Source organism: Tasmannia lanceolata, unplaced genomic scaffold (genome assembly GCF_043159265.1).
Source record: "Tasmannia lanceolata isolate RefF3 unplaced genomic scaffold, GAP_Taslan_0.1 ptg000007l, whole genome shotgun sequence".
Taxonomy (NCBI): Eukaryota; Viridiplantae; Streptophyta; class Magnoliopsida; order Canellales; family Winteraceae; genus Tasmannia; species Tasmannia lanceolata.
This window is the reverse complement of record NW_027518684.1, coordinates 15,875,534-15,994,449: the sequence shown is the minus strand read 5'-3', so window position 1 is coordinate 15,994,449 and position 118,916 is coordinate 15,875,534. Positions and strand designations below refer to the sequence as shown.

Below are 118,916 nucleotides of genomic sequence, written 5' to 3'. Positions count from 1 at the left end.
GTTGGGTTTTCTAATGATAGAACTGTTAGGGTTATTAGGGTTTAAGCAGGATGCTTAAAGCATTACACCCAAGGTATCTAGTTTGGAATACCAAGTTTGTTGCCTCCAGCCCCTATATATAGAGATACACTAGGGTTAAGAGAGGTTAATGGGCTCCAGCCCAAATGGGCCCACTACACCTGGTCCATTACCTATTGGGCTTATATTAGAACATACATGGGTTATATTATATATACCCAACAATCTCCTCCTATGTTCTACATATAGCACAATCCAATAGATAGATAATGTGATGTCCAAACAAAATTATTGAAGCACCCATATCACCATTTCAATAAAGATTTGTAATCCAATTGAAAAACAAAATACTTTAAAGAATAACCAAAAGTTTTAGAAATAATCTAAACTCAAACATAAGCAGTTTCATATGTAGGTGAACTATTTAATCAACGGAAAAGAAAATAATAGTTCCCACTGCGCTATAAGGATTCACTCATCAAGTAAGTCATCCTCATCAAGATCCAAATTGAGGCAATCTCCTCCATTTTTGCCAATTCCTGTAAATTATCAAATATGAATTTCATTAAAAAATGAATCCAATCATTTGCGTATTTTACTAAAAGTATCTAGTTCTACCAGAAGAACTTAGTACAATTTCATAATGGCTGAAAAAACAAATATTAATATCAAATAAGCATCAATGTCAAGTTTCAATCAAGAACAAGACCTAAATAGTTTCTTTTACAAAGAACCATTCCATGTTTCCATTGGAATGTTACAGGCATCATATCCAAATTGAGTTAAGCTGTATCATCAAGTTTGGAATGAAACAACCTTTCCCAAGAAGGACATGTCATCAAATGTGGAATGACATAAAGATAACTGTAAACATCATTGAAACATATCAAGTGCTTATCTTGGCCAAGATAGGGAGATTCGAAAAATTCAAAATAATAGGAATGTAGGTTAAGACACGTCTACACAGTCTTTAACCCCATCTCCCCCACAGTTTTGAATATTCGATCTTTGTTCAGTCCCTTCGTAAGAGCATCGGCCATATTATCCTTCGATCGCACATCAACCAAAGTGATAATACCTTGTTCTAGAAGATAATTCAGCGTGGCATGTTTCAGCCTGACATGTCTCCTCTTACCATTAAAGAGTGAGTTTTTCATAATCGTAATTGTAGCTTGATTATCACAGAACAAACTTAAAGAGTTAATCTTTAAATTGGTCAATGGAATGTCCAGGATCAGATCTCTTATCCACTCTGCTTCATCTCCTGTAGAAGCTAAAGCATAAAGTTCTGATTCCATAGAGATGATAGAGCAATACAAGTCTGTCTCTTTGACTTCCATGCAACAACGGCTCCACCCAGTGTAAAAACATAACCACTGGTAGATTTATTGTCTCCTAATTCTGATCCCCATGATGCATCAGAATACCCTTCCAGGATAGGAGGATGGCCAGTATAACATAGAGCATATCCTTGAGTACCCTTAAGGTATCTCATCAGCCTCATAAGGGCATCCCAGTGCTCATGGCCAGGATTACTAGTGAAACGACTCAGCATGCCAACTGTAAAGGCTATGTCTGGTCTAGTGCAACTCATAGCATACATGAGACTACCAATCAGTTTAGAATAATCTAACTGATTCACACTGTCTCCTCCATTAGAGATCAGCTTCTTGGTATAATCAAATGGTGTCTCAATCGGTTTACACTCACTGTATCCCCATGTAGAAAGTAGTTTTTCAATATAATGGGCTTGGCTAAGAGTAATCCCTTGCCTTTCAAAACTTACTTTCATACCAAGAATGGTGTCAACGACACCAAGATCTTTCATGTCGAATTCTTGAGCCAAAGTGGTTCTCACGTCACTCACTACAGAGAGATCGGAACCAAGAATCAACATATCGTCCACATACAAACAAATAATCGCAACCTTATTCGACATAGAACGATAGTAAAGGCATTTATCTGAGTAACTGGTCTGAAAACCAAAGCTCTTTACTACCTTATCAAATTTTTGATGCCACAATTTAGGTGCTTATTTAAGACCATACAAAGATTTGTGTAACTTACAAACTCTGTTCTCGAAACCTGCCATGACAAACCCTTCAGGTTGGTTCATGTAGATTTCCTTTGTGAGGTCTCCATTAAGGAAAGCCGTTTTTACATCCATTTGATGCACAATATACTTCTCAATAGAAGCCAAAGCAAGAAGAATTCTTATCGTTGCCAAATGACAGACCGGTGAGTAAACATCAAAGTAGTCTATCCCACTGACTTGAGTATAGCCCTTAGCTACTAAACGTGCTTTATACCGAGCTATGGATCCGTCAGGATTAAGTTTCTTCTTCAAAATCCACTTACAGCCCACAGTCTTAGCCCCTTTTGGCAAATCGACTAGCTGCCAAGTTTGATTTTGTAACAGAGAGCTCATTTCATCATCAATGGCTTCTGCCCACAACAAAGAGTCCCTAGATCGCATCGCTTCCTTATAGGTTGATGGATCATTCTCTACATGGTAGGTCACACTACAACAAAAGTGATTTTTAGGAGCGGACATTAAGCAGCGGTCTTTAAAACCGCCACTAATACCTAATTTAGCAGCGGTCTAGACCGCTGCTAAATGTCATTTTACAGACTAAAATATGCAGCCATTATGACCGCTTCTAAATGTTAAGCAAGACCGCTGTCTTTTTCCAATGCCCTAATCGATCCCTTGTGCGCGGCATTTTCACCCTCCCGCGCGGAATATTTTCACCGGCCTTCTTTTTCTACTCTTTCTTCGTTATCAAAGAATACCAAAACATTTTCATCAAGCCTTTCTCTGGTCTTCCTTCATCCTCATCAATGAATACCTAATCTCCTCTCTTGCTATCCCATTCCAGCCCCTTTATATGCTCTTTCTTCATCCTCACTAAGAAAACCCCAATCCCTTCTTTCTCTGATTTCGGGAAGAAGCTTTGGAGATCTGTTTTGGTTTCCTTTGAACTTTACTCTTCTTTTTGGATGTGGGTTTCTATTTCAGCACCTAGGGTTCCTATTCTTCTCTTCTGGGTTTGTGATTTTCCTAATTTTCTCATTTGAGTCCAAGAAATTGTGATTTTCCTAATTTTCTCATTTGAGTCCAAGAAATTGCCATTTTTCTCATTCGGTCCCTAATCTGTCTCGTTTTCTATTCAAGGTCGGTAATTTCCCCTCTTTTCTCATCTCGGTCAGGGGTTTTGAGGCCAGATTTGGTGTTATTGGAGCCTTTTAGGGTGTGTTAAGAGAGGGATTTTGGTGGGTCTTGATCTTTTTCTGATATTAGGGCTTTATTTCTTGGAGATGTTAGATTTTGAGGTTTTGAATTATTTCCGAGTTGTTTCTTTCTTTCATAATCTTTTGAATTTGTGGGAAGGGCTGTGAGGTGAAACTAAGGTTTGTTCTTTGATTTTGGTTGCTGAAGTTAGCTTCTCTGAATTGTAGGGCTTGGGAGAGGGCGAGTTTGGTGATTGTGATATTGATCAAAGAAGATGTGGGTTGGGGTGGGTTTAACCCTTTTTGAAGGTGTTTTGGGGTTTTGATTTTTTAGAGCGGTGTTTTGGGTTTTTGATTTTTTTAGGGTTAGGGTTTTGCCCATTTCCCATACACACCCCTCTCTCTGATTTGAGGAAGAAGCTTTGGAGAAGATAAGAATGGGAGCTTGAGGGTTTCACCCTTTTTTGTTGATCTTCATAGGTACGTCTCGCCCTATTTCTCTTTTTTTGTCTCTCATTGTTTGCTTTCTTTTTATTTCATACATTTGGGTTTGTAAAAGAGGCTTTCAAAGATTGGGTTTGTTCATAGAATCAAGGGTTTGAGAAGAAGCTAAAACTTGGATTTTACAATCATGGTTTATAAAATTGAGGATTTAGCTTATAAATCCAAAATGTCCCTTAGGGTTTGTAAAATCCGAGTATCCAAACGGCCACTTGGGCAAAGACCCATTTGGATTTTATTACTATGTTTTTTATTTGTGTTTTTTCAGTTTTGCAGACAAAGATTAGGATTTCTCATCCATTGGATTTCCTTTGAAGAAAGAGGTATTTTGTTGGGTTTGACTAAGGTAAATGGCTTCTCTTAATATAGTTTCTCTATTCATTTTATTGTGTTAGTTAATTAGTTTCAACTAGGGTTTCTCTATGTGCATTTTATTGTAAAGAGGGAAGAGGGAAGAAACTCAATAGAGAGAAGAGAATCATCATCAAACTAAAAGCATTAAAATAAATTTTGTTTGTGGTTTTGAGTAGGGTTTTTAATTTTTATTAAAATGCACTCATGAATAGACATAAATGAATGAAATTATGAAGGATATTTTAGTAAGTTGATACCCACTATTTTGATATAGGACACTTCAGATTTTGTGACTCTGTCTGGGTCACGATTCGAACTAATTTTGGAGCTTAGGATATGGATCCAATAAGACATGGTCAAATACGGCTACTATGCCCAAATCCTACTCATCAACGATTTGTTCCTTTGGAACTGAAAACAACTAAGATTTAAGAAAAGCAATTTTTTTTTCTTTTTTTTTTTGAGTTTAGGGTTAACAACGGGAGGTGAGGTTAAAATTCGAATTTGGTTGAAGTATTTGAGTTTATGGGTTGCAGTTGGGATTTTAGCTTTAATGGATTTTTGCAATACGTTTAATGGAAGATAACAATATAAGTCAGTCGAATAAGAAAGTGTATAGTTTGTATAGTTGATGAAATAATTGAACAAGAACTGTATGATATAGCAAATGAATAGGGCTTAAGGCTTGAATTGGGGGTCTGGTGATTGATTTTGGAAGTAGGATTAAATCAGCCTTGTTTTAGAAATTAAGGTGCTAATCAAGATTAGTGTTTAAATTGGGTGGCTTGTGAATAGAGCTTGGATTATATTGTAAGTAAGTTCCCAGATTAAGTTACTAGCCTGTTATGGTGCTTGATCTGACTGGCAAGTTGAGAAGTCAATGTATAGCAATGAAGAGGTCTCTTTTGGACGTCTTAGTAGACGTAGAATTCGGTTGCGTGATGTAAGTTTTAAGAAGAAAATTATGATGGCTTTGCCTATGCAGCAGCGACGAAGGCTTTCCTGCCGTCTTGAGAGGTTTTGTTGCAATTTCACAATGAAACAATGTGACAGATTGCTTTATAATGCTATGTGAAGCTAGAACTGAACCAAGTTGAAGTGTCGTGCAGAGTATAATCTAGAGCACTTAATATTGTGAAAGATAATGACCCAATTCTTTGTACAGTCAGAACTTCATTCAAATGATGGAGCCAATATGAGCCTGTGATAACAGTTTCAAGCAAATAATTTGAGCTGCACAATCCAACTTCAAGATAACACAGATTAGAGATTTATGTCAATAAACAAACTTGAAAGTGCTAAAAGAGTTATGCAATCTGGATCTAGGTAATAAATTTTAGACAGGGGTTTTAACAAAGATGAAAGTCCAAACAGAGTAGTTCGAATGGTGCACAGAGAAATTTTTATGACCACTCGCAACAATGTTGGTAAGTAAAACAAATATATGTAAAGAGTTCAGGCCTTCCCTATTCTGCTGAGATGATGTTTGAACCAATGCCTTGTATGTGGGTTGAAGTAGAGAATGAGATCGAGGTAGCTTCTTTGTTGGGATGTTTGAAGGCCGTTAAAACGGCGTCAAAGTCGCTGCCCCGGTGTAATAAATGGCGACAAACAGTGAAATAAAGAGAAAATTACGGAAAATGTAAAGAAAGAAGAGAGAAAGAAAAATTGTTGAAAGCTTCAAGAAAATGGAGAAGGCTTGAGAGCTTGTAGTGTGAGGCTTGTGCCTTGTATTTTTTTGTGGTTAGGGGGGGAGGCTCAAGTGGGTATTTATAGAGAAGAGGGAAAAAAAAGAGCCGTTTGTAGAGAATCAATTAAGGATTGAAAAAATAGATTTGGGTATGATTTTAAACCAAAATGGTATGAGAATAAGGTAATGCTCTGATTTTTTCTGATTTTTTCTGATTTTGATGAGGATTTGAGCGGGATTCGTTTATTCAGGGCAAGAGAATGTTGATTTTAGTGTACAAAGTTGTAGGGAACTATTATGTTCTATTCTCTCTTGTTAGGCTTTGAAAAACAGTTCTTTTTCCCCACTTTTCTACAACTGTATAACAACCATTCCTCCTTTCTTGTTATCTTTCTTATATTGTGCAGGAAAAAAAGCTCTCCGAAGACAATGCGAAGGATTTGTCGAGTGATTTTCCGGTACCAAATTGTCTTGTGCTTCATGGGTCGATAATGTCATAGTTGCTGGAGATTTTCTGTTTTTTTTTTTAACTTCTACTCTTACGCTTAGCCTTTTCTTTCATTAATTAAAGCACTATGTGCCAAAGTATTTTGTATCCTCAGCCTTATGCACAGGAGAGTACTTCCAACACTCAAACTTTAACAATTTGGTTGTCATCTTTTCCTGTACTACATATTCGTGTCTGGTCTTAGTAGCCATTTCAAAAATTCAAATTACATCATTGTCTTATCTCAATATAGTGGATATCTAGAAAAATTCCATTGCCATTCACAGTACCCTTAAGGTATCTCAACACTCTTAATGCTCCATAGTGGGCGTTTCTTTGGATGAATGTATAGCTGCTCGCCCTCCTATCATGTAGGTCAAAATTAGGGGCAGTTTTCTTCTCAAAGTTTTAGATATAAAGTTTTAGGTGTCTTTTATTGCTTTACAGTGTGTTCTGATGATCATCATATCATCCGCCCGTAGATATATAATTACACCTTCATTTTATTATCAAATTGGTAGTACAAACACTTGGTAGATCTAAAATGGCGTCACTGTCCTCCACCAGTCATTCATATTACTAATTGTTCTCTGGCTGATAGATTTTTAGCCACATTCACTTGAAATGATCTACTTTCCTGTAAGATTCACTGAAAAAGTTAGTCTTTCCTTTCTCATTCTTACACAATGGACATTCTTACACAATGGAGATAGAGTTTTGTGGGCGTTCTCAGGGCCCATTGGGACAGCGGACGCCAGTGAGGCTGAGGTACGAGCTGTTCACCAGGGGATTAAAAGATTGGGAAGGGATGACCTAAACAGGGTAATAGTGGAGGGCGACTCTCTCAACACAATCCGTTGGCTCAGAGGATCCATTGTTCCCTCTTCACGTTTTGATCATTCTTTTGATGAGATTCAAGATAAAATTAATGGATGGTCTGTCATTTTTATGCATGTTAGGAGATCAGCGAATAGCTTGGCTGACTGCCTGGCTAGGGAAGATGTAGAAAAGCAAGCTTGGAATTTTTATATTTTTTGCCTCCATGAGTTTAGGCCTTTGTTATTCAGTTTTTGTATTTTCCTTTCTTTTTCTTCATTCACTGTAATTTTGGGGTTGACCTCCTAAGTCGTCCTTGTTATGAATGAAATTTGCAACCATTCAAAAAAAAGAAGGAAAAGACATTTGTAAGATACCTTGCAACACCATCCTGCCCACATGTCATCATATCTGCCAATGGGTTGGCCATCTCCCATCAGCCCAAAATACATAGCAGGGCCTATGAGCTCCCTGTTAAACCCTAGGTTCATCCCACACATTGGAAACAGTGTGCCTTTTGGTATTGTCAGCACAACATCAACATACCTGTACCAAGGAGAGAAATACATAAAAAATGCTCCCTATAATGCCCAAAGTCAAAGACTTTCTGAAAGTCCTTAAGCCTCCATGGATTTTTAGAGTGGATTTAGTATAACAATTTTACAGTTTCTGGTTTATTTTTTTTCCCTTGAAGTAGGATTTAAAAAGTGGGTTCATATTGAGACTAAGTTAGAAAACTTCTCTATAATGTGTTGGACATGATATATTTAGTGCTGATTTTGTTAAATAACAATTGATTGCCAGTTTGGCGTTTCATTTGGGAGCTCTACAACATGAAACCATGTTCTATGAACTCCACAAACATGTACATATTAATCTTCTAAGAATATGGTGAGCCGTTCCACATTCGTGACAAATTACTAGCAACATGATTTCAACTATGTGCTTCGAGCAGGTGAACTTTTAGATGAACGTGGGCTATCAAAACATCTGACAGATGGTGGCACAGTTTTTCCAACCATCAGTTTTAGAGTGATCAATCATTATTTCGAGAGATACAGTCCAAAGCTGAAAAGCTAAGTGGGCTATTGGGTAAGTGATCTAAATATGATTCTCAAAGTTGCACGATTCACCTATATGTTTGTGTTCAAGGTGTTGATTGGAATTCAAAACCAAACCAGTTTTCATGCTTGATTGGAGGTACATGTGCTAGGGCATTTAAAATTGGAGCTCCCTCAACAGTGTAGGAATAACAAAGTTATGCAATCTAACACGAGGTTGCACTACAACAAATGTGACATTTTGGGGCAGTAGAAAATGGAGGTTCTATCAATTTCGAACTTCAACAAGAATCGGCTAAATCGGAAAGCAATCCCGTTCCAGATTCTAAGCCCTTGGAAGAATTGGATCGTCATGATGGGATTGAAGCCAAAGAGGAAACTGGATCCCCTATGAAAGAAGCTCCTTGGGACAAACTAGATGTTGATCTAGGTGATACAACAACGACGAAAGCGTGAGCATCAAGATCATATTTTATTTTTATTTTTAATGTTCCTCCTTTTTATTTGTTTGGGTGGTTGGGATCAAGATCTGAGCGACTTTTCATTTCTGGGTGGATTTTACAGGGAGTCGACAGCTTCTGTGGTGGAGAACCGACGAGAAGAGAAGTTCAAGATTGACCTGATGGTGAGATTGAGATTTATGCTTGTAATTTGGATTTGGAAACCATGTTATTTTTACTAGGGAATTGAGTTCTCAGGAAGAATGTATTTTCCACAGGCTCCTCCTTCGGGGAAATCGTCCCCTGAAAGGGACGGTGTGCCCGAAATTGTTACAGATCAGAAGCCAGAAATCAAAATGGTGTGTGACCATCCTTAGATTGATTCACTACTGCTGGTACAATGGTTGTTTGAACCTTTTTTTTTTGTGTATGTTCAGGTTCCAAAGATTGAAATTGTGAAAGGGGGGGAGGACGAAAAGGAGGAATTTGGGAAGCAGGAGGTTGGGGAGGTGAGATTAGAACAGAAGACAGTGAAGGCAGCAGATGAAATTACATTGCAGAAGCAAGTTATTAAGGATCGAATCCTGGTGAAGGAGAGCACCCTGGACCTGCAACTGGATGTGGAGATGCAGGATAAAGAATGTGGTGGCGGTAAACAGCAAGTTCCAAAGCAGCTATCAAAAATTACCAAAAATGAAACAGAGGCAGAGAAAGCTGGTAAGCCGGATCTCGCCTGTATTCTGGTAATGTAAAATATCTGTTATCTTGTTCTGTGTCCATCTGGGAGCTTATGTATTCCACTACTTTATTCTTTGCCAGTGCAATCTGCCTCTTTGCCGTTGCCATTGACAGTTCCTTGCTGGCCGGGCGGCCTTTCTCCTCTTGGGTATGAAATCCAATTACATTTCCATTGTGCTCTGTTTTTCAGTATCAATGGTTATATATCTTGTGCAGTAGCTTAGAGATTGTGGCCATCTCTTCAACACCAGGTATATGGGTCAAGTTCCATCTCTTCAATCTGTGGTATCTATGGATGGGAGCACCAGATCTTCTACCGCATTACAGGTATTTCTCTATTCTCTACTCTTAGAAGCATTGGAGGAGGGCTTATTTCTGGGTGATTTGTAGCTCTAATGGTGTTTCGTATTTGGGGTTCAACTATTGCAGCCACCTCATTTCGTTCTTGCACAGTCCTGTCCAAAACAGTGTGCGACCCATTTCTATATTGCGCAGAACATCTACTGTCTACAGCAGTTTGCTCGGATGAATCCTTTCTGGCACCCAGCAGCGGGTTCAGCACCACTCTATGGAACCAAACCGTACAATCTTAATGCCGTGCCTCCAACAGAATCCACAATGGTCAGCAACCCATTGCAAGGAAGCTTTGTGGTGGACCCTAAGCATGTTTTTTGGTGTCTTCACACTGCCTTTTTTTATTGTATTTGTGTTCTTGTGTGGAGCTCGACTTACTGGAGCCGAAGTTGCTGCGTAAACAAACCTGCTAATACGTCAAATTTGCAATCCCCAAACATAAAGAAGACTCAGGTGATATATTTTAGAGTTTAATTTTATGATACACTTCTCATATATTTTGTATTATATCTAGCACTATAATTTATTCGGATATGAGAACAATGAGGTGTTCTTGTAGTGGGTGTGAAACAATCACGCAATGGGTTTTTTCCTAATGATTATGTATATTTTGATTTTTATAGTTTTTGGTTTTTATAAATGTGATGTGTATATAACAGGTTCTAATTGTAAAACAGGTTATGTATCAAACAAATTTGTTATTCCCGTGTTTTGGGATCTGCTGAAAATTAAATTTAAAAAAAAAACTGTAACTTTTAGCGGCGGTCATGACCGCTGCTGTATGCTGCAAAACCCAATACATTGTCGGATCTTTAGTAGCGGTTGTAACCGCTGCTAATAGTAACAACTATAGCAGCGGTCTAAACCGCTGCTATATGATGCTAAACCCACTCCATATATAGATCTTTAGCAGCGGTTTAGACCACTTCTAATTAGACCGCTAGGGAACATTGGCAGCGGTTTGGACCGCTGCTATATTGCCGAACATAGACTCCGAAGAGTTGACAACAGCAGCGGTTATCATCGCTGCTAAATAGTTTCATACAGAAGCGGTTCATTTAGCAGCGGTTAGAACCGCTGCTATAACATATAGCGACGCGATATTTAGTAGCGGTTGAGTAACCGCTACTAAAAGTAATGGTAGCGGTTGAGGCTTCTTTAAGCAGCGGTCTTGCCCGCTGCTAAAAACCATTTTTGTTGTAGTGCACAAAGTCCTCACCAAAGTTCTTGGGTACTCTATCTCTTGTAAAAACTCTTAAAGGTTCTGATGTAGAAATCAGTGTAGGACAGGTGTCAGAAGTATTCTGTTCAAACTCTACATGCGATTCTGTAACCATCTCAGTATCGCCAGGTAGGTTCAAACCATGATCTTTGAGGAATTTATTCTCAAAGAATACTGCATCTCTAGATTCTATAACCAAATTGGTAGATAGATCCAAAAACCGATCAACAGCACTATCTTCTGCACCACCTAGATAAACACAAGTGTTGGTTCTAGGTCCTACCTTAGGTCTCCTAGGGTCTTGTATCCGTACATAAGCAATACAGCCCCAAGTCTTAAGAGTGTTATATCTACAAGGATGTTTATGCCATAACTCATAAGGAGTAGAGGGCAACTTAGAGTGTGGTACTCTATTCAGGATGTGATTTGCAGTTAAAGCTGCTTCTCCCCAATAGCTAGTAGGCATGCCAGCTGTCAATAACATAGAGTTTAACATTTCACTTAACGTCCGGTTCTTACGTTCAGCTATACCATTAGATTGAGGTGAGTAAGGAGCAGTAGTTTCAAGTATTATGCCCTGAGAGGCACAGAATTCCTTGAACTCTGTCAAAGTGTATTCTCCTCCTCTATCACTCCTAAATCGCTTAATTTTCAAGTTCAATTGATTTTCAACACGATTCTTGAAAGTTTTAAATTTATCAAAAGCTTCATCTTTCGATTTTAGGAGATAAATATGACAATATTTAGAAAAATCGTCTATAAATGTGATTAAATACTTCCGACCACCTTGAGTAGTGAAACTTTTAAAGTCACAGAGGTCAGAATGTATTAACTCAAGAAGTTGTGTGCTCCTAGAAACCGAACGAAAAGGTTTTCTAGTGATCTTGGTTTGTGCACACACTTCACATTTGTCAAATATAATCGATGTATCTAAAGGTATATTATAAGTTTTAGCAAGTTTGACCATTTTCCTATAGTTCACATGTCCCAATCTTGTGTGTAACAACTTAGGATCAATCAAAGTAGAACTAACCTGACTAACGGTTTCATTTGCTAAACTCAGTCTATACATACCATCGAGTAAGAAAGCACAGCCAAAATAATAAGAGTTAACAGTTAAAGTTACTCTACCACCCAAAAAAGATGAACACATGCCAGCATTGTCTAAAAGACTAATAGAAATTAAATTCTTTTGAATAGCAGGAACTACTTTAACATTTTTTAAAGTTAGTATTTTACCTGAAGAAAGGACCAGGTTCGCAGTTCCAGTGTGAGTCACCTCTGCCTCAGCTCCACTAGCCACTGTAACGGTCTCTCTCACGCCAACAGCATCCGTAAGTAGTTTCTTCGAGTTGCAAACATGGCAGGTGGCTCCTGTATCTAACCACCAGTCTGAAGAAGTACTGGCCTTACCATTGCCTAACATGGCAATAAAACTCTTAGGCGCAGCACTGCCCACCATCATATGAGATTCCTTTTGTGGTGTGTCAGATTTAGCCTTCTTAGGTTGTTTACACTCTGCGGCAAAATGACCCCATTTCCCACAGTTGTGGCACTTGCCCTTCTTTTTCTGAAAGATAGTCTTTTTGGCCTCCAACTTGGGATGGTCACTTTTAGGTGACTTGGATTTCCGAGGAAATTTCTTGGGATATGTTACCGCGTTAGCAGCAGACTGTTGCTGTCTAACCATCTCCAAGTTATTCCTAGCTCGATTCTCATCTTCGATTCGAATGAATCGTTTGAGATCATCCAGTCCCACTTGCACCTTTTTCCGATACATCTCGGTTTTGAAAGAATGCCATGCAGATGGTAATTTATATATAATTGCACCCACAAGAAACGAATCACAGACAGCTATTTTTTCATTATTCAACTTAGATCTCAAATTCTCTAGATCAGTAACTTGAGGAGTGATTTCCTTGTCTTCTTAAAACTTGAAATCCATGAATTTGTCCACAAGATGGGTCTTGGACAATTCCTCCTCCTTCTTGAATTGAGCATCTAAGTTGTCCCATATTGCTTTAGCAGTGTTAAATTTACTATAGGTTTCTGCAAGACGATCTGAAAGACAATTCAACAAGTAGTCTTTGCAGAAATCCTCATCTCTAAGCCATTGAGATTCATCAACGTCTTCATCCGTCTCAGCAAAGGTACTCAAAACAGTGTAAAAACAGTTCATGTATTTTAGACTGAATTGAGTCTTTCGTTTCCATGAGGTAAACTCAGATCCTCCAAATGAGTGAAGTTTGACCATCTCAAAAGGCATAGAAATCTTTTCCATTTGTAATTTTATAAGAGTAAAAATTAGAAAGAGTGCACCTGATTTGCGAAACGCAAGAACCCAATCCACGAATCAAATCCAAGTCGAGCTCAAGAGATCTAAAGTTTCAGCTTCGGTTTCAAGAACCAAATTCAATAAACCGAATACAAGAATCAATGGCTCAATGACCAACTGACGGCGAGATAGAGACCGGTGGAAAATTGGTATGCTTGGGGTCGGGATTGTCAATCCCACAAGGGTTCAGTTTCAAAAAAGAGATTCGACCAACAGGAAAACCCAAAATTTCCAATCTCTTCCGATAAATATGATGAAACAGATCGGGTTGCCGAACCAAATCCCTTTCTCTGTCTGCTAAAAACTTGATTTCGGGCTAAAGACCGGAAAAAACTCGATTCGCCGGCGAGCTGTGGTGTTAGGAAGCCAGATTCCGACAATTTCCTTTGGGTTGCAGGTACGAGCAAAGCAAAAGAGATGAAGCCCAAAATCTAATTTGTTGGGGAAGAAACCCACGGCCAAATCGAAATGTTGAAGGAGGGTATAAACCCACGTCCAAGAATTCCCAAGCAGGAACGCTACCCAACAGCACCCAACTCCCAAAATAAAACCCACCGATTGATTGTTGTTGTGTGTAAAAAACCCACGATGCAAATCTGATTCTGTGGATGATTAAACCCACAAAAAAAAATGAATTCTGTTGAGGATAACAGACGTTTGTGAATTTCGTCACGAGCGAGAGAGTGAGAGACCCAAAGTCGTGAATTCTCTTTCTTGTTTTCAACGATTGAAAGAACCCACGCCCAAATCGTTTCGAGCGATAACTTTGGAGACAATCCAAGATTTAGCCTTGAATCTGGGCTGGAGAGGAAAACCCAAGAATCAGAATCGATTTTGGAGAAGAAACCCACGCCCAAACTTGAAAAAACCCACAGCCGTGTATTTCCAACGAGGGTTCTGTCTGTGTGTATACGAGAGAGAGAGAAGCCAAACGTCTTCTGTCGGTGTGGGAGAAATACGTCTTCTTCTTTTTTGTGGGAGTTGATGAAACCCTAAACCAATAATGCTTTAAGATTGTTAGGGTTATTAGGGTTTAAGCAGGATGCTTAAAGCATTACACCCAAGGTATCTAGTTTGGAATACCAAGTTTGTTGCCTCCAGCCCCTATATATAGAGATACACTAGGGTTAAGAGAGGTTAATGGGCTCCAGCCCAAATGGGCCCACTACACCTGGTCCATTACCTATTAGGCTTATATTAGAACATACATGGGTTATATTATATATACCCAACAAGAACTTATGACCAAACATAAATAAACAAAATATAAGGGTATTTCTTAGAGAATAAAATTAGATCTCTCAAGATCTTAGAATGATTAGGCCTAGTTTAGGAAAACCGATTTGATTAGATAACCAGATTAGATTATGTTTATCTCTTTCCCTTCTTATCATTATCTCTTTCTATGTATAACCCTGCAAGTGTTACACTCTTTGGGCTCTTTTTAATGTATCCAAGAATTAGTAGAAATTCATAAAGTAGTGTAATCTTCTCTAATTTTATCTATCATCTACTTTTGTTGTAATCAAACATATGTCGATTTTTCAATCCACATATGTCGATTTTTCAATCCACATATGTTTGAGGGGGGAATAAAATCAGATCTCTCAAGATCTTAGAAAGATTAGGCCTAGTTTAGGCAAATCGATTTGATTAGGTAACCAGATTAGATTATATTTATCTCTTTCCCTTTTTATCAGTATCTCTTTCTATCTTTATCCCTACGAGTATTCTATATACACTCTTTGGGCTCTTTGTAATGTATCCAAGAATTAGTAGAAATTCAGAAATTATTATAATCTTCTCTAATTTTATCAATCTTCTACTTTTATTGTAATCAAAAGTATGTTGATTTTTCAAGGGGGCATGTTAGAGAATAAAATCATATCTTTCAAGATCTTAGAGTGATTAGGCCTAGTTTAGGCAAACCGATTTGATTAGGTAACCAGATTAGATAATGTTTATCTCTTTCTATGTTTATCCCTACGAGTGTTCTATATAAACACTCTTTGGGCTCTTTGTAATGTATCCAAGAATTAGTAGAAATTCAGAAATTAGTGTAATCTTCTCTAATTTTATCAGTATTTTTGTACTCTGGCAGTCTCCATTGCGATCTAGGACGCTCCATTGGGATCCGACCATACCATTGACACCCTATCTTCGTTTCTTTTTAGTCACGTGTTCTGTCAAAGAGTAGTTATAAATATGCATAGAAGGGGCTGGACAAGGGAAGTTACAGGGACAAATACATTTAACATCCCTACTTTTATCATCTATTTATAGTTGCCAAGCTACAAGTTCATTTTTTGGCGATTGGGGTTTTGGATTTCAAAGGATGGGAAACCCTAGTCTCGTAGTCATGTGGAAGAAGAGGTGTAAAAGGGAAGAAAAAGGGCGAGCAGGTTCGTTTAGCAAAACCTTCTTCGTAGTTTGTTAATTTTCCCTCTTTGTAATCTCTTCATTTTCTTCTTATAGCTGTTTCTCATCGAGTTTTTGATTTTAGGGTTTCATGTTATATCTCTTTTTCTCTTCTCTCTCCGTGTACAAAACCGTAGTCACTGTATACGTATGCTTATGAAACTTCGCTCCAAGCGATGGTATTTTCTAACTCTTGCAAGGTAGGATTTCGAACTATGGCAACTCTAAAACCCTATTTTGTATTCGAAACCCCATGTCTCAGATAGTAAGAGGAGAGACCAGATATAAGACAGGGAAGAGAAAGTAGAAGGTTATCTTTGTTTCTGCATACAAGTCTATGTTTCATTCTCCATTTATAGTTTGTGTGTGTGTGTGTGTGAGAGAGATAGAGAGAGAGAGAGAGAGAGAGAGAGAGAGAGAGAGAGAGAGAGAGAGAGAGAGAGAGAGAGAGAGAGACCTCTGTATGAGTCTCTTTCGTTTTTTCTGGTTTAGGTCAGTTACCTATATGGTCTATTCTTTGTTTTTTTAACATTTATCTCTCTCCCCCTCTCTCGTATTTAGCTCTATAATAATTTTCTATTTTATTTGGATTGTTATTTTCACTATGGCTGTTCCTTCGTCATTGTTGTATGTGGAGTATCTATTCTATCTTTGCCTCTTCATTCCCGTCTATCCCTTTGTGTATTATGTCGATTCTGTTCTACTGAGGCTGGTTGTTTGGAAGATTAATGTTTTAGAACAATTTAAACTATGAAGCTCACAAGTTTGTGATATTTTCAATGTTGCAACAAACAGGTACACATCGGCCAGCCATGTCATATATGCCAAGAATGAAAATGAAGCCAGTGCAATTGATCTATCAATGGAATAGGTGCAATTGCTCTATCAATGGGATGGGTGATATAGGAAAAAATAAAGGTAAATTCCTAAATAAGATTGTGATGTAACATTTAATAAACTCTATTTCGCAGTTATTACACGGGCTTTGTCTTTTATATGTTTTTAACACATGGTTAAATAATTGAAGTTGTTAACACAAATTGCCCATCTATGGTGTATGTGCACATCTATAATATATACTAAGCAGCTAACTTTAAGATTGTAATGTAACATTTAATAAACTCTATTTCACAGTTATTACACGGGCATTGTCTTTTATATGTTTTTTAACACACGCTTAAATAATTGAAGTTGTTGACACAAATTGGCCATCTATGGTGTATGTGCAAATCTATACTAAGCTGCTAACTTTCCATGTGTCATTCATTTTAGAAGAAAATTTTTTCCTGGAAAAGTTTTTCTCTTGAAATTCGGTAGAAGTATTTAATTAGTCGGTTTTTGAATTCAACTTCGTTGAGTTAAATGGGCAGTTATGTGTGAGGAAATCTCGCCCTTTAGTCGGTTTTTATTATTGGTTTTTAGCATGTCAAGTGTGACATTTTATTTTATTATTGGATTTTGTGTTTACCTTCATTTATAATTAACTCTTCTTCTTTTACCATTCTAAAAGAAAAATTAAATCAACTCTTCTTTTCATTAGTATTTGTTATATCCCCTCTCCTAAACCTAAAATCATAAACAAACTCTTATCCCAATACTATATTCATTGTATCATATCTGCCGCCTTTGTTGTATATTAGAGACGGAAGAGAACATTGGTAAAATTTATTACTTTATTAAATGAATACCATATTAATATTGTTTCAAATTATGATAGTAATCAATAGTTTTATGCACACTTGTCACCATTTCTTGATTTTTAAATGTAGCCATATCAGACAACTCGTATCCGTGTCGAAACTCGACACACGAATCCGTATTGACAAGTCTTGATTATATATACTTTCTATTTTATCCGTGTTCCCGTTTCTAATTTTGGGGGTTTGCTGTGTGTCTTCCTCTCCGTGTCAGTGTCGACATGCGAGTAGATGATTTAGAGAGAGAGAGAGAGAGAGAGAGAGAGAGAGAGTTCTAAAAATCAAAACACCTCTAAAGATCTAAAAAACCCAAAGCTTAGTCGTTGTAAAACTGTTGAGAAAAATGATGGACAGACTTCAAAAGCTTAGGTTTGTACTCTTCTTCTTTTGTTGTGATTTTTTATATTCTTGACTATAGGTATGCACTTTTCTTTTGTTGTGATTTTTTATATTCCTGTCTATAGTCTAGAGACATCTCATTTTTTTGAATGGATAATCTAGAGACATCTCTCTCTTTCTCCTTCAAAAATAGAGGAACTTTTGCCTTTTTTTTTTATTCTTTTTTTGACAGATAAGAAATAGAAAATTTGTGGGGTGTGCTTTTTCGAATTTAAATGAATTGGTGGGTTAAGGCTATGATTTAGCCAGCACTTTGAATTTATTGCTGACACATATGTCCTGCCGTGCCCTACTCGACACACGTGTCCACAAGTGTCGGCACTCCTTTGGACACTTTTAAATGCATTGTTAGGAGTGTTTTTAATGTGGGCATGTGCACACGCTTTTGTTCCGTGTCAAGTGTGACATTCTATTTTATTATTGGATTTTGTGTTTACCTTCATTTATAATTAACTCATCTTCTTTTACCATTCTAAATAAAATTAAATCAACTCTCTCTCTCTCTCTCTCTCTCTCTCTCTCTCTCTCTCTCTCTCTGTGTGTGTGTGTGTGTGTTAAAGCATGAATTTTCCTCTTATAGAGCAAAAGCCAGAGCATCAGTAGAATCATTTTTTACCGCCTTCCTGAAATCCAACGTAAAATCGTGTAGACTAACAGAGTTGTTGATTGTTTTGGACTTGCAGGAATTGACTGGGGTTCAAGCTCCAAAAGAGTCCAATATCATCCTTTTGAGATGGTTCTCCGATCATGAAATCCATTATCTTGATACTTTTATGTACAAAGCTATCCGAACTTAGTTGCTCCGCTTGAACGGAACTACTCCAAGGAGGGTGAGTTGCTTCGCTTGAACGGAACTACTCTAAGGAGGGTGGGAAAGGTGATGATTCATGATTTTCAAGCTCTTTTTGGACTGAGTTGGGTGTCGAATTTCCACGAGTCGAATAGTTTTTATAAAAAACAGGCTAATGATATTGGCACTACCATGTTTTAATAATTGTACAAACTCACCTTTGTGTTTTTTTATTTTGTGTTTTTTTATTGTGTTTGGCTTATGAAAGGCTTTTTTGCCTAAATGTAATAACCATTGACAGCTGTTTAAATAATAAATTGTTGATTTTATGGAATAACGTGAGCGTATGTATTGATCCCCCAAATCCAAGTTAAATAAAAGCCCAGTCAAATGCAATTGAGTTGAGTTTTAGTGAGTGTCTCCTTGCATGCCAATGTCACCGTATATATCTTTATAAATTGGTATTAATATCAAAATTTATTTGGGTCAAATTTCCACTTCTAAAATTTTGCCTCGTTAAGGAAAATCATGTGCAATCCCAAAAGTATCGCAAAATCGGCAACACATTCAAAATGAGTTAGATCTGTTTTGAAACTCTCTCTCTCTCTCTCTCTCTCTCTCTCTCTCTCTCTCTCTCCATATGTTGCCATCCCCATTCTAGACCTTCCCCTCCCCTTACTCGTCTTCTGGTTCTCCCAAGTCCAAGAATGCTTTAAACTCCTTGTTGCTTTTGTTTAACTTAAATCATCGAAAGTCTAGTGCAGAGATAATTAGACTCTTTAAAGTGCATTTTGTAAATGCAGTTCTATCTGAGAAATTAAAAGCATTTTGAACATAAATGTATTTACTTCTTTTTTGAAGAAGTGGGGAGGAACTGTAATGAAAATTTTAAAAAGTAATGTATTTAGATTAATTTTGAAATCTCCCCATAATGAGCTCGAAGAATTTGGAGAAACAAGAAAAGAAAGACAAACTGGATTCTACAAAATGCAATTTGTAAATGGAGTTCCATTTGAGAAATTAAAACATGAATGGAAACTATTCAAATTGCAAAAGCATTTAAACATGAATGCATTCACATTTAGACTAAGGAGCAAGGAGAATCTAAAAGTATTATATAGAGAAATATAACCCTGAAAAGAAGAAATCAAAGCAAGATACTGATAAAATGCAGTTACTAAATATTGAAGATGAACAGTTTCACATTGCTTGAATCATAGCAAGATACATGGTTATGGATCAGATGAACATCCCCTAGCAGAGACTGCAATCACTACAAGAAAAGTAGCTTTTATCGATGTTCTGTTACCGACGTTCGCAAAAAACGACCCTAATATTATATATGCACCAACGCTAATAAATAGAATGACGGTGAAAGGGTTATTTATTTACCGACGTTTTAGGAAAGTCACTAAAAGTGAATATTGACCGACGTTTTATAAATAAAACATCGCTAATTAATTTGATAAAGGCGTTTATATTAACCGACGTTCATGTGTGTCGCTGAATATGAGAACCAGCGGCATCTTTTCTAAAACGTCGGTGAGTAGAAATAAAAAAGTCGCGCTAGGTTTCCCTTTTCTCTCCTGCGCGAAAGTCCCCTCATATTCCAGATTTTTCATTTTCCCTCTATTAGGGTTAGTCGAAATTAGAGTTGTTTTTTTTCAAAATTAGAGTTGTTTTCTCGCCTTCACGCTCAAAGCCCTCTCGATTAGGGTTTTAGGGTTCTTTTCCACCCTTATTTCGTTGTTTGCTGACGCTCAAAGCCTCTCAAAAATAGGGTTTTTCGCCTCTCAAAAATAGGGTTTTTCTCGTGGCTAGAAGTGATCGGAAAGGAAGCTTTCTCTGCAACTTTAATGGAGGATTAGACTTGAATCTGTGATCTTGATCGAGTTGAAGTTGAAGCAAAACACTTTCAAGGTAAACATCATCTTTTTGGTGTCAATCATTCTCTCTCTTCTTTGATTTACTTTGGTTTGGGTTTTTTTGGTTTTGAGTTTTCTCTTCAGCTTTGTTCGGTGGGGATTTGGGCTGGCTTTGAGTTTGGGTTAGGGTTTCGGTGGGGATTTGGGTTGGCTTTGAGTTTGGGTTAGGGTTTCGGTGGGGATTTGGGTAGGCTTTGAGTTTGGGTTAGGGTTTCGGTTGGGTTAAGGTTGTGATTCCGGTGGCGATTTGGGTATGGCTTGGGCTTTCAATTGAGATCTAACCTAGGGTTTCGATGGGGTTAAGTTAATCTTCTTTTAAGATTCCCCAATATCAGTGAGATTGTTGGATTTTTATCATTTAGCAATACAGAAGGTTCATAAGATATTGATGGGGATTTTTATCAATTAGCAATACAGAAGGTTCATCCCAGATTTCCCATAATTTGTTGCAATTTCCATAGAATTGGTGGGAATTTTTCATGAAAATTGATTCCATTATTGGGGCGGGTGGGAGCCTGGGAGGTGTGTTGAATTTTTTATTCATCATAAGATGTTTTAATTATTAGTATCTATTGACATTTCATTGACATTAGACAAAGTATCACAGTCTATCTCTTTGTATATTCTAACCAGCTTTTCCTTGTAAAACAGCACTATCAAAGGTGAAGTTTCAAATGCCTTGCCTGCCACTATCTTTTCCCATGAGATTCCCAAATGACTGTTATTCTGCTCATCTGTTTGTTCATGAATGGAATTGATGACATTTTTTAGGAGCAAATCCAATTGCTTTAAGTGTCTTTTGGGCAAAGTCAATGTGGCAAATGCTATTGTAATGTCATGGGAAGCTACCTTTTATGAGAATAAAATCAGCTCATCATTTAATATTCAGATACTAATGATGTCATCTAGTCAAGGCTGTTAGACATCAGTGCTACATTTGCTTGCCATTTTCTCTCTGAATTTTTCCTTCTCATTGAGTGAATAAATGCAGTGAGGAAAAAACATCCAAGGGTTAGTGTTGGGTTCTGCCTGGGAGTTTTATAACATTCTAATGTAGGGTGTCCAACCAGCTTTAATTTTGGTTTAGTCATTTGAAAGTTGAATTCATATTTTAGAAACTAAAATAAAATTTCCCAGTCAGTTAATAACATGGAGTAACTAGCTGAGTTAATCCTTTGGTTTTTTAGGGTTTCATGTTCTCTTTTAAATTAAGCTTGGTCAATCAATAGGGTCTCCATATTAGAAACTTCCTCACCCTTGGATATTAATTGAAAAGAAGAAAATGTGAATTAATTTGTTGAAGGATCTTTCCGTTGTTTCTAGTGAGTTTCCTTTTACAGGCATTCAACTTTCTTTTAGTTGATAGTTTTTGTACTAGATTGTAATGGTTGCGGCCTATTTTAGTTTAACTTAAATCATCGAAAGTCTAGTGCAGAGATAATTTGATAATTGAGTGGAAATTTTTTGTTATATTCTCCTGAACTCTTGTTTGGTGCTTGATCTTGAGACTGTAAGTGAATTTTCGGATAGCTACAATTTTAAGATTTGGGAGTGCTAGAGGACCAATCTATTGGGTATCTTCACCTCCCTTGACAGCAAGGAGCATGTTAAGCTATACCTATGGAATGACCCAAGAAGGTTGTTTGAATTTCAAGAACAAGAGACCGAAGAGATGATTAAACAGGAAACAATTCATGGGTGTCTAAAAGAGTTATATCCAAACTGGAAACAATTCATGGGGATCTAAAAGAAGTTGAGTCAACTTTGGGTTTATTGCCCCGTTGCTTAGAAACTAGAATTCTGGCAAAATTTTCAAAAAGACTTGCATCTTAGTCAATGCCACAAAGTTCGCATTAGCATTATATAGAAAGAAAGGAACATATATATTAAGAATGAGAATGAGCAACCAGCCATTTGTTTTCTCCATTATCAATTTAACCTATTGGAATGGTAGAAATCTGTTTTGCTCTTTATCTTCCTTTTACATGTAACATGACCCTACCAAAGTCTACGAGTGTTAAACTCATAGCATCCCTCCACTCATCTGTACTGTTTTTTAATAACTTTCGTGTTTCATTCTCTTTTTAATCTTGAATAACTTGCAAGTCGTGCATCACACGGATGGTCCTCTTTGTACCTGAGACATTTCAATGTGTTTCATTGTTACCGAAGTGTTGATAAGTTATCCTGCTATGTGTTTGTTAGTGCTTAATTTCTTCATGGGCTTGCAATATCCAATAAATATATCCCTACTGTACGAAATGCCAACGTTTCCTCTATCTCTAAGAAAATGGGCTGTGCAACATTAGTATCATGCTGTTAGTGCTAAAATCTGTGAACACTTTGAATTGCCAAATAAAATAATATTAATGTTCAACATTCTATTTGATTCTTGGTTGATGCAATGCTGGGCATAGAATTCAAAGTTACGTCGTCGTCGTTTTGGGTATTAGGTCAAAGTCATTGGAACCATATAAATTAAGGGTCTTAACATGCAATTTCATGAGTACAATAAGAAGCCAGTCCAAAGGTTTTGAATGGAATTTACAGGTTTAAGTTTGCCTCATCATGTCCATGGAGATGATTGTTTATTGTGTAATGTCATTATGACAATAGTAGCATGAACAAGTTCAAAGTCAATTTATAGGCTTATAGGGTATTTCCAACAGTGGAGGATAATATGATATCGTAGGATTAATAATGTGATGCTGGGCTTAATATCTTCAGAAATTGATTTTCTTCTTTCCATATGAATAAGGTTTTTATAGACAACAGTAGCCTTTTATCTCGTTTACATATAAAAGAAGATTTTTATTATCCAACTGAGAGCATTTCCCATTGCATTTAGGCACTTAAAAAATTATTTATTTTATGAACATTTGAGTTGAGATTATCACTTAAAAAATTGTACATAGAAATCATGACCCTTAATAAATAATCTGAAAGCTTTCATTTCATGGTTTAAATGGTCTTGGAATTTGGTTTCAAGGACACTTATATATTTTTTGTCTGAACTCCCATTTTGAGAAGTAGGCATTAGTTTTTTTTTTTTTTTTTGTTATGTGGAATTCATTTTTAAAAAAAAGAAGAGAGTTCTTCCTGTTTAGTGTCCTTGGCCCAGAAAGTCAGCTGCAAGTTGAGATTCATTTGGATTTTTTGTCAATATGGTGGTTCGTTCAAGAGTTAATAAAGTGCTTCTTTCTTTTCAAAGCTATTAGGTGTTTGTCTAAAAAAAAGGATTCAACTTGTTATCCCTCTTCTTAAGACATTTGTTCTTCTTGGCTGATTGTTTTTAAAAAACAAAGAGATAGTTGAATAAGCTGTTGGATGTTATTTTTCGTAATCCTTCATTTAGTGGTGTCTATCAAATGCTCACGTATGCATCTTTGAGTGTGAAATTAATTAATTCTTCTTTCCAATCAATTCCACACGGTTGGAAATAAATAATACTATCTTATTTGATCATACAGATATTGGGCATGCAGTAGTTTAGACTTTAGAATGAATGACCTTATGTGTTTTTTAGATTATTTGAGAATCTCTTCTCTTTATTCATTTCATTCATGGTCTGTACTGCGTAGGTATTTGAAATAAATGATTTCATTAATATCATAATCTGATAAGTTTCCCTTGTTGATTCTATGAGTCGTTCATGATAAGCTTGTGGTAGAGATGGATTCATGCCATTGATTTTATAATTTAACAAATCATATTGTAGGTAATCCATCTTGTTGACTAATTGGTATTGAATGTTATAATCTTTTATGCCATGTATTTGATGGGCATTAGTAAAGTCAAGCAGAATATGATGTTAGGAATAGAACCTCAAACAATAGGGTGTCCTTATGGTACAATTGTTTTTCTTCTTTTGGGGATATTCTTTGCACATTCTTTAAGATTATTTCTTAGGTTTATGACCATTAGTTAAAAAAATATAGAAGTAGCGATCTTATCTATTAGCCCAAGGATCTGTCCTCATAACTACTTGAAGATTCACCTCTCTCTCTCTCTCTCTCTCTCTCTCTCTATACGAGTACATGTGCATTGCTCATCATCAAAGCTCCACCCATGACAACAGTTTGGCCTTTACACCATCTAACACTTACCTAGTAAGGCCACCATTACTCTTCCTCTTCCATGTTTGATGATCAAAAGATTTAATATTCTGCTCTGTTTTCACTTACAAGAACTAGCAAAATTGGATTTCAACATCGTTCAGTCGTTGCACCAAGGAGAGCTTAGAGCCATATCCTTTTACTTCCTATAAAAGAAGGCTTTAGTGTCTCATTTAAAAACAATCTCTTAGTAGCGTCTAGGACTCTAGGATTTTGGATTTGTATTCTTCCTTGTCCCTTTCAGTTCCAACTAAGTGGGGGCATACTAGTTCGGTGTTGGACTTTATTTTCATGTGGCCACTTGCAATAGTGGGGAAATAAAATTCTTTAAAATAAAGCCTTAATAGGCTTGCCTTGCCTAATTTTTGTTTTTTTACCTCATTACATTTGTCCCTATGTTTCCTAATTTGAACATTTGCATCTTCGTAATTTGATCATTCATCATACCAATTAGTCTCAACTATATCTCCTACTGACTACTCTGCATGGAACAGATGTGTCTAAGAACTTCAAAGACGAGGAGGGGACTTTTGGCCAATACGTAGGTAAAGACATAAGGGGAATGATGGGTTTATATGAAGCTTCACACCTCATAATAGATGGCGAGGATATACTTGATGAAGCTTATGACTTCACCTCCAAGCACCTTAAGGCTTCGTTGACAGTTATGGAACCGGACCTCGCGGACCTAGTAAGACATACCTGTGGACCCCGACCCGGGAACGGCGGTGAGGGAACGAGTCCCTACCACCCTCTGGATCATCCACGTGTGAAGGAGAGCTCTACCAAGGCTCTCAAAACGGATGCCACCCTCATAGCATAGCACGAGTAGAAATTCCCAGCAACTATTTCAAAAGAGGATACAAGCTCAGCTTGTACAACTTTCAAGAAATGATAATTCCGCCAGTAGATTACTAAGGCAACGCTACAGAGACTATTTTGCTTTGATTAAACGCATCCTTTTGAGGACTACCCTAGTTAAGCAACAGCATGATATTGTGGACCCCGATCCTGAGGATGGTGCCGAGGGACGCGAGATCCCTCCTGCAATCCTCTAAGATCTCCACAATGGAAGAGAGCTCTGCCAAGGAACTCTCGAAACGGATGCCACCCTCACAGCATAGCATGAGTGGCGATATAAAAGGAAAGAGATACATCCTGATCCGGAGCCAGGGCTCGAAACTAAGATCTATCCGAAAATAACTCAGAGTCGCCATCCATGGACACGCCATGGAACCAAAACAAATGCTCTGTTTGCAATGGATAACCAGAGATACAGAAGGTCCGTGCCTGATGACGAATGGAGAAGGTCCGAAGAGCGCCCCCAATTCGCCCGAGTGCGAACACTTGGTCTCTTATGCCATTTACTATTAACCTTGAAGAGTTTCAAGAGAAAATCATATGAAATGGGAACACGCATCTCCGAGAAAACGTCTATCTAATCATGCATGTCTCGGAGATGAAAATAAGCACACACAAAAGAATCGAAATAAATGGCACCTAATGATAACTAGGCTCTGAGTGACATACCTAACTGGTGTCTAAGTTCTGATGCGCAAACACATGCAAGCTATAACTAAAGGTATAAGATCAGTACAAGAAAGTAAGAAAACACAACAAAATATACAATATAACAACACCACAAATCCTAAGACTCTAAAACGATTTAGCCCGAGTCATCGGATGGTCTGATATTCATCCAAAGAAGCCTACGTATCCCCGCCTCCACGAGAATCAAGGCAACGTAGTTCTTCGCGTCTATTCTAAGCTAGGATGCCTAAGACACCTAGACCTCTATCTTAGACTCGATCTAAAAGACCGGACTAGTTATTAAAGCTTCTTGAACGATTATTTAAATTCCAGTGAATTGTAGATTTTAGGACACCCTATATGCCCTAACTAAATGCAAGTTAGCCTTAAGCTAATGCAGGTGGTTCCTACAACCTACGTGTAACTAGGCTGTATGCCCTAAGGAAAACAATAGGATTGCTAACGTATCCAAGACCTAGTCATCAGTCGGCGATGTGAATCGCCAACTAACCGGACGGAGGCACTCCTAGCTAGGACAAACCCCTAACTCTAAAACAAACACAAACAAGCACACAACAAAAGACAAACTCCTAACTCTAAAACAAAACAAACAAGCACACAACAAATAAAAGACAAACTCCTAACTCTAAAACTCTCTATCTAGGACAAACTCCTAACTCTAGAGGAAGATCTTGTTGAAAACAAGGTTTTGAAGAAAACGGGTTAAAGCATTTATTTACAAAGTTTGGCTGGACCTAGGATAAGAATCCCAAGCTGCACTACGTACCTCGTGGAAGAGGATCAAGCCAACGTAGTTCGAAACGAACTCTCAAACTACTCTTCTAAAATAAACACTCACACTTCAGATTTTTTAAGGTTTTTTATATTTTCAAATGTTTTTGATATTTTTAAAGTTTTCAAATGTTTTTGAGTTTTAAATTTCTAATGTTTTTGGATTTTAAAGCTTTTCCAATGCTCTAAACCTTTAAATGTTTTCAATCTTAAAGGGGACACGCAAGTAATACCATAAACTAAGGCAAAGCCTTAAAGCAAAAAGGGGAAACCCCAAACAAGCAACAAAGGTCTCAAAGAGACGATCCACAACAAGAAACTGGCGTCTCAAAGAGACAAACCACAACAAGAAAGATAGTGCCCCAAGAACAAAGAAAACAATCTAAGATCCTAAGCAGGGAAGGCTCTATATGACTGAGTTAGTCTCTAATGGAAAAACTCCTAACTAATAACACTAGGGAGGAAGTACAAATGAGTCAAAGACTCTAATAACACTACAAAGGATGAATGAGTCAAAGACTCTCTAATCAGGGCTGACTCCTATGCGAATGGACTATCGAATAAGGAGAAGCTCACAAGTAAAAAGGAATAAAAGACCCTGTGCATAGTTGGCAAAGGTGAAACACCCAGCCGGGCCGGACAGCTACCTAGCCCTAGGGTGCAACAAATGTGCAACCCAATACCCATAAGGGTAGGGGTATGCTGCCAAGCCGAGTAAGGTGTTCTCCCAAAACCAAACGACGCACAAAGAGGAGGTTTAGCAAGAGAATGAGACTGGGCAAGTCTCCTATATACAAAGGAGGGGTATGCTACTTGGACTGAGCAAGTCCCTTAAGGATGGGCTTGGGCTAGCGCCTTCATCGCCCTCGCAATGAGAGGGGATTCTAGTATCTAAAGAAAATTAACAGAAATCTATAAGACTGTGTTAGTCTATCAAAGAGAGAAGAAAAGGCTACCAGATAATCTCAAATTTTCAATCAATTATTATAAAAACAAAACAAATATCCGCAAAGTATGATTTACAACTAAAGAGTGCACAATCTGTAAGAATATCAACCATAAAATGGTAAACAACATTAATTAGTCCAGACCAGCCGCTGGATAGCCTAATAAAGCAAGAAACAACATTAAACACTTCTATGCCCAACCACAAGTACCAGTGCCCCAATATGGGGGTGAAATCAGATGATGCTAAAGTAATCATCTGATATCACAAATACACAGGATAATATTTCTAAGCCCGCCTTGAGATCAGACAGTACTCATGTCGATAATATCGAATAGAGTAGTCATCTGATCTCCTTCTTTCCTAAAACAATTTATTTAAATAAAATTAAACAAATATGATAAGCTTCAAGATAATCTCACCTGAACAGTTCATTCATTATTGTCTTCAGAACCTAACTCAAAACTTGACATAAAAGAAGAATCTTAAACTTTCAACAAATTATACAAATGCATGCAATGATATTTCTGATTTTCAAATGTTTTTGATATGCTTTTTATATTTTTGATGATTAAAAATGCGCTAACACCCTTTCAGCTAAAGGGGATCCGATAGAAGAGCCTCCTTACCCACCATATCGCGGTAGAGTAATTCAGAGGGAAACGGGATCCCTAAAGCCTAAGGGGAAAGAAAACAAATGAGGGAACTAAAGTTCCGATATGAGAAAGCCATCTCAAAGAGACGAAAACGAAACTGACCTTCGAGGGAAGACCCTAAACAAACGAGAGATGAAAAGCTTCTAACCCTAAGGGTAGACTTCTAAACAAAAGAGACAGACAAAAACCCTATAATAAGAACTACTGAACAACCAGTCACTAAGGAAGGGTCATAACTAGTTAAATACTCTGAGACAAGGAAATCCCTTAACCTGCGAAAACTCTAAGGCAAGAAGGGAAGAGGCTGGCTCAAGAAACGTTCCATCGTTGCCAAACTCGACAAAGTGTTCCCAAAATCGAGAGAATCCTGAAACTCAAAAGGATCCCGAGGAACGCGCAAAGAATGATTTCGAAAGTGAAGGAGCTCCTAAACCCTATAAGAAGAGATGATCTCGAAAAAGGGGAAACCTCTAAGCCTTGTAGAAAATGATGAGATAGGAAAATGGACACGAAAGGCAAAGGGGTGGCTCAAGAAACATTCTGTCATCGCCTAATCATAAGAAGAAGATTCCAACAAACCGAAGGAGATATCAAATGCCGATAATTAATCCAAACCGGATGAGAAATCTCAGATGAAAACGAACATTGCCATGCTTAGCTTACTAAACCTAAAAACCTGGTTCTACATTCAAACTCATTTGCCATTTTCCATATATAGGGGTCGGACGGCTAATATAAGACAAACAAATGATTTAACTCCACATGCACTCAACCATGTAATCACATAATCAACCTCCCTTTGAAACACTTTCACAAGATAATGCAACTCATAAGAATTGTGAGTCATATTATTCAACGTGGCGACTTCACTGGAGACTCATATAATTGAATGATCAAAACACAGTAGACACCCATGTACCTGATATCCCAAAAGTGCAAGCACCCATCACTAAATGACCAAACCCCAATGGATTCACCTTATTCGATAACCAAATCGAGAAAGGGGCAAACCCAACCCATTTGTTGATCAACGCAAAGTTAACCCTATATCATACAAATCAGGGATTGAATTGTGGGTTTGACTGTGGCTAAACAGGGGGTGAAATGTGCTAAAAACAAGGGCTGAAATACTGCTTACAAACAAGGCTGCACTGTGCTTAAAACAGGGGCTGACATGTGCTAAAAATAGGGCTGCACTGTGCTTAAAACAGGGGCTGCAATGTGCTAAAACAGGGGCTGAACTGTGCTTAAAAAGAAAGGCTGAAATGTGTTAAAACAAGAGGTGGAATGTGCTTGAAAACAGGGCTGAACTGTGCTTAAAAAGAAAGGCTGAAATGTGTTAAAAACAAGAGGTGGAATGTGCTTGAAAACAGGGGCTGAACTGTGCAACCAATAGTGTAAAATGTGTGGTAGTTGCCATGAACAAGAGAGGAGAGGGCTGTGAGTATCAAAATGAAGTGAGCCAATTGATTTGAAATTTTAATCACAACCAGGTAACACAAATATTTCAACTGAACAAGGGAAATATTAAAAGCCATTACAAATTCCAACTATAGAGGGAAACTAATTTAAAATAAAGAAGGACAACCAACCCAATGTAATCACTCGAACCCTTTTTTTTTTTACTTGGTCATCCACTGGTAATGTAAGGAAAAGACTATACATTTGTTATGAAAGAATTGACTCAAGCAAGACCAAGGAACGAACATGTCACTTTCCTAATGGTGCTTTTCCAATCACTTCTCAGGCATATTCTATCGAACTATTACTCAATCATCCCTTCATTACTCATGAACTATGGAATTCCCTTAAGCACTTTAGAAAACTCAATCAAACATCCGGTTAATTATCAACAGATGTCACATGAAAAGAATGATTTTCTAACTAGCTTTAAGGCGGAAACAAGTTAGGCTGATGTAGCTGATGTGATTACAATGGGAACGGTTAAGTTGTTATCATTATCCTAACAGATTGATATGAGCATTACTCCGCTTTTAATGACAACACTCATCAAGAACGGCAATATCTACACCTCCTCCCAAAAGACCCTCAAAATGATAATGAAATTCATATATTTAAGGAATTGACATATGCATTTCTTGGTACAGTCAACAAAACAAAAGGGAAAAATGGTTGCCTATGACTGTTTCAATAGAACGAAATTATCATCACCTTACCTCCACACATGCGGTGAATTTTCTTATCTCTAATGCTCATTAGCCAAGTGAAGAAAGAAAGAACAGTCTAACATAGTGCAAGTGTAGGTGAAAAAAATGTGAATGCATGACTGTGATAAAAGAAAAATTCAGAGATGGACTTCTCACATCCAAATGCCTTAAAACCTCATAGCTATTCATTCAACCAAGAACATCAATTCAGACGAGCTACTTTGAAATCGACAACAAGTAATGAAATCGCCATATCCAATCTCCTTCAGTTCGATGACTCTGTTTATATTTTCTATATAATCACAAGAAACCTCCGTTGCACCAAAAAGCTCAGCGGGATTGAAATTTTCTTCTTCCCACTATCTTATTTCAGAAGCGGAAAATGAAACAGTACAGGAAAAAATTGAAATCAATCGAATTAAAGATAAAGATATTAAATGCGGGGATTAAGTGAAGCTAAAGGGAAACATCAAATAAATTAAATCCCACTCTGTTACAAAGAATAATTAAAGAAGAAAAGAAAAGGAGGAGAATCATACCTTGCCAATGAAAGGTTAACTTCTGATTTTGATAGCCAAAATTATTCAATGTCCTTCCCTTTGCAAAGCTATTGATAGAATTAAAAAAAAAATGACCGCATTCCACGGCGGCGAGCTTGCCGGAGTTTGGGTGTAGAAGATGGAGGTGGAAATGGAAATTAAGGTTTCAGGGATGGGGTAAAAGAGGTTTTGGAGGTAATAATGGCTGAAATAAATGGAAAAGGGGGTGAAAATGGTGGGTTTGGTGGTATGGTAGTTCAAGGTGTGGCCGGATTCAGGTGATGGCCACCGGAGAAGATGATCGGAAAATGGGTCGAAAATGGGAAGAGGGTTTTGTAATGAGGTTTGAAATGGGTTTTAAGGGTGTAAAAAAAAAGTGGAGATGAGAGTTAGTGGCAGATTTGGGTAGGGTAGATGGTGGAGGTCGAAATGGGTTTTGGGGTGAAGAAATGGGTGGAAATGAGATGGGTTTGGGTGGAAATGAGATGGGTTTGGGTGGAATAAAATGGGCAAAAATGGAGGTGTTGGGGGCTTGCGAATTGTAGAGAAGGGGGTTTTCGGTTTGAAATAGAGGAGATGGGTTTTGGAGGGATCCGTGAGGGTGGAAAAATGAAATGGGTTTGGGCTGAGAAAGAGATGGTGATGGTGGGTTTGGATTTTGGGAGGTGGAGGTGGTGGCGGCTCCGATGGCTTCACCGGATTCCGGCAAGCCCCCCGGAGAAGGTGGGTGGTGGCTGGGAGAAGAAGAAAAAGAAGAAGAGGAAAAAATAAAAATGGTGGCGTGGCCTCGGAAAAGGAGGAGGTGGCTGTTAATGGAGGGTTCGGCCGGATTGAATGGCAATCGATCGGATTCCGGCAAGATTGCCGGAATCAATGGATTTACAGAAAAGAGGTGGGGATGGGCTCGATGGTGGTTGAGATGGGTTTGATGGGGTTAGCTGGTGGTGGGGAAGAAGAAGGGGGTTTCGGATTTCCGATTGGGGGTGGAGGTAAAAGCTCGAACGGTCGGAGAAGATGGAGGTGGGTGAAAATGGGTTTTGGGTAAGAAACGGTGGAAAGGGAGATTGAGATGGGTTTGGTGAAAAATCGATTGGAGGTTGTAGATGGGTTTAAGGTGGAAATGAGATGGGTTTTAGAGAGATGGTGGTGGCTGTGAGGACCTTGCCGGATTCCGGCAAACCCACCGGAGAAGATGGGGTGGCGGATTGGAAGAAAAGAAGAAGAAGAAGAAGAAGAAGAAGAAAAGAAGAAGAAAATGGGTGGTGGTGCTGACCAGTGGTGGGGATGAGACTCGCCGGAGAAGGGAGAAGAGAGAAATGGCCGACTCTCTCTCTCTCTCTCTGTTTCTCTGTAATTTTTTTACGAAAATCTCCTCTTTTCTTTCACTGCTTCGATGGCTTTTTCTTTTTATACAAAGGAAAAATATATATTTAAACCCACCCCCTTTCTACCTGGACAGCCACCTCTAGTGTATTTTTAATACCCTTTAACCAGCAGGGGGTGGCTAGAGCGAGAAAAGTAGAAATGATATTGCTCAAAGCCCTGCTGTTCCCTGGGCAGCCCCCACTCATGTATTTTGGTATTCTTCTATACAGGGCTAGTGGTCCAGGTAGGAAACAGGGGGGGATAAATCTTTGCAAAATATCTTTTCTCTTTTGATCTCAACCCTCCAAATCACCTTTATGGATGGAGGGTTGGGATCGAGGGCTTTTTAACAACCTAACAACCTAGGAAGCTTCCAAGGAAGCTTCCTAAGATGCTCTCTCAACTAATCCTAACCCTTAACCCCCCCTTAAACTGGATTAGGGTCTAATGATTACTTGCAAAAGAAGAAAGGAATCTTTCTTATTTACAGAAATGCCCAGCTCCTGGATAATGCACCCCTCGATTATGTAATACATTAATCTGTGCACCCACACATCCTCCTGGACAGCCTGCAATGACTAATTTGAACTGGTTTTTCGGATTCCAGCACAACCCCTTTTCTGGCTAAATCGCCACATTTCTGAACTTGCCCCACGACACTGCCTTAGCTCGTTTGCTAGGCAAACGAGCTCGGATCGCGATGAAATTTTACAGGGACCTTGGTGGGACCCTAAGCTAACCTAGGGCACAATTTGGGACCTTAGAACACTGGTTTATTAGGACAATTGTTTAAAACAAAACATGAAAGGGTTCGGTCAAAATGGGGTGTCTACAGATATCTGCTTTGAGAATTCATCACTGCAGAGCATCCACCCACAGAAGTTAGAAATTTTCCAGATTCTGTCCCACGCCAATTTCTAACACTTAAAAATGCTATCCATAGAGTTCACACACTCCTACACACACACGCACATGCCGCTACCTTGTAATCAATTGCACACAGACACAAACATAATTTTCATAACCCATGAAATCCATTTACAAAATTCAAATCTAAATCAGAGCTAAAAGAAATATGAGCGGAATATTGAGCTAACGAGGGCTAATTCATGGACTGCACTGTGGAAGATCTGGGCCAGATTCAGGGGCTGAATTTAAATGTTAAACATGGCAGCGACACGGACAGAATCTATGCTAAAGCAAAGGGCAGGATTGGGTGCAAATCTGAGGCAGCAACATAGACATCATCTATGCTAAAACAGGGGCAAGATTGGGTGCAAACCTGGGGCAGCAACATGGACAACATCTATGCTAAAACAAGGGCAAGATTGGGAGCCAACTTGGGGCAGCAACATGGACAGCATCTATGCTAAAACAGGGGCAAGATTGGGTGCAAACCTGGGGCAGCAACATGGACAGCATCTGTGCAGAAAATGAGCTAAACCTGTGCTGAAAACAAGGGATGAAATGTGATAAAACAGGGCTGAACTATGCTTAAAGAGAAAGGCTGAAATGTGCTAACACAGGGGGCTGAACTCAAGGACCAAATCTCATCATCATACCACCCTACTTTGTTGAGGTTATACCACGATCAAAACTTGAACGGGCTAATTGGGGAAATGACAATAACACCACTAAGCTCTTGGAATTAACATCAATATATTCTGTGTTATGATATGCTAATAAGATGATGCTTCAAGCTCACCCGATCTTTTAATATTCAAAAGAAAATCGACATATTCCAAATAGCCAAGTGTTATACAATTTGAACCATTTCTATCTAATTCATAGGATGCATCAGCTACAAAACAGCAGCTACACATTGTAGGATATCACATTCACTTATACAAAGTATACACAAATCTCACAAGCTGAAACAAATGTCCGTAAAAATTGCCACACAAGGTACTAGCAACTAATCACAATATCAACCCAAAACAAACAGTTGCAAGTAGTGATGTGATCTCTATCCTAAAGCCAACTCAAGTAGCCAACAATAACAACTCAAGCTGAAATGTAATGCTCAATACCGTCTCATGCCGGAGTCAAAGCCAAATACCATGGCCCTCAAACATTGACACACTCAATACTAGCAGCCAATGGCAATCATACAAGCATCCACAAGTTGAAAATAATCTCCTCTAAAACCTGCTCAAAGCAACCTGCAAATAAGCTTCCCAGATCCACAGGGTTAAAAAGCCTCGTAGGCTTGCTCTGATACCATTTTGATATAGCATTGTCATGAGAAAATTGGGTTTTCTAATTGTCACACATTGAACAAAGTGACCGGACCTTCTCCAGGCACCCTTGTGTTATGGCTTGAACCTATCTAGATATCGAGTTCACTAAGCAATCACTATGCACAAACAATCAGTTCAAACAATGTCTAATTGTGCTTTGAGCCAACAAGCAAGAGGACAGCTCTAGAGGTTATCTTCTAGTTACTGTGGGTGATTATGACTTCTTCTAACTTGAAATTTAAATGAATATATTCCCTCCAGGTCCAAGGGTCATGAATTGACAATTTCAATGCATAATTTTGAGTTGCTTGTAAAGTATGTGCCACCCCTTACAGATGGCATTATTCAACTGGAGTTTGGCCTTCAAGTAGACATTTCCACAAACACCTACAGGGCATAATTCTTTCCTTTTTCTGTAGGGATGTCGTAACTACTGGATATGCTTATTTACAACTTTGGATTCTCAATGGAAATTGGAAAATAGCCTATTGAACCTTCAGTTCAATTATCAAGGCAAATCAATTACTAATTTGGATACTAAGAAGAGAAATATTAACCAATTTCAATCTGTCCATACAGGAACATCAAAATGACAACGGAGAGGTAATTCTTCTTCAGTCTTGGACTATGCTTTCATCCAATTCAGATCCTCTTTTCTTCATGAAATCCAGCACATATAACATATATATATATATATATATATATATATATATATATATATATATATATATATATATAAAATTATCCAAAGAGATTTAGAGAAACAAAAACCTTGTATAATCCTCTAAAAAAAACTATAATCAATCTACAAACTATTTTCACACATAAATTCTGAAAAACTTCACATTCATCCAATATTTTGGAGAAACCTCTGAGATAATTGCATGGGAATGGAATCCAAAGTCGTAAAAGAGAGACTACGAGAGAAAAATAAATAAATTTAAAGAACATCCACAACATCATGTGAATAACACATCATCTAAAGGATCTACATAATAGCCATAAGATCATATCATTTGAAGGAAATTTCTTCTTCAAATGACAACGATTTCATCACAAATTCAAATCTAGTATTTTCATAAGAATTAAAAACTCAGATCAAAGTAGAATAATACCTTTTCTCTTTAGATATTCCAACATGGCACGATCCAATTTACCGTTTCTTCTCTAAGCTTTAACGCCAAATCCGCAACGATGACAATGAACAAATAGCGGAAAATGATCGGATCTTAGCCCAGATCTGATCGGAGAAGAAAATGAAACTAAAATCAGAAACAAGGATTTGATCTCTGAGAATAAACCAGATCTTAAAGGTAAACTTATTTAAAGATGTATTGGAAATGATGAGTGCGATTGAATGGAGAATCGACTAAATTTGCAGTAAGAATAGCCAGATCTCTGAAAGAGATGAGAAGATAAAGGAGAAATATCAGCATTATAGCAAATTCGAAAAGAAAAAGAGAGAAAATGTGCCGATCGGAGCTTAAGTTCTGGCCAGTAGATCTGCCGGAGAAGACCATCGGAGGTAAGGAAAAAGTAAAATCTCTCTCTCTCTCTCTCTCTCTCTCTCTCTCTCTCTTTCAGCGAAAATGAGATCTCTTCCTCTTAATTGAATGAATGCTAATTCCTCTACAACTTCAGATCCGATTGGAGAAGAAGATCTGAAAGGGGAAAAATGAAAAATACTATTTCTATCAAAACTTACAGAGATTTAAGGTGATAGAATGATCGGAACATGGCCGGAGGATGATCGGAGCTAGATCGGAGGAGGAAGACAAATTTGGGGTTTCAGATCTGATTTTCTCTCTTCTCTCATTCTCCCTCTCTCTGCTTCTCTCTCTCACAACTTAAAAAGAGGGTGAAAAAGAGGGTGGATTTCCGACAACGATCGGAGAAAATGATCGGCGAGGAAAGAAAGGGAAAGAAAAAAATCAAATCTCGCTCTCTGCTCTCACTCTCTCTTTTCTCTGGATTTTTTTAGACGATAATGAATAGTTCCCTCTCTGATTTTTCATTTTTTTTATATATCAAAGTAACAGTGTTGATATCCGCACATCTACTTGATGAGGCGCGCGGAAAAGGATGAGGCGCGCCCGCCACTTTTGTCCTATTCGGCCCGGGCGCGCCCATCGCAGGATAATTCACCCCCCTTCTCACTCGGACATTCCCTTCCACAGATAATTCACCCCCCTTTATGCACTTCTACTACGCCTCCTTCTCGGTTCGTCCTATTTGCCAAATCAAGTTGGATTTTGCCGAAACTTTACGGGGACCTCGGTGGGACCATAAACTGCTTCAGAGTTCAATTTGGGAACCCAACTCACCGATTTGACGAGGCTTGGTACAAGCAACTCGAACCTGGGTCCGGTCAAAATGGGGTGTCTACAATACCTTGGAGCATCCTTTTCACATGACATTGCCAAGGTTCAATGCCAACTACTACCTCAAAAACTACCAAGGAGACAATGGGAGGACAGGAGTCTTACAAGAACTAGCAAAATTGGATTTCAACATCGTTTAGTCGTTGCACCAAGGAGAGCTTAGAGCCATTCTAAAGTAAGCAATTCTGTTTCCAATTGAATTTTACTTCAGACTAATATCAGACTTTCTAACTTAATGACTTCTCCTTCCAAATTCAAGTGGTGGAAAGACCTGGGTTTGTCGAAGGAATTATGTTTTGTTAGAGACCAACCAGTGAAATGGTTCTTGTGGCCCATGGCAATGCTCTCACACCCTCAATTCTCAAAGTACAGAGTTGACCTCACAAAACCCATATCGCTCGTTTACATAATTGATGACATTTTTTATGTTTATGGGACACTTGATGAACTAATCCTCTTCACAGAAGCAGTTAATAGGTGTGTATACAGGTTCTATTAACAAAATTTGTAGATGTAGTTACTTGTACTTGTCAATAGGTTATGCATAATGTAATGGTTGTGTATCCAAACAAGTTGTGGATGTGGATATATTTATGTGGTTGTTTGTATTCAAATGTAAACAGGTGTACACCAGATTAACACATGTGTTGTAGTGTAAATGTACCGAAATTTAGGGAGAATTAAACAATCAGTGATTTAAAAAAAAAAAAAAAAACCAAGATTCACCGATGGTCATGTGAACGTCGCTGTATAGTGACGGACTCACATTTAGCGACGGTTATGACCATCGGTAATATTAACAACGGTTACTAAATCGTCGGAGATTCAAATCATAAATCCACCCTTATGGTTCTATCACCGACGGTCGTGGCCGTCGGTAATTATACCGACGGTCAATAAAACATTGGTGAATGGTTAATCTACACCGACACTTTATAAACCGTCGGTGTAGTTGCCATTTCCGGCATTAGGAAAAAACAATTTGCGACGTTAATAAACGTCGGTAGAAATATATACACCGACGTTTGTTAGAAAGCGTCGGTAAACACCTTTAGGCACGGTTGAATTGGCAACAGTCCATGAAACTGCGGTGCATCATATACCGATATTTTTTGGTATATACACCGACGGTCACGACCGTCGGTGAAACTCATTTTTCTTGTAGTGAATGGGGAATTGACTCATCACTTGAAACATACAAAACCTATGGTCATGGATCAAATCCCATAGTAGCACATATGAAGTGTGTTGAAAAGAAGAAGGAAGAAACGAAAACAACCATTCTCAAATGTACGTTCACGAATCACTTATCTTTGAGCTTGTTCAAAACCTAAAGGAAATCGACCCTTGAAAATCCCATCTCAGCCCCATTAAAATTAAACCACCCCTCTTCTCCCCAAAACTTCTATTCTTAGTCATCCTTTTGCCACCCGAAAGACACTTTTATACGGTCTAGTAAACCTTCCCAACCTCCATATTCTACATTCCGTTTAAACAACTAAGAACTTCAGCCAACCCCAAACCATCTTCCATCACATCTTTAACCGATTAACTGATTAACCACCTCACTCCTTACGTTAAACCAACCCCAAGAATACTTACACCTTTGTTAATTGAAACCTATCCAAATTCCTTCGCATTTTTAATTAACTGAATTCAATTCTTGATATCTTTAACCTCCTAACAACTTTTCTTGATTCTTTTAAGAACCTTCTTATTAGTTTACCCATAGGATTCCCTACACAACATCTTCCCTTTAATTACATTAGTTTCACCCCATTTTCTCCTTTTATAGCCCTTTCCCCATCCCTTTTCCTTTTCTCACATAACTTTTCCTTCCCTATTCCTTATTTTTTCCCATTTCCCTTTCTTTCTCTCAAGAAATTAAAACTTCTGCCACGAGATTGTGCATTAGGTATCAGAGCTTCTGTTACTATGCTACCCTGTGCCAATTGGTATCAACGCTTCCACATCAATACACTACTATGAATTAGTAAAATTAATTGAAAATTTATGCATATTTTATGCATGGTTTTACGATGCACAGAAACAATTTAATGTAGAAAACTTCCATAAAATCGATCACTAAAAGTATTGTTCGATTACATTGTGATCTATGATTAATTGGATCTAGTCTTGGCTGTTCATTAGGTTGATTGCCGATAACAATAGGGGTGTTAATGGACCTAAACAGTCAAATGGATGCTATGATTCGAACTTGGACGGACAGTGGCACATTAGTGCCATTTGTAGTCACATTATGATCCTCATCATAGGATCCCAAATGTTTTTTGATTAGATTTAGAAAACTCCATAAAATCCGTTGGATAGTTCCATATCCGATTAGATGATGCGGATTTGCAAAAGTACCATCATTATTTTTGACATCAACTATTTTTTCGAAGGGTTCTTTTGTAAAAATAAACCTTATAGTATACAAATACACCCTTAACATCAAGTCTCCCTCACTGTCTCTCTTCTTTTCCATCTTCCCTCCTCTTCTCTCGTTCCCATTTTCTAACTCCTCACAGAGCTTGCCGCTCGTTGAAAATACCTTGAAATAATGTATTTAAAAGCTTTGTATTGCTTCTAGGCATATTGCATCATTTAAAAGGACATTTAGATTATTTTGAAATGGTGTATAAGTAATTTCAACCATGGTTTGACTAAAATATTTTTCTGTCTAAATGAGTAAATTCCTAGAACTATATCTTTAGGGAAATGATTTCAGCACAACTATATTTTGATACATGCACTCACACTCATGTATCTTTTCTTTTAGCATTTAATTGTCACATAAGTGCATCTGGGGAACCGTAAAAACCCTTTTACATCTCTTTAAATACTAAAAGACAAGAAACATGAGCATCTTGTATCAAAACATGTTGGTGTTGAAATCATTTCCCTATTTTTAAATAGGCACATTTTTAAAATGAGTTGATGAGATTGCCTTAGGATATTGAAGAGGGAACAGCTTATCGTTATTGTTATACACTCCCTTTGGATTTCTACGAAATTGCCGGTCATGAGTGAACAAAATGAGGTATTTGTAGATGATCTTATTTGGCAGTATGTGAAACAACCGAATGTTGAAGCAAATAGACGATAAAATGTTGGCACCTAACAAACAACTAGAGTCTAGAATTCAGATTTTTCCAAATACCTAGAGACCCTTAAAACTTTACCCAGCCATAAAACTATGTAGGGATTTGTGGATGATGTCTATAGATTTCGTTCTCTCGGGGATTCCTGAGCCTAGAAGGATTTTACCTTCACTGCACTATTTAATTACCTTAATTAATGTAATTAAATATACTATATGTTTCAAATACTTTAGATAACTAAAAGAGATTGTTTAAATACCTTGAAAGTGTAAATTTTTCTATAAATATTAAATACCATATACGAAAATCTATATACTACGAGGAACTATAACATCATGCGATTTAAATGCATGCAGCTGAAAAATTAAAAAAGGAAAAGGAAGAGTGGCTCTAGGCCGATGCATATGACTCATGTATATAACCAGATTCATTGATACGATGGACAATCATGAGCCCTGCCATTTCAGATGGTCTGATGGCCTCGCCTGGTTCAATGACCATCGAACCAATGTAGGTGTCTACAACAAAAAAGCTAAACTCACACAATGGTTGGATAATGCTAGAACCTTGACCAATATGTTATCCTCAGGGGCCCTCCAAGAAACGTTAATGCCATGTCCGTTTGAGATTATGCCAACCGATTGTGAGTCCAAAACCAATAATATGAGTCCAATTATTGGTTTTGGACTCACAATGGGTTGGCATAATCTCAAACGAACAGGGCCTAAACTATTAATTTATGTAGGTATTGACATTTCGGATGGGGCATTTGTGTGGCATGGAGCTAAGACCATGTACGTTAACTCATAGAGATCAAACATTTTCTATGTAGACCCAAGGTTAGATTATTTTGGCCCACAAAAATATTAGTAGAGAACCATACGTTTTCTGCATGAATCATGTTAGTGCATAGGGCGTGCTCACTCTACGGTGGCATGGGTAGACAGATTACATGTAATTATAAAACTAAAAAAGTTATTAAAAAATCCTACACAGAAAACTCACTTTTACACACCTTCCTAAAAGATAGTTATTGGGCCCTAATTGGCTGAACTTATGCTTGCAGTTTGGATAAATGGATTTGACCACGTGAAGGAGGTAGAAATGGTCCACGGGCACAGCACGGCCCGTTTGCCACCTTGACATTGAGTCTAAATAGGAAATCAAACTTGCCCCTTAGAACGTAGGGCAAGAAAGATTCTCCGTCTCTCTAACATAGCAACGTCACCAAAGAGAAAGTGTTATAAAGGGAAGGTCCATTTGAAGAATAACTACTTCTGCATAAAATCAGGGGGCCATTATAGAAACCAGTTCCCTTGAGGAAACTTGGTCCTTATCTCCAAAGGAAATCGCTCAGTAAGGAAAGACTCCTATTAAAGGATCTCCATGCTCAAAGATATGTATCTTCTAGTCACTAGCAAGAATTACTCTTCAGTTCTCCAACTGCTTGGTTTTATCCTGTTTGTGCCAATTTCTGACTTGAGCATCGAAGTGGTCTCCTAGAGTCACAACTCTGAGTTTCTGTGAGCCCAGATCCATTACAAATTGGAGCTCTACCAGCCATTGATCGTGGAACCAGATTTCGACATCATCAGATTGACGCCAACCATGGGACTCTTCAAGTTCTAGGATGAAGAATCCTGCAAACCCTCAACCAAGCAACATCATCAGAAGGAGCTGTGTCAATCTTGGCTCCAATTCAAGTTAAGTTCCTCCGACGAGGGAAAACCAACTTCCACAGGTGGAAGAATCTCCGGTGTCCACCACACAGTCGCTGGCAGGGCGTACGATGTTCATGAATTTGTCTCGGCAAGTGACTGATATAGCAGGTATACTCCAAGTTCTTATTCGTAGCATACCTCCTTTGCCAGTCGTCCCGGCTATTTTACTTCATGGGTCTCTAATGCCTGTGCCATCCTCGTTGAGCAAGATCAGGAGGACGAATCACCCTTGGGAAGGAACCCGAGGAGTATAAGACCGAGGAACACCACGCCAACGGCTTCTGTAACAAGCATGGTACAGAACCAGGTACCACGGTTAACCCTGTAGTTTGGAACCAAGCTACAGCAGATCTAGCACTCCCTAACCCTGTAGTTCTGAACCAACCTAGAGTTGTCACGGTGACCATACCGACACCATACTGTCATCCCGTTACCAGCCCGTGAGGCTTGGAAACTCTACCTATAAAAGGGAAACCCCCACTTCAACTTATGCTTGCAGTTCGGATGAATGGATCTGATCATGTGCATGAGGTAGAAAAGGTGAGTGACTGTTTTTTAAGAATGATTCTTTTTTTTTTTATGCGTAAGCTGGGGTTTAACGGGGACCCCTACCGCTATAAGAATGATTCTTTATAGCGTTGCCCTTGTGTTGCTCCCCACTTTTGTTTCAAACAAAAACTACAAGTTTGGATAAATGATCGACATTCAAATGACCTCATTTGGGTGATTCTAGGCTTTAGATCCATCAAGCCCCATCAAGCATCATCTGGATTCGGCTAAGAAAATCTAAACCATTAATTTTTATGATCCCGTATTCTATGCATGAGACCGAGACCTTGTGGGTTGGCTCATGATGTCCTACAAGATTAGCCGTATTGGCGTCACATTTGCCTCATTTACATTATCAATTCCCTTAATACGATTGACAATAACCATCGGACTGGCGAAATTTTGTTGAAAACATCTAAATTAGAGACTATCCTAGACCGGTGATCTATCAAGCCTCGTTTAGGGTTTTGACAAGAAATTCTAAACATTGACTTGTATAGCCCTTTATGTTTCCTATATGCTAGCATATCCCCTTGTAGGACCCACAAATTGCCTATATTCGTCATTCCTTGAATACATTCGAATCCAAGTGATATGACAGAATATTGTCCATTGAGTTTTCAATCGCATTCACACCCTATAGTCGTCCCTTTTTTCATCACCGGGCACCCTCGTGTCGTGTAAAATAGCAATTATATATGGATATGTGTGACAGAGAGGGGGCTGGACCAGGGAAGAAATGGGGATAAATATATTAACATACCGACTTCTAACATCTATTTATACGCAAAACTACGAGTTCATTTTTGGCGATTAGGGTTTTGGATTTCCAAGGATGGGAAACCCTAGTTTCGTAGGTATGTGGAAGAAGAGGTGTAGAAGAGAAGAAAAAGGGCGAGCAGGTTCGTTTAGCAAAACCCTCTTCGTAGTTTGTTAATTTCCTCATTTTCTTCTTATCGCTGTTTCTCATCCAGTTTTTTATATTGGGGTTTCATGTTATATCTCTTTTTCTCTCCTCTCTGTGTGTATAAAACCCTAATCAGTGTATATGGATGTTATGAAACTTTGCAAACCCTGTTTTGTATTCGAAACCCTATGTCTCAAATAGTAAGAGAGACCAGATATAAGAGAGGGAGGAGAAAGCGGAAGGTTATCTTTGTTTCCGCATACATCTCTATGTTACTTTCTCGATTTGTGGTTTATGTTTGTGTGTGTGTGACAGAGAGGTTCTCTTTGTTTCCGCATGCATCTCTATGTTTCTTTCTCCATTTATCGTTTTTTTGTGTGTGTGTGTGTGAGAGAGAGAGAGAGAGAGGATATCCTTGTCTCGACATACCTCTGTATGAGTTTCTTTCGTTTTCTGGTTTAGGTCAGTAACCTATGCAATATGGTCTATTCTTTTTTTCTTTTCTTTTTTTATTTTTATCATTTATCTCTCTCGTCTCTCGTGTCGTGCTCTATAATAATTTTCTATTTTATCTGGATTGTTATTTTCACTAGAGAAATTATATGATGCCCAACCCTCAAAATGTAAAGGGCAGAAGGAGACAAAACCTGCTGCATTGGTTTTTGAACCAAGGAAAAGTAAAAAAACGGTGCTTTCCCTGGGATTAAAAATCAAGGGAGAGAGGGTTTGTCTCTATCCGCCCTTTATTTTGACGGTCGGGCATCATATAATTTCTCTTTTCACTAGGCTATTCTTTTTTCATTGATGTATGTGGAGTATCTATTCTGTCGTTGCTTCTTCATACCCCTCTTTCGCATTGTGTATTATGTCGATTTTTTTGTTCTACTTAGTTTTTTTGGAAGATTAATGTTTTTAGAACAATTTAAATGATGAAGCTCATAAGATTGTGATGTTTTTGATGTTGTAACAAACAGGTACACAAGGTTGTAGGCCAGCAAAGTCATGTATGCCAAGAGTGAAAATGAAGCAGGTGCAATTGCTCTATCAATGGAATAGGTGCAATTGCTCCGTGAATGGAACAGGTGATATAGGAAAAAATAAAGGTAAATTCCTCAATAAGATGGTAATGTTACATTTAATAAACTCTACTTTGCAATTATTCCGTGGGCTTTGACTTTTAAATATTTTTTGACACATGCTTAAATAATTGAAGTTGTTGACACAAATTGGCTATCTATGGTGTATGGGCACATCTGTAATATATACTAAGCAGCTAACTTTCCATGTATCATTCATTTTTTCGAAGAAAAGTTTTTCTCTTGAAATTCGGTAGAAGTATTTAATTAGTTGGTATTTGAATTCAACTTCGTTGAATAAATGGTCAGTTAGGTATGAGAAAATCTCGCCCCTTAGTGGTGTTTTTAAATTTCTCCTGTGGCTGGGTTAATACTACTTTTAGGTCCCTCTCCCATTTATTTTACTAATAATTTCTCTTACCATTACTAATTGCAGTATTTATTGGGAAGAATATATATATTTTTAAATTATTTTCCTAAAAAGTCAGTTACTGCTAATTGCGCTTTTCTCTACTAATTTATCTTTCCCCTAATTATAGGATTTATTGGCTCACTAATTTTACTTGACATTAATTTTGGGATTTATTGTGAGACGTCCTTACCTTACCTTACCTTACCTTCCATGCTTTTTGGCATTTTGACGCTATCAAATTGTCACCTTCAAAATCGTACTATTCCACTTTTTTTCCCCCCTCCCAACAAGAGCAAAACATTTCTAATGATCTAAAAACCCAAATCTTAGAAGATGTAAAGCCACTGAGAAAAAGGTTGGACAAACTTCAAAAGCTTAAGTTTGAGTTTTAGGTTGGCACGCTTCTTTTGTTGTTATTTTTTATATTCCTGTCTATAGGGTTGCACTCTTCTTTTGTTGTGATTTTTTATATTCCTGTCTATAATCTAGAGACATCTCTCTCTCTCTCTCTCTCTCTCTCTTGAATGGATCATCTAGAGAGAGATCTCTATTTCTCCTTCCAAAAGAGAAGGTGTTTTGCTTCTTCTTCTTTTTTAATTCTTTTTTGACAGATAGGAAATGGAAAATTTTAGGGTGTGTTTTTTCGAATAAAAATGAAATGGTGGGTTAAGCCTATGATTTAGCCGACACTTTGAATTTATTGCTGACTCAAGTGTCCTGCCGTGACCGACACGATACACGTGCCCACAAGTGTCGATACTCCTTTGGACACTTTTAAATGCACTGTTAGGAGTGTTCTTAATGTGCTCATATGTCGACACGCTTTTGTTCCGTCTCTAGCGTGACATTCTATTTTATTATTGGATTTTGTGTTTACCTTCATTTATAATTAACTCTTTGTTTTTAATGGTATCATTTATAATTAACTCTTTTTCTTTTACCATTCTAAAAATAAACTAAAATTAACTCTTCTTTTGACTAATATTTGTTATATCCCTCCCCTAAACCTAAAACCCTAAACAAATTCTTATTCTAATACTATATTCATTGTATCATATTCGCCTCCCTTTCTTGTTGTATATTGAAGACGGAAGAGAACTAGATTACATTGATAAATGCATTGTTATTTGATTAATGCTAAAATTTATTAGTTTATTAAATGAATATCATATTTATATTGTTATAAATTATGATAGTAATCAATAGTTTTATGCATATGTACATGTCACCATTTCTAGATTTTTTAATGTTGCCATATCAGACAACTCGTATCCGTGTCAAAACCTGACACACGAATCCGTATTGACAAGTCATGATTATATATACTTTCTATTTTTCCCATGTGCCCGTTTCTAAATTTTGGGGGTTTGTTGTGTGTCTGACACTCCGTGTCAGTGTCGACATGCAACACTTGTGTCCGTGTCCACAAATCATACGGTTAAGCACTTAGGTTTTCAATGGGAGTAGATGATTAACAGAGAGGGGGAGAGAGAGATGGGAGGTCTCTTTTTAAGTGTTTATGGTCGTAAGCATCAATCTTCACACCACTTTCTACAAGGTTTGTTCTAATCTCAGCCGATTATGCCTAGTTTCTCACCACCATCTTTTACTTCATTGAAGACGATGCAAATCCCACTAGTTTCTTGAAACATCCAAAAATCTTGATTTCTTGTTAACCAGTTCTTGATTTAAGAATTACATCCACCATCTTTGTAACCCACCTTTCCCTTTCTTTAACCTCTCACCTTTCTTGATTTTCTTCACCACCCAAATACGACTACACAAATTACTCTTTGATACCCAAAACAATCTTCTTGAAACTACCTTAACCTTCTAGTTTTTCCTAAACCAACTCGAGAGCCAATTCAAGAAATCTAAGAAAATTAACATCCACATTCCATTCAATAAAGATTTCCATTACTTTCAATTAGTTGAATCATTTTCCAACAATTCCAACAATCATTTTCAACTTTTGCATCACAATCATTTATTTTTATTTTAAAATAAAATCTCTTTTTATATTTCTAGTTAACAAGGCAATTAATTTGGTGGCCACCACATGTGTAGGAAATCCTTTCAGTCGCTCGAGGCTCGAGATTAGAGATAAAGTCTAGTCAAGAAAAGAGAAGCAAGACGTCGTTGCCTGATTCTCATCAAAATCTAGAGATGAAACTGGAAAATGTTATATCGCTTTATAGCTGAGCATTCAAGTGTTACAATCAGTTCACTCGTATGGTATGAAACTTCTCTCCAAGCTATAGTATTTTCTAACTTTTTTCAAGGTAGGGTTTTGAAATATGGCAACTCTAAAACCCTGTTTTGTATTTCGTTCCCATTTTAAAACCATGTGCAGCCTAAGCAACACTTCGATTATTGTCAGATGATAGTTGAAAAGGCAAAGTAAAGGGGATCTTTAGGAGTTTGTTTTAGGCACACATTTATGGGGATCCACTCAGGTCCTAATCAGATGTGATCTTAATTAGAGAATTCCTCTAATTATCCTTGATGTTTGAGTCCAAGTCTATTCTGATGACTGTGTCAAAATGTCCAGTATCCAAAACCAAAATAACACTATTGTACTTCCACTAAAAAATTTACACAATGTTTGTTACTGCCTAATGCCAAGCATAAAAATTTGCGTATTTGTTATGAAATAACTATGACCCCCTTGTGATTTAAGGATTTTGGTCCAAAAGTTCCTATTTTGTATTTTCTTTCAAAGAGAGACTAAAGGAGCATATTGTTTATGAAGTCAGTGTTTTGAAAGGTCTTACTGTTTCTGCGCTTGAGTGCATATCTCTGCTCGAGTGCAGAAACAGGGTGGACCCACATTTTTTTTTTTTTTTTTTGGGGGGGGGGGGGGGGGCGCAAAGCATTCATTTGATGGGCCCTATGATAGATAGGGTGTCTACAAAAAATCACCTCCATTGGATCATCCTAACCCGTCCATTTGTGGAGGGAAAAAATGGGCAGATTTGTGGACAAACAATATTTGTCCATTCTTCCCTCCACAAATGGACGCCCTAGGATGATCCAATAGAGCTGATTTTTGGTACACACCATATCTATGACAGGGCCCATCATATGAATGCTTTGATTCCCCCCCCAAAAATGTGGGTCCACCCCAGTTTTCTGCACTTTAGCGCAGATAAGCTTTCTGCTCGAGTGCAGAAACTGTTTTCTGATTTTGAAAAGTAATTTCCACAGCGTCCTTAGAGTCAACTTTTGTAAAGTATCTTTGCTCTTATTTTTGAAATGAAAATATTACCCTTATGTTAAAAACTCAAACTTGCTTTTCTAATCATTTTGAACTTACAAGTTACGTCCCGACTTTCTTCCTTCTAAGAACCTCAAACAATACACTGACAGTAGAGAAGAGAACTGTTGTTGTTTCTTATAATTGTTTCTTTTTGGCGGAATAAACAAAATGCGCTGCCCTTTTTCTTATTGTTGTGGTTGGTGGTGAGAGATCAGATAGAGGAAAGGCAGTACGATTTTTTGTATTCAAAATCTTGAAAAGGAAAAGGGTAGTTTCTTTGTCCCTATTATTGTGTTGTTTTTTTATTCAAGCCAAAGGTGAGAATGTCTGCTATTCGGGAAACTCAGCCTTGTTAAGTTTTTGTGACATATGAAGCTAGGGATTTGCTACTGACGTTTGAAGAAGGCATTTCACGGATTGGCTGTTCCAGGAGAAGAGCAGCCACATAGTCTTATTGTTCAACAGATTTTGTCTTATTCTTTTAATTCATCTGATGTGGCTGCCCTCATGCAACCACCGGTTTGCAAAATGCCCTTACGATGGTCCCTAGCAAATCCCATGAAACTATATATTGTTTGCAGTCTTTAACCTTCTAATATTCTATGGAGAGTACTGTCTTCTATGTATGAAACTAGGGATTTGCTAGCGCCATTGCAGAAGGCATTTCACGGATGGTCTGTTGCATCTGACAGCAGCCATCCAGGCTCTGCATCTGACAGATTTTGTGTTCATTCATTAGGTGGCTGCTGTAAGATGCAACAGACCATCTGCAAAATGCCTTTTGCGATGGATGCTAGCAAATCCCATGAAACTATAGATTGTTATTTTGTTTTTGACTAGTTTGCCTTCTGGAACACACTGAGCATCATATGCATAGTGCACGTTTCGATTTGTTGGGCTATGCTAGGTGACTCGAGCACAATTGATATTGTCAATATATAAGAAAAGATTCAATCATTTCTTTTTGGCATCTTTTCGGTAGGTTCACATATTGCATATTGGATACAAAAGTAACCTAAGAGGGGTACTTGAGCATTAAAGCGTGAAATCTTAGTTTGATCAAGCAAAAAGCCCGAGCATGTGGAGAATCATTTTTTACCGCCTTTCTTAAATCTAACGTAAAACCGTGGAGACTTATGGAGATGTTGAATTTTGTGGACTTGCAGGAATTGACGAGGGTTCAAGCTTCAGAGTCTCAGTTAAATGCGTAATGTGAGATCAAGTTCAGGTAATGTGAGATCAAGTTCAGTTGAATCTTTGCCGCTTGTCAAAATCAGAGCCGACAATAAAAGAGAAGTGAGAATAGAGTAAGGTGCAATACTATCTCCACTAGCTAAGAAGGGATTGCCACACATAGTAACCATACAAGCGGTCTTTTGAGCCTTCATTGCCGCTTGTCAAAATCAGAGCTGACAATAAAAGAGAAGGGGCGACACATGTCAAAATCAGAGCCCACAATAAAAGAGAAGGGGCGACACATGTCAAAAAGGGCCACGGGTCAAAATCTAAGCCGACAATAAAAGAGAAGGGTGAGAATTGTGATTCGTGATTTTAGAGTGAAGATGAGCCTTTTTGGATTACTTGCCTTTTTTGGATTACTTTTTATAAAAAGGGGCTAATGATATTGGCACTACCATGTTTTAATAATTTCACATTTTTTATTGGCTTTAAGGCTTCTTTTTTTTATAACTATAATAATTTTTTTACCCCTGTTTAAATAATGAAACGAAATGAGTTACTGCAATTATCTCTGCCAATATCATTTGCTGACATGAAAGATTGTTAATTTGTTTTTGTTTTTTCATACAATACGTGCTTATAAAGAACCCAGTTTATGCAGTTTATATTGTACATGCAAACAGTAAATTGTTGATTTTCTGGAATAACGAGGGTGTATGCATCTTCTCATCTCCAATTTGGAAATGCTCGGATTCCAGGTCTTTTGAGGCCCCAATACAAGTTGAATAAAAGCCCAGTGAAATGCAATTCAGTTTTACTGTTTGAAGTATGTTTCCTTGCACCCAATATCACCGTAAATCTTTATAAATTGTTATTAGTATCAAAATTAATCGGTCAAATATCTAATTCTAAAATGTTGCTTGGTTAAGCAAAATCATATGTTCAGCCCCAAAAGTAGCACAAAACTGGGAACACATTAAAATGAGCTAGATCTGTTTTCAAATTGGTTTTATTTCTTAATTATGTTGACTCTCTCTCTCTCTCTCTCTCTCTCTCTCTCTATATATATATATATATATATATATATATATATATATATATATATATATATATATATATGAGGAAAATGATTGTGAGCTTGAAGCTCATATAGCATATATGAGCTTGAGGGCCCAAACACATGGGTCCCACATTTTTTGTGGTGATCCAAACCATTCATTTGCAAGGCCCCATCATAGATAGGGTGTGTACCAAAAATCAGCTCCATTGGATCATCCTAACCCCTCCAAAAGCGGAGGGCAAAAATGGGCAGATTTGTGGCAAACGGTGTCTGTCCATTTTGCCCTCCACTTTTGGATGGGTAAGGATGATCCTATGGAGCTGATTTTTTGTACACTCCCTATCTATGTAAGGGCCTTTCAAATGAATGCTTTGGATCATCCTAACCCCTCCAAAAGTGGAGGGCAAAAATGGGCAGTTTTGTGGCAAACGGTGTCTGTCCATTTTGCCCTCTACTTTTGGATGGATTAGGATGATCCTATGGAGCGGATTTTGTACACACCCTATCTATGTAAGGGCCTTTCAAATGAATGCTTTGGATCATCCTAACAATGTGGGCCCACATGTGTTTGGGCCCTCAAGCTCATATAAGCTATATGAGCTTCAAGCTCACAATCATTTTCCTCTCTCTCTCTCTCTCTCTCTCTCTATATATATATATATATATATATATATATATATATAGAGAGAGAGAGAGAGAGAGGTGTTGGCGCACCATTTTTTTGGTGCGCTTAAATTGTTATAACGCTTCCCATTGGTGCGCTTTAGCGGGACCCAAACATTTAAACGAATGGGAGGCGTTATAACAACTTAAGAGAACTAAAAAAATGATGCGCTTATAGTTTTCTCATATATATATATATATATATGAGAGAACATTTCCTACACACTTGTGTAGGTAAGTTACCTACACATACACACTACCTTAAACCTTCACAAATCAGTCCATTTTTTGCCTCCATAGTTTGAATGGTTAAGATGATCATATGGATCTGATTTTTTGTGGACACCCTATCTATGTGAGGACAATTCAAATGAATGGTTTGGATCACCCAAACAATGTGGGCCCCCATTGTATTTTAAGGTAGTGTGTAGGTAACATACCTACACAAGTGTATAGGAAATGTTCTCTCATATATATATATATATATAGAGAGAGAGGATAATGATTGTGAGCTTGAAGCTCATATAGCTTATATGAGCTTGAGGGCCCAAACACATCTAAGCCCACATTGTTAGGATGATCCAAAGCATTCATTTGAAAGACCCTTACATAGATAGGGTGTGTACAAAAAATCAACTCCATAGGATCATCCTAACCCATCCAAAAGTGGAGGGCAAAATGGACAGACACCGTTTGCCACAAATCTGCTCATTTTTGCCCTCCGCTTTTGGAAGGGTTAGGATGATCCAATGGAGCTGATTTTTGGTACACCCTATCTATGATGGGGCCTTGCAAATGAATGGTTTGGATCACCACAAAAAATGTGGGACCCATGTGTTTTGGCCCTCAAGCTCATATAAGCTATATGAGCTTCAAGCTCACAATCATATTCCTCATATATATATATATATATAGCAGAAGAGAAAATGAGAGAATTATTTGAATTTCTTCCAAAATTTTAATAGATTTACACATCACTTTTTTTTTTTGTTAACAAAGGCCCCCCATTAAAGCCCCATATTTTCAATCCTACCTCCTTTACAATACCTATTTTACCCTTCTTTATGAATTTTTTATTATACATTTTTATTATATATTTTGTCCACAAGCATTTTTTTTCTTTGTAACATTACGGATTGGGTGCATATGTTACATAATACTACGGATTTTTTGTGAACATATTACATAATATTATGAATTCGGGACACCTTGAAAAATTTTGACGAATTCCGGGCACCTTAAGAGGAACAACATATTATGAAAACCTTTATAGATTGAAGGGCTATGATCAGCAAATGGAAATGATTTTACGGGCACAACCTATTTATGTTGTATTCTATCACATGAACGGTTTGGATCAACCTATGATGTGGTCCGTACAGTTTTTTGTCTGCCCGTGCATCTCACGAGGTTTTTTACTAGTATATATATATATATATATATATATATATATATATATATATATATATATATATATATATATATATATATATATATAGAGAATAGAGTTCCTAAGGTGTCACCTCATATAGCTTATATGAGGTGGCGCTCACAAAACATAAGGGGCCCACATTTTTAGGGTGATCCAAACCACTCATTTGAAAGGCCCTTAGATGGATATGGTGCCTACAAAAAATCAGGCCCATAGGATCATCCTAACCCTTCCATTTATGGAGGTTAAAAATGGGCAAATTTATGAAGGTTTATACCCATCCATTTGAACCTCCACAAATGGAAGGGTTAGGATGATCCTATGAAGTTCATTTTTTGGGCACACCCTATCTATGTGAGGGCCTATCAAATGAATGCTTTGGATCATTCAAACAAAGTAGGCCCCTTATGTTTTTAAGCGCCACCTCATATAAGCTATATGAGGTGACACCTTAGGAACTCTATTCTCATATATATATATATATATATATATATATATATATATATATATATATATATATATATATATATATATATATATATACACACACACACACACACACACACACATGTGTCACCTTCTCCACTCTAGAACTTTCCCTCCCCTAATTGTCTTCCCAGACTACCATCTCCCTAGTCCAAACCATGGTTTTAAATTTCGATTGAAATCCGAAATTTCGGATTTCGGATAAGACCGAAACCGAAATGGCACTTATCCGAAATGTGTCATTATTTCGACCGAAATTTCGTTATTCCCGAAATTTCGTGCTAAATTTTTGGGATTTCGACCATTTTTTGGATTTTTTAATTATTTTGTAATTATCCCGAAATTTCAGAGATTTCGACCGAAATTTTAGAGATTTTGATCAGGAATAAAATATTCTTTTTGATTGTCCATTGAATTTCGAGCAAAATTTCGAGATTTGTGGGGTCCGAAACCGGTAACGAAACTGAAATTTAAAACCTTGGTCCAAACATGCTTTAAACTCTTTGTTGCTTTTGTTTAACTTGATCAGTTCCCAATTTTTGCTTAGGCTCCCTTGCTTTCATTGTAAAATGGGCGTAAAACCAATTTTACTTCTAATTTTGAATTTTAAAATGAGCAAAAAAATTTTTACACCCATTTTACATCGAAAGAAATAGTCTTTATCTTCTCCTTTGCGGTCCATGTTACTTGTGTAAGTAGTGTGTGTTTGCGCGCGCACGTGTCTGTGTCAAGGTTATGACTTGATCCGGTGGGCTATACAATATTGGCAAGCTCCCAACTCGGCTGTGCCACGAGAAGAGGGGTTTTCTTTAGACTTTCATTCGACATAAAATGGGTGTAAAACAAATTTTATGCCCTTATCTAGATATCTAGATAGATATGGTGTTTCTATCGACGAAAAAAAATGAATCTTATGCCCCTATCTCCTAAAATTTTTAAAAGAGTGTCAAACAAATGCAACATATTTTTTACACCCAAATTGACTGTTATTTTTTCCAAGATAAAATCTTATCGGGCGATCAACCCCTCTTCTCGAACTAAATCCCCCTTGAAGACAAACCTCTCTCTCTCTCTCTCTCTCTCTCAAACACACACACACAGTTCTTTCTCTTCTCTTTACAAGGGACAAAATGGGTATTTGATGCAGGCTGTAACTTGCAAATAAAAAACTCGCACAAAAACTAATTGCTCAACAAACAAGAATAATAGGAAAGTTATAACCAGGAATCGTTTGACCGGTTTGTAGTGGAATCACTTGACGTTGGGATGTTACAAATTACTCAACTAGCAAGGTGGGTAGAACCAGCCAATGCCAAGGGGGATCGCTAAATTAGATACACACTAGTAAGAAACCTCGTGCCATGGAGGAGAAGTCGATTTGGGAAGTGATTATTCTGAGGCCAGAGGTTATAAAGAAATCTAACGCCTTATTCATTTCAGATTGTGATAGCCGATTGTGAGCCCCCCATCTGATTATTTGCTCAAAATCAAATGTAACTTCGAGCTAATAATAATCGGATGGGGGCTCACAATCGGTTGTCACAATCTGAAGCAAACAGGGCCTAAGTCGAAGATCCTCTCGTAAAGACTAGATTAGTTATCATATATTTAGGGAGAAAATCTTGTGGTGGACATTCTGGAGAACGAACAGATCAGAATGTGGCATGATCAAACCCACATCAAAAAATTGCATGTCAATGATGAAGACTTAAATACAGAATCCAACAATTCCAGCTTTTATTTTTTGTTTGGCGGTTGCTTCTTTATGTTTTTAATGATCCTTCCTAAGAAGTTATGGCCCGTTTGGATACCACATATTTTGTATTTGGATTTGGAATTGAGTTTTGAATACAAAATGAATAGATCCGGCAGCTGATTTTGAGGGAGAAGGAGAGGGAAGGGAGTACTTCCTATTGGACGGGAGAGACTGAGGAGCAAAGAGGGTGCAGGAAGCTGCCAAATTTGTGAATTTCGATTTTCTTATTTCCACAGCATCTTTGGAAATCTGATTTTTTTCCCAGTGAGTCGCTGATTCGGAAATCCAACAATTTGATTCGGATCCAAATCACAACGCAAAAGAGGCTGCAAATGTGAGAAATCCAAATCAAAATATTCTTGGCATCCAAACGGGACCTAACTTATTTGGCCTCACATTTGCCTCATTTACATTATCAATTTCCTTAATAGGAATGACAACCATAGGACTGACCAAACGTTGTTGAAAACAACTTAATTAGACGATCCTAGACCCGTGATCTATTAAGCCTCGTTTAGGGTTTTGCCAGGAAATTCTAAACTTTGACTTTTATAGCCCTTTATCTTCCATAAATGCTAGCATATCCCCTCTGTAGGACCCACAAATTGCCAATATTCGTCCCTTAACTCCTTGGATACATTCGAATCCAAGTGATATGGCCGAGTATTGAGTTTTCAATCCCGTATATTCGTCCCATTTCCTTCACCGGGCACCCTCGTGTAGTGTAAAATAGCAATTTAAAGTCCGGATGGAGGGGGCTGGACCAGGGAAGAAACGGGGATAAATATATTCATACCGACTTCCAAGTTCTAACATCTATTTATATGCCAAGCTACAAGTTCAATTTTAGAGATTAGGGTTTTGGATTTCCAAGGATGGGAAACCCTAGTCTCGTAGGTATGTGGAAGAAGAGGTGTAGAAGAGAAGACAAAGGGCGAGGAGGTTCGTTCAGCAAAACCCTCTTCGTAGTTTGTTAATTTTCCCTCTTCTTATCGCTGTTTCTCATCGATTTTTTTATATTAGGGTTTCATGTTATGTCTCTTTTTCTCTAGGGTTTCATGTTATATCTCTTTTTCTATCCTCTCTCCGAGTACAAAACCCTAATAGGAAAGCGGAAGGTTATCTTTGTTTCTGCATACATCTCTATATTTCTTTGTGTGTGTGTGTGTGTGTGTGTGTGTGTGTGTGTGTGAGAGAGAGAGAGAGAGAGAGAGAGAGAGAGAGAGAGAGAGAGAGAGAGAGAGAGAGAGAGAGAGAGAGTTATCCTTGTCTCGACATACCTCTATGAGTTTCTATCGTTTTCTGGTTTAGGTCAGTTACCTATCCAATATGGTCTATTCTTTGTTTTTTTTAACATTTTTCTCTCTCCCCCTCTCTGTGTTTTGCTCTATAATAATTTTCTATTTTATCTAGGTTGTTATTTTCACTTTGGCTGTTCTTTTTTCATTGATGTATGTGGAGCATCTATTCTGTCTTTGCTTCTTCATACCCCTCTCTCGCATTCTGTATTATGTCGATTTTCTGTTCTACTTAGGTTTTTTGGAAGATTAATGTTTTTAGAACAATTTAAACTATGAAGCTCAATGTTTTCGATGTTGTAACAAACAGGTACACAAGATTATAGGCCAGCAAAGTCATGTATGCCAAGAGTGAAAATCAAGCAGGTGCAATTGCTCTATCAATGGAAGAGGTGCAATTGCTCCATCAATGGAACAGGTGATATAGGAAAAAATAAAGGTAAATTCCTCAATAAGATGGTAATGTAACATTTAATAAACTCTATTTCGCAGTTATTACATGGACGTCTTTTATATGTTTTTTAACACATGCTTAAATAATTGAAGTTGTTAGTGTATTTGCACATCTATAATATATACTAAGCAGCAAACTTTAAGATTGTAATGTAACATTAATAAACTCTATTTTGCTGTTATTACACGGGCTCTGTCTTTTATATGATTTTTAACACATGCTTAAATATTTGAAGTTGTTGACACAAATTGGCCATCTATGGTGTATGTGCACATCTATAATATATACCAAGCAGCTAACTTTCCATGTATCATTCATTTTTTCAAGGGAAAGTTTTCTTTCCTTTTGAAATTCGGCAGAAGTATTTAATTAGTCGGCATTTGAATTCAACTTCGTTGAGTTAAATGGTCAGTTATGTGAGAAAATTTCGCCTCCTTAGTGGGGTTTTTAAATTTCTCCTGTGGCAGCTGGCTTGAAATGCGAAAAAAATCTCCCCATATCTTAGTCAATGCTACTTTTAGTTAATGCTACTTTTAGGTGCCTCTCTTCCATTTATGTTACTAATAATTTCTCTTACCATTAGTAATTGCGGTATTTACTGGGGAAAATATTTTTTTTTTCGGAAATTTTCTTCCTAAAAAGTCACCCACTGCTAATTTCGCTCTCCTCTACTAATTTATCTTGCCCTAATTACAGGATTTATTGCTCCACTAATTTTACTTGACATTAATTTCGGGATTTATTGTGAGACATCCTTACCTTCCATGATTTTTGGCATTTTGACGATATCAAATTGTGACCTTCAAAATCGTCCTATTCCACTTCTTTCCCCCCCCTCCCAATAAAAGCAAAACATTTCTAAAGAACTAAAAACCCTATCCTTGGAAGATGTAAAGCTGCTGAGAAAAATGTTGGAGAACCTTCAAAAGCTTAAGTTTGAGTTTTAGGTTTGCACTCTTCTTTTGTTGTTATTTTTTATATTCCCATCTATAGGTTTGCACTCTTCTTTTGTTGTGATTTTTAATATTCCTGTCTATAATCTAGAGATCTTTTTTTTTTTTTTTTTGAATGGATAATCTTGAGACATCTCTCTCTCTTTCTCCTTCCAAAAGACAAGGTCTTTGCTTATTTTTTTTTAAATTCTTATTTGACAGATAAGAAATAGAAAATTTGTAGGGTGTGTTTTTTTTAATATAAATGAATTGGTGGGTTAAGGCTATGATTTAGTCGACTCTTTGAATATATTGCGGACACACGTGTTCTGTCGTGCCCGACATGGCACACGTGTCCACAAGAGTCGGTACTCCTTTGGAGACTTTTAAATGCACTGTTAGGAGTGGTCTTAACGTGGTCATGTGGACACGCTTTTGTTCCATATCAAGTGTGACATTCTATTTTATTATTAATGGATTTTGTGTTCGGTCACTCCCTCTCTATGCTCTCCCTCCTACGCTTTTGTGGACTTCGGCGGGGGAGCTATGAGTATGTTCCCTCACTTCACTCACTTGAGAAAAGCATTCCAACCAAGAGTTAGGGAGATGTTTTTTCTGCTGAGCGAAGCGTGCCCCCTTTGCAGCGGTTTTCCTCTCAAGCGGTGAGGCCTGTTTTCTCAGTTGGCGAAGCCTCACAACCGGACTAGAAGCTTCTTTATTGGTTACATTTGTTCGTTAAAAGCGGTTAGCGAAGCCTCCCTTACTCTCGCACGCACACAAGCACGTGGAAGGGAGATGTTTTCCTACTCTTGCGCCCTATCGGTTTAGTCATAGCGTTCGGTCCCTCACCCTAGGGCCCTCACTGCACTGGTAGAAGGAGTGCTCCTTTAGGAGGTTTTAGTTACATTAGTTGTTAAAAGTGCGGACGGCTAAGCCTCCATTTCACGACTCTCGCACGCTAGCAAGGAGAGGTTTGTTTCCTACTTCAAGCCGGGCGCCCCGCCCCCTTAGCAACGTTTTAGTCGTTCAGTTCGGTCCCTCTTTCCAGAGGTACCTCACTTCACTCTTCACTGCTTCAACTATTGTGTATATGATCATTGAACGTGTCTCCTGCCCATTGTCAGCATCTGTGCTAATTACCCTTTAGTCAGAACCCCACTAGGGCTACGGACATGTTGTAGTATAGGGTATACGAATCCCTCAGGCCCCAGAACAAGGGATTGTTTGGGGATTTTCCGCTCGCATGGTAGGACTGAACCGGGAGAGCTCTCTAGGGCAGTACTGGAAGGGGAACACCGATGCATGGGTTGATGAAATGCGGTACACAAGAAGACAATGATTGTATCAGCAACTCCAGGGGATGGTGGAGCAAAAGTGCTGTACACCAGAGGGGTCCTTCGTTTCCCCTTTTCTATGCCAGGAATGGTCGCCCTACAAGGGGCAAGTAGAAGTCATTCATTTGATCGGCACGCTATATATTGTGACGGTGGCTTCATATGGTATCAAGTCCAGTGGTTAAAAGGTTTAACTCTTCTTCTTTTGCCATTCTAAAATACCATTAAAAAAACATTCTAAAAATAAAATAAAATCAACTCTTCTATTAATTAATATTTGTTATATCCCCTCCCCTAAACGTAAAACCCTAAACAAACTCTTATCCCAATACTATATTCATTGTATCATATTCGCCTCCCTTTCTTGTTGTATATTGGAGACAGAAGAGAACTAGATTAAATTGATAAATGCATTGTTATTTGATTATCTCATTTTGTCTTAGGCTATGGTTGATCTCATTTGTAACAATACCATATTTATTTTGTTACAAATTATGATAGTAATTTTAAAGAAGAACAAAAAACAAATTATGATAGTAATCAATAGTTTTATGCATATGTACATGTCACCATTTCTAGATTTTTAAATGTTGCCATATCAGACAACTCGTATCCGTGTCGAAACTCGACATACGAATCCATATTGACAAGACATGATTATATACACTTTCTATTTTATCCGTGTCCCTGTTTCCAAAATTTGGGGTTTTGTTATGATTTGTGGACATGGACATGCGACACTCGTGTCCGTGTCCACAAATCATAGGGTTAAGCACTTGGGTTTTCAATGGGAGTAGTTGATTAACGCAAGAGAGAGAGAGAGAGAGAGAGAGAGAGAGAGAGAGAGAGAGAGAGAGAGAGAGAGAGAGAGAGAGAGAGAGAGGTGGAAGGCCATTTCTTTTCGTGTTTTCTTCCTCTCACTATTTTTTTTACTTTCAAATCCGATATATTATGTGGTCCCGTCATTTTACCTTATGTTTTGATAAGGTGGGTCTCCACCAAGCCCATGCATGGGATGACGCTCACCATTTTTACAACCCATGGTTTCTTAGGTTGGGGCCATTAGTTCACACCCCTGCCTAGCACGAGTGGGCCCACCATTGTGCACCATGATTTGATTGGGAAGGGTCCCACAAACTTTACTCAAACACATCGGGTGGGGCACACCATTTTTCCTCATATTTTGATTGGGTGGGTTTCACATCCTCTTCTCAAGCCCATGGCATAGTGTGGGACAGACCATTTTTACCTAATGTTTTCATGGGGTGGGACCAATTATTTTACACCCATGCAAAACTTGGGTCAAGAATGCTAGTATATATATCTTATATATAGAGTGGTGATATGGCCTTTGTTGCAACTAAGTTTTTCTAAAAAACAATTTAAAGCAAAACATGTTAATGAATAGAAATGGGAACTGTATAACTTTGGATTGAGTGTGTACCTTTAGATTGTGTGTTTAAAGCCATAGGAAGGAAGGAACTCTAGTAGAGAGTTCCTTTACGCAATAAAGCACCTAAAAATTCTGATGGCTTACCAAAAAAAAAAGATGCAGTAAAATGTACATAGAAATCTATCTGCATTGAAAAAACTTAATTTAAGCATGAGCCAAAATCTACAGTTCATACCGATTGCTTTCCATATATACGTTGTGAGTAAGTAAAGTAACTCGCGACAGATCATGACGGTTGAAACTTAAAGGAGGATTTGACGACGTCTTCTATATAGCAGGTTGGGACTTGGGAAAGCTTTTTAGAAGATCACCCTCTCTATATCGATGAGATCTTAGTGTTTAGATATGGCAGAGATATGGTTTTCAATGTTATTATATTTGATGTAACTGAATGTGAGAAGATGTAAACTCTTCTTCCCAACAAAAGGAATGGAAAACAAAAAGAAAGACCAACTACTATCCTTTCGGATACTTCACTTTGCTTTTACTTCTTTTGAAAGGGAATACGTAAAGCATGTGATTTAATTTTTCAATGTCCTTTTCTAACTTGAGTTTCTTCTTCTATTGCAAAGAAAGAGATGAAACACACAGACAACAGCGATGGTTCTGAAGACTGAACTCTGCCATTTCAGTTGTGCTACTTTAGAGGTGATCTTGATGAGAAGAACTGAGGAAAAGTCAATTTCTAAATCCATTTCCAGCCCTAACTTGCAAAGGCCATTGAAACCCAATGTCCAAATTCAACAACATTCAAAGACACATGTCAAAGCACTTTCCCGCCCTAATTTACAGAACCCAAAGTGAAACCCATCAAAACTCAAATAACCAGGATCGTCTAGTAACATGCACATGCTAAACAAAATTCTAACCCTAGTTTACAAAACCCAAGGCCCAAATTCTACTAATTCAAAGACCCAAAGTTCTTAAAGCGTCATTTCTCAGTAAATCCCGTGAAGAACATAAATCGTAGATATATTTTCTATTTTTAGGCTCCAATTGATAAATCAACCATAGAAAAGCTGGAATCTGAGACGCGTATATAACGACGAGGGAGCTCTGTCTCTCTCTCTCTCTCTCTCTCTATAGATATTAGTTAACTTGATTCAATGGAACAATCTGGCATGTAATTGCACTTGTGTGGGCCAAGCTATTCTAGCTAATCTCCTCTGCATTGTATGGTCGAAGTAGTTGGATTTTCATTTTTTTTCTACTTATCACGTGTCAAATTCTTTAGCTTCTGTTAGTGCTAATTGTAGGTCTGCCTGTTTAGGCATTAATGAGTATTTATAGGAAATGGAAGGTTGGCCATTCATTTGATTTAATATGCAAGGTGATTACCATATCTGGGTGACTTGTCGTGCACTAGAAAATTGACATTCATATTGAAAGGAATGAAGAGGCTAATTTAATAATTCTTTTTTATTTTGGTAAATAGATTACACATGTATGTGAATCTTGGGAAGATAGATGATGATCTTTGCATGGAATGGGTTATAGTCCTATAAGTTTACATATATTAGTTAATTTGATGTTTTTTATGTATTCATTGTATTGTTTATAGAAATCAAACTATGATTCAATCATACTTGTACACGCATGTTTGAATTTTGCAAATTTAACAATGATATGCACCAAGATGGTGAGTCTTGGCGCAATGGTAAGGTTGCTCCATTGTGACCTAGTGGTCACGGGTTTGAGTCACGGAAACAGCCTCTCTGCAAAGTAGGGGTAAGGCTGCATTCATCTATCCCTCCCCAGACCTCGCAATGACGGGAGCCAAGTGCACTGGGCCGCCCTTTTTATCTATATACGCATCTTTGATATGAGGTTTGGACTTGGAGCTTAGCCATTTCCTTTTGAGCGAGTTGCTCAATTTGTGCTCCAATTATATGCACGTTGTGCATTCATATTTTTGTGAGTGGGAGAGGTAATGTCATACTTTAATTTTAGTTATTGTTAGGTTGCTCTTTGATTATATTTTGATACTTATATAATTAACAGCGCGGCATCAATTATCTTTTGTTGAAGATTTTTTTCATGCAATATAGCTGGTCATTCTCGTGATTAACATATTCAGGAAGGTTGGATCTTCTTCCATGTCACCTACTTGACTTCTCACAGTTATAGACTTTTCAATAACTTCCCTCTAACCATGAGCCACATTTAAAAAAAATAAAATAAAATAAAAATAAAAAATACCATGAGCCACGATTCTCATACCTATGCCATTCTTCAAGAACCTTGGGTTGTTGTAATTGATGATAAATGCCCTATTTATCCTATCATTTATTTTTTTGGTTGTTTTGTTATAGAAATATCCATCCCTAGGAAATTAAGTGAAAGTGAACCCACAATTAATGCAACTAGACTTCCAGCATATTTGTCATATCGTTAAAATATCCATCACGAGGGAATTAACTGAAATGATACAACATGACTTGCAACCTCTTTGTCATATCCTTTTGATTATCTTTTGGTTCTTGTATAAGTTGTTATTCATTTCATGATCCCCTTGTATCCTATTATTTGAGGTAAATAAGAACAATCTTTTGCCTAGATTTTTCTCTTGGTATCTAGTAGATCAAATTTTAGTATTTTGGAATTTCAGTTTCTTCTTCCCCATTACCTACTTGGTTTGTCATAGTGGTGCAACTTTAAGACGCTTTACTCTATAAACATTAGTGATAATTCTCATGTGTTACATATGCCATTCATCTGATTTATCGTGCAACGTGGGTTGCAAGAAAGTGTTGTGTTTCTCTTCTACTTCCACTCTTGAGATGCCTAATCAATTAATTGAAAGTTTAATCGAATTGTGTCCTTTGGATAGAAATTTGATGTAATATCTGCAATCGTTCTTTGGATGGCAGTGGGGAGGCTTTAGTTACATGGTTTTGTTTACTTTTCTTCAAATTGTAGTCCATCTTGATTCGTTTCCATTTTAAAACAGAGTGTGGCCCGAGCAACACTTTGATTATTGTCAGATTTTTGTCAGATGATAGTTGAAAAGGAAAAGTACAGGATATCTTTAAGAGTTTTTTTAGGCACACATTTATGGGGATCCACTCAGGTCCTAATCGGATGTGATCTTAATTAGAGAATTCCTCTAATTAAGATATTCTGATAGACTGTCTATTCTGATAGACTGTCTCAAAATGTCCAGTATCCAAAACCAAAATAACACTTTTGTACTTCCACTAAAAAATTTACACATTTTTTGTTACTGCCTAATGCAGAGCATAAAAATTTACAAATTTGTTATGAAATAACTATAACACCCTCTTGTGATTTAAGGATTTTGCCAATAAGTCCCTATTTTGTATTTTCTTTCAATTAGAATTTTGAAAGGGCTTATTGTTCCTGCGCTTGAGCGCATATCTTTGCTCGGGTGTAGAAATAGGGTGGGCCAACATATTTGGGGGATCCAAAACATTCATTTGATGGGGCCCTATCATCGATAAGGTGTCCACAATAAAATCAGCTCCATTGGATCATCCTAACCCTTCCATTCATGGAGGGAAAAAATGGGCTGATTTGTGGACAAACAACACTATCTGTCCATTCTTTCCTCCACAAATGGACACCCTAAGATGTTCCAATTGAGCTGATTTTTGGCACGCACCCTATCTATGATAGAGCCCATCAAATGAATGCTTTGGACACCCCCCCCCCCCTTCCCCGGAAAAAAAATGTGGGCTGAAGAGAGCAGCCACATAGGTGTGGCTTGATTTCAACAGATTTTGTCTTAATTCATTTAATTCATCTGATGTGACTGCCCTCTCATGTAACCACCTGTTTGCATTGCAAAATCTAAGTAAAACTGTGGAGACTTATAGAGATGAGACTTATGGAGATGTTGAATGTTGTGGGCTTGCAGGAATTGACGAGGGTCCAACCTTATCTCCTCATTGAAGTTGCGTCCTTGGGTATGTAATCTGTACTTAAGTTTGAGCCTCTAAAACCTCCTGCAAATGACTCTTCACTTCATCATTGGGTCAAATCAGAGCTAATAAGTCTAGTAAGCCTTCATTGCCACTTGTCAAAATCACAGCCGACAATAAAAGAGAAGTGGCACGGGTACTCGACTACTAAGCCTTCATTGCCCCTTGTCAAAATCACAGCCGACAATAAAAGAGAAGTGGCACGGGTACTCGGTGTACTGAACATTCATTGCCACGGGTCAAAATGAGAAAGAGAAGTGCCACAGTCTTGGAAGCCTTCATTGCCACCGGTCAAAATCAGTATGTTTTATGATTTCAGAGTGAAGATGTGGCCTTACAGCCCTTTTTGGATGATAGGTGGTTGTAGAAATTCAACTGGATTACTTTTTATAAAAAGGGCCTAATGATTTTGGCACTACCATGTTTTAATAATTGCACATTTTGATTGGCTTCTGAAGGTATTTTTTTATTATAATTGTAATAATTTTATACCGCTCTTTAAAGAACAAGACAAAATGAGTTACTGCAATTATCTCTTCCTATATCATTTGCCAAAACAAAAGATTGTTAATTTGTTTTTGATTTTGCATACAATACGTGCATAAACAGAACCCAGTTTTTGCACTTTATACTGTGCGTGCAAACAGTAAATTGTTGATTTTATGGAATAACGAGGGTGTACCAGGTCTATGAGGCACCAAACATGGTTTTAAATTTCGACTGAAATCTGAAATTACGGGTTTCGGTCGGGACCGACACCAATATGCCACTAACCTGAAAAGGTATTTTATTTCGACCGGAATTTTGAATTCCAGTCGAAATTCCTTTTTTTCCGAAATTTAGTCCAAAATTCTGAAAATTCACCCAAAAGCCTGTTATGTCTTTAATTAATTTAATATTTTACTGAAATTTTGCGGCTGAAATTTGGTATTGAATAAAATAATATTTTTATTGTTCCGCTGGATTTTAGAAATTTCGGTCGAAATTTTGATTTCAGTGGAGTCCGAAACCGAAATTTAAAACCATTGCCCCAAATCCAAGTTGAATAAAAAGCCCAGTCAAATGCAATTCAGTTTTACTGTTTATGGTATGTATCCTTGCACCCATTATCACCCTAAATCTTTATAAATTGTTATTAATATCAAAATTAATTTGGGTCAGATTTCCACTTCTAAAATTTGCTTGGTTAAGCAAAGTCATATGTGCAGCTCCAAAACTAGATCAAAACCAGGAACACATTCAAAATGAGCTAGATCTGTTTTAAAATTGGTTTTATTTCTTAATATGTTTGTGAGCTCGAAGTCATATAGCTGGTATGAGCTGGAGTGCCACAAAATCATGGGTCCCACTTTTTTTGGGGTGATCCAAAGCATTTGTCACCATCTCCACTCTAGACCTTCGCCTCCCCTTTACTGTCTTCCCTCAATACCATCTCCCAAATCCAAACATGCTTTAAACTTTTCATTGCTTTTGTTTAACTTGAGCACTTCCCATTTTGCTTGGGCTCCGTTTCTTTCATTGTAAAATGGGCGTAAAACCAATTTTACTCCCAATTTTGAATTTAAAAACGAGTAAATTTTTTTTAACACCCATTTTACATCGAAAGAGTCTTAGGCCCTGTTCTTTTTAGATTATAACAACCGATTGTGACTGCCAAATCGATTATTGGACTCAAATTTAAACATAATCTTGAGTCCAATAATCTCTTTGGTACTCACAATCGGTTGCGATAATCTTAAGCGAACAAAGCCTTAATCTTCCCCCTTGCGGTCCATGTTACTTGTGCAAGTAGTGTATGCACGCGCACGTGTCTGTGTCATGGTTGTGACTTGATCCCGGTGGGCTAGACAATATTGGCAAGCTCCCAACTCCGCTGTGCAACGAGAAAAGAGGATTTCTTTAGACTTTCGTTGACGTAAAATGGCTGTAAAACAAATTTTATGCACTTATCTAGATAGATATGGTGTTTCTATCGACAAAAAAATGAATTTTATGCCCCTTATCTCCTAAATTTTTGAAAAAGAGAATCAAACAAATGCAATATATTTTTTACACCCAAATTGACTGTTATTTTTTCCAAGATAAAATCTGATCACACACACCTCCCTCGAACTAAATCCCTCTTGAACACAAACCTCCCTCTCTCTCTCTCTCTCTCTCTCTCTCTCTCTCTCTCTCTCTCTCTCTCTCTCTCACACACACACACACACACAGTTCTTTCTCTTCTCTTTACAAGGGACAAAATGGGTATTTGATGCAGGCTGTAAGTTGCAAATAAAAAACTCACAAAAACTAATTGCTCAACAAACAAGAATAATAGGAAAGTTATAACCAGGAATCGTTCGACCGGTTTGTAGTGGAATCACTTGACGTTGGGATGTTACAAATTACTCAACTAGCAAGGTGGGTAGAACCAATCAATGCCAAGGGGGATCGCTAAATTAGCTACACACTAGTAAGAAACCTCGTGACATGGAGGAGAAGTCGTTCTTGGAAGTGATTATTCTAAGGCCGGAGGTTATAAAGAAATCTGAGGCCCTGTTCATTTCAGATTGTAATAGCCGATTGTGAGCCCCCATCTGATTATAAGGGGGTCTACCTTATACACAATGAAAAGTCAGGGGGTATAGTTGATGAGTTTTAAACTACAGGGTTATCGTTGAATGTGTCAGAAAGTTGAGGACTATGCAGATTGATTGTGACTTGGTGCATAAGAGTTGTAAGGCACCACTCATCTTATAGAAATGGATATCATAAAGAACTACGAAATCTGATTGAACTAGGCAATGTTCAGAAGACAACGGTGTTAGCTGGGATAAGATTTAATTGGGATACTCGTTAAAATAGGCAAAGATTTTCATTTAACTTGGGAGTTTCCAACTCACAAACTACGAAGACCACTATACAAAGGCCTAAAGTACTGAAACATTACAACTATTGAGTGATTTGGATATCTAAACTTGCAGTAAATTGCATTCCACATTGATAAGTGTGGGCAAATAATTCACCTAACCGTAGTTTTGCGGGTAACCCGCGGGCACCAGCACCCGACCCAGACCCACCCGCTTGTCACGGTTACGGGTTGAGTGCGGGTATTTTTTATTTTTTTTCGCGGGTAACGAAATTGGTGCCCGTACCCCTGCGGGTCGGGTGTACCCGCGGGTAGGGGTCCCATTTTGCCGGGTCTAGAGTCCATGGTGGTAATGATGAGGGAGACAGAGGGTCACTAGGAATTTGGAGGGATCAATGGCAGTTATCGAATTTTTAGGAGATCATTAGAAGGGAGATAATCTCAATTGTCTTAAATCTGCAACATTATGTTGAATGGAAGTGATATTCACACAACCTTTTCAGCATTTTCAACCACTTTTGTTTGTCTTTACCTAAGAGTAGGTGCATTTCCACTACCCTCTGATATATATATTTTTCTTGAAAATGAAACCATTTCTTGAAATAACACAACCAAGAGGGTGGAAAATGGAAATGCTCAGAAATTGGGTGGAAATATCATCTCCCTTATAATAATTGTATAATTGAGGTGGGTCCCTTGGTGAATGTCTCCAATCCGCCCGTGCTACTAGCTTGCTTTTATCGTGCACCACTATAAAGCCCACTTCTGAAGTTCAAGGCAAATGTTACCTTGTTTGGATCCTAATCGGGTTGGATTTGGGTCGGACCGATTTACTTTTGATCTCAAAATCTTCACCGTTCATATAATATTAGCGAGTCGACCCACCACGACTCAATCCAAGTCTAAATATTCCAATTGTTCCCTGTATGTGGGTTGGTGATCAAATTATTCCATCTTTTATTATCTTGCACAGCACATGAGTTGCATTAGTTTTTTTAAATCAGTAGAGCAGCAGTCTCCTCCCTATTATATGTGCCATACACCATATCTTGGTGTGTAGTGAAGTGAACTCATTGGATAATACAACAATGAATAGACAGTTGGGCCCACCATCTTATCACTTTTGTTTTATACTTTTCTGATCGGCTGCTGAGAGCTTTTTGGGAATTTTAATAGCCTTCGACATCTGGTTAAAAAATTTACAACAAGGTCAGTTTGTCTCATTATCAAAACATTATGTGATATCAACTCCTAATATAAATAAAACAGAATGCACTCCCACGTTTTGAGAGTACCAATCCATTCTTTACTTACCTCTGTTCTCATCAGTGGCTATTTTAGAAGAGGAATGCTAAACTGAATGGAGCCCTTGCAAAAACCCAGCTGCAAGGGCACCCCATTGGATCCATGGCACCCAACCTCATCTATAAGAGCACTCAAAAAATGCAATGGGGCGTCCCCATGAAAATGTAGGAATAGGACCTTTGTCAGCTTATTAAAAAATAAAATTGATCAACCAAAGTGCATTTATAATAGCACTGGAGGAGATTTAATATTATGTGACACGTGTAGTCAAATTTTTTTCAAAAAAATACTGTGCGCCCTACTTCATAGGATGATCCAAACCGTTCATTTTGGTCAAGGTCGTGACACAGATGTTTTTGGTCACATCCAAAACAAAAGTCCCATAAGATAGAGTACTACAAAAAATAATTTGTCTTTTCTACATGAATGACTCTTGATGGTTTAACATTGCAATATTGCTTCAGTTTTCTTCATTTTTTTATCTCTTGTCCCCTCTTATTAATTGGAGCCAACTAAGGAGTCTTATAAATCTCTTTTGATAAAATAATATATGTAGGGAAATGATATCTACACAGCCCTGTTTTAATAATTGCACCGACCCAACTTGTCTTTTCATTTTTATTTGGCTTGTGAGAGCTTCTTGGAAACTTTAATAACCTTTTGACAGCTCTTTAAATACTAAAAGACAAGATGTGTTAGTGAAAATATCAAAACATGTTTGTGCTGATATCATTTCCATATATTTATAGCTAGTAAAAATATACAATATTAATGGGTAGATACCATGTTGGTATATCTTTTGTGGCATGTGTGCAACCCAACCTACTTGCATGTATCCTTTTACTACGCTTTACCGTTTGTTGATATCAAAGTTGCACAGCTAATATACATCCGGAATATGATCCCCTCGGGTTTGGAGATTATATAATAATCCTGCAGAGCAATGATAGATACAAGGGATCCCTTGCATAAAGAGCCCCAAAAGGGCTCTTCATTGGATCTACGTCATTCTCAGTTACATTTTAAAACCGGTTGAAAAAGTAAAATCAGTTACATTTGATGACGTGGATCCAATCAATAGCCCTTTTTTGGCTCTTTATGCAAGGGCTGCCTTGTATTTATCATTCCTCTAATCTTGAATATGGAAAAACCACAAGAATCTAAGAATGATTATTCAGTTAGACATCTCGTGTACAATCATGTGTAACGTATAGATGTGCATATTATATAAACCTGGACGGGTGTGGCTCTTTGGCTTCAAGTCATGAGTTGGGTATGCTCCCCAGTGACGAGAGTTCAAATCCTCCTGTAGTAAACCCCATGTGTGTGGTTTACGGGTGATTGAGCGCATCCATAAAGATTAGTCCTGCCCTAAAATGGTGTGGGGATATCCTATGTCATTCATAAAAAATTAAAAAAATCGCCGTTGCTTGTTACAATCTGAAACGTACAGAGCCTAAAAAAAATGCACTGCTCAAACAATCATAACCGTCAGTTCGATCAATATTAATCAGTGATCGTTGCTTCTCAATAGTCAGCCATCCAAAAGCAGGCTATTGATTCATTTGCTTAGGCTCTGTTTGCTTTGGATAGTGAGAATCAATTTTGAGTCCAAAACCAATTCTTGGAAAACTTGAGCGTGTTTGGTTTGCAGTGTAAAAATAATTCGGGAACTGGACTCAAATTCGATTCTACATCTGTGAAACCAACAACCAATTTTGCCAAGAATTGGTTTGGAATCAAAATGGATTCTTAAAATCCAAATCAAAGGAGCCCTGTTTGTTTTGGATTTTGAAAACCGATTGCTAGTCCAAAACAGATTATTGGACTACAAATTAAGGGAAATGATATATCCGCCCCTTTTGACACCAGGAACACCCCCTGTCAGTGTATTAATGACTAAAGAGGGGCTGTTGTACTTACGTCATACCCCTTTTGACACGAGGAACACCCCCTGTCAGTGTATTAATGACTAAAGAGGGGCTGTTGTGCTTACGTCATACAAATTCAATGCCCCTTATTGCCACAAACACAGACAGGGGTGATTCTGGTGATCAAAAGGGGGGATATATCACTTCCCAAAATTTATCATAAATTTGACCCTAATAATCAGTTTAGTACTGACAATCGGTTCTCAAAATCCAAAACAAACATGGATTCAAGATCAATCGCATGTGGGCCACTTGGACAATTAAAATGGCATATACACCACTCTCCAGTGTATAACAGCCTCTATACCATAACTTCCAAACAAGTGTTTTTTTTTTTTCTAAATTTCGTATTTCGTGTGAAACAAACGATACTTGTCTGTCGTTTCTTCCTCAGATCCATACGCGGACATATCAATCCAATAGAATATAAACATAAAATAAAGAATTTGAGACTGCTATCTCACCTACATTCAATACTCTTTTCCATGCTATATAACTCTTCTTTGTAAAAAAACATGATCCATGTTGTGAAAAATGGGTGAAGATGGAGAGAAGAAGAGAAAGCTTGGGGGACTCAAGACAATGCCTTTTATTCTGGGTGAATCATCTATAATCCCATCTTTATTTTATTTTTTTCCTTCTTGAATAGTTGAATTCCACTGAATGCATTATATGAATTGCTTTATTTTAAAAATCTTACTGGTAATAAGTGATTTTTCTTTCTTTCTTTCCTTTTTCTGGGTTTTTTTATTTGGATTTGGAATATTTGTTCTACCTTTGTTGAATAAATTTATCTATTTTGAAAGGTCATAAACCCATAATTTTTTTTAAAAAAACTTTGGTAATTTTATTAAGTAACTTTCTTTATTTTCAACGGTCTTAAAAGTTAAAAGTTAAAGCCCTCAAATTTTGTCACTCTCTTTTCTCTTCTTTGGATTCAATCTCAAAATATGGCTTGCTGCTTTGTTCAAAAGCTGCTAAATAACCACAAATTTCTCTTCTTGACTTCTGTTTAGCTGCAATAGAATTTGCATATTTTTAGATTGAGAAACACAACTTATGAAGGGCTGATAAAGAGAAGCTAAGATTGTTTTTTTTTTTCCCTATCTGGTGCAGCCAATGATTTCTGTGATAGATTTGCTACAAGTGGTTTTCATGCCAATATGATAACATATTTGACTCAGCAGCTACACATGCCTCTGGTCAAGGCCTCAAATACCCTCACCAACTTTGCGGGAACGGCGAGCTTAACGCCCCTAATCGGCGCCTTAATCGCTGATTCTTTTGCCGGACGGTTTTGGACCATAACAGTGGGTTCCATGATATATCAGCTGGTAATCAGTGAACTTCATACTACTATAATTAGTTTATGTGCAGGAAAAGATATCTACACTCCCTTTCTTGATTGGATTTCGATGATTTGCTTCAAAACTCCAATGGGACAGACTCCCTTTTACATTAGCCCCATTCTTGACTCTCCCAAGTAGGGGTGTCAATGGATCCACTTTGGATCTGATCCACCTATGTCTTGGTCATGATACTGTTAGAAAAATTATGTGCAAATCTGTAATTTAGGATTCGAGAATACCTTATAACGAATTAACCCCTTAACTTGAGAAGACAGAAATCAACAGTAACTATTCTGCAAGAATCAATTGTAATGAAACATAGAAATAGTTAGACCACTTATCGAGTTGAGGCACGGAGGATCTTCGTTATCCTTAAGGCAAATCTCGCCCCCACTATGACGAATCAATAGTGCAGATGGGCGTCTCGGCGTATGCCTCCAGGATACAACAACTCTTGCTCCAGTGATGTGCACTCACGCAACCTGGATGCCTAAGAACTCACTTATATGTGCCAAAAGCCTTGATCAGAAAGCTTGGGGAAAAAGATCAGAAAACCAGAGAAGAAAGAGAGCAGAAGACGTATCCGTTAAGGATATCTTTCTATTTTCTCTAAAACTGATTTTATAGAAAAGCAATCGACACGTTAGGGTGAAACGTCGCACTCTTTTAGTGCGTGAGAGACGTTTCCCAAATGGTCACTAAACTACGATTAAGAAATCTCAAATGGTAAAAAGAGTTAAAACAAAATAAATAAACTCTTGAGCCGTTAAAAGAAAAGGAGAAAAATAAATAATAGAAAAAGAAAAATCATTGGGTCCACGCGCGCGGCCAGGCTGGGCTGGGCGGCGCGCGCGTGTGTGGTAAGACCAAAAACCCGCCGGACCCAAGTGGGCAATCCGTGCGCGTAGGATCCCCATGACCTCTTGCTCATTCACAAGGCTAAGAGAGTGAAAGTATATATATGGCCACTCTCATCCTCTCACACTTCCCATCTAGGACTAAAGTTTTCTCATGACTTTAGTCCTTTTGGAGGGAAGCCCAAAAGCATAAAGCAAGTCCCAAAGAAGGACAAACATATAATGACTAAAAATACCCCATTGTAAGTTTGAATTACAAAAAGACTTTTTCACATAAAAAGTCAACAATCCCCCACTAATTCAAAATTACAAGAAATAAATAAATCATAAATGTAAATATATTTGATCAAGGCAAGATGTGTTATGCATCAGTAGAGGTGTTTGTTAGACTTGAACCTTTACTTAATGTAGGTATATCGAGTTTATCAAGTACTCGGCGAACATACGTCTTGAACCAATCACTTTTAGTAATAAACTAAGATAACATACCACACACACAACACATAAGGCATAAGCAAGTTCATACGGTGTCACACTTTTTTACCATGTGCTATATCCTGCTTTCATGAGCGCTCTAGAGAATTTAGCCCAATTCTCATAGGAAGCGGCCATACTTGCACAGTCATATAGGTGTATCTATCAGGAGTGCCCTGTAACTACGCACCCCACTGACAATTAGCTAACCAGCTAGCCAGCTATAGATAACATTAATAGTCCTACAACTCATCCTCTTATCGTTACGGGTTGTGCCCACATCATAGTGAACTTAATTCACATACAACTTGGTGCAAAACAGATCACTCAAATAACTTGTTTTTCCCATTGAACCTACTTCTTGGGATCTCCAGTCAGATAGGTTGGGTTCCCGTTATAAATTATCTAAATAGTGAGCTTCAGCCCCATCTCCCTCGATGTGCTCATGACCAAATTTTTATTTAGTCCTTTTGTAAGACAATCTGATATATTATCAACTGATCTTACAAAATCTATGGTTATCACTCCATTCTTCAACAATTGTCTTATGAAGTTATGCCTCCGACGAATGTGTTGGGATTTACAATTATATACATTATTACCTGCTGTTCCAATAGCAGCTTGATAATCACAATAGATTGTAATATCCGGTACTGGCTTATTCCAAAGTGGAATATCAGACAGAAGGTTTCTAAGCCATTCGGCTTCCTCGCTTGCTTTCTCTAAAGCAATGAACTCAGACTCCATAGTGGATCTGGCTATGCACGTTTGCTTGGTAGATTTCAAATAAACTGCTGCACTGCCTAGAGTGAAGACATATCCACTCCTAGATTTGGTTTCAAATCCAGATACCCAATTGGCATCGCTATACCCTTCTAGTACAACAGGATATTTAGTAAAATGCAAACCATAGTTTATGGTTTCTTTAAGATACTTCAATACTCTAATTAGTGCTTCCCAGTGATCACTACTAGGATTACTGGTATAGCTACTGAGTCTACCCACTGCATAGGCTATCTCTGGCCTAGATCAGTTCATTAAATACATTAGACTCCCTATAACTGTAGAGTATTCAAGTTGATTTACTCCACTTCTTTTATTCTTACATAACCTTATACTAGAATCATAAGGGGTAGCTACAGGTTTACAATCAAATTGATTAAACCTCCTTAATATTTTTTCTATATAATAAGATTGATTTAGAATTAATTTTTCTGGGTTTCTTTTTATTTTGATACCCAAGATTACATCTGTCTTTCCTAGATCTTTCATATCAAAATTATTTGATAAAAAATTCTTAATGTCTTTAATTACACTTATGCCTGTTCTGATGATCAACATATCATCTACATACAGACAAACAATAATATCACTATCCCCACTAAATTTGCTGTATACACACTTATCTGATTCATTTATTATGAATCCATTTGATAGCATCACACTATCAAACTTCTCATGCCATTGTTTTGGGGCTTGTTTCAAACCATATAGAGATTTTATAAGTTTACACACATTTTTTCTTGGCCTTGGATTACAAAGCCTTCAGGTTGATCCATATAAATCTCTTCATCTAATTCACCATTCAGAAATGCTGTTTTGACATCCATTTGATGGATTTCAAGGTTATAGATTGCAGCTATGGCAATAAGGATTCTAATAGTGGTCATTCTAGTTACAGGTGAATAAGTGTTAAAGAAGTCCATTCCTTTTTTTTGCTTGAACCCTTTAGCTACTAGTCTAGCTTTGTACTTATCTATAGTTCCATCAGTTTTTAATTTCTTCCTAAAGATCCACTTGCAACCAATAGGTTTGCAACCAGGAGGCAGATTTGTCAAGATCCATGTCCCATTACTCAAAATAGATTCTATTTTACTCTTGACAGCTTCTTTCGAGAATGAAAATCTGGAAGTGACATTACCTCTTTATATGTCTTTGGATCTCCTTCTAGAAGATAGGCAATGAACTCTGGACCAAAGTTTTTCTCTATTCTTGCCCTTTTACTTCTTTTAGGCTCTACTGATTCCTCAAACACACGATGGTCTTTATCTATAGATGCAATGGGTCTTTTAAGTGTGTTCTCACTTAGACTAGTCTTATAAGAAAATATAGATTCAAAGAATTCAGCATCTCTGGATTCTATTATGGAGTTAGGTTGCATATCAACATGATCTGACCTATAAATCAAGAACTATTGTTTTGTGCATATCCAATGAATGCACAATCTACAGTCTTAGGACATAACGTAGTACTCTTAGGATCTGGAATCCTAACTTTAGTTAAACACCCCCACACTTTAAGGTATTTAAAATGAGATTTTCTATTCTTCCATAACTCGTAAGGAGTTTTGTCAGAATCTTTAAAAGGTATCTTGTTCAGAATATAACAAGTGGAGAGAAGAGCCTCTCCCCATAAATTTTGAGGTAATCCTGAACTTCCTAACATAGAGTTTACCATGTTCATTAGAGTTCTGTTTTTACGTTCAACAACTTCATTTTGCTGTGGAGAGTATGGTGCAATAACTTGATGTATTATGCCATGGTTTTCACAAAATTCACTAAAAGCATTAGAGGTGTATTCACCACCTCTATCAGATCTTAAAATTTTGATCTTCATTTCTAACTGATTTTCTACTTCAGTTTTATATGTAATGAATTTATCAAAAGATTCATCTTTGTTTCTAATAAGATAAACAGTACAATATCTAGAGAAATCATCTATAAATGTAATAAAATACATTTTACCTCCTCTAGTTAAAACATTGTTTAAGTCACATACATCACTGTGAATTAAACTTAATAGTGTTGTTTTTCTTTCTTCTACTTTGTGAAAAGGCTTCTTAGAGTACTTTGATTGCACATATACTTCACATTTATCTACTACTTGATCACTTTTAGGAATTAGACCTATGATTATCATTTTCTTTATAGATGCATAGTTAGCATGACCTAGTCTACCATGCCATAAACAAAAAGAATCAGTAATATAAGCAGAAGAAGATGAAGCTTTATTCATAATATTCTCAGTTACATTCAGTTTGAATAAACCCTCACTAGAGTAACCCTTTCCCACAAATTCACCACTCTTAGTGATTACAAATTTATCAGTCTCAAAAACCAATTTGAACCTTTCTTGATCAGAAGCGACCCAGACACCAGATTCTTTCTTATATCTTGTACATGAAGGACATCACAGAGCTTCAGAACTTTTCCAGATGTAAGCTTCAACAGCACTGTTCTTTTACCCGCCACAGCAGATGATGACGAGTTTCCCATGAAAAGCTGCTCTCCATCCCTTACAAGCTCGTAGGAACAAAATACACTTCTGTCACTACAGATGTGTCTGGTGGCACCAGTGTCCACCCACCAGTTTCTCACGTTACTAACCAGGTTCACTTCAGAAACTACGGCTAACAGATACTGATCTTCAGCCACATTAGCCTGAGGTGCATTGTTTCCTTGAGGGTTTTTCTTCTTATCATTTTTCCGACAATTTTTAGCATATTGACTTGCTTTTCCACACACAAAACAGTTACCATTATTCTTCTTGAAATTCTTATTGTTTTTCTTGAAATGACCTTTTCCTGATCCAGACCCAGGTTTGGAAGAGTTTTTCTTTCCAGATGAAGATTCAGTGAGATTTGCCTTAGAGTTAAATTCATAAGCCTTAGATTTCTGTTTTCTCAAATGATTTTCCTCTTCAATTCTAAGGTAAACAAACAAGTCTTGAAGAGAAAAATCATTTCTGTCATGCAATAATATGTCTTGAAATTTCTCCCATGAAGGTGGTAGTTTTTCAATAATTGCACGAATTTGGATCTGTTCTTCTATCTTGATCCCTCTAGCAAGTATGTCAGAAACAATCAACTGGATCTCATTCACTTGATCAATAATAAATTTACCATCCACCATCTGATATCGAAAATATTTTCCAATAAGATGTTTCTTAGAACCCGCTGCTTCGACTAGATATTTCTGCTCTAGAGTTTCCCACAACTCTTTTTTCAGACTCAATTCTAAAAAACACATCAAACAATTGATTACTGAGACAACTCAGTATATGCCCTTTGCAGAGATAATTATATCTTTTTCTTTTCTCAGTGAGATGGGTTCTAGCAGGTTCTTCCTCATTAGGTGATAGTTCAGGATTATTCAAGATATAGTCTAGGTTCAGAAAGGGTAGAAAGAATCACATCTTTTCATGCCATCTACCGAAATCCGATCAGTCAAATTTTTCCAGCCTTTCGATTTGGAAAACCATGATGATTAATTTTCAAAAGTCGAAATCCCAAAATTACAAATCACAGATCGTGAAAGATTTGCCTTAAGCTTGTTAGAAAAATGATGTGCAAATCTGTAATTTAGGATTTGAGAATACCTTATAACGAATTAACCCCTTAACTTGAGAAGACATAAATCAACAGTAACTATTCTGCAAGAATCAATTGTAATGAAACATAGAAATAGTTAAACTACTTATCGAGTTGAGGCACGAAGGATCTTCGTTGTCCTTAAGGCAAATCTCGCCCCCACCAATGGTGCAGATGAGCGTCTCGGCGTATGCCTTCAGGATACAACAACTCTTGCTCCAAGGGTGTGCACTCACGCAACCTGGATGCCTAAGAACTCACTTATATGTGCCAAAAGCCTTGATTAGAAAGCTTGGGGAAAAAGATCAGAAAACCAGAGAAGAAAGAGAGCAGAAGACTTATCCGTTAAGGATATCTTTTTGTTTTCTCTAAAACCGATTTTATAGAAAAGCAATCGACACGTTAGGGAGAAAAGCCGCACTCTTTTAGTGCATGAGAGACGTTTCCCAAACGGTCACTAAACCACGATTAAGGAATCTCAAACGGTAAAAAGAGTTAAAACAAAATAAATAAACTCTTAAAGCGTTAAAAGAAAATGAGAAAAAATAAATAATAGAAAAAGAAAACTACTTGGGCCCACGCACGTGGCTGGGCGGCGTGCGTGTGTGGTAAGACCAAAAGCCCGTCCGACCCAAGTGGGCGATCTGTGCGCGTAGGATCCCCATGACTTCTTGCTCATTCACGAGGCTAAGAGAGTAAAAGTATATATATGACCACTCTCATCCTCTCACACTTCCCATCTATGACTGAAGTTTTCTCATGACTTTAGTCCTTTTGGAGGGAAGCCCAAAAGCATAAAGCAAGTCCCAAAGAAGGACAAACATATAATGACTAAAAACATCCCATTCTAAGTTTGAATTACAAAAAGACTTTTTCACATAAAAAGTCAACAGATACATGCAAATCTCTTGTCGGTCGGATTGGATTCTGGGTCATCATGATCCATTTCAAATAAGATGTCCATCGGAGTGTCCTAATAAGTCCTACTTACATTTTACTCATTTAAAATGCTCATAAGAGGGTGAACATGAGCATGACCGATAGACTACAAGGTGACAACTGAGGGGCCAGGAACTCAGGGTCAATGGTTAGAGAAGGAAGACAACAGGGTGACTCTAGACTACAAAGAGATAATGAAAAAAAAATACTAAAGATAGGATTCTGTAGAAAAAAATGCACAACTTATTTTTACTAAAATACCCCTGAAATAATACTTAAAGTTATTCAAAATACGAGGGTATTTTTGTAAAATAGGATTTAGAACGGCCCCATGGGCTTTTGTTACTTGTCTGGATCTGATCGCTTTGGATCATATAATAGGGTCACGAAATGTGTCCATGGATCTTGTCCATCAGATTTTGGATTTGGAGGGTCCATTGACATCCCAACTTGGGAGAGTCCATTGATACGCCGACTCCCAAGTTATATATGGCTGCATCAACCGAGTACTCTACCGCATCAACAGAGTACTCGATTGAGGTGCACCGAGTCGACTAGGATTTGCTTTGGCCGCGTTTGCACTGACATCCATTGTTCGCAACAAATTTCAAATACTTTGGGAGTCTTCCCATAACAATCGATCGATTGAAAGTTTGAATCAAGAAAGGAGAATCATTCTTAAATCAATGGAGTGTGGATATCATTTTCATTCTCAAGCCGTCGATGTAGCTAAGTTAGCTACACGTATGTGTACTACACTTTTCTCATATATATATATATGTAGCCATTTATAACAATTTAAGAATATAAAAATAGATGGATAAGATAAAGATCGATAAATGTTAAAGTTAAGGATAAGAGGTAGATAAAAATATAATTATATAAATAGTAGGGCAAAGGCATATTGGCAATACATTTTATAAATAGAGTTATTGATTGTTTTGGGACCTCTTGGAAATGATATACACAAAATTTTCTCAAAAGAAAAATTGGATGGCATTGCCCTGACCTGATTGAATACCAGTTTACTGCTTATGGTTTGAAGTCCAAACTAAAAGGAATAGTAATTAGGCATTTAAAACATTTTTTAATTAATTAGTATGAAATATATATCCTTTGTTTTGAGAATACCTAGATCAACTCATGGGCGGCTTGGCACGAGGATTACTGTCTAGAATACCAAGATGATCAACCCATACGCCTGATTTGCACCATTTAAAATATCTAAGGCTCTTAGTTTTAGGTAAAAAAATTTTTATCTGAGCTCTTAGTTTTAGGAAATGATCTCACATACAAAGTTGCTGAATTTTTTTGGTTCCTTCCACCCATTCATTTAGAAATTTCCCATTATATGAACCAATGAAAATTTTCTAAATAGAGGGGTTGAACTAAAAAAATAAGGGTGGCAATACTGTAAGTGGGCCTGGAAACTCTGATTAGTTGTTTCACCTTAACCCCAAACACTTGGCTTAGAGCTTAATTCACCAAAACATGACATCAAATTAAGTTTACTATGCGTTTGATTAGGGTACATATTATCATTTTTGCTACTATGATCAAAATCAAAAGTTGAATTTACAGGGAATGATCAGTCTCACCATTTCCTCAATCCTTCCTGGGCTCAGGCCCAAACCATGCCAACTGAACAAACCATGCGAACAAGCCTCCGCATTGGACCTCTGGGTCCTCTACATCTCACTCTTCCTTACTTCTCTAGGCTCTGGCGGACTCCGACCCTGTGTTGTGGCCTTCGGTGCGGACCAACTCAACCTGGTCAAATCCACCGGACGGGCTTCTCGGAGCTCGATCTTCTTCAATTGGTACTATATTATCATGGGCCTGGCGACCCTAATGGCCCTAACTGTGGCAGTCTATATTCAAGACAATGTGGGCTGGGGTTGGGGCCTAGGGTTGCCCACAATAGCCATGGCTATATCTGTTGTGGTCTTTGTGTTTGGTTACCCACTCTACAAGACTATGAAGCCCGGGGGCAGCCCGTTGACCCGGTTGGCCCAGGTGGTTGTGGCCGCATTCAAGAAGAGGAATTCGGTTAGACCGGCGGATCCAGGCCTTCTATATGAAAATGGAGAGTTGGATGCAGCCATTTCCACCACTGGGAAGATTATCCATACCAATCAACTGAGGTACGTTTATGTTTGAACAAAGATCCGATAGTGTGTTGCTTTATTGCAAATGGTCAGCCCGGCCCACTTGTTGAGGGGTCCAGAAGGGAAGTTATATATTGGCCCCCATTTTTTCTTCAGGCCAGCCCCAGGTAGTGTATTTATGACTACACTTTTTACACTCCAAGGGGTGGACCTGGGGAGAAATGGGGGCAAATATATCATTTCCTGTCTGGAAGCCCATATAGTGGGCCCTCATTTGAGTGGGCAAGTACAATCCACACTGTGAGACCTACATTAGACTGTTTTTACCCCCTGAACCAAAAATAGTGTCATTTCCTGTCAATTTACTTTTGATTGTTGAATGTTGGGAATTTTCCCAAAATATTTTCGAAGTATTACCCAATTGGCCGTTGAAAATTGTGAAATGGACTAAAATTTTATTTTATTTTTTAATTATTTTTCAAAGGTCGCTAAATACTACACTTACCTTAGTTTACAAAAAGGCCCCTCAACCAATTTTAAAATCATTATTTTGGTAAGAAAATTTTAGTCTAGTGATTTTATTATAATTAATACAAAAAGAAAAAAGCGTTGGCAAAAAACATCACGCTGGTCTTTTATTATTTAATCAGCTGTTAAGGGTTATTAGAATTCCCAAAGAGATCTCATAAGCCAATTAAGAGAGAAGAAAATGGAGATCTGCCGCACCAATATAAAAAACATAGTAGTACCAACTCCGATTTTTCTTACTCTATTCATACCTATTCACTATTGCTCCTATATAATCCCATATCATATAATCTTTTCTTAGTGATACGGGACAGATAGAAAGAAAAAAAGATGGAGTGAATAAATATAAGAGTGCAATAATCTCTTGTTTTGTTTAGAGGTGTCAATTTTAATGGGGTACACATGAATTGATGTGTGTTTTATTCAAAATTTCGTTCATGTATGTCATTTGCTTGAACAAAACCTTGTAACAACAATGTGTGTAGGTTCTTTGATCGAGCGGCCATCAAACAAGAAGGCGACGAGCTGGAATCCGGTCACCCCAATCTTTGGAAGATCTCCACCGTACATCGAGTTGAAGAGCTAAAATCTGTCATTCGATTGATGCCCATTTGGGCTGTCGGAATCATGGTCGTGGCCGCAAATTCCCACCAAAACTCCTTTTCCATCCAACAAGCCCGCACAATGAACCGCCACCTCTCCCACTCCTTCCAAATCCCTCCTGCCACCATGTCGATCTTTGCCGTCCTTCCAATGCTCCTAGCACTTGTGGCATACAACCGCCTCTTCGTCCCGATTACTAGCCGATTCACCGGTAATCCCTCCGGGATTTCGTACCTACAAAGGATAGGCATTGGCCTAACTATCAACATCCTTGCCACCATAGCGGCAGCACTCGTGGAGGTAATGTCAAACAATCAATTACTCCAAAAGCTTAAGCTGTTAGAGTTGGTGTTATTTCGGCAGCCCTGTTTGTTTGAGATTATGATAACCGATGGTGAGGCCCCAAACTGATTATTGGACTAAAAGTTGATGTAATTTGAGTCTAATAATCGGTTTTGGGTCTCACCATCGATGACGGTTGTCATCATCTCAAACAAACAGGGCCTTAATCATTTATATTTCAACACTCCCCTTTACGTGTGGCCATCTTTTTCGGGTTGGCTACACGTCGATTTTCTTTTAATAAAGGAGTTGTTGGGTTTTGAACCCAAGAGTCCAAGACTGTCAGTGACATGTGAAACAACCAATTACTCCAAAAGCTTAAGCTGTTAGAATTGGTGTTATTTAATAATTTCATATTTCAAAGTTAGTGTTATTTAATCATTTATATTTCAACAGGTAAAACGGAAAAGTGTGGCTGCTGATCACGGCTTACTTGATAAACCACAAGCCATCATTCCCATAAGTGTGTTTTGGTTGGTCCCACAATATAGTATTCACGGATTGGGGGAGGCTTTCGTAGCTGTGGGGCATATGGAATTTCTCTACGATCAATCGCCGGAAAGTATGCGAAGCATAGCGGCGGCACTCTCTTGGTTGGCGATAGCAGCCGGGAGTTACCTGAGTACATTTATTGTTTCACTGGTGCACAAATATTCCGGTGAGGAGCGGAATTGGGTGCCCGATACCAATCTCAATAGGGGGAGATTAGAGTGTTACTATTGGCTAGTGAGTGGTTTACAAGTATTGAACATTGTATACTATATAGTATGTGCGCGATTTTATACGTATAAGACATTGGAAGTGAAGGGGCCTGCGGACCCACCTAAGGAAAATGATATTGATGGAGATGGACACGTGGAACTCACGAGTAAGGACAAGGTGGATGTGGGGGGAGAGGGACATGTGGAATCTGTTTAGCTTGACACTTGTATAGTTGTCAATTGGCTTAATTGGGGGCATTGGCGTGAAGGTTTTATTTGTTAGTTTGCTTGTGTAAATTTGCTTTCCAATTCCTATTGTCTAAGGGAAATGATAACAGCACTGCAATCTTTTGATATTCACGCTCTCTTAGGTTGTCTTTTAGTATTTAATAGGCTTGTGAGAGCTTTTTTGGAACTGTACTAACCTTTTACAGCCCTTCAAATTCTAAAAGACAAGCAAGGAAATTAAATATCAAAAGATTGCAGTGGTGATATCATTTCCCTTATCTGTAGATAGTTAATAGGGTGTTAACGGACCTAGATGGTCTGACGGATCTAAAGGGTCCGAACTTAATTGGATAGGATTTGGGCACAGCGGTTGGATCCATCGGACACGATTCAAATCCATGTGCTAAGGTCTAAATTATATTGATCGGGCCCGTACATAACCACAGAATCAGTTAGAACATCTAAATATTATTAGAGGCTGATAATATACGAAAATAGCTTCAAATTGTATATGAAATACTATTTCTGAAGGGTATTTTCATCATATAAAATCCCTAATCAAAATCTCTCTCTCACACACACACACTTGAGAGAGGTAGCCCGAGCCAGAGCACAAATCCTCAAAAGAAGAATAACCCATATTCCTCCTCTTATTAGAAGCTCTTCCTCCTACTCCTGTGTAAGATCAGAGATCTACCGTTTTATTACATGCATTCTTCACCTTCTGTTTTAGGAGGAGGTAGAAAATAGCTACTTGACGCCCCCATGATTTTACCTATATGCCTTTATATTTTAGGGATTTGCTAGGCAATTTTGCAGCGGCTCACTTTTGCATGAGAGAACTGCCACGTGCTAACCTTTAGCAGATTTTGTCTTTTTCATTTAATTCATTTGAGGTGGCTGTTCTCTCTTGCAAAAGTGAGACGCAATATGGCTTTCCGCGAAATTGCTAAGCACATTCCCATATTCTAATTCTAAAAGGGGTTATCAAGTTGTTGCTAAAGGGCCTTTTCATCTCTCCTTCAGGGCTATTCAAGTGTACACAATGGGTTACCAAGTTCATAAATGGGGTTATGGACTCTAAAGGGGGGTTTCACTACCTCAATGGGGGTTTGCAAGACAATACAGAAGGTATTCTAAGAGGATTATCAGGTCCCTAAGGGGGGTTTCAAGTAGTCAATTAGGGGTCTTCAACTCTTTACGCAAGGGGGTTTTCAAGTACCTAAAGGGATTACCAAGTAAGTAAGAGGGGAATTACCAAGAATGTACAAGGGCTTTTCAACCCCCTCCAATGGGGTTACCAAGCCTCTCCGAGGTGTATCAAGTGTCAAAACAGGTTTATGAGGTAAATATATGGGACTTACCAACATCAAATAAGGGATTATCAAGCGCAAAAAATTGTGATTCATGTAGGTTTACATAAACCATCTATATTCGGGTCGTCAAACACTAGTACCAACTTTATTAGCAGGGTACCAACTCTAGAAGTGATTCAACTCACTTGTAGGAACTCTATAAGAACGGTTTCAGAGATAATAGAAGCACAAGCCCTAAGTCCCCATTTTAAAAAGGGTTATAAGATAGGGTTATCAATCACAATAAAGACAGGGTTATCACACACAATACAGACAGGATTATTATCACACACTAAAGACAGGGTTGAAACGCATTAATGGAAGCACAAATCCTAAGAGAGCAAATAAACTACTAACATTCACTTACGCTTCTTGGATTTCAGGGTTTAATGGAGAAATCTGCAAGAGGTTGGTGGTAAATTTTGATAGGTGAAAAGTAAGAGAGAGAAAACTCTACTCTAATGTGTTCTTTTTGCCATGAGGGGTATTTGGGTAAAAGGCCATGTCAGAAAAAGGTGTTTTGACCTCCGTTCACATGCTTTCAAAAGGGTGTCACCCATCCACTATTTTGGCATGTTTGTGTCACCAATTGACAATTTTCCTATTAATTATCGCCCAAAAAAAATTTACATTCATAGTTCTTATTAATTGGAGCCAACTAAGGAGTCTTATAAATCTCTTTTGATAAAATAATATATGTAGAGAAATAATATCAACACAGCCATGTGTTAGTAATTGCACCGACCCTGTCAGGACGCAGGTAGAACTCACCCTCAAAAGCTACCCGTTAAGGGGAGGGAATTGATTCCCTTATAAGTCCATCCACATCTCATTATACATCCGATGTGGGATCTTTGCTTTCACGTGGAACCCCCAACAATCTCCCCCTCCACGTGGAAGCACCGTGGACAATCTCACCCCTCAACGCGGCAAGAACGTGGAAACTGTGAGATCTTTCCGTGCTCGGAGGCATACCGGCCGTTACGGGGAGGGAACCGATTCCCTTATAAGCCCATCCACATCTCATTATACATCCGATGTGGGATCTTTGCTTTCACGTGGAACCCCCAACAATCTCCCCCTCCACGTGGAAGCACCGTGGACAATCTCACCCCTCAACGCGGCAAGAACGTGGAAACTGTGAGATCTTTCCGTGCTCGGAGGCATACCGGTCGTTACGGGGAGGGAACCGATTCCCTTATAAGCCCATCCACATCTCATTATACATCCGATGTGGGATCTTTGCTTTCACGTGGAACCCCAACAGACCCAACCTGTCTTTTCTTTTTTATTTGGCTTGTGAGAGCTTCTTGCGAACTGTAATAACCTTTTGACAGCTCTTTAAATACTAAAAGACAAGATGTGTTAGTGAAGATATCAAAGGATGGTTGTGCTGATATCATTTACATATATTTATAGGTAGTAAAAATATAGAATATTAATTGTGGATTCCATATTGGTGTATCTTCTGTACCATGTGTGCAACCCAACCTACTAGTATATGTATCTGAAAACTTCTAATGTTTAAAATTTTAAGTATTTGAATCTTTGAATCTAGTAACAAGAGACTTTTAAAAGTTAGGATTTGAATCCAAATGAGGTAGGCTTTTTTTAAAACTTGAATTGGGATTTAAAGTCAATGTTAGGGGTTTTAAAGTAATATTGACATGTTTTATGCTAATAAGGTCGATGAGGAGATTAGGATTTAGTTTAGAGAAATTGTGTAGGTGAAGTAGTAAACCGTATCTCAGTAGTTATGAGAATGGGTCAAATAATAGGTCTGGATGTAGCAGAATAAATGAAAAGGAAAATGATGCAATATGTAAGTGTTTCTGACTGATAACTTGGTTCAAATATGATGCGAGTCGGTAAATGTATGATGGCAGTGACGTTCAAACAAGAATTATAAAACAAAGATAAGACTTTATAAATGATCCAATACTAGAGTTTTAAAGCTGTAAATGAGTTGATTTCAACTGCACATAAACAGTCACTTGAATGGTGCTATACATGTGAATTAAGCAATGCAATAAGATGACAAACAAAGCAGACAACAATTTGAGCATAGAGGGTGATTTTAACAACTGGAGGAATATGTATATTCAATAGGGTAAAAATGATTTATAAGAGCTCTGTCAAAATCATTAAAGAAGAGATCTATCAAGAAAATGTATGAGGGATGAAGAGTATAACAATACAATTCACAAATATAAAAAGTATTGAGAAATTATATGGTGCCCAACTGTCACGTATTGTTAAGGTGGTACCTCAAAAGTACCACCCTTGATATTTGATCCAACAGCAGCCTCTTAAAAAGTGGGCTGCTGTTGGATCAAGTATCAAGGGCAGTAGCTTTTTGACGCTACTTGACCGTCGGGCATCATATAAAAACTCCCTTTTATTATGCTTCACCGTTTGATGATATCAAAGTTGCACAGCTAATATACATGGGAATATGTTCCCCTTGGTTTGAAGATTATATAATCATGTTACCTGTATATAGAAAAACCAAAGCATCTGAGAATGATTATTCAATTAGACATCTCGTGTACAATCATGTTCAATAATTCAATGTGTGTATATATATAAGGAAAAGTGAGCGTACTCGGTTGAGCAGATAGGCTTGTCTACTCGATAGGCTAAAAAGAGTGGGGGTCCACATTTTTTGGGTGATCCAAACCATTCATTTGAAAGGTCCTTAACTAGATAGGGTGTCCACAAAAAATAGCCCCATAGGAACATCCTAACCCATCAAACAGTGGAGGGAATAATGGGCAGATTTGTTGACAAACTGTGTCTGTCCATTTTTCCCTCCACATTTGGATGGGTTAGGATGATCCTATGGATCTGATTTTTTGTGGACACCCTATGTAGGTAAGGGCCTTTCAAATGAATGGTTTGGATCTACCAAACAATGTGGGCCCCCACTGTTTTTAGCTCGACCGAGTAGATAAGCTTATCTACTCGACCGAGCACGGTCACTTTTCCGATATATATATATATATATATATATATATATATATATATATATATATATAGAGAGAGAGAGAGAGAGAGAGAGAGAGAGAGAGAGAGAGAGGAAAGTGTCTCTAGTCTCTCCCTTAGATAAGCTTATCTACTCCTCCCTTTAAAAAAACACAGTGGGCCCATGCTGTTTGGATGATCCAAAGCATTCATTTGATAGGTCCTAACATAGATAGGGTGTGCCCAAAAAATCAGCACCAAAGGGTCATCCTAGAACTTCATTTTCTTGGGCACACCGTGTCCAAAATGGACGCATATAAACGTGGACGTTTATATGTGTCCATTCTGGGTACCACAAGCCACCACAAAACGAAGTTCTAGGATGACCCTTTGGTGCTGATTTTTTGGGCACACCCTATCTATGTTAGGACCTATCAAATGAATGCTTTGGATCATCCAAACAGAGTGGGCACACTGTGTTTTTTTAAAGGGAGGAGTAGATAAGCTTATCTAGGGGAGAGACTAGAGACACTTTCCTCATATATATATATATATATATATATATATATATATATATATATATATATATAGGAAACTGTTGGTGCGTTTAAGCTCACCAACCTTATGGTGCGCTTAAGCGCCCAATCACATGGGTCCCACATTTTCTGTGGTGATCCAAACTATTTATTTGCAAGGTCCTATCGCAGATAGGGTGTGTACAAAAGATCAGCTCCATAGGATCATCCTAACCCCTCCATTTGTGGAGGACAAAACTGGGCAGATTTGTGGATGGGTTAGGATGATTCTCCAAAAATGGATGGGCTAGGATGATCCTATGGAGCTGATTTTTGGTACACCCCCCATCTATGTAAGGACCTTGCAAATGAATGGTTTGGATCACCACAGAAAATGTGGGACCCATGTGATTGGGCGCTTAAGCGCACCATAAGGTTGGTGAGCTTAAGCGCACCAACAGTTTCCTCATATATATATATATATATATATATATATATATATATATATATATATATATATATAAACTTGGACAGGTGTGGCTCTTTGGCTTCAAGTCATGGGTTGGGTATGCTCCCTAGTGACGAGAGTTCAAATCCCCATCTCTACGGGTGATTGCGAGCATCCATAGGGATTAGTCCCGCCCTAACATAGGAACAGGATACTAGGCGGGGATACCCTATGTTATCCAAAAAATAAACCATCGGTTGGAGCCCTCACCATCAATTGTCACAATCTCCTAGAAAAATGCACTGATCAAACAATCATAACCATTAGTTCGATCAATATTAATCAGTGATCGTTGCTTCTCAATAGTCAGCCATCCAAAACCAGGCTATTGATTCAGCTTGCAGTGTAAAATTTATTCTGGACTCAAATTCGATTCTACATCTACGTAGCAAACACCCAATTTTTCCAAGAATTGGTTTTGGACTCAAAATCAATTCTCATAATCCAAAGCGAACAGGCCCTGTTTGTTTCGGATTTTGAGAGTCCAAAACTGACTATTGGACTAATAATTAAACGTAAAGGTCCTGTACGTTTGCGATTATGCCAACGGCCTGCGAGTCCAAAACCAATTATAGGACTCAAATTTTGGTCTAATAATTGGTTTTGGACTCGCAATCGGTTCTCAAAATCCAAAACAAACAAGGATTCAGGATTCAGGATTCAAGATTCAAGATACATGGTAAGTGGGTCAATCGGACAATTCAAATGGTATATACACCAAGCTCCAGTGTATACCAGCCTCTATACCATAACTTCCAAACAAGTGCATATGTTTTTTTTTGTTTTTTACTAAATTTCGTATTTCGTGTCAAACGAAGGAGACTTCTCTGCCGTTGCTTCCTCAAGTCCATTGGCGGACATATAAATTCAATAGAATATAAACATAAAATAAAGAAATTGGGACTGCTATCTCACCTGCATTCAATGCTCTTTTCCATCCTATATAACTTTTCTTTGTAAAAAAACATGATCCATGTTGTGAAAAATGGGTGAAGATGGAGAGAAGAAGAGAAAGCTTGGGGGAGTCAGGACAATGCCTTTTATTCTGGGTGAATTATCTATAATCCCATCTTTATTTTATTTTCTTTCTTTTTGAATTCCATTGAATGCATATTATGAATTGCTTTATTTTAAAAAATTTGTCACTCTCTTTTCTCTTCTTTGGATTGAATCTCAAAATATGGCTGCTTTGTTCAAAAGCTGCTAATAACCACAAATTTCTCTTCTTGACTTCTGTTTAGCTGCAATAGAATTTGCATATTTTTAGATTGAGAAACACAATTTATGAAGGGCTGATAAAGAGAAGCTAAGATTGTTTTTTTTTCCCTATTTGGTGCAGCCAATGATTTCTGTGATAGATTTGCTACAAGTGGTTTTCATGCCAATATGATCACATATGTCTTGGTCGCGATACATTCAAATCTCTTGTTGGTCAGATCTGATTCGGAGTGTTCTTTGGATCTTACTTCGGGTATGGGTCATCATGATCCATTTCAGATAAGAGGTCACTCGGAGTGTCCTAATAAGTCCTACTTACATTTTACTCATTTAAAATGATCATAAGAGGGTGACCAGGAGCATGAACGATAGATGGAAGGGTGAGACAAGGGTGACAACTCAGGGGGCTAGGGACTTAGGGTCAATGGTTAGAGAAGGAAGACAGTAGGGTGACTCTAGACTACAAAGAGATAATGAAAAAAAAAACTAAAAATAGGATTCTATAGAAAAAAATAAATGCACGACTTATTTTTACTAAAATACCCCTGAAATAATACTTAAAGTTATACAAAATAAGACGTATTTTTGTAAAATAGGATTTAGAACGGTCCCATGGGCTTTTGTTAGTTGTCTGGATCTGATCGGTTTGGATCATATAACAGGGTCATGAAATATGTCCATGGATCTTGTCCATTAAATTTTGGATTTGGAGGGTCCATTGACACCCCTACTTGGGAGAGTCCATTGATACCCCTACTCCCAAGTTATATACGGCCGCATCAACCGAGTGTTCTATCGCGTCAACATAGTACTCGATTGCGGTGCACCGAGTCGACTAGGATTTGCCTTGGCCGCTTTTGCACTGACATCCATGTTTTGAAATACTTTGGGAGTCTACCCATAACAATCGATCGATTGAAAATTTGAACCAAGAAAGCAGAATCATTCTTAAATCAATGGAGTGTGGATATCATTTTCATTATATATATATACTAGTAAAACACCCCGTGCGATGCACGGGCCGACAAAGAACTGTACGGACCACGTCATAAGTTGATCCAAACCGTCCTTGTGATAGAACACAACATAAATAGGTTGTGCCCCAAAAATCATTTCCATAGGCTGATCCTAGCCGTCCAATCTATAGAGGTTTCCATAATTCCTCTTAAATCGGACAGTTAAGATCACCCTATAGATTTTTTATTAAAAAACCATAAAGGAGGGGGGTAAGATTGAAATTTTGTGGCTTTAATGGGTGCATTTGTTAAAAAGCATAAAGGAGTGGGTAGGATTGAAAACATGTGAGTTGAATGGGTGCATTTGTTAACACCTATGAAAATTTAACACGTCTGAAAAGGTATGCCATTAGTGAAGGGTTTTTGAGTCAGAGGAAAAAAAATTTAATAACTCTGTTAGGAAAGTTTTTGACGGGAAAATCAAAAAATTAAGAAGGCAGAAAGAATAAATAGTAAAAATCAAATAGTAAATGAATCAAAAGATATGGCCCATCAAATAATTTCTCTTCTAATGGAGCATAACCTATTTAGGCTATGGCCCATCTAATGGACGGTTTGGATCATCCTATGGTGTGGGCCATACCATTCTTTTAATAAAGTGAGAGTGCCCTCGTAAGAAAACAGTAGTGTTGATAACATTTCCTTCTTCTTCTTTTTTTATAGGAATTTGCTAGCAAACTTCTCCTATGCCACTTCTCGGCATGTGAACATCCTTGTTTCAAAGATGCGCACATGCAAAGGTTGCTACCAAAAGAAAAAATAAGAAAAAAAAGTAATCATTACACAAGAAAAGTAAAATAGCTAAAGTTAGAAACTTTTAAATGAAAAATTACCAACAAAAGGTAGAAAGTTATGACAATTACAAAAAAAATACCAACAAAAGGTAGAAAGTTATGACAATTACGAAAAAAATTAATTTCTCACGAGAATTACAATTCCCTATTTTTCTCAAAAAACACAACCAAACAGAGCATAACCGACTATGTTTTTTACAGTTTTGGGATTATTCTTGTGAATGAATCAAATAGAAAAAATCAAAAGATATCATAAGGAATTCTCTGGTTTTGAGTAAAATTACTTCTTAACAACATCTTCACCATCAATCATGGAAAAATCAAACAGATCATTTCCCTAACTAAACCTGATTATATCTGCAATTATACCACCCACATGAATGCAATAGGACATCATATAAAAAAAATTAATAGGTAAGATATCTCAATACTTCATCTTCTCTACAAAACCCACTTTTTGTTTCAAGACAAACATGAAGGTAGAATTGAACTCACCTTTTGCGCTGGTGTAGAATAAGATTAACAGATAAAAAGAGGGAGAGAAGGAAAGATATATATGTATATGTATGTGTATATGAGAGAGAGAGAGAGAGAGAGACGTGTGGAGGGGTTTTCTCAATGATGAGACAGGTCTGCCTTTTTCTCTCTTTGTATTCAAAGGACAAAACTACCCCTTCGAAAGGACGATTTTCCCTAAAATAATAGATATAGATGATATCTTCTACGGCATTAAACGGTAAATACGATGGACATCGACGTGTTAAATTGATAGAATTTTGCAGAAAATCAAAAAATTCTCTAATTTCTCTTCTGCTATAATATATACTAGTAAAAAACCCGTACGGACCATGTCATAGGTTGATCCAAACCGTCCATGTGATGGAACACAACATAAATAGGTTGTGCCCCAAAAATCATTTCCATAGGCCGATCCTAGCCCTCCAATCTATAGATGTTTCCATAATTCCTCTTATCTTAAATCGGATGGTCAAGATCACCCTATAGTTTTTTAATTAAAAAACCATAAAGGAGGAGGGTAAGATCGAAATTATAGGGCTTTAATGGGTGCCTTTGTTAAAAGCATAGAGGAGGGGGTAGGATTGAAATTATATGATTCAATGGGTGCCTTTGTTAAAAGCATAAAGGGAGGGGGTAGGATTGAAATTATATGAGTTGAATGGGTGCATTTGTTCAAAAAAGTCAAAAAATGTGACGTGTAATTCTCATGTGATTTTTAAAAAAATGGAAAAAAACTCTTCTCTTTTCCTCCCAGCTTATAGTAGTAGATATATACTAGTTGTAGACCTGTGCATTGCACGGGAAAGAAAAACAAAAAAAGAAATGAAGCGAACGAAAAAAATACAGTGAAAAAGGAAAAATGTCAATAAGGGGTTTCATCTAAAAAAACGAAAATATTACATATATCCCAATCGCAATATTACAATGCTACTAAAACATTAACTACTAAAACATTAACAAATATTACATATATCTCAATCTGCCATATTTGTTTTTGTTGTTCCACAAAAAACAGAGCCGTTACCCAGAGGAGCAGTTGCAGCAAGGTTAATTACCAATTGCCTCCAAGGGAGTTAAGAACATCTTCCATTATTTCAATTTAGGCTATATCTAATTATGCCGTCCTTCCATTCAAGAAAATTCTTTGAAAAAAGAAAAAGAAGATAGCCATTTCAAAAAAAAGAAAAGAAGAAGATACATTCGGAAGAATAAATATAGGAAAAACTATATTACCATTACTAATAGAGTTGTTGTTAGGGGCGGCTACGGTTGGAGATATGTACAACAATCCGTTTCCAAAACTGAAAATAAACAAAAGCCCAGCATAAGCCCACACAATCAAAATAATCAACCCATATAGCTTCCATAACAAAATCCTAACAAAACCCAAATGTATTTCAGAATATGGACAACATACAACTCATTCAAATACTTTATTTTTATTTGATGTGTAACTGGTTCAAACAGTTTCGAGCAAAACCTGCAATATAGCAAAAGAAAAATTGATAGAGAACGAGATTTTTAGAGAATAGGGCATGACCATGAGCAATTTGTGGTGATGTTATTCCAAAAGTTCACACACAAAAATCTTAAAACAATAAATGAGCATGGAAGGTATTAACTTCACAATTGTGAGATCAAACTGATAAAACATCTAACACTAACTGAACACAACAAAAGTCATAGATTTTTTTTTATCAAAACTATTTTCCCTCTAAGATAAGACATGGATATCTACCATACAGATAGAAATATGAATTAAATTAGTAGCATTAAACATGGATATCTACCATATAAGGGGTGGTTTTATTCATCTGCCATTCATGAAAATTGAGCATCTGAGTAGACTAATTGCTATTCATCTGCAACAAAACCAAATTGCAGTTAGACAAAAGAAAAAGGCCCTTCTGAGACTCTTGTGGAAAGAAATAGTGGAAGAATGGTGTTGTACTGGAAAAAAACAAAAGGAAAGAAGAGAATGAGAAAACCGGCTTCCCATCAGGCCATGAATCCCAAATGGGTTTAATATGTTAGAGAAATGTTGAGGGTACTGTTGTTGATAGAAAACAGAAACTTGTTGCTTCAAGGCGTGATATCACTTTCCTTAAGACAAGATTCGCCCCCACTAGTAGTGTGCAAAGGAGATCCGCGAATTGCCTCTAAGATACAATGAAGCCTAGTAGGGAAGCCCTACTAATGATTGATGACGCGTAGCACTAGCGGAATCAAACCCGAAATGCCCTTCCGAAATTTCAAGCCTTAGAGAAATTTCTAGATTCTGTTTCTGCAAAAAACAGGATCTAGAACAGTAAACAAAAGAAAAACAGTATGTAGAAATACTTGGGGATTTTTGTAGGAGTGTAGAAGAGAGTGTAAAAACTGTCAGAATTGCCAATTCGTTTTTCTTATTTGAAATGACTGAATTCTACACATTTTGTAGACCACCTGGTGTCTTTTCAGTGTGAAAAACACCTCTACAGGGCACCTTTCCAGAATGTTTGAAATCTGACCGTTAGATCGCACCCATTGATATTGAACGGTCATGATCGATCGTAGAGGTGACTGTTGGTTTGAGTAAAACCTCTCTCCAACCCAGTCATCGTTAGATCAACCATCTATGGTGTGGATCGCACCCCCTTGGCACTTGACCGTTGGGGGAAGGGACACAACCCATTTGATCACACTCTTTGACCGTTGGAGTTATGGGCCCGTTGGGCCGACCATTAGACCCGAACTGAACCGAAGCCTAACCCAACCGAACCATTCGGCTTGATGGGCCTACGAACCATTAGACCCACCCATCCGACTGGTCCACCTTCATCTTGAGCCAACGGTGCAGATCAAATCTAAAAAAATTAAAGGCTCCAATAAAGTGCGCCTAAAAAAGCGCCAATAAAGCGCCACTATGCGCCCTATAGCCCATTGCCCACGCCGCGCGTGGGCGTGTGCGAACGGTGCGTTGCACCGTCCCACGGGTCCAACCATGGGTTCAACCCAATGTGCAATCAACAAGTATAAGAAAAGTGTAGTGCTTTATAAGCCCTTCTCTTCCTTTTCTCTCATCCGGTACGGGACTATTTTTTCAACTACACTTCTACATCCTTTTGTAAAAGCAAATCTTTTCAAGAAAACATTTTCTTTTTCCCAAACGCTTTTGATAAAACATTTTCCAAAACACTAAAACATGCAAAATACATGATTTTGAAAATCCAAAATCACTAACAATTTTAATATTGTAGTCAAACTTGAAAGCATGCAGCGCATAAGCAATTCATTTAGAAGTAGGAAAGGGAATATGGAATTGGAAGGGAATCAGGTTTGGGAAGTATTATTGGAAAGGTTCTAAATGGAATTAATGGTGAAAAGGCAGTTTCTATCTTGGAGTTATTAGCAGGAAACGTGGCAATAAATAATTACGGGAGTAGAGGGGTGGAATATGTAGAAAACCTGAAATTAGGAAAAGAAAGAGAAAAGAACGAATTTTGATTTCTTGAAATCTCGATTCTATTGAATATATACATTTGGAAAGTTGAGAAGACGTAGAAGTAGAGAGACTTTTGGAATTCTGACAGAGAGAGAGAGAGAGAGGCTAGACAATGGAAGAGAACGGTTTCCAGCAGATAAGCAAGGAGGGCATCTTCGGAAAGAGGAGAGAAACGTGGAGATGGGGATAAGGATGGATTAAAAACAGTCACGGGAAATCCACATCCGCATAGTTTTCAAAGTTGAAAATTTAAAAACCCATAAAGGAGGGGGGTAAGATTGAAATTATATGAGTTGGATGGGTGCATTTGTGAAAAAAAGTCAATAAATGTGATGTGTAATTCTCATGTAATTTTCATAAAAATAAAAAAACTCTCTTCTTTTCATCCCAGCTTACTGTAGTAGATAGATATGTGTGTGTGTGTGTGTTTGGCCATTTATAGCAATTTAAGTATATAAAAATTGATGGATAAGATAAAGACAAATGTTTAGGTTAATAGGTAGATAAAAATATAGTTATATAAATAGTAGGGCAAACGCATTTTGGCAATACATTGTATAAATAGAGTTATTGATTGTTTTGGGACCTCTTGGAAATGATATAGACACACAATTTTCTCAAAAGAAAAATGATATATCCTTTGTTTTGAGAATACCTAGATCAACTCTAGACGATCAACTCGTTTAAGATAGACAAATAAAAGAGATCAGGTACCAACCACTGAATAAAATAACTAAATATGCATATAATAAAACCCATACGCCTGATTTGCACCATTTCAAATATCTAAGGCTCTTAGTTTTAGGTAAAACAAAAATTATCTGAGCTCTTAGTTTTAGGAAATGATCTCACATACAAAGTTACTGAATTTTTTTGGTTCCTTCCACCCATTCATTTAGAATTTTTCCATTATATGAACCAATAATTTTTTTTTTAAATAGAGGGGTGGAACTAAAAAAATAAGGGTGGCAATACTGTAAGTGGGCCTGGAAACTCTGATTAGTTGTTTCACCTTAAGCCCAAACACTTGGCTTAGAGCTTAATTCACCAAAACACAACATCAAATTAAGTTTACTATGCGTTTGATTAGGGTACATATTTTCATTTTTCCTACTATGATCAAAATCAAAAGTTGAATTTACAGGGAATGATCAGTCTCACCATTTCCTCAGTCCTTCCTGGGCTCAGGCCCAAACCATGCCAACTGAACAAACCATGCGAACAAGCCTCCGCATTGGAGCTCTGGGTCCTCTACATCTCACTCTTCCTTACTTCTCTAGGCTCTGGCGGACTCCGACCCTGTGTTGTGGCCTTCGGTGCGGACCAACTCAACCTGGTCAAATCCACCAGACGAGCTTCTCGGAGCTCGATCTTCTTCAATTGGTACTATATTATCATGGGCCTGGCAACCCTAATGGCCCTAACTGTGGCAGTCTATATTCAAGACAATGTGGGGGCCTAGGGTTGCCCACAATAGCCATGGCTATATCTGTTGTGGTCTCTCTGTTTGGTTACCCATTCTACAAGACTATGAAGCCCGGGGGCAGCCCATTGACCCGGTTGGCCCAGGTGGTTGTGGCCGCATTCAAGAAGAGGAATTCGGTTAGACCGGCGGATCCGGGCCTTCTATATGAAAATGGAGAGTTGGATGCAGCCATTTCCACCACTGGGAAGATTATCCATACCAATCAACTGAGGTACGTTTATGTTTGAACAATGATCCGATAGTGTGTTGCTTTATTGCAAATGGTCAGCCCGGCCCACATGTTGAGGGGTCCAGAAGGGAAGTTATATATTGGCCCCCATTTTTTCTTCAGGCCAGCCCCAGGTAGTGTATTTATGACTACACTTTTACACTCCAAGGAGTGGACCTGGGAAGAAATGGAGGCAAATATATCATTTCCTGTCTGGAAGCCCATATAGTGGGCCCCTATTTGAGTGGGCAAGACAATCCACACTGTGAGCCCTACATTAGACTGTTTTTACCCCTGAACCAAAATTATTGTTACTAATTGGTTGATTGAAAGTCCAATCAATTTACTTCTGATTGTTGAATGCTGGGAATGTCCCAACTGGTCATTGAAATTTGTGAAATGGACTAAAATTTTATTTTATTTTTAAATATTTTTCAAAGGTCGATAGATACTACACTGACCTTCGTTTACAGAAAGGCCCTCCAACCAATTCTAAATCAGTATTTTTAGGGAAAATGACCAAATAGAAGCGGTTTCTACTGAGAATGACATTTCAAAAGGGCTGTTTTCAAAATCACCAAACAGAAGTGATGTTGACTGGTTTGGATGACCATGGGACGGAAATACCCTTAGTTAAAAAACACGGTTTTAACTTTACTCTCTTTCTCTCCCTCTGTTTTTACTCTCTTGATTTTTTTTTACTTTTTACTTTCCACTGTTTACTCTCTCTCTCTCTCTCTATCTCTCTCTCTGTCTCTCTCTCTCTCTCTCTCTCTCTCTCTCTCTCTCTCTCTCTCTCTCTCTCTCTCTCGCTGCAAATACGAGCGTCGGCAGAGAAATTCCGGCAAGTCTCTCCATCTCTCCGTCTCTCTCTCTCTCTCTCTCTCTCTCTCTCTCTCTCTCTCTGTATCTCTCTCTAGGTAAATCTGAGCGGCAAATCTCAGCGGCAAATCTCACAGGTTGGTAACCCATTTCTCTCACTGTCACTCTCTCCCTTTCAGTCTCTATGTGGTTTTGTCATTTAGGGTTTTGATAAGTCAGTGATTTAGTCGTTTTCTCAGTTAGGGTTATGAAAAATCAGTGGTTTAAATCAATCTCAGTGATTTAATTGATAAATGAGGGATTTGAAGTAACTATTGATGGTTATAATCCCCTAATTTGTTAGAAAGCAGTGGTTTAAACACCTAATTTCTGAGAAATCGGTGGTTTAAACTCCTAATTTCTGAGAAATTATTTGTTGAAACACCTAATTTGTGAGAAATCAGTCGTTTAATTGATAAATAAGGTGTTTGAACTAACTATTGGTGGTTTAAAAACCTAATTTAGGAGAAATTAGTGGTTTAATTGAGAAATGACGCGTTTATTCTCCATAGTGATTTGCTCAACACCCTAATAGGCTTGTAATAAAATGAATGAACATGTCATTGCTCTATAGGGGCTGAATTTGTTACAAATCAGTTGTTTAAACCCTTACTTTTTTATGTTAACAGTGATTTAATTGATAAATTAGGGGTTTATTCTCCGTAGTGATTTGGTCAGCACCCTACTAGGCTATTAAAAAATAGAATAGACATTTCAGTGGTATATTGGGTTTGAGTTTGCGAGCATTCAGGTGTTTAAACCCCTAATTTTTCATGTTAACAGTGGTTTAATAGATAAATTAGGGGTTTAATTCTCCTTAGAAATTTGCTCAACACCCTAATAGGCTTCTAAGAAATTAAATGGATATTTGTTAATTTGTTTCCTCACATTGTGTTTGAACAGGTCCACATCTGATTATTTGGATTCATATTCATCTTTTGCATATAGTAATCATCTCGTGAAATCATGGTAATGCCTCCTGTTATTCTTTTAAGTGTTGTATTTCTGGTAATGTGCTATATATCTAATAATGCTTTATTTTCCAGTCGTCTTATGTTACGTCAAGATGCTGCCCCTCCAAGTTTTACGACTTCTTCCAGTCCCTGCAGTTGAGGAATGTACATACTGATATCCTAAGTAGAAGCCCATTTGGAGGCTTGCTTAACCTAGAACGTGTAAAATTGCACAAGGCAATTTTGACCACCCTCGTGCGATCCTGGATACCCAAGTCCAGGGCATTTAGAGTAGGCGGCATCGTAGTCCCCTTTAAGGTTAAGGATGTAGCATTAGCATTAGGTCTAAGCCTTAAAGGGGATAGAATAAGGATAGACTGGCATTCGACGGAAGAGGTCGAAGGTTGGAGGTTTGGCAGTCCAACGGCAAGATTCGCTGAGATTGCGAAGGTTATTAGGGCAGAGTCCATGTCGGACGAGATTTTATCGATCCAGGCGACAGTCAGACATGTCTTGCTACTCCTCTGCTGCTCTGTGCTTTTTGCACATGCCGACGCCACGGATCACAAGACGAAATTCTGCATTTTCCCCTACTTAGAAGCAGAGACCATCAGAAGAATTGGTTGGGCATACCCTGTGTATGACTTCCTCATAGAGTCATTGGATTCATATTCGAAGAAGAGGATGGGATATATCAACGGTTGTGCTATTCTGCTACAGGTAAATAGTACATATAGTATGTACCATATAAGTGATATGTAAGTTAAATTTTTGTTCTCTAATCATCGTACGTCTTCATTCCAGGTGTGGCTATTCGAGCATACTACCCTGTGGGAACCTTCAGTTCCAGATGCGCGTCCACGCCTATTGAAGTGGACCTCGAGGATCGATACACGGATGAAGGAGCAGACAACCCTCATTACCCTGATCCGTGATAGGAAGCTAAAGAAGAAGGAGGTGAGACGTAAAGCTTCTGTACTCCTCTAGGTCTCACTTATTCTAACCGAAATGAACTATTCAATTTCAGGTTCTGAAGTGCTTACTACATATTCCTGAAGAAGAGAGTCTCTTATCCATCGTAGCAGATGATGTAGACAATCTCGACGATCCTCTTCTTCCTCGAGAAGAGGGACAGCGGCAGTCCGTCGTAGAAGATGATGTCTTAGATGTCGACAATGTGTTGATCGCAAAACGTTCTACTCCGATATTAGTGGTAAGGAACATCACTCTCTTGCTTACATAGGGTCATTGTATTCAAGTTATCTAAATTTTCTTTAATCTTCGTAGGTTTATAAGAGAAAAGGTGTTGGAGACAAGGATTGTCTCCAAGACATTCACATTTCAGAGGAAGAAACGATAGCGTCCCTGAGTCTACTGGTACGGTCTTTATAGTTCATTTTCAATAACTATATATTTCATATGTTATTAACTTCACATTTACGTTTTGCAGAGCAACGTAGCTGTTAAGAGAAGAAGATGGACAAAAAAAGAAACTGATAAGGAAAAGAATAAAGTGGATGGAGAAGAGAAGCCTATAAGCAGGGCTGAATTAAATTTCATAGTGGGGAGGTTAAGACAACTTGAAGATCATGTAGCTGAGTTGGAAGATGAAGTAGCAAAGTTGAAGAGCAAGCTGGCTGAAGGGGACCAGGAGGCTGAAGGGGAGCAGGAGGCCGAAGGCCAGGATGGAGATGAAGGAGGGGGGGAGGTGATGAAAGGAGGGGATGACCGACAGTTGGTCATCATTCCCAGCCAAGATACACCGGAGGTGGTTGAAGGTGAAGGTCCGGATGGAGGGGACGACCAGCAGTTGGTCATGTTTGGAAGCCAAGACCGACGGGAGGGAATAGAGCCGGTAGTAATTTCCATCCACGACACTCCAGTAAAACCTATGGGTCCGAAAGTTTGGAGTATTGAGAGAGTAGTGAAGCTGGGTTTAAGAAGGAAGAAAGCCTCTAAATACACTAGTTCGCCGTTTAGAGGTATTGGGCGTAAGAAGACGAACAATAAACAGACGGTGACAGAGCCGCAAAACCATCGGTTGCTCGGACCGCTTCTTGCACTTCCGAAAAGGTAAATTGGATTGAAGCTCTTCTGTAATATAGTTATCTACCCTTTGTAAATGCTAAACAATTCGGAGTTTTGCAGCCACCGAGTCATACAGATCAACAACGAGTACATGTGTGCGGAAGACTTGGTTATTCTTAACGACCCCGTAGCGTGGTTAACTTCTCCGGTAAGTGTTTTGGTTATTTTTTCTAATACTGACTTCTTTCAGTAGTGATATTCGTCTCTAATATCTATATGTTATCTTACGTAGCTTATGAACGTATACGGCGAGTATCTGAACGTCCGGGATGAACGGAATAGAAAACCTGGAGAAAGAGCCTGTGTTTCCATCAGCACCTACCTCTACGTAAGAATAAATCGTTTTTCATTCCCAATTCATTTTATAATTTTTTAGGAAGCTTTGAATGTGTTTTGGTCACGAATCACTTTGCTTGTATTGCTTCTGTAGGATTGTACAACTGACAAGGGATACGCCGGGCCCGACTCCGTTGAGAAGTACGTTTGCCTCTTGAATCAATGCCCGCCGGATACCCTAAAAAAAGTCCTCTTCCCGGTGCATGTCCCTCAGCATTGGATTCTTCTGGTCCTTGATATGGTGGACGAAAAGTTCTACATCTACAACTCCTTGAAAGATGTTAAGTACTGGACAGAGGTTCGACCATTGGTGAGTTCGAGTCTCACCTTCCTTCGTTAAATTTGTAAGTATATAAAACTGTTACCCTGTAATGATTGTTGCATAGGTTCGATACCTGGAGGAGCTATACTTAGAAAAGTGGAAGGTGGACGTAAGTAAGTTTCTAGTGGAAGAACTTGACAAGAGGCCCATACAGAGAAACAGGTACTAAATTTCATTAGAATCAGGGGTTAGGAAACTTAAATTCATTGTGCCTCTTATTTGCGCTCCACGAGCTTGGTCGATGATGTCTTCTTCTTTTGCAGCAATGATTGTGGGTTGTTTGTGCTGAAGGAGATGGATTGCCTGGCACGTGATGTGCCGCCAAAGTTCAGTCAGGCAGAGATCACGGTCATGAGAAGACAACTACTGGAGGATTTTTTAGATGGCCGGTGTGGCACGACTGTCAACTTGTAGGGGCTGTGGTGGTGTTGTTGCAGGTCGACGCTCTCGAGACATATCATTTCGAAATTGTAATGTCTGTAAATTGTAATGTATTATGGTGATTGTCAGACCACTTATTCCATTTCTTCAGTTCCAAATTGTAATGTGTGTAAATTTGTCCATTGTGTAAGGATCAGACAGTCTCTTCCATTTTCCAACTCCAATGCAGGTTCAAATCGAATGTAACTTTCATGACCTTGGCATCTAATAATTGGTTGGATTAGGATTTGATTGTTGCGCATGGTCATGAGTTCACATATGCTGCTTGCAGTGAAATACACTATTCGAAACAAATTCATTTTTTTTTGTTTTCATGGGGATAGGATGGATGGAAAAGGCTCCAAAATAATGGACATAATGGAGGTGGTCAAACAAATCCAACATAGCACAATAGGGTACATATGATATTTATGTTAGAAAAAAAAATTTAGTACTGGTCGGAAGTCCGACATTTACTCGGAATTCCGCGGCAAAAACAAAAAATTTCTCGGAATTCCGAGAATTATTTTCGGAATTCCGTAGAAAGTATATGTAAATTTATGGGTTTTTCACAATCTTCGTCGGAATTCCGAGAGTTTTTTCTCGGAATTCCGCAGTAAACTTCGACTTTTTGGAAAATGTAAAACCTATGTGGTCGGAACTCCGAGAATTATGTCTCGGAATTCCGCAGCGAGTCTGAGGGTTTTTAAAAAACTTTCGGAATTCCGAGACATAGTCTCAGAATTCCGACACTTATGTAACCCCTTTTAAACCCTCGAACGTGCTTTTTTTTCATTTCCCTCTTCTAATCTCCCTTCGTTTTCCGTTCTCTCTGAAAACTGTTTCCAAACCTAACTCCACTAACCATTCTCCCTTACAATCCGTTCAAATCTAACCCTAATTTATCATCTTCATCCTCCACAACCCTGTTTTTTACCCAAAAACCCATAAAATGCGTCATCCCTGCTAAAACCCCCAATTTCTCTTCCTATTCCTCAATTTCCTCCTCCTTTTGTCAATTTTCTTCCATTCACACTCCTCCTTCCATTTTCTCTTCTTTTTCTTCCACATTCCTCATTTTCTTTGTCATCTCTTCCATTATAATCAATTTCTCTTCCATTTTCTTTCATAATCTCCATTTTCAGAAATCTAAGGTTTCCCATCTTCCGTTTTACCCTCCATTACAACTTCTCTTATTCCCTAACTGTTCTCAAGATGCCTCGAACCAAAAATGTCCAAATCAGAGGTTCTACCCAACGCCAGGACGATGAAGGACCATCGAGGAAGCGGTCTAAGAAAGCTACGGCTCCGGCTCCCGAACCGGAGCTTATTCCAAATTCCTACTTCTCCTCTGCACAAGCGAAGAAGGCATGGCCGAAAATGGCTAATCGTGGTGTCCGCACCGGACGCTTCATAGAGCCTGACGTCCTCAAACACTTCGACCTTAAAGCTCGGTTTGACGCTCTTGGATGGACACAATTTCTTCATCTTGATGAGCTTATCTATCCTAGATTGGTACGTCTTTTCTATGCCAATCTCACAATCAGTCCTACGTACTTCGAAATTGAGTCTCGCGTCAAGAAAACAACGATTCGACTCAATTATCATGAACTTGCTGAGATGCTTGAGATTAGTCCCAATGGTTTTGAGCATTACTTTTGGCCTGGAAATGGGATCCATTCACTTAATGATCTTGATCACGACACTGTGTATGGTCGGATTACCCGGAGTTATAGATCCAACATGATAGTGAAAGCCTCCCATCTCATTTCTGAAGCTAAGATGCTTCACAACTTCATGTTCAGCAACTTCACCCCTCGCGGAGGCATGACCGATGCTCTAAGGCCCTTAGAGGCCTACCTCATCTATTGTATTCTTGAGCGTCGCAAGGTTTGCCTACCCTATATCATCTTCCGTTTTATGTTCCAAACACTTAAGCGGTCCAGAGCCTCCTTGCCATATGGCATGCTCCTTACGTGTATCTTCCGCAACTTTGGCATTGCTCTGGATAGTGAGGCGACCATCATTCCTACCGCTCCATTTGATGATAAGTCTTTCTGGGGCATGGCTCTAAACAAAGAAGTAGTTGAAGTTGCAGCTGGAGAAGAAGACGAAGAAGGAGAAGAAGAAGGAGAGGAAGAAGAAGAAGAAGAAGATGAAGAAGAAGATGCGGATCAGGATACTGAGGCACCTGTGGCACCACGGGCATCTTAGGATTTCACCGCTATGCAGGAGGCCCTTCAGCTATCCATGGCTTCTCAGTTTGAGAAGCTCACTACTCACGTTGACAGGGAGATGACCACTCGCTTCGAAACGCTCACTACTCACGTTGACACGGAGATGGCCAGTCGCTTCCAGGCGCTCAGTACTCACGTTGACACGGAGATGGCTAGTCGCTTTCAGACTCTTACTACACACATTGATGAACAGTGGACCACCTATTACCAGTACCTCTCCGGTGGTCAGTGGGGTCAGCAGCCTGCTAGTTCCTCATATCCTCCACCACCACCTCCAGAGCAGTAGATGGCTTCAGTTCTCTGATGATGATGGATACTTTTTTGCTCAGACGCTTTATATATACTGACTTATGATGTATTAAGCTTATCTTCTTGGATGATAATTTGGATAATGTAGTTCGTATGCTGGCCAAGCACCTGATAGGTAGATTCTATGATCAGTCGCTTTCAGGTTTTGACAATTCTAAGTGCTCCTTTGCTTCGTAAAAAAAAATTCTCATTAATTATAGCACCCCATTACAGAAAACATACATGTACTCCAAAAAAACATATAATTATTCCAAAAAATGTTTATGTATTCCAAAAAATGCCGGGCCTGCAATTCATACTTACAGAAAAAACGGAGGCAGGCAGGATAGACCAGGCCTGCAATAAAATTTGCACGAATCGATTAACACCAGCACGGGTTGTATCGAGGACTGGTAAAAAAAACATGTTAGATTGATCATACATGTTCTCCATTGGTGCGGAAGGCCCGATTGGAGCCTCGTTTTGCTGACGATTTACGATGGGAGGATTCTTGCACGATCTCTTATTATGTCCAAGTTGCCCGCAGGTACCGCACTTATGATGCACTCCTCTTTCCAGTCCTCTCTCCACTCTGACTTTTTTTGGTCGCCCTGGCTGTCGTCTTACTTTTGGCGGCAATACCAACGGCAAAGTATGGGAAGGATCTGGCCATTGCGATCGATCTAACGTGGGATAAACTACTCCATCATAAGTCTTCCGATATGCATCGGCCAGATACCAATCCTGGCAGTAACAGTATGGATCTTGGTGGTTTAGTCCCATGGCTGCTATCGCATGCCCGCACGGAATTCCCATCGTTTGGAACATACGACACGTACATGTTTGCTTAGCTAAGTCCACCTGGTCAACGTGATACCTGGACGTTACTTGAAATTCGGTCCAACTACACTGCCACGGCGTATAGGCACCTGCTTCTTTACGTGCTTCCGCCAACCAGGATTCCGCTTTTTGTGTCAAACGAGTCGTCCATTTGCTACATGTCTTCTGACGGAACTGAAAGAAGTCGCAAACTTTCCATCTTGTGTGTTCGACAAGTGCTGCAATTGGCAACTCCCTTGCTCCCTTTAAAACGGCATTGAAGCACTCAGCTGCGTTAGTTGTCAACACATTATATCTGCATCCCTCAAAATACGCGCTCGCCCAATTTTCTTTAGGAATGTCCGATATCCATTGGTGTGCTCTTTTACTCTGACTTTTAATACTCTCCATCGCATCCTTAAAAGCACCCTCCCTTAGGGAATATGCAGCTGTCATAAAGAGTTTCCGGAGCTTTTCATTTTTAAAGGTTGAATGGAAGTTGGCACTGAGGTGATGGATGCAATAGCTATGGTGTGACCTGGGCAAAGCTTCAGTTACGGCTCTAGGCAACCCCTTCATCCGGTCCGACCCAATCGTGATGACATCTCGACCCGCTGAAATGAAATTATGACGGATGCAGAAACCATACCCAGCTTTCATACGTCTCAGCCTCGACTACTGCAAATGCTAGCGGGAATAACCCACCGTTGCCGTCTATCCCAGTTGCGGCTAGTAGAGTCCCCCTGTACTTCCCCCGCAAATGGGTCCCGTCAATTAGGGCGAGGGGCTAACTGTTCGGTTGAATGCAAGTATGCTAGGGCCAAATGACCAAAATAAACGGGCGAAAGTATCATCCCCTCTTGGCCGTAACTCTCGGGATCAGCACAACCGTATTATTGTGCCATGATTCCTTCTTACCAACTCCTCAATATACGCAGGCAGGATGCGGTAAGACGCCTCGGCATTTCCGCACTTAATTTCGTGTGTAAGCTCCTTCGCCATGTGGGCTTTTCGATAGGACAATGTTATACCCCACTGGACCTTGATGTACTCTCTTATCAAAGTAGCCTTGACGTCTTCTGGTCGGGGGAATAAGGCTACACAATTTTCAGCAGCCCATTTTGCAGTGGCCATGGGATGATCGTTCCCTTTCACTGTGCCTGAGCATGTGTGTTGGGGGATAAATGTTTTTACCTTAACATAATCTGTGTAAGTGGTCCCTGTGATACGCCACGGGCAACTACGCTCCTTGCATCTAACGCCATACTTTGTGGGATTTTTCTCTTGTGGGACAAACACAAAATGATGCTGGATTGCATAGTCTCTGACTTTCTTTTCTAAGACTTTAAGATTTGGGAACATTGCCCCAACCGTGAACTCCTCAAGTCGCACAATCTTATTTACTTCATCAGCCCCTACAACCATTTCATCTGCTTCCATCGGCTGCCTTTCATACGTATTTCCCAAAGCATTGCCTAGATAATTAGTAGGTTCATCCTGCTCATCACCCATGTCCTCACTGTCACTGAAGTCCTCTTCATCATCATCGTTATTACTGCCATCGTTCGGTCTAATCAATTCATTAGCATGAACATCACCTCCAAAATTCCTAGACAACTCCTCCTCGTATTGGCTTGGGTGGGTTGTCTCAAACTCGGTCTCAGTGGTGTCGGTCTCATTAAAATTTGGATCATCAAAATCCTGATTCAAGTCCACTTCGTAGCTGCACATCGGGTAGCAATTAGAGATAAAATAATCGATTCATAAATGAAAGGAAGGAATATGAATAGCACTCAACAATTGCTCTCTACTATAATTTACGGATGTATGTTATGACTACTGCTATGTCTTCTTTTTTTTCCTTCTCGAGCAACGACCGATGGACTCGGTAATGCAGGGACAGAATTAATTTTCGGCCTCGAAGCGTCTGCAAATGAGGTAGGGATCGTTGCGACACCAACATTCCGGTAAGAAATATGATCTTCATAAACTTCACTTAAGTTGACGTGACATCTGCGCAAAGGTGAGTAACAATAAAGGGAAGGCAATTTCACAAATGGATTGTAAACAATCAACTATTTGACCTATTACTCGTATATCCATCACCACATCTTCCTTCATCAGGAGGATCTCCACACCGATACAGCAGACCGACATCCGTAGGGTGAGGAGAATTGTTTCCTCCAAAATTGTACTCTTTAGTTACATACAAGCTCAGAGAATTAATAACCGTACTATCAAAAAGCATCATCACCAGATCAAGGTCGTTATCATCTCGAATATCGTATAAGATGATCTGACATGGGTCTAAAATATATCGACACTTGATGGATAAAGAAACATTACTTCGATTAGTCCCAATTTTCCTGTGAATTAGAGTGTCAAATTCTCTAAATTTTATTTTCTAACCCACAATTAATGGCAACTTCTTCCCTCCTACGTATTCAAATGATACCGCATTATTTACAAAGCCGTCGACTTGTAAGATAAAAGAAGCTCTTCGTTCTACTGTTCTCCTGTTTACACAAAATTAAACCATTGTCAAAATAACCAATTCAAAAAAAAACCATTCCAATTAACAAGTAAAGCACCCATTTTTGAATTATGCACAACTTCAACCATTGCTAAGTCTCCATAAAACAACATAAACCACTACTAAGACCTACTAAGTCATGACAAGGAAATATGAACCACTACTTACTCCATATAAAGCACTTAGAAATACTATAAACCACTGTTAAGCCAATATAAACCACTTATAAACACTTTAAACCAATGGTTATCCTAAATAAACAACTTATAAACACTCTAAAATCACTGGTAACTCTATATAAACTACTTATAAACACTCTAAACCACTGATAGGGTTATATAAACCACTGTTTACCCTATATAAACCAGTTGTAAAAACTCTAAACCACTGATAAACCTATATAAACCACTTATAAACAGTATAAACTACTTCTTACCCTGTATAAACCATGTATAAACACTCTAAACCACTGATAAGCCTATATAAACCACTTATAAACAGTCTAAACCACTGATAGGCTTATATAAACCACTGATAGGCTTATATAAACCACTGTTTACCTTATATAAAGCAGTTGTAAAAACTCTAAACCACTGATAAACCTATATAAACCACTTTTAAACAGTATAAACTACTTCTTACCCTGTATAAACCATGTATAAACACTCTAAACCACTGATAAGCCTACATAAACCACTTATAAACAGTCTAAACCACTGATAGACTTATATAAACCACTGTTTACCTTATATAAACCAGTTGTAAAAACTCTAAACCACTGATAAACCTATATAAACCACTTATAAACACTATAAACTACTTCTTACCTTGTATAAACCATGTATAAACATTCTAAACCACTGATAAGCCTACATAAACCAGTTATAAACAGTCTAAACCACTGATAGGCTTATATAAACCACTGTTTACCCTATATAAACCAGTTGTAAAAACTCTAAACCACTGATAAACCTATATAAACCACTTATAAACAGTATAAACTACTTCTTACCCTGTATAAACCATGTATAAACACTCTAAACCACTGATAAGCCTACATAAACCACTTATAAACAGTCTAAACCACTTATAGGCTTATATAAACTACTGATAGGCTTATATAAACCACTGTTTACCTTATATAAAGCAGTTGTAAAAACTCTAAACCACCAACCACTTATAAACACTATAAACTACTTCTTACCCTGTATAAACCATCTATAAACACTCTAAACCACTGATAAGCCTATATAAACCACTTATAAACAGTCTAAACCACTGATAGGCCTATATAAACCACTGTTTACCTTATATAAACCAGTTGTAAAAACTTAAACCACTGATAAACCTATATAAACCACTTATAAACAGTATAAAATACTTCTTACCCTGTATAAACCATGTATAAGTACTATAAACCACTGATAAGCCTACATAAACCACTTATAAACAGTCTAAACCACTGATAGGCTTATATAAACAACTGTTTACCCTATATAAACCAGTTATAAACACTCTAAACCACTGATAAGCCTATATAAACCACTTATAAACACTATAAACTACTTCTTACCCTGTATAAATCATTTATAAACATTTTAAACCATTGTTAATCCTTATAAACCAATTATAAACACTCTAAACCACTGGTAACCCTTAATAAACCACTACTTACGATTATAAACCACTACGGAGAAATCTTACCCAAAGAACCTATATAAACCACTTATAAACACCCACTTGAGTACTGGTTTATGGTAGTGAAATACTGGTTTAACTTAAGAAATTAGTGGATTACAGTAAAATAACAACGATTATAAAGTGTTTAAAGTAATTTAAATAAGATTAAATAGTGATTGAAGGCTTTCTGCAATGGAAGACAGTAGTTTAACATGAAAAACTTTCATTCAAGTTTATAAACATGCCTTATAATGGAAAGAGAAGGGAGAGGGGTACCTTTCCATTCAATGGAAGCTTTCTGCAATGGAATGGTGGTTTCTAGTGAAGATTTTTAAGATTTCCAAATCTAATAACGTTTTTTTCCAATATTTGTTGAAAATGGAAGCGTTGTGCAATGCAATGAAGGGTTAGGAAGGCTTTCATATCTAAAAATGAGGTTTTTAGCATTAGAATGGAGCTTTTGGCATCTAACAATGGAGGTTTTTGGGTTTCAAAAATGGAGGTTTTTGGGTTTTTCATACGTACGTTTTTTTGGTAGGTGGGAGGAAGAAGAAGAAGAGGGAAAAAGGTGGGTTTTGGGATTTATTTTCTCCTAAATGTAATCATTTCAAATAGGTGATTTGATAGGGGGAGAGAGAGAGAGAGAGAGTCAAGGGCATTTTAGTCATATGCACTCTTGATTGGTGATTTAGAAAACAGCCCTCTTGAAATGTCATAGTCAGAAGAAACCCCTTCTATTTGGTCATTTTCCCGTATTTTTAATATTGAAAACGAACTGTGATTTTATTATAATTAATACAGGACGAAAAAAGTCTTGGCAAAAACACGCTGGTCTTTTATTATTTAATAAGCTGTTAAGAGAATAGAAAATGCAGATCTGCACCATTATCAAAACATAGTACTGCCAACTCCGATTTTTCTTACTAAACTTTGTAACAGTGAAAGAAAAAATGATCAATTACTGTTGCATGCTAGAGAGTTGAAAAAATGACGAGAAAATGTTGAGTTTTGAAAAAACACTAACAAATGCTACTTTATTAAAAGAAATGTTGCTAGGGACGAAAATACCCCTCAACTTACTTTAATCTTTCTCTTCTTGGTTTTACCATTTTACTCTTTTACTTGCAGGTTTTACACTCTTTCATTTCTAGGTTTTACTCCAACGCATTTTGTGTGAAACGACGAGATTTTCCTGCGATAGAAGCCTTCTTCTTCGGCGAAACATCTCATTTCTCTGGCAGCAGATGCTCCTTTGTCCTGAGGGATTCTGAAGATCAACAACTATGCCTTTCTTGAAAGCCAAGAGCACCGATCTATCAGTGTTTATATCGTCATGTGAGCAGAGGAATAAAATAGAATGGGAAGATGAGAAGGAGAAATTGGATTATGAACATGTTGAGAAACCCCATTTGATAATTTTTTGTTGTGTTACTGTGGCTAATGGAAAACTCCACTACCTCTCTTAACTTCTAAACTTGTAAAAGAGATGCTATGGCAAAGTCATATGTTCATCATTTTCGTGCCATCCAATGGACATCAAATGATTAGTTATTTTCAGAGATCTCCCCATCTTCTTCTCAACGCAAAAACAGGTACTCGAAGCCAAAATAGGATATTCGAAGCCAAAATTTACTTGGTCGAAGCCAAAAATTACTTGGTCGAAGTGAAAAATGTGCTTCCCGTAACATTCGCCGTTGTGTTTTTCGCTTCGACTAAAGTTTTTTAGGCTTCAAATAACTGGTTTTTTTGCTTCAACTAACATGTTTTTGGTTGCAACTAAAACTTTTAAATTCCAGTAACATTTGGAACTTTTTTCGTCTTTAACTAATATATTTTAGCTTCGAGAAATATTTGTTGGCTTCGACTATCATTTTTTTTTGCTTCGACTATTATTTTTTGGATTCGACTATCATTTTTGGCTTGGAGTAACTTTTTTTTGGCTTCAACTAGCATTTTTTGGGCTTCGACTATCATTTTTGCCTAACTTACATTTTGCTTCGAGTACTATTTTGGCTTCCACTACCCTTTTGCCTAGTGAAAGCTCTTTGGGCAACTAATTTTGGCTACAGCCACTAGAAAAGGGGAAATACTTACAAAGATAATGAGATTTTGGATATTTGGAGGAAGAAAAAGAAAATGAGAAAGGGGCGTCTCTAGAGAACTCCTTCTAACCTCTCAAGACAAATGAGCATATGCCGGAGAAATGAAGATGTTTCGCCGGAGAAGAAGGCTTTTATCGCCGGAGAAGATAAAGTGTAAAAACAAATAAGAGAAAGATAAAGTAATGTTAGGGGTATTTTCGTCCTAAAAAGTTTTTTTTTAATAAAGTAGTATCTGTTAGTGTTTTTTCAAAACTCAACATTTTCTCGTCATTTTTTCAACTCTCCAGCATGCAACAGTAATTGATCCAAGAAAAAAAGATCGAGTGAATATATATAAGAGTGCAATAATCTCTTTTGTTTAGAGGTATCAATTTTGAATTGATGTGTGTTTTATTCAAAATTGCGTTCATGTATGTCATTTGCTTGAACTAAACTTTGTAACAACAATGTGTGAAGGTTCTTTGATCGAGCGGCCATCAAACAAGAAGGCGACAAGCTGGAATCCGGTCACCCCAATCTTTGGAAGATCTCCACCGTACATCGAGTTGAAGAGCTAAAATCCATCATTCGATTGATGCCCATTTGGGCTGCCGGAATCATGGTCGTGGCCGCAAATTCCCACCAAAACTCCTTTTCCATCCAACAAGCCCGCACAATGAACCGCCACCTCTCCCACTTTTGCATGAAAGAACAGCCACATGTGCTGGCCTTTGGCAGATTGTCTTTTTTCATTTAATTCATCTGAGGTGGCTTTCTCTCTTGCAAAAGTGAGCTGCACTATGGCTTGCCACGAAATTGCCAAGAACATTCCTATATTCTAATGCTAAATTTATTAACGAATTCATTCCATGCATGAGCATGTGCATTAATAAAAGCTCTGATGTCTTCAGGGAGAACTGAAGCAAAGGGAATCGTAGAGTTAGCAAGCCAAGCAAAGAGTGCCTCTCAAGCAAGAGGGGCATACATTGATGGGACAAAGAACACGTCAGGCGTCTCATGACGCTTTACAAGATCAATGGGAGCAATTTCTCATAAATGCCCCCTATGCACTCCTCCCCACTCTACAACACTAAAATTGTTAAGTTGGTGATACAAAATCACCGGTTCTATTTCATTCTTGGAGTAGGTCCCACTTGACCCTTTTAAGTTGTATATGTTTTCTCTCTATATATGTGGTCTGTATATGAATGAGAGGGTTTGAAGAAGAAGGGAAAATATTGACAGGAGAGGAGAGAAGACTGGGGCATGACAAGAGGGGTTTTCTCTTAAGGGACCTAGGAGGGCTTTTGTGGTGAAGCAAAAGCAAGGTTCTTCTTCTTGAGGAGAAAGCCAAGACAAGGCAAGAGGGGTTTTGTCTTAGGGGCTCTAGGATGGCTTTTGTGGTGAAGTAAAAGCAAGGCTCTTCTTATACTGAGGGTAGAAGAGAAGGTTTAGGGCAAAAAGAGGGGTTTTTTGTTGGGCTCTCGAAAGAAATAGGGTTTTTCCACTCTTCCTGTTTATCAAGGTATATTATCCTCCTTCCATTGTTCTTCTTCTCCACAGAGTTTTCTTCTTTGCAAGAGAAGTATTGTATTGGAGGGTTTTCTAAAGAAGTTTTCATCATACTCGATGTAAAGGTTTGTAGGGTTTTATCGGTAGAGGTAACATTGTACTATTTTTGTTCTAAATAGTTGATTGATTGTTGCCATGTCCGTGGAGTAGCCCATTGTGGTGAACCACATGTATTCTTGCTTTCTTGTTTTGGTTTCCTTTGGTGGTTGTGGGTTGTTGGCATATATTTTCTCCATCTTGTTTGTGCAAGATCTTGGATATTTCTGTGTATTCGCGAATGGTAGATTGGCGGGGGTTATTGGTAGTGGGTTTTGTCCGCTACAAAAATTGCCCTATAAAATTTACTACAAAAGTGACTTTGTGCATGGTCATTCTCTTGCAAATAATGACCAATTTTTGCAGGATCCAAAGGAGCCCTAGCGGCTGTTTGGATGTGGAAAATTGTATTTGAATTTTTTTCATGGAAACTAATTTTTCCTAGCATTTGGTGAACTCATTTTTCATGAAAATTATTTTCCAGAATTAATTTAATTTTATATTTTCAAGGAAAACTGCAAGCCTACTGGACTTTGAAATTTTTTTATACAGTATTAATTTTTACTAGTTGTTAAAATATGGAAATAGTCTGCCTATATAACTTTTTATATGGAAAAAATCATCACCATGTTGTGAAAATGGGAGGAGATGGAAAGGAGAATAAGAAGCTTGGGGGACTCAAGACAATACCATTTCTTCTGGGTGAATTATCTATAATCACATCTGTAATTTTATTTTATTTTTCCTTTCTTCTTGAATTCCATTGTCTGCTTAGTATTATTTGCTTTATTTTAAAAACCCAGAAATATATATATATATATATATATATATATATATATAAAGAAATAAAAATCACTCATTATCGTTTTTCCGCTAGCTTTATTGAATAAATTTATCTACTTTTTAAGGTCAGAAACCCATAAATATTTTGACCTTGGTAATCAGTAATTTTTCATTCTTTTTTTTTTTTTTCTGGGTGTTTTTTTTTAATTTTGATTTCAAGTATTTCTGCTAACTTTATTGAATAAATTCGAAGGTCTTAAAACCAATGAATTTTCTAGCTCTCTTTTATCTTCTTTGGGCTCGATCTAAAAGTATCTAAATGGCTTGCTGCTTTGTTCAAAAGCTGCTTAATAACAAAAAAATTCTCGTTTTGACTTGTGTTTAGCTGTAATAAAATCTTCATAATTTTCGATTTAGAAACACAATTTATGAAGAAAGTGGTGTTAAAAAGAAGTTGAATGTTTTTGTTTTGTATTGGTGCAGCGAGTTTCTTCTGTGATCAATTAGCTGAAATTGGTTTTCATGACAACGATAACATACTTGACTCAGGAGCTACATTTGCCTCTCTTCAAGGCCTCAAATACCATCGCCATCTTCGCCGGAATGATGAGCTTAACACCCATAATTGGCGACTTCATCGCCGATTCTTTTGCTTGCCGGACGGTTTTGTACTATAATAGTGGGTTACATGATCTATCTGCTGGTAATCACTGAACATCAAACTAGTATTAGTCTATATATAGAGAAAGGATGTAGGGAAATGATATCTACACTCCCTTGATAATTGACTACTTTGTCTAATTAGATTTGTTTTTTCTTTTTTTTTGGTTGGGTGGGGGGAGTATTTGAAGTCCTTCTAGCTAAAAAGGAATAGTAATTCCACCCTCATAATTTGGCACACCATTTTTTATGTAGTATGAAAGATATATACTTTGTTTCGAGATAATCTAATGGAGCTGCTTGGCACCGAGAAAACTATCTAGACTAGCTAACCCTGCAGTCGTCAGATCCCCCATAGGCACCGATCATCTTTGCAGACGACCATGGGAATTCTAGCTAATTGTAATATCTATTTTCTTCTTTCTTTCTTTCTACTAGTGACCCGTACGATGCATGGGGCAAAAAATAAATAATTCACCCAAATTTTGTCATTATACGTAGGATATTGAAAGATAGAAACAATTTTGCTAAAATCATTGGACATAGTAGAGATTTTTTCTCCAATAAATAGAAACAATTTTGCTAATATACGTGGGATATTGAGTAACATAAACAATTTTGCTAATAACGTGGGATATGGTGAGATTTTTTCTACAATTACAAATATAAACAGACCAATAGCTAAACAAACTGACAAATTGCTTCCTCTACCTATGTTATGTTGTGAAGGAACATCGAATCAATAATGAAGAGAAAAGGGGGGATATTTTCTCTTAAGAGGACATTTCTTTTTGGAGACTTTTTTTTTTAATGAAATAAATTATATTAATAGGAAAGGGGAAAACCCCAAGACCGAGGAGGTCAACAGCAAAGGGATAAAGAAATGAAAGATGAGAATGGGGAAACAAAGTTCAAGGAGGGAGATAACAAAAACTTTCAAAACTCACTTGGTTCACCCTAGCTATGGAAAGATTATCTTCCTCTTGCACCATTTATGGTTACTTTATAGGTATATTATAATAAATGGAGGGCCCCTCCAAGTAAAAATTGAATAGGGTTGGTTCAAGTTATCCTAGAAAGGGGAAATTTCAGAAATATTTTTCCTTTCTAAAATTTTCAAGAAAATTCCTGCAATTCAAACATGGCCTAAAATTGCTAGGAGTACAAGTGGGCCAGGCCAGGCTCGGTCCGTGGCCCATCTCGAATGAGGTTGTTAGTCAGTCCATTGCTTGGGACAGATATAGGCCCATTTATTAACCAGACCCGAAAATGGGCTCAGGTACTCTGATTGGTTTTGCATGTCAAGCCCAAACCCATCAAAGTTTACTGTGTGTTTCATTAGTGTACATTTATCATTTTTCTTACTATGATCAAAATCAAAGTTGAATTTACAGGGAATGATCAGCCTCACCATATCCACAATCCTTACTGGGCTCCGCCCAAGGGCCTGCGAACCGAATCAACAATGCGAAGAAGCCTCTACATGGCAGCTCTGGGTTCTCTACATCTCGCTCCTTGTTACTTCTCTAGGCTCCGGCGGCCTCTGGTCTAATGTCGTGGACTTTGGTGTGGACCAGTTCGACCTGGCCAAATTCTCCAAACGGGGTACTTGGAGTAACAATTTCTTCAATTGGTACCGTTTTAGCCTGGGCCTAGCAACCCTAATGGGCCTAACCGTGGTAGTCTATATTCAAGACAATGTGGGCTGGGCTTGGGGCCTCGGGTTGCCCACCATAGCCATGGCTGTATCTCTTGTGGTTTTTGTGTTTGGTCACCCTCTCTACAAGACTATGAAACCGGTGGGCAGCCCGTTGACCCGGTTGGCCCAGGTGGTTAGTGCCATAATCAAGAAGAGGAATGCCATTACACCGGTGGACGTGGGCCTTCTAAATGAAAATGGAGAGTTGGGTGGAGCCACTTCCAACACTGGGAAGGTTATCCATACCAATCAACTGAAGTAAGTTTATGTTTTGAGTAATGATTCGATTAAGTGTGCCCCTTTAGTGCAATCGATCGGCCCATATGTGAGGGATTCAGAAAGCCCATATGGTGAGGCCATCTTTGAGTGGGCCAGAGAACCCACACATTGAGCCCTTAGATTGGGAAATGATATATTCGTCCAAACATTTTACCTGTCACTTTTGACAGGTAAATGTTTGGTGTGCATCTCGGGCCCATTTTTGGGGTTTCAGGTAGGTATTTTTCCTTAGAATCAGGTTGGGTTCAGGTTGATTTCAGTCCACTTTTTGCAAAAGCTGAACCCTACCCGACCCAAGTCGCTCCCTTATTACATGTATCCTTGCTTATTTTTCTGGGGAAACTATATATTCGCCCTTTATTTTTTACATACACAAGAGCTGGCTGTCCCAAGTTTAAAAAAGCGCAGATATATTTCTAGACGAATTGCACCTAAATTGTAGATTTTATTGAATATTTCGTTCATGTATGTCATTTACTTGAAATAACTTTGTAACAACAATGTATGGAGGTACTTCAATGGAGCGGATGAAGAGCTAAAATCTGTCCTTCGACTGATTCCCATTTGGGCTTTTGGAATCATAGTCTCCGTTGCATCGGCCCACCAAGGCTCATTTTCCATCCAACAAGCCCGCACCATGAACCGCCATCTCTCCCACTCCTTCCAAATCCCCCCGGCCACCATGACCCTCTTCACCGAACTTCCAATGCTCCTAGTTTTCATGACATACTTCCCCCTCTTAATCCCAGTCTTTCGCCACTTCACTGGAAATCCATCAGGAATTACATACATACAACGTATAGGCATTGGCCTCATGCTCAACATTCTTGCCACCATAGTAGCGGCGCTCGTGTAGGTAATGTGATACCATAAGTTTGTTATGATAAGGGATAGTATACAAGCTAACCCCATTATCACTAAAAAGATCATCATAAAAACACAATGAATATGCCCCTTTGACAGGAGGAGAAGTCCCTCTGCCTCTGTAGCCCAAGAGTGTGATTATTGGATCGAACATATATAGTTCTCTTCTCTGCATTCATACATTGCATCGATCATCTCTATGGTTTTTTCAGGTAAAACGGAAAAGTGTGGGCGCCGATCATGGCGGGGACCCACATGCCATTATCCCCATAAGTGTGTTTTGGTTGGTCCCACAATATAGTATTCACGGGTTGGGTGAGGCTTTCGCGGTGGTGGGCTACATGGAATTTCTCTTTGGTCAAGCGCCGAAAAGTATGCGAAACATAGCAAATCCATTCTATTGGTTGTCGGTATCAGCTGGGAATTACCTGAGTACTTTGATTGTTTGGTTGGTACACAAATATTCCGGCGAGGTGCGGAATTGGGTGCCTGATACCAATCTTAACAAGGGGAGCTGAGATTAGAGTTTTACTATTGGCTAGTGAGCGGTTTACAAGTATTGAACCTTGTATACTATATTGTATGTCTACAGTTTTATACGTTTATCCCTGGCCCGTGGACCCACCAAAGCAAAATGAGGACCCATCAAACCAAAAGAATATTGATGGAGATGGACACGTGGAGGTTGATGGGAAGGACAAGAAGGATGTGCTGGGAGAGAGAGACGTGGAATATGTTTAGTTTTCAATTGCTAGTTTACATGTGTAAATGAGCTTCAGCATTACTATTGTCAAAAGCTGTTATAAGGATATGTCACGGTCTGATGAATCCAAATTCCAAAGGGTCAGAACTTAATTGGACATGAATTGGGCATGGAGATTGGATTCGTTATTCAATAGTCTAAGATGCTTGTTATATACCACTCATAATGTAAACGAATAGCAATGATAGATACAAGGGAGCCCTCTCCCTTGCATAAAGAGCCACAAAAGGGCTTTTCATTGGATATTTTCAGTTACATTTTAAAATAGGTTGAAAAAGTAAAATCAATTACATTTGATGAGGTGGATCCAATCAGGAGCCCTTTTTTTATTCTTTATGCAAGGGCTCCCTTGTTTCTATCATTCCTCTGTAAACGAAATAATATTTTTAAATGATAGTTTCGTCATATAAAATCTCTCTCTCTCTCTCTCTCTCTCTCTCTCTCTCTCTCTCTCTCTCTCACCCCCGTACCCCCCACCCCCCTACGACTGCTTATTTTGGTATCTTTCTCTTTTCTCTTGCTAGGATTTATCCCTCGCTCTCTATGACACGCTAGGGTTTCTGTTCCGGCCTTATGAGTTCAAGAAGGCATGTAGATTTGGGGAATACAATGAGTGGATCTTTGGAAGCCAAGGGAGCCAAGATTTGTTAGGTTAAGCTTCATTTTGATGTTATTTTGGAAGAACCTTCACTAGGGGTGAAACTCGGGCCCGGTTCAACCCCAAAAAAAGTCAGCCCGGGTTGGGTATCCTTCGGATTGGGTTCAG

The 118,916-nt window shown here is 38.1% G+C and overlaps 2 protein-coding genes, 4 long non-coding RNA genes and 2 pseudogenes across 11 annotated transcripts; all 8 read left to right on the top strand.

The window, feature by feature from the left end:
* The first annotated feature begins 6,200 nt into the window (after nt 1–6,200).
* On the top strand, nt 6,201–10,270 carry LOC143881051 (protein TIME FOR COFFEE-like). 3 transcript variants are annotated; one of them, XM_077384041.1, is made up of 9 exons: nt 6,201–6,252; nt 8,053–8,189; nt 8,340–8,610; nt 8,723–8,783; nt 8,877–8,957; nt 9,036–9,315; nt 9,418–9,484; nt 9,588–9,663; nt 9,766–10,270. In XM_077384041.1, exons 3-9 carry the CDS (start codon nt 8,549–8,551, stop codon nt 10,162–10,164), a joined length of 1,026 nt encoding a protein of 341 aa, XP_077240156.1. In that variant the 5' UTR covers nt 6,201–6,252; nt 8,053–8,189; nt 8,340–8,548; the 3' UTR covers nt 10,165–10,270. The 3 variants fall into 3 exon arrangements, with proteins under 3 accessions (XP_077240156.1, XP_077240155.1, XP_077240157.1); XM_077384040.1 differs by having other exon boundaries at nt 8,311–8,610; XM_077384042.1 differs by having other exon boundaries at nt 8,311–8,610; nt 9,553–9,663; nt 9,766–9,998.
* Nucleotides 10,271–20,064: 9,794 nt separating this feature from the next.
* Nucleotides 20,065–21,364, top strand: LOC143881050 (uncharacterized). Its single transcript, XR_013251840.1, has 2 exons — nt 20,065–20,471; nt 21,128–21,364. It is a non-coding gene; the product is annotated as an uncharacterized LOC143881050 (long non-coding RNA).
* A 22,034-nt stretch (nt 21,365–43,398) lies between these two features.
* On the top strand, nt 43,399–49,980 carry LOC143881049 (uncharacterized). Its single transcript, XR_013251838.1, has 4 exons — nt 43,399–43,484; nt 44,464–44,592; nt 47,045–47,212; nt 49,403–49,980. It is a non-coding gene; the product is annotated as an uncharacterized LOC143881049 (long non-coding RNA).
* A 5,627-nt stretch (nt 49,981–55,607) lies between these two features.
* LOC143881048 (uncharacterized) lies at nt 55,608–64,768 on the top strand. Its single transcript, XR_013251837.1, has 3 exons — nt 55,608–55,754; nt 56,421–56,549; nt 64,161–64,768. It is a non-coding gene; the product is annotated as an uncharacterized LOC143881048 (long non-coding RNA).
* A 5,905-nt stretch (nt 64,769–70,673) lies between these two features.
* Nucleotides 70,674–82,878, top strand: LOC143882089 (protein NRT1/ PTR FAMILY 3.1-like). Of its 2 annotated transcripts, XM_077385491.1 has the most exons (5): nt 70,677–70,909; nt 71,428–71,645; nt 79,881–80,443; nt 81,421–81,838; nt 82,277–82,878. In XM_077385491.1, exons 1-5 carry the CDS (start codon nt 70,846–70,848, stop codon nt 82,796–82,798), a joined length of 1,785 nt encoding a protein of 594 aa, XP_077241606.1. In that variant the 5' UTR covers nt 70,677–70,845; the 3' UTR covers nt 82,799–82,878. The 2 variants fall into 2 exon arrangements, with proteins under 2 accessions (XP_077241607.1, XP_077241606.1); XM_077385492.1 differs by lacking the exon at nt 71,428–71,645 and having other exon boundaries at nt 70,674–70,909.
* Nucleotides 82,879–89,065: 6,187 nt separating this feature from the next.
* LOC143880625 (protein NRT1/ PTR FAMILY 3.1 pseudogene) lies at nt 89,066–112,251 on the top strand (annotated as a pseudogene). Its single transcript, XR_013251768.1, has 3 exons — nt 89,066–89,200; nt 96,327–96,879; nt 111,972–112,251. The product of XR_013251768.1 is annotated as a protein NRT1/ PTR FAMILY 3.1 pseudogene (transcript).
* LOC143881047 (uncharacterized) lies at nt 100,461–101,126 on the top strand. The gene is made up of 3 exons (XR_013251836.1): nt 100,461–100,763; nt 100,839–100,926; nt 101,011–101,126. It is a non-coding gene; the product is annotated as an uncharacterized LOC143881047 (long non-coding RNA).
* Nucleotides 112,252–115,481: 3,230 nt separating the features above from the next.
* Nucleotides 115,482–118,309, top strand: LOC143882090 (protein NRT1/ PTR FAMILY 3.1 pseudogene; annotated as a pseudogene). Its single transcript, XR_013252098.1, has 2 exons — nt 115,482–117,379; nt 117,600–118,309. The product of XR_013252098.1 is annotated as a protein NRT1/ PTR FAMILY 3.1 pseudogene (transcript).
* Nucleotides 118,310–118,916: the final 607 nt, after the last annotated feature.

Coding starts and splice junctions, on each gene's coding strand:
- LOC143881051 (XM_077384041.1), top strand. CDS start 8,549: ATGAAAGAAGCTCCTTGGGACAAACTAGATGTTGATCTAGGTGATACA. Junction 9,485..9,587: donor GGCGGCCTTTCTCCTCTTGG/GTATGAAATCCA, acceptor CTTCAACACCAG/GTATATGGGTCAAGTTCCAT. Junction 9,664..9,765: donor GATCTTCTACCGCATTACAG/GTATTTCTCTAT, acceptor CAACTATTGCAG/CCACCTCATTTCGTTCTTGC.
- LOC143882089 (XM_077385491.1), top strand. CDS start 70,846: ATGGGTGAAGATGGAGAGAAGAAGAGAAAGCTTGGGGGACTCAAGACA. Junction 70,910..71,427: donor GACAATGCCTTTTATTCTGG/GTGAATCATCTA, acceptor TATCTGGTGCAG/CCAATGATTTCTGTGATAGA. Junction 80,444..81,420: donor ATCCATACCAATCAACTGAG/GTACGTTTATGT, acceptor CAATGTGTGTAG/GTTCTTTGATCGAGCGGCCA.